Here is a 120943-nt window from a genome sequence, read left to right as displayed (position 1 = left end):
GCAGCAACCGGAGTGGAAACATTTAATGACCCGTCATATGCTCAAAGTTGTGTTCGCCACTTTTACAACCACCAGCGACGTCTGAAGGTGAACTTGAGCGTGCCTCCGTTTGGTTTCTCAGCTCCACCTGCCACTGCAGACCACGTGTTCCCTCCTTATCCCGAAATTAGCCTTGGGAAAATGTTGAATTGCATCTGATTGATTGCGAAAGACTATTAAGTAGGTTTTACCTACCTGTGATTAGTGGGATCAGAATGCTTTGTTAGGCTTATAAAATGTGACCTTTTTTAAAGAAAGCACTGCCAAACAGAGATGGGCAGTAACGCGTTACTTGTAACGCGTTACTGTAATCTGATTACTTTTTTCAAGTAACGAGTAAAGTAAGGGATTACTATTGCAAAATCGGTAATTAGATTACCGTTACTTTCCCGTAGGAACGCTGCGTTACTGCGTTACTAAAACCGTGATTTTTTTTGCGAGAATGTCTCATGACAGTGACGTAAGCAAGTGCGACGTTGGTGACAGCAGCTGTGTGCAGATCAACAATGGATAATATATCGAGTGCGGGAGAGAGTATGAGCATGCAGCGTTTAAAGCGTGGAAGTACTGACCTTACTTTGAGTTTGATTCCATAAAAAGTGACAAAAACATTAGCGTCCATCGTGCGTGGGAAGAAAACTTCTTTTTACAGCGAAAAAAACCCCTAAACTTCCAACAAGCACCGAGTAGCTACGACGTGATGGGAAACTCACAGAGACACTCGCGCGGATTCTTCAACTGACCGCAGCACACCTACACCAGGGTAACCCTCCGCCTACCCTGCTCCTGCTTTACAGGTGAAAATAGAGCAAAAGGACCGCTGAGTCTTTGACTTTATTTATTTTCTGCTGTGTTTTACTTGCATCTGTTTGAAAGAGTGAGTGAAAACACAAAAAATATTTTATTTTATGTGCTGGAATGTGTAGAAAATAGGTTTAAATGTTAAACTAATTTATTCAAGTCAGAGAATGTTGCATATAATTAAATTTTTTGCTTGATGCATAAAGTTAAAAGATTAAAACTGATAAAACAAGTTAAAAAAAAAGAGACTTTTCCATTTGATTACATTTTGTATGATGGATTATGTAGAAAAAGTAGAATTGGGCTGAAAGATCTATCACTTTATCACCTCTTCAGGTTGTAAATCGTGTTTTTAAAAAGTAACTAAGTAACTAAGTAACTAAGTAATTAATTACTTTTGAAAATAAGTAATCAGTAAAGTAACAGGATTACTTTTTGGGGGGAGTAATCAGTAATTAATTACTGATTACTTTTTTCAAGTAACTTGACCAACACTGCTGCCAAATAAAGCCATCAGGTGTGTCTTCAAATAAAACTCGGTCTGATGTAGATTCTGGTAGTCTTGGGTGTGTTCTCCCACCACGTTCGCAGTGAATACATGTTTAACATATTGTTAAAAGTATTCACTCATCTGCCTTAAGGCAGGGTTTAATATGACATCGGCCCACCTTTTCCAGCTATAACAGCTTCTGTTCTGGGAAGATTTTCCACAGGTTTTAGGAGTGTGTTAATGGGAATGTTGACCTTCTTCTGGATGTGTATTTGTGAGGTCAGACACTGATGTTGGACGAGAAGGCCTGGCTCATAGACTCCGCTCTAATTGGCGTTTTATCAGGTTGAGGTGAGGACTCGGTGCAGGCCAGTCAAGTCTTTCAGAATCAGAATCAGAATCAGAATGGGTTTATTGCCAGATGTTGAGGTTTACAACATTAGGAAATTGCTGCGGTGCTTCAGTGCAGACAATAAGAATTAAAGTGCTATGTAGAAAGAAAGATATGTGCATGAGATATACATGAGATATATACATGAGAATAAGAATTATGAGTGCTACGTAGAAAGATATATACATGAGTGCAGGTGGTGATCAGTGCCAAACATATATACATGAGAATAAGAATTATGAGTGCTACGTAGAAAGATATATACATGAGTGCAGGTGGTGATCAGTGCCAGACATGAAATGATGCAGTGACACAGCGTAGGGTCATGTGTTAGTGGCGGGGACAGTCATGTGGTTATTGTTCATGTGTCCAACAGCAGAGGGGAAGAAACTGTTCTTGTGGCGAGAGGTTCTGGTGCGAATGGACCGGAGCCTCCTGCCTGAGGGGAGCAGGTCAAACAGACTGTGTCCAGGGTGAGAAGGGTCAGCTGAGATCCGGGCTGCACGCCGCAGTGTCCTGGAGGTGTACAGGTCCTGCAGAGATGGGAGTGTGCAGCCAATCACCTTCTCAGCAGAGCGCACAACACGCTGCAGTCTCTGTTTGTCCCTGATAGTGGCTCCAGCGTACCACACGGTGATGGAGGAGGTGAGGATGGACTCGATGATTGCAGTGTAGAACTGCATCATCGTCCGTGTTGGCAGGTTGAATTTCTTCAGCTGCCTCAGGAAGTACATCCTCTGCTGGGCTTTCTTGATGACGGAGGTGATGGTGGGCTCCCACTTCAGGTCCTGGGTGATGGTGGTACCCAGGAAGCGTGCTAAACGTGCTTATTCATGTCTTTATGGTCCTTGCTTTGTGCACCGGTCATGTTGGAACAGGAAGGGGCCATGCCCAAACTGTTCCTACAAAGTTGGGACAATTAAATATCTTGGTATACTGAAGCATTAAGAGTTCCTTTCACTGGAACTAAGGGGCCAAGCCCAACTCCTGAAAAACAACCCTACACCTAGAAACTTTACACTTGGCAACCGCCAAACCCTGATTCATCCGTCAGATTGCGAGACGGAGAAGGGTGACTCAGAGAATACATCTCCACTCCTCTACAGTCCAGTCGTGGCGTGCTTTACACCACTGTAATATTGTGCTTAGTGATGTAGCCGCTCAATCATGGAAACCTATTCTGTGAAGCTCCCCAAGCACCGTTTGGAGCTCCTAAGAGCGACCCATTCTTTCACAAATGTTTATAGAGGCAGTCTTCATGCCCAGGTGCTTGATTTTATACACCTGAATCCTACGATTTGAATGGGTGACTGAATACTCTTGACAATATATTGCAGTCTGTTTGAATGACAGCACTGGAGGACTACAAGATGGATGTGTTCTGACTGAGGCCTGTTCAACACTGCAATGCAGGCTGATTATCAGTAAATTAGGACTTCTTCTCCACTGACCGTAGGAGGGTTTTCACTCATGCTCTTCCTATTGCGATCACATAATGAGCATAAACAGAGCAGGGAGTCAAAAATAATAGAGGCGGTTTTTGGTACACATTACTTAAATTGTTCCCGACTTCTTCCATTCAGCACTGCTGGTTTGTCAGTCCTTGCGATGCCCCATTAAGGTGCCAGCCTCATTAATCAGCCACATCTATGGGAGAAAGTGGAGCATCAGGACCAAACGCCCTGCTCCCCTCTCTTGACTCTTGCTGTGTAATTGCAGCCGTATCCATTCGGTAGACATCGAACACACGCTACGGCACAGAGGATCCTGTTTCTCGATTCAACATAACGAGAGTACCAGACACACAATGAAGCACAGCGGAGGCGGGTAAATTTTCAAAGTTTTTTTTTTTTTGTTCAGTTTGGTTTCAAAATAAAGATCACACAATTGTTTAGAGACAATCTACAACAGGAGTTACAAAAAATAGTTGCCCAGGCAATAAGCATACACAGGTTCTGTTAACTATACACATATGGTTACAGGTGTGCTCGTAGTAAATATACACAAGGCTGCTCCAAATGTACACCGCGCTGTGGCGGGCGGCCTCTCTCTCACCCAAAAGGACATGGACAGTATGATACAGCACTTACAGCACTAGAGAAAATGCCAAAAAACACAAGAGTCTCCTCTGTACAATCCACGCGTTTACCCCTGAAAACAGTCATGGGTAACTGAGGAGTTTGGGGGGAGAAGGGGAAGGGGGGTTTAAATGAGTAAAAGTTATTTCTCCCACCCAGCCAGCGTACTCAAAACACATGACACATTTCATGGGGTAAAGCATTCCTATAAAAAGATCTTAAAAAAGGTCAAAAAGTCCCCCCCCCTCCCCACCAAAACAACAAACAAACAAAAAACAAACCAGAAGACACCACTAATCTATCCGAACGTGTCCAATTGGGAGTCGGCGGGAGATCGACGTCTTTAAGTTAAGCAGTGACGAGATAAAGATAAAACCAAGCGTGGCGAATCTTTGTACAAGTACAACGCTGTATAGAAAGGGCTTTTCAAAACAAAATTTGATATTACAATTTACAATATACAACAACTCATATGTCACAACCAAGGAGGTGAGAATATACACTGAAATGCACAGTTTTTTTTTTTCCTTTTTTTTGTCCCCCAGAGTGAGATTTTTTTTCTTTTTTTTTTTCTTCTTCTCATACCAAAAAAGGGTGGTAAAGCACTTTTACATTACAAGGGTTTACAAATGTACAATTATACAGTCAGAAGTATGTGGTCACTACTAGGATACATTATAGATACAGATTCAACATCAAAAACCAGAAAAACTACAAAGTTTTATATATATATTTATATATATATATGCAAAGGTCTACACCAAGTATACACGTTATATTTATAGAAGCAAGACCAGAAAACGAATCTCCCATGCTAAATGATCTGTCTGCTGGTTAGCTGATGGTGGCGCGCGCACATGTGTGTGTCTGTGTGTGTGTGTCTGTCTATGATTCGGGGACGTCAGACAAATTAAATACTCGTTCCATCTCATAGTGGTAAATAGCTAGAATGAGAGGAGGAGGAGGAGGAGGGGGCTCTAGGATTGTGTATGCAGCAGTAGCAAAAAGTGAAAGATTTATCTTTTGAGTTTATCAGAAGCAAAAAAGGAAAAAAAGAAAAAAAAAAAGAGTTGTCATGGAAACAGTGGTGGGAGGGGTACACGATGTCCTCTATGAGGATTTGGTGGGGTGAAGTGGGCATGATGCTTTCTGAAGGGTCAGACGAGGGGGTGGGTGGGGTAGACATGAAGGCATGAGGAAGGCGAGCTGAAGGGTGGGGAGGTGGTAGACATGATTTTGGGGTGGGGGAGGAGGAGGGGGTTCAGTTTACATGATGCCATTAGGAGGGCCGCAGAGAGGACCCAGGTCGACGCCGTTCTTCATGTAGTACTTCTCGAGCTTGGCGAGGATGTGTTTTCCATACGTGTACTTCCTCAGCGTGGAAATGTGAGGCCGGATCTGTACACACACACACGCACACACGCACACGTTAGTCAAAAATTGATACAAATTTGCTCCTTTTCGAGTCCCCTTACATGCATGCAGACCTCACATCAGTGACGAGGCTGACATTAACTGAGGTTGATAGATGCCAGTCTATAAACCGACTGAGCAAACATTACTAGAAGAGTTAATAAATAAAGGAATAAATAAAACCCAGCTCTCTAATTTCACCCTCTGATTTGCACTCACTCGACACTTTGTTAGACACATCTGTTCAAGTGCCAATCACAAGGCTGAATAGATTTAGGCACGTAGACACAGCCAAGGCGAGCTGCTAAAGTTCAAAGTGAGCATCTGAATGGGATTTTCCTGCACAGCCATCTCTAAAGTTTACAGAGAAAATATCCAGTGAGCAGCAGCTCTCTGCTGAAAGTGCCTTGTCGATGGTAGAGGTCAGAGGAGAATGGCCAGGCTGCTTTAAGCTGATAGGAAGGCAACAGTAACTCAAATAACCTCTTGTTAGAACCAGGTATGCAGTAGAGCGCACTGTGTCAGTCCTGTCAAGTAAGAACAGGAAACTGAGGCTAGAGTTCGTACAAGCACATCAAAACTGGACAACAGAAGACTGGAAAAATGCCACCTGGTCTGATGAGTCTTGATTTCATTCGGATGGATGGGTCAGAATCCGGTGTAAACAACATGAAAGCACCAGCACTTGTTTATTCTACGCCACGAAGAATGAATGCAGCCCTGAAGGAGAAAGGGGGCCTAATCTGGCACTCGCGAGATGTACCTAATGAAGTGTCCGGTGAGTGTACGCATTAATGCAAACTTCACTGAAATGTTCTTTCCCATTATGGATGGAGGTCAAGCTAGCAGACATATTTGTACCTTAATAGCTTTAGAGGTAGTTGCTACTTGGACACAACAACAGAGTGCATTAGCTGGATGAGCTCTCGTCAATCCAACCCACCTGCACAGTTTTGCATTAGTGACGGTTGGTTTCATTATAGTTTTGTTCGCGTTAGCGATCTAATTTGCTTAAAAAAAAAAACAAACAAAAAAAACAATTCACACTGCTGAATTTAAGACTGCTGAATTTAACCCTGGGGAAGCTGAAAAGCTTCCCTAGGGTTTGACATCTAGAGCTGAAACAAATAGTCTCGGGTTTATAGGTTTTATAGCCGAGAACAGCTTCAATTTATTCACCTCTTATTCCTGTTCATGAGCTGAATTAAACCATCTTAAATCACTTTGAGCTTCGGGCTGTTTGGGGAATAAATGAATGTGCTGAACTTTACACCATCACCATAATAAAAATGACTATTTCCAACCTTTAAATCACAGATACTGCATTTGATTGCTCTAAAAAGGGTGAAATGTTCAATGATTATCCTTCAATTGTAACACAGAGCAGCGCTCTAAACGCCAGAAAACACCTCCTCATCCAGAAAATGTCAAAGCTATACAACAACGACTTCCCCATAAGTGACTGCAGTAAACACTGAACAAAAGAGGATTACAATCACATCTTTTATCCCAACATTTAGACGGGACGCACGATGACCCCTCTGGCCCCTTTACCAACCTTATGCATTACGATTTTGCGCTGCGTTGGCTCGGCCACATCGATCATCTTCTGCACCACATAGTTGGCGTACTGGTCCTTCATCATGGTGTATAAGGCACTGTGGGGGCCCTCAGTCAGGCTGCACACTTCATCTATCAGTACGGCCCGTTCTGCCCGTGACGCATGGGTAACACACTTCTCAACCACATTGCTGGAGAAAGGAGGAGGAGGAAGGGGGGACAGTGTTAATAAAAGCCACAAGAATAGAGGAGTGAGAACACAAGCAAATGTTTTCCCACACCAACAAGCCTGTCTCTGCATATGAAGTACCTGTAACCCAATTTGATCATTTCTGGCCTGAATTTTAAACAACAGCAGGTGACTTAAAGCTTAAAGAAGCTCCAAAATCACATTAGATCATCTACTCTGTAACGTGTGCCTATGGTGTAAATATAAAGGCTGTACCATGTTTGGTTCATGATCAAAGTGTCTGAGTAACAGATGTTATCATAAATATCGTAACGTCCCCCAGGTACAGAAAAAGTTCCTTATCTGATTGCAGGTGTGAAGAAACCAAAGGAAAACCTCTCAAACAAAGATGGAGCTGACAACGTGCGCACGTGTGTGTGTGTGTGCGCGCGCGCGCGTTGGTGTTTACCTGGCAAACTTGTGCTGGCTGAGTCCCAGTACATTGCCTCTGATCTCAGCCACAATTTTACTCTTATCCTCGGCTCTGCCATGCTCCAAAACGTGCTGGATCACGTAGTTGCCATATTGGTCCTAAATAAAACAAACCGCAGACACATTAACTAAAAACGTGAGAAGGACAGCTGGTGGCTCTGACGTCACATCAAACACAGCCAACTTCAGAAATCTGGAGGCTCCGAGAGGAGCTTTTTTCCCCTCTTTGAGCTAACTTGAAATGTCGTTATCCTGAAAAATATAAAGCTGCAGTCAAAGACTGACAGCGCTGAGTGCCTCACCTGCACTAGCTGCTCTGTGTGCTGATGGAGCTCCTCCAATATGGGCAGCGTCTGCTCGGGGAGGCAGTGTTCGAGAATGCGCTGGATCACTCGGCAGCCGTAAGGGTGAGTGGAGAGGGCGAAGACCTGAGAGACGCGTGTAGTTGCACATTTTTAGTCATTCCGCTCACAATCACATATCAACTCAAGCTCAGTGAGGTGAGATGAACTCAAACTGTTTTCACTTATGGTGTACAAAGCGCCTCGAATTATCAGAGGTAGAGCTGGGCGATATGAGATTTTTTCATATCACGATATGTTTTTTTCATTTCAGGCGATAACGATATCTATCACGATATAAGCCAAATAACTATATTTGTAAGATTTAAATGTGCCGTTGCTCACAAGTAAAATGTGAAATAATCAGCAGCTTGTTTTTATTTAAATATTTATTTCCCATAATAAGTTCAACAGGGTAGATGTACTTATGGAACATGAGACTTTTTCAGATAAATAAAGGCAAATATTGCAAACTACACAAAAGGCAGCCGCTAAAGCGTTTAAGTTTCAAAATAGAACAAATGAAACAGACTAAATTGTCAATTCCACTTAGAAACAAAATATTAATTCTAAAAATAAATCTTAGTTTGTGTTACAGAAGAACAGACAAAACTGACTAACTTTTGTCAATATCAAATAAACTGAGAACTAAAAGGAAATTCTCAATCTCTCCTTGTTGTATAGCTGAGCTTTTCTAACAGTTTTAACAGTTACTTTAGTCTGACAAAAGCCGAATGACGAATTAGCGCTTCCAGTCAGAGACTGAGGCTACGTCCACACGTACACGGGTATTTTTGAAAACTGAGATTTTCCGTTTTCGTTTTAAAAAATAATCCCGTCCACACATAAAGGGGGAAATGAAGGAAAACGCTGCTATGAACATGCCAAAGCAGCAGGTGGCGCTAGATTCCTAACCGTGCCGAAATGTTGGCCAATCAGAAGTCTAGAAGCCTCGGTGGGAAAAAGTAAACAAAGCTGGGGCATAGAAGCAGAACCGAGTCGTATGTGTGGAGGGACAGTAACTGTGTGTATATGTAAGCATTTAAACACTGCAGAGAGTAGAATTAACAGTAACAGTATTGTAGAAATTCATTTCACCGAAACAATAACGTGGCGCACAGTGTGACGCATGCACCAGTTTATTGTATTTCCAGACTTGCTTTCGGCACAATTTACAGTGAACGCTACTCTATTTTTTGTCAGACTTGAAATAGCCGAAATACCTTCACACTACGGAACTTCTATGGCTCTTCCGTTTGACAATCTCTCCGGCATTGGAACCATCATCTTTTTTCTCTTCGGTCACGCTCGGTTGATTTTTCTAGTCGGCACACTCATTTCCTCCATTACCCGCTGGCTACTTCCCAAACAAACACACGTGCGGCTTGGCACTTGTGCTGTACGTAACAAGCCACGCGACGTGACGCTGCGGCTGTGATTGGTTCAGCTCTGCGCTACTTAATTTGGATTGGCTGACCTTTTTTTTTTTTTTTCTTTGAGGACAAGAGCGGCGAGGTCTATCGCGATAGCTTAATTTCTCTATCGAGTAAAAGTTATATCGCGATACATATCGTTATCGGTCTATCGCCCAGCTCTAATCAGAGGCATACTTTTGCATACCCGGCCCACCCCTGCAGGGAAGGTGAAACACAGATTCCTGACATGCTTTCAGCTACACAAACAAATCTGAGCCACCGGGTACGAGACGTGCCGTTACACAACATGCAAATGCTCGAGAAGCAAAACACTCACACGGTGGTAACATTTACTGTCAGAGCGCCGAGTCGAGAAACCGAGACCTTTCATGTGTAGACAACAAAAGGATGATGCACGAACACACAATCTTTATTTTAACACTTTATGCTAATGTAACATTTAGCTTGTAGGTAGGTAGAAGATGGCTGTCGCCACTGGGCTGAGGTTTCTGTTGCCAAGGCAACATACCCTGTCCCTGAGAAGAAAAAAAAAAAAAGAAAAAAAAAAGGCCTGAGCATGTGTGTCTATGTGCTTTGGCGGTGACAATATGCTCGCTGCCTTCAGGCAGCAGCAGCGAGTGTGTGTGGATGTCAGCCATGCGCTGGCGTGCTACAGTGACTGAATGTGGAAATATTTTTTTGTGCAGACCGACCTGTCCCTTAAAGGCTTCGATGATGAAGTGCAGCGCGTGAGGCTGGACACATTCGATACACTTCTGCACCACATGGTTACCGTTCTGGTCCTTTACGCACTTCAGCACGTGGCCGTCCAGCTCCCGCACCATCTCGCTCTGCAGAGACGAAGAAGAAGAAGAGAGGGACAGAGGGGAGGCGGAGTGAGGAGAGGGACAGTAATTGTTTGTGAGAAATCAAATATTGCCTGATGGCATTTTTCAGCCTCTCCTTCATTTTTCATTGCAGCTCACAGCCAGACAAATAACACTGGGCTTTTAACAGATGCCCTGCAGGAATCTATTGGGGTCTATTAAGCAAAGATGGATAACTTACTTCCTCACATACACACACAGAGAGACCCTATCCTAAAACACTGACTTCAAACTAAATTATTTCCTGTTGATATTCCTCTAGCTTTATCTGAATAGCACCAGTTTACATTTGCATATAAACTGTGGCGTCTTTAGCTTCATTCAACGCTGATGATAGAGTGCATACAAGGAGCCTGCTGTTTCACAAGGGAGCGCCAACATAAAAGCTCAGCGTACCTCTTCATCGATGCTGCATTCTGCTGTATAAATAGAAATGTGTTATCTATGAGCAATGTGCTCTCACTCACAGCTGAATTATCAGCACGTGGATAATAGATGTGCTAACAAATTGGGACACTAGGATATTTCCCCCTTTTCCCCCCCGCCTTCAACAGAAATCCAAGCGCAGCAGAGTTGTGACAGGATAGATTTATTTAGGGTCATGTTTACACGCTCACAAGTGTACTTACAATAACCTGCTGATCCGAGGGGATGAACTCCAGAGCTTTCTGAATGACCCTGCAGCCGTACATCTGCAGGGCCAGAGACAGCACGTGACCTCGGATTCTCTCAGCGAGAGCCAGCTTCTGGTCCAGGCTGCCAAACTGAAACGCACAAACAAAATGAGCCTCTAATCCTTTTGACAATATGCAACACCACACATGTAAGCAAAATCAGGCAGGCTACAGAAGCTATTAAAGCTAGGCGTGGTTCTGAAGAATAATCGACTGAGACTTTCCCATAAATTTAACGTTGGTGTTTCAAAGGCACACGCAGCACAGCATCAACTGCACACACACCTCAAAGAACTTCTGGATGACGTAATTCCCAAAAACATCCACCATGAGCTGGTAGGCCGCCTGCAGGATCTCGCTGAAGACGAGCTGGCGCTCTGCTGAACTGGCTCGCTCCAATTTCAACTGGATAAACCTTTAAAAGAGAACGAGGATGAATAAAAGTATATCTTTTAAATTAAGTTCAACAAACATCTTTTGTTCTGTTTTTCCCCCCTTCTTCTTTTTCCTGTCTGCAATGTATACAAGCCTCATGAGAAAATACACAGACTCTTCTCATAAAATCAACCAAGTGCATAAAGGGGATTTACAAAGTTTAGATGAAACTGGAGATGAAGACAAACACGTCAGAGCAATAAAGCGAGACAGATGTCCTGAGACAGAACTGAGAGAGAAGTGCTCCAGTTTCTTTAACCTGAGGGACAGTCGGAGTGGAGACGGTCCAAAGAGGGAGCTGAAGGAAGTGAGCAGCCTGTGAGGTGAAGAGATGGATGCCCGGCGAGGAGAGAGATAAAACAGACTGAGATGGTGGAAAGAAATTGTCTGGGACGTGCAGATCGGGCATGTTGATATGTTCACAGATGACTTCAGCAGAAAAGTCTGCACATGTCTGGACTGCGTCACAGTGTCGGGCAGTGATGGTTCAGTGACAACACTTTTCTGTCAGTATCAATGTTTAATATAGAGGTTACTTCATGAAATTAAAGAGCTTAATCGCCAATTTTGTCTTCCTTACACTGGCTCCTCATAAAGTTTAGGGTTCAATTTAAAAATCTGGTGATCACTTCATAGCACAACACGTTCAAATGTCTCCATACATCAGTGAACCACTACAATCATGTTGGCTGTACATAGATCCAGTGACCTAAGATCTGTTGACACTGTTAATACCTTTACTTTAACAGAAGCTTAGGATGCACCGTTTCAGACGTGGCTTTATTTATTTTAATCGATTTATACCATTTTAATTCTAATTACTCTGTATTGAAAAGCACTTTGTAAATTTTGCTCTTGAAAAGGACTCTTCAGTCACACACCAACTGTCAGAGATCAATATGTGATAAATAAACCTGCCATGCAAGTACATTATCGATGGGCACTGCTACAGCTCACCTGGCTGAGAAGGTGACCTCCCCCTGTGCTAAACCCACGACCTCGTCCCACTTCTCTCTCCAGTCTTCATTGTCCTGTCTACTAAAAATTCTCTGTATAAGTTAATGTGTCTAAAGACAAATAGACTCAATGGCCTGATAAATTTGCAAGTTATTACTTGAAATTCAAGCACAAGCGATGATTTGGTGTGTTTAAACTGCTGGTAATACAAAATGAACAGTCTGGAGGCTTCAGAGTCTACAAACACCCACCGCGAACGATTAATTGCTAAAGCGGCTGGTATATTAATCGTGCAGCACATCATTAGTCGCAGCCACAGACAGCCTTTACTTTTTGTGTCTACTTTTTCATTACAACTTAACTGGCACTAGTGGTACGCCTAAAAGTTGACGTTTCACAGTAACACATCCTGTCACATACTTGTTGTGTGGTATCCTATTAACCTGCAGTTATTGGGGCCTCCAACTGACTGCCATTACTCATGGGACAGACTTTCGGGGGAATTCAAAGGTGTTATTTTATACTGGAGGTAACTGCCCACACGTACCTGCTGCCGTGCTGATCCTGGCTGAACTCCATGATGTGGCCGGCGATGTCTCGGAGCTGCAGGTTGGGATAGCGGTTGTTCCTGAAGTCCTCGAGCAGGCGGCTCCGGCCTGATGGCATCACGTCCGACATGCCGTAACGTAGCCGTGATGATGGGAAGAGCTGGCTGCTGGGGGAAAAGAGGGAGGAGCCCGAGCTGGCGGCGTTGCGGTACTTGGCCTCGGCTCCTGGAGCTGCGGAGATGAAACGCCCACTGCCATTGGTCAGGCCTCCTGAGGCGTCAGAGAGAAAGGGGACTGTCACAAAGTCAAATGAAGAGAATATGAACCTAAAAATACATCACACACAAATAAGTACCAATAGGTACTACAACAGTAAACGCAAGTTATACAATGAACATCATTCAGCCTGTCTGACACAGAATTAGCTGAAAATATATGGAATTAATCCTTGAAGTTGAGCAGTAGATATTACTACTCAAAAACCTGTGTTCTTAGATAAACTTGGTGTCTAGCTGAGCATGTCAGTGCACGCTTGTTTCCTTCCTTTGAAAAAAAACAAAAACAAAAACAAAGAAGTTCTTTCTGATTGGTTGAATCTGTACAGAATGACAAATCTGATGCATGTGAATGAATATGCCACAGCTAGGTAATCCATCCGAGTCATAATGAAGCCTCGCCCTGACTGTCAGTTTGTTTAATTATCATTCCATCAACACTGATTTGCATTAAAATTCACTCTGCCGACTGTCAATCACGCAAAACAAAACACTGCGACACAATTTATAATTAGTCCCTCAAAACATGCTGCCGTACAAATCTTCAGCTCCATTTGTTAGTTTGGAAAACTGAACAACGGCCGCTTCTCAATTAAGCCAGACACATCTTTTACTAGAATAAACTCTAAATGATGCATATTTGTTTACATTATTGTAAAGCTTTAAAAAAAGTTCTGGTAAGTTAAGTAAAGAAACCATCAACTGATAAAACATCATTATAAACCAGCAGCACTCCTAATTAACACAACATCCAGAGAAAAGATGCTTACCAAGATTGAGGTTGGATGAGGAGCTGTGATTGGACAGGGAGGGTGGAGGTGTGAGGGAATGGGAAGGCCCCTGGTTGGGTAAAGGCATGCCCACAGGGCCAGGGGATGGACTGAAGCCCAGGGTGCCGTTGTAAAATCCTCCATGACCAATCGGGGTGAGGCTGGAAGGTGTGCGTTTATACAAATCGCTGTTGCCTGTCAATGAGTCCCGTCTTGAGCCACTGCCACCACTCGAGTTGGCCACTAGAGGGAGACAAAGATATGAATTCAATCAGGTTATCTGTTTGTATTTATCAGTAACTGTTATTCAGTTTAACTACTCACAGCTACATTATACATTGGCAACAATGTTCCCTCTAATTTTTCATGTGTCTGAGCGAACACACAAACTCCCTGAGCGGTCCCTTGGACCACTGTGAGCAACAGCAGACGTGTGCACTGTGGTCACGCCAGCATCGAATCCATCCAAAGTTACATGGTTTATTAAAATAATCAAATTACAGCATTTACATTTATGTTAGACTACTTTTAATTAACTGCTTTAGCCCACTTACAATGAAAATGTAAACAAATCTTGTTCATGACCTGTGTAGCATGTTAACACTATTGGGAGTAAAAATAACTTGAACTCCAATTTTGAAAACAAAACTTTCTCTCTCTCTCTCTCTTTTATAAAGCTCTGACTTGTATTATGAGTCTGTGGTCTGGGAGAGAGTCCTGTAACTCTCTGTCTGCAAAATACAGTATATAATGATACAATGCTGGGCAATTAATCATATAGTTACTTCTTTAAAAAAGTAACTGAGTTACGCAAACAACAACGTTTTTTGTAGCCGTTTACCTAAAACTGTAGCCAAGGCGTTTTTTTAAATAAACATTTCAAACTATTTACAGAACAATCAGCTGTTCTGCATCAAATTTGATGCCACACAAATTATTTGTGCCACTCCAAAAAATAATTTCTTTCCACTATAAAGGAGAACAACAGTCTGATACCTGCAGGCCTGACAACAGCAGATGTATCACTCCTGTAACACCTGTAACATTCAGCAGTCGCCTCATTGTTCTGACACACACAACAAAACTATTGACTACACTACACACTAACTACACAAGACAACACACTAACTTTAGACTCCAAACACGCTAAACTTTGCAAATCTCTCACATCTCAGAACACCGCTGTCACTCCTAAAACTTCCCCCCTTTCTAAACAACTAGATGCCACGTTACCATATCATTTTTTGATTGATCGACATGCTACATTTTTCCACCAATAGGAAAGGGTGGGGTATTTTGGTTTTGCTCACAGGCGGAGAGTGCTTTCGAACATTTTCCTTATAAAACGCAGTTTTTACCGTTTCTTCCCGCAGTAAATATAAACAACGATAGTATTCAGGGAAAAAAAAAAACACTGCAGAAATTTTTATCATAACTCTGGTTTTACGCGGCCTATCAACATAATTTAAAAACTGGTATAAAGTTCACACTTTTTCCATCAATTGTTCGTCTGTCCTGCTCACATCTCCAATGGTTGTACACGTTGTTATTAACGTGGCTTCACTCCACATCAGCCAAGCCGCTTTGCTAGCTAAAACACCGGTGTCGGCACATAAGGACGCTGTCATAGCCTGTCGACGACGCTGATTAGCTGTGTATATACGAATGTGAATCGCATCATTGGCTGGACTATGGGATAAGGTGGCATCGTTCTAATCCCATACGGGAGCAGCCAGTCACTTACTGACTAACACTGCAAAACAGAATTGTTAAAGTATTCATTTTAATTTCAATTCAGGTTAGATTTTGTTTCTATGCGCAACGCAGATTTTCTGTGCAATTGCGCACGCGCGCAGCTTAGAGGGAACATTGATTGGCAAGTCACTTAGATTTATTTTAAAAGACCCCAAAAGAACCAAAGATATCATGTGGAAAGAGTGCATTCCCACCTGCAGTGCCAAACCCTCCCAGCGTGGCCCCCAGAGTGGCACCGAGAGAGGATGAGGCTTGCTGGCTGAAGCCCAAGGAGGCAGACCCTGGTCCAGGCTGGGCAGAGCCTTGTGAGAACAGAGAGGAGCTCTGGGAAGAGGAGCTAAGGGACGAGGATCCGTAGAAGGAACTTCCTCCCAGAGCGCCACCGGGGCCACCCTGCTGCTGAGGCTGCTGGGATGTCATGGCACGGAAAGGACCGTTAGCCCCGCCACCAAGACCGCCGTTGGCACCACCAGCAGAGGCTGCTGCAGCAGCAACTGGAGACGGGAAACAATCCAAGTCAATCATCTCATAAAGCAACAAAAAATTTATATTGTGTTAAGTAAACGCGTCGTTGAAGATAATCGTAAGATTGATTTCTTTTACTTCCCTAACAATGCTTTCAATCACCTCCATCAGTGACGTAAACCTTGCTTTTTAAAACTCAGTAACACTCCCTCATGGGAACTCCTTGTGCAAATCTAAGTCCAGACTTGAAAGTACATAGTCACAATCCCATAATTGCGTGCTCTGGTTAGATGGGACATTTAGAACATGTTGTTAAAGGCCACAATATGTAATCTGCTGTTTTGTGTGCATGACAGTCTCGTTTATTGCAACAGAGGCAGGCTGGGCTTCTGACCACACGCTCCAAGTGAGCTGCTAGTTTACCTGCTTGTGCTGCAGAAGGCGATATGATGACGGAGGCGGGGGCCATGAGGCGGACGGGGCCACTCCTGGCTCCCGTGTTGACCACCAGGGCCCCTGTCTGATCATAGTAGGCTGCGGGCGCCAATACTGGATACCCTGAGAAAGAAGATTTTGACATGTTTCTTTCATATAGATGACGGGCGGCAGTAACGCATAACTGAGCTGTTTATAGTTTTGCACTCACCGGGTACTCCTGCTGCTAACCCCTGCCCAAAGGCGAGGGCTGAGTTGACTGCTGCTGCTGCCACCAGCTGGTCATTTTGCTGACCCTGTTGCCCTTGGCTAGGGGTCAAAGGTCGCTGATTTCCTCCAGCACGCATCACCTTTAGAAAGTAAGAAAAGCAAAATTCTGAATTTGTTCCGTGTAGAATAAGAAACAAAGCTCAACCGCACAAATGGGAGAAGAACAAGTAGCAGTTCCCTGATTTGCTTATAATCATTTAATAATCAATGAAAAGGTCTTTGTCTAAATGCACTTTTTAAACTGGCATGAGAGACGAGCGCTCACAGAAATATTTTGAGCCGGTGGGAGCCCGTGTGTCAGTTTTCTGTCGGACAGTCAACTGACCTGCTGTTGGTTCTGCTGGCCCTGGCCTGCTGCCTGCTGATTGGCTGAACTGTTGGCTGCAGCAGCCTGCTGCTGGAAAAGGTTGGCTGGATAGACACCCCAGGGGGTCACACCGTAGTACTGGGGGGGCATCACTGCTGGACCTAGACACAAAGAGATACACAAAGTAGCTTTGAGATATGGCAACAGTGTCCATATTTATGGATCAACATATGAAAATTACATTTTTGTTTTGCATTTAACAGAAATCTAAACGGAGGTGACAGCGCGTCTAAAAAGAAGAACGTCTCACCGAGTGTAGCTGCTGCTGCTAGGCCCGCTGCGTATGGGTCTGTCCCTGGCGGCGCAGCACTGATGATGTAAGGATTGGGCACAAATGCTGGAGCCAGACCTGGAAAACACAAGGAGGGTAAAGGTGGACCAGGGCAAAAGGGCTTTACATAATACATGAAGGAAAATCACAGGACTTGTTGTGAAGCTATGGCATAACTACTTAAGAGACTCGCAACGATGTCATATTTACTAATCAAATCTCAATCTTTAAGGCATTATTTTATTTTAAACTGAAAGACAAACAATAAAAACAGCCAGTCTATACACCGAGCCGGGGGGTCAAGCTTTGCAAACATTAGTGGAAACCCTGTGCTACGAATACAAATATACCAGAAGAAGAAGCTGGCCAATCATCATGAAATGCATGTGACTGTTTGTTTTTGGGTAGTTCAAAGATAATGCGTGCGTGAAGCCATACAACCATCTGACATGCAGTTTAGACAGACACACTTACCAATGTGAGGCTGCTGTGCGGCTGCCAGTGCGTACTGCTGTTGCTGGGCTGCTGTTAACTGCTGCACTGCTAGGGCATTGTTTCTCTGAAACAGCTGCAAACAGCATGAAGAAAGGTGAACCATAGGTGAGCTGAGTGCTGTTAACACACGCTAAATAACTCCTCTGTCTGGTGATCTTACCTGCTGCTGGTTAGTGTAATCAAATAGGCCCACAGTGGGTGCAGAGTCCATGGGCATCTGAGAATTGTAGTCAAACTGAAGCGGCTCCATCACAGACTCCATGGGGTCCATGGTAACACCACCTTGTTCCACGCCAGAAAAGTCATCAGGAGGTTTGGGAACTCCGCCACCTCCCAGGGGTGTCAAACCCTCAGGCCCTACGCCCCCGGGACCACCCAGCAGATCACCCTCTGGGCCGGGAGCCGGCATGCTGCCCGGGGGGCGACTGCATGGAGCAGAGGTTCGGTTAATATCTAAAGGGTACCAATCATTTCTCTAAGGTGTGGGTGTGTGTCCTCTTGTGTCACGCAGATTTTTACCCAAACTCTTTGACGTCCACGTCGAGGCCGTTCTGTACAGGCAGCCCATTCGGGTTGATGACATCGCTGATCACATCAGATTCACCTTCCGTTAACTCTTTTAGTTTCTCTCCCTCAAACGTCGTCTTTGGCTTCTCCCTCTTTTCCTCCTCCACCTCTCCATCCCTCTGACCCTGTGTGACGGAGAGAAAATGATACAATGAGACCAGATGCACAGTGTTGCTCCTCTGCTGTACACACAGAGGAAGGCGCAGGAAGGACAAAGTGACACTGACAAAAACTACACGTTGTCAGTGGGAGAAAATGACACAATGGGCGTGTGTGGCAGTTACAGTTAGCATGATCAGGGAAACAGAAGTGTTTGAGTAATGACACTTACATAGGGTCCTTTTCGAAGACAGGAATCCAGTTTGTCAGCCGGTGAGGAGGACAGAACGTACTCTACCATGCTAACCCCGAGCCCTCCGCTCTCAGACCGTGGAGACATCACAGAGCCCACCCCGACTTCACCACCGCCATGGAAACCTTGCCCTGGCCGACGGGACACCATGATTGGCTGAGACACCGAGTGATCTGCCGTGAGAGGAACAGAGAACGACACATTTACTCAGCAAACTGTGCAAGCAAAAAGTAGCAGTTTTCAAAACAGATGGCTTGAAGATTTTTCAATAGAAATGATCATCCGGAGCAGTAACAACATGTTCAGCTGTTACAGATGTGCTGGGCGAAATAACAAAGCTCCTGATGTATTTGATAGATTCATAAGAAATTAGGATATCAGCAATATCAAATAATCTTAATCCACTTACACACAGTGCACAAAATCTGAGTAACTTAAACTCAACGTTGGGCCTGTGTAGGCACTAGGGTTGCCAACCGTCCCTTAAAAAACGGAATCGTCCCGTATTTAGAAACAAAAGTACACGTCCCGTATTGAGCTAATAAGGGACGCACTTTGTCCCGTAATACAGTGAGAATCAAAAGTAGTCTATAACTTTTAATGGAATTAACGCTTTGTTTGAAAACATAATTCCCAGCCCCTCTCCTGCTTTGTGACCAATGAGCTGACAGCACACTTATGACAATTCGAGTATGACAATTCAGATTACCGCTCATCTCATTGGTCGAGGAAAGGTCGCTTGCGGAGAAAATACCGGAAGACAACAGATGACCACAACAAGAAGCATGGCCAACAGGGAAACAAACGCCGACACTGCGGTGCACGTCTCGGATGACAGTACACCTAAAGCTGGGCAGACACTGCGATTTTTTTCAGTCACGTTATTCAGCTCTTGCTCAAACTGCACGATTGACTCGCAGGGATTAGAAGTTTGCAGGTCACGATGCAGGTCTCACACTATACGGCTCGATGCTCTGATGCGACCTGAGTGCTCACACTGTGCCAACATAACATGAAGGTTATAACAGAAAATCTGTCGCTCGCTCTCTCTGTCTTTCACTCACACAGACACACCACCATCAACTTTGCTAAATTGCTAATGAAAAACATGATCAGGCAGCTGTGATTGAGCAGCAGTGTAAATCCAACTATTTTCAGGTTGTTGTGGTCGTGATAATTTTGTGATGCCACATCGAAAAGGCTCGGATGAGCTTTCCAAAGTTCTACAAGTGCCTCCATCACTTGTGTCCAGATCACACGCTGCACAGCCGTGCTGCGCCGTCTTTTTCACCGATGTTTACGTTTGCGCATGAGCAGTGTGAGCGGCTGTGGTGACACCCTCACGAGCGATTGATGATCGGGAGCTGGTCGTGAGGTGTTAATCGCTTCTCGTTACCCCACGTATACTACACGACGCACGATGAAGGCCAAAATCGGGCCGATCACCAAATCGGTCGCACGACTCAAAAATCGGCTCAAAATGGGCCAAAAATCGCACAGTGTGAGCCCAGCGTTAGAGCAGCAATGTTTGTTCCCCTCAGAGAAAGAAAAGAAAAAAGGCTGCAAAAGTACAGGGAGGACTGGGAAAAGGGAAACACCTGGCTGGGAAAGTGCACGATAACACCTATAAAGCGCACTGCACTGTGTGCCGGCGCACTTTTTCCATAGGCATGCTTCTAGTGGTGGGCACAAGAAGAACATGAGGGGCGTGAAAGCTCGGGGAACCCTTAACCAATTTTTTGTCCACCAGGCCACGGCAGAAGCAGATATGGTATGTAAACACTGGTTTGTTGTTTAAACCCTCTGGTTAAGGTTAATATGAGCATGTGCGGTGAATATCAGCGCTATGTGGCCAGAAGTGTGATAATATCATTTATTTTGTGTAATAAACAACTGCAAGGATGGATGATTACAACAAATAGATGAATAATACATAAAAGTAATACATAGATGAATAATGATGATGAGTTAAGATGCGTAATCATGGGAACAAGTGGGTTTACAAACAGGAGCAGCTGATTAGCATTAGAAAAGCTGAAATAATACCTCAACTGAAGCCAATTGTACTAAATGCACTATATGTGCACTGTTACAAGAATATTTTTCGTTCTATTGCTTTCTATTAATTTATATAATTTTAAGTTAAGCAGGACAGAGTTCTTTTAAAGAAAGATTTACTTATATTCTCAAAAGTTAAGCATGACAGGCTTCTGTTTAAGAAAGAGACCTGTTTTACTGTGTTAATGTTGTCATTTTGAGCTAAAAATAAATGGCTAAATGATCATTTGTTTCCCATATGGTCATATCACAAAGAATATGCATCTGCTTAAATCAAATTCAAGTCAAATGGTTAAAAAATAATTTCACACACACAAAAAAAGAGCTACCACACTGGGAAGGGTGAAGACAACTGGGTTGCCCGGCCCTGGCCACGAGGTGTCCCTTATTTATTTTTCAGGGAGTTGGCAACCCTAGTAGGCACTATGGCTGATTTCAGTAACTTAATCAGTGCTGTTGGCAGCTTCTCACACACATACAGCAGAGCGCATGTAACCACATGCTGAAACAAGCACTGGCAAAGGGGAAGGTTCCAGTTTCATTACATACTGCACATCACTTTTATTTACCGTATTTTTCATTTTATTTATGTACTGAGGAAGTTTTGGTGTTGCTAATAAATCTGATACAGCCATTCCCACACGTGCACCAGAACTTTCCAAGACCTCTCTTAACAGAAATGTACGGGGAAAATGTTCTGATGCTGTCACATCAGACATTAGCCGGCTCATCCAACAGCTACTAGCTCCCTAAAACAAAACCTGCATGAAATCCATGCTGGATTGAGTAGATGTGTGAATAGCATGGCTAATAGTGAAGTACATTCACTGGTATAGCGTGCATAAATTCTGCCATGTGACATGTGAGAAAAATATCTGTAGAAATATTCCTGAGCTGATTCTACAGAAACTGAAGTGCATATGTGGAAACGGCTCAAAGTTTTAACTAATTTATCTCATTTCATTTACTCATCAGCTTTACCAAAAACATCAAATCAATGTGTTACAACTCAATTATTCATTGGATATTGTCTGAAAGCGTTTTCAGTTTTCACAGGACTCTACGCAGCCCTGTAAAAAGCTAAGCACACTATGATTAACAAGGTTGTAGCAGAAATAGCCCGAAGTCTCTCACACCGTTGTGGGAGGGGGGGTTTCACCCACACTTCAGTTCATTGAGGTTTGTGGGCATTTGTTTGTGACGCTCTCCTGAGGTCCTGTCACAGCATTTCAATCAGGCTGAGGTCTGAACTTTGGGCCATTGCAACGCCTTCATTCCTTTCCCCCACCTCACTCATTCTGTTGTAGAGTTACCTTTGTGGTTGGGATTACTGTCCTGTTGTTGCATTTTGTTTTTGCTGAACAGGCACTGTGCATTACAGCCAAACATCTACACTTTGATCCAGAAGTCTTGTGGTTTGTTCAGATGCAAATTTGCAAAGCTTTAGAGAGAGACTTTCTCCTGGCAGCCCTTCCAAATCATGCCAAACTTGTTCAGTCTTTTTCTGCTAACGTGACATACTAACTGAGGCCTGCAAACCAAAATGTAGCGCTTGTTTGGGTTTTGCTTACTTTCTTTGAGCATTGTTGTGGTGGTGGTAGGTGGGGGTGGGGAATTTGCTAGGATTGTGCAAACACACACCTGAATCCTCCAGACAAGCAAACTGACAAAACTTGTTACTGATCTGTTAAGTGCATTTGAATAGCAGCACCCAGCTGTTCCTGACCCACTTAATTCTTATGGAAGGTGTGTTTAGTTGTTTTTTTTTTTCTTCACAAGACTGCAAAGAGTAATGTGAAAAGCATTTTTACATGACTGTAATTCATAAAAAAATTAGAATACTAAATGATTTTTTTCCCTTTTTTTCATGAACCAGTGAGTATTTGACACTCTAGAAATGAGCTAACACGCGTCAGCATTTTTTCCCGGTGCAGACATGATGTACGAGGTGCGCCAGATGACTTGTAAAAAGCCGGGATATTTCTTTTGTCATCCCGTCTACAGAAATAACCACACTGTGTTAATTTGATACAACAGGAATCTCAGATCTCGACATGATCTGGGAGAACACAAGAGATCTCACTCTGACATCAGCCTTTGAGTCTGGCAGGAAACTAAATATATATTTTCCAAACACCTGACAGTGATTGTTTTGGTCGTTTTTGTGCTTAAGTGGGGGGAAAAAATGCATTCACTCCAACCTTCTCCCTACAGCCATGGCACAAACAGATCCCAGGACGGCAAATACCTGAAGCCCCCCATGCACTGTCCCTCCACTGGTCCAGGAAGATCCCCTTTGGTCCATCCTTCCCAGAGTCATCTGTTTCCCAGAACTTCTTACCAGTTAGCAGCTGCTGCAGAGACACAAGACAATGAAGAAATGAAACAGGTGGCAAAAGAAATGATGAGGTTACACAGATATTGCTGGCAGATGGGAGAACAGGCAAACTAAAAATCAATCCATACAGAACAGGAAGTTTGTACAAGCAGAGCTCTGAGTAGATGGCAAAGACTACAAATGGGCAAACTTCTTTTTTTGTTGCTGCAAATAGTCCGTTCTTGTGTTTCCAGCAACATCTGTACTTCGACCCTTGACTGAACCCCCCCCGAAAAAACAAACAAGAACAGGTCATTCTAACTGGATGAGTCAATCAAAAACATAAACTGCTTCTGCAGCAACAAAAACTAGCGTAGAGGAACAAACAGGAGCTCGATGTTCCTGCTGGGAACAGCTTCATGCTTGGATTCAAAAGAAATTCTTGCACCTTATCAGCAGTTCAGTTGTTTATCTTCATCTCTCCTCGGTTTTTATTACACCCAGTGATAGTTTTCTTTTTTTCACAGTAAAAAAAAAACAACTTTTGAAACTAATCTGATGTGCATCTTCTGGCTAGAGGGGGCAAAAAAATCCATTTATAGTTAAAAAACAAAGATTACAGAGTCATTTTTGTAAGCTTTTAATAGTCACTCTCACTACTGATATATTACAGTGTATAGCAGCAAAACAGTAATCAAGCAAGCCAAAACTAACTGCAGGCACTGGCCCAACATTAACAGACTTACTGAGTGCAAAATACAAAACAAATAACAGCCGGTCCAACGAGCTCGAATTAATAAGCATCTCTGCTCAACCTCTTCTCGGCTTTCAGAGCTTTTCAGTCTCAAAAAATACAACCCAACACCGCTTTTAGCTCATAAGCAACTGATCCATTTCTATTTTTTTTTCCTCTTGGATTTCCTGCTATTCAAGTTTGACTCACTCCCGGTAATCCATCATGTTTCTATTCAGCCAAATGCCCAAGCTACAAAATACAGGGCAGGCGGTTTAATGTCGCAGTGTTGATCCACGGCGTCTGCCCTCGTCAGAAGCACTCATTTCAACCTAAATTTAGAAGTGCAAACATGAGCAACCAGCCTCAATGCTTCATTATTGGCTGAGGTCACCATCTTCTTCACAATAAGTGACCCTGATTCATCAACTCTTGTCTCACCTCTCCCATAGCGCGTCCCTCAAGAGCGAGAGCCTGGAAGTCATGGTTCAGCTCGTCCATGGAGCGCACCTGCAAACAGAAAGCAAATGAGACTGTCCATTCAGCTAACACTTATCAAGGACTATCAGGACCATGTTAAGAAAATAGATATATATTAGTGATCATTTTGAGAAAGCTGTGGAGATTAAATCTGTCATTTCAACTCAAAGAACTGCCACGGCTGCTAAACCCTCAACAAAAGCCCCTTGTGCAGATGAGTTAGTTACTTTAGAGTTTTAGTTACAAGGAAATTATTTCCCTTTTAGCACATATACTTATCACCACACTGTGTTTAAGGACGCTGAAAAAGATGGTGCAGAGAGATGCATCGGGTGAAATGAAAAAACCGCCCCGAAACTTTCACAAACGTGGAAGAGTTGGAGGGATTTGTGAAAAAAAAGAAATAGCTGGCAATGGACAGATGCAAGGATACCGATGGTTACACCGCCGTGTAATAAAGATGATGTATGTTGCATCACAAGACAACATGACAGCTGATCAGGTTGTGTCACTAACTCATCTACACAAAGGCATTTTGTAGAGGTTATAACAGCCGTGGCAGCTCTTTAACTTTGGCAGTGTTACCAGGTCACTAACAAAAAATTTGATTCCTTTAATGTCTCTGCTGTATGTTGCCACTTGTGCAACATTAACACACACACACACACACACACACACACACACACACACACACACCTGGCTGTCATGGATGTTGTCTCCAGTGGGCCAGCGATGTTTGCCGGGCTGTTCGCCATGCTGCCGCTGGAAGAAGTAGTCTACCATGGCATCGTCCTGGGAACGTCCAGCGCCCGCCACACCCTGAGAGACACAAGTACACACATGCACATTACCCTGGAATTACTGGTAACAGCAACCAGAACACAGTGCCTGAGAAAGACTGCAAACGTTATTCACCAGAGCTGAACATGCTGAAAATATACACAGAAACCAGAGTTCTTATTGTTTTGGGGGGGGTTTTCCTAATTAGTTATTTTATGTTTTATTTTGACTTTTTGTTTTTAATATAGTTCAGTTTCACTTTTCAGAGTGAATTTCCTTCTTTCAGTTTAGTTTTTATTGTTTAAGTTTTGGTTTTAGTCTTTTTAATTATTACTGCATGGAGGGCATGTTTCAGAGGTAAAAAGAAAATCAGTATTACAATATAAACACAGCTTTAAAAGCTGAAGTTTTCCCCAGTTAAATATCATCTCTCAGGATGTGTCATTTGGATTTTTTCAGAAATCAGCAGCATCACTCAAACACGACAACAGGCTGAAGTATGTAAGGCCACATCCTCTCAGGTCCAAGTAAGAGGCAATACTTCTGTTTAACAGAAAAGCCTCCAGTCACTTCCTCCCTCCCTCACTTTGAGGGAAAACTCAAAATTCCCCCACAAGACACCACCATCAAAGAATCCACGGTTACCATGTACTGGAAACAGCTGGGCTTACTGTTTGCTGTACACGCAAAGCACAAGACAGCCAGTCAGACCAAATTGTTGCTTATCAGAAAACATTCTTCTCCCCCAAGGATTACTCATGAAAACACCAACCTTGTTATCATGAACTAACATTTTCTACCCTTCAGACTACCATGGGGCCTTAAAATGTTTCTTTTGCTGTGGAACAAATACAATTTACACAGTGCTGAAGACAGTATATCGTTCAGACCTGTCACAGCAGCATCACAGTATTAACAGATTTGGGGGCCACATTTCAGACTACCAAACAACATTTCAGTTAAGCAGCAGAGGACACTACAGATGAGCTTCAGGAACATTTTTGGCTGTAAAACGAGTACAGCAGGAAATCCAGCAGCGAGGAGGACATAAGGATAGACGGTGTGTCCAAACCAAAGACATGTGACACTTACTGGTTTTTGATCATTGTCTAGCTTCAACATCAGAAGTGACCTTATATGGATAAGAGGCTAGAGTGCTAAGGGCCAAGTTAACAGCTAATGCAATAGGTCTAGGCTGATAGGGGCTTCCCATGATGCACTGAGGGTTTCATCTTCACTCATCTCTTTCTGGTATGTGTTTATCCAACCTTTTGCATTTAATCATCACCATCATTATCATCACCAGAACTTCACTCACCAAAACTGAAGTCCAAACATCTTGGATGGTCTGTACTACACAAAAAAAAATCTAAATATTTGTCACATAACCCATAAAAAATGCTCAAAAAGGCTATAACAACACATACAATGTGAAGTCGCTCAGTCACTGGCTCAAAGTGGTGAATGATGTATAGGAGACTAAACTGAAAAGTTTCAGGAGGAGTTGATTGCCACTATAGAAGCGTAGTATAACATCATGCATTGCACCGAAAGAAAAGGTAGTAGCGCATCACTTAAAACTCCCACAAGATGAAGCTACTTTCTGCTCCTTCTTTACTCACAGATCACCACAGTGAGTAGCTCCAGGTTTGATTTGGCAGATTTTTAAGCTGGACCTTCCTGACACAAACCAAAGAGATTTGGGATCATTTGCTACAAACTGCCGCAAAGTATATATATTCCTTAATTCAGGAATATATGTTTGGTTTATTATGTATTCATCACAGTAATTCAGCCCATGTTGGTTTGTTACATTTTACCTTTGTTAATCTGCAAAATCCTCACATCCAAAAAGGTGACAAAAACTTCAGTAATTTTTCTATATAAATACCTACAAAGAATCAATTATCACAGCAGCCACGAGTTTGTTTGTTTTTTACAAAAATGAGCTGACAACAATGAATTGAATCTTTATGATATAAAACTGACTCTCTAGAAAGCCCGAACATGTGAATTGTATGTGTAACACAAAAAAACCAAAACAATAACCCATTAGAGGCAGCGCTCTAATGATTGTAGCCACCTTCATGCTACAACATGTCAGCTTCATTTCCAGAAAATAGCTGTGTTCATGGACACTAGGGCTGAACGATTATGGAAAATAATCTAATTGCGATTTTTTGCCCCAATATTGCGATTGCGATGCGATATGCGATTATTTTTTAAGGTCTTTGTCTTCTGTATTATTAAACAAAGACAAGCAATACATCATATAGTATGGCCAATACTATATTACATTAATTTTAAACTGTTCTTTCCTGGAAGACAGACCTCTGTTATGATGACATGAGGTGATGCATGAATTGATGACTGACATTTTTATTTAACTTCTTCAATCACAACAGTATATTTGAACATACACAATAGTTTATTTTTAGCTTACAAACATCTGAGCATAAAGTGCTGACAAGGAACCCTGGTGTAAACATTAAAATGAAAGTCAGTACAATGTGCAGATTGCAGAAATATACATAAAAAAAAAAATCAGTGGCTTTACCACACTCAGTTTTTCGACATCTGTGAACTACTAGACAGTCATTCAATTAAAAAATAATATTAAATAAATAAAACTAATAAATAAAAAATACACACATCTTACTGATCTCTGCAGTCAGTAACATTACACATAAAGTGCAAACATAATAGCAATTGTATAAACACACACACAAACACGCCTTTAAAGTTTAAAGGCGTGAAATTGGACGGTCTAGCCTTCTGATTAGCTAATCAGAAGGCTAGTTCTGATTAGCGTCACCGCTGTCTCGGTGGAGTTTAATAAACTCGGCCGTCTGCTTCTTGCTATCTAAAATATAACCAGACACTGGTGTAAATTCTCGACTGTCTCATACTTCTGTTTAATAAGTTTTCTGTTTGACGTTTAGTCAGCTGTGTGAAAACCAAGGAGGAACCCACCCGGGGGATTAATAAAGTTTTATTTTATCTAATCTAATAACTTTAATCTCAGCCAAACCGATTTACTCACGAACAAACAAGACACTGAAAAAAGCCCAACAATAACATTTTTAGGTTGTCTAAGTGACTTATATATTACGTTTAACCCGAGCAGCGAAACTCCGCGGTGATCTGAAAATGATGTGCCGGGAGTTGTGCCGTTCTCGGCCGCATCAGTAACCCTCGAGCTCCCGGCTAGCTGTCGAGCTGGTGGGTAGCAGACGCCTCTGAAAACGTCGAAGCACTTTTGCAAATATGGGATATCTTGATAAACCGAGCAGATATTTGATGTTTACACAACTACTTTCTCGCCTGAAAATATGTTAAAAGTTTATTTTGTGACCCAGAAAGATTAGTATGAGTAATTTTAAAACTTAGTAGCGGCCGCCATTGCTGGAAACTGGAGTTTGGCTGGGCCGCGCTATGAATTCTGGGATATGGTAGTAATTTGGACAGCCTTCGGCGCGTCGCTGTGACGTAATCGGTCTACAAATGCGGCCTCAGGAGGATGCAGCCCATGAATTTGGACATGTCCAGAGTATAATCGCAGCCTTTGCGGTTAGAAAATTGCACTTGATCATGTCGCGATATTATCGCAAATGCGATATATCGTTCAGCCCTAATGGACACCTGATGTAGCAGAAATAACAACAATAATAACTTTTACGCAGTGGTTTAAAACAAACAACTGAGTCAGATGAAGATCAAGTTTATGCGCTTCAACCTCATAAGCGTGGTCACCTGTGGACTTAAAATAAGAGCGTGGAACAGTTAAAAGACCCTGATCAGATGGTCAGAGGCTAACTCCTAAAATAAGGTTTTCACAACATCTGAGCTTCAGAAGCCAGTGAAGGGTGTTACCGCTTCACTTGAAAACCATAATCCTTCCAAACTAGTGATCTAACAATGAGGAAGGTCCCCTTTGCTGTGGCTGATGCCCTGCATTTATCAAGCGTGATGCTAGCCGTTTAAGCAGAGCTCCTTTAACAACCATTGTTTATTCAGCTAATAACAGCCGAGGCAATACAAAAGCCTTAAAGCTAGTAAGATAAGACTGCAATTATTTGGTTCATTAGCTCTCGAGTCAAATGCACATGTTCCAGAAAGCTTGAGATGAGTGTCATCAAGCTTTAATGGCTGTGTTGCAATGTCTCATTTTCTGGTGCTCTAATCAGGGTTTGTAACAAAGTACTGGAGATTACAGTCATATGGGTATTTTTATGATATTGCTTAAAGTAAAACCGTAGGTGTAAGATCAGTGACCTTTACCCTCATTTGCCTAGATGCACCCAGATATGACCAGTTAAAATTGCCTAACAGAGTTAGCTAGCTAGCCAAGCACCAACCAGAATACATCATTTGAGAAATTCAGTGATAATGTCAAAGAGAAAAGGTGAAAAACCCCAAAAACGTAGACAATTCCTGGCTACATCTGACAGCTACACCTGCTAACACCTATTAATAAGTAACACTGAAGCTGCATCCCCACTTTTAATGATGCATAGCGACATGGCAACAAGAAACTGTTATGGAGGGCTGCAAAAATGTGCGATAGAAGCTCATTGGTGCGGTCCTCCACAACAATCCCAGTTTCTCAACTGGCCACTTGGGAAAATTAATTGCCCATTCCCTGCTTTAGAGGGTTACCTAGACAACCAGAGCTTGGAATGCTGCAAACAACAAGCCATCACTGCAAAGTGCAATGAGTGAATGGTTTCCAGTGTAAATAAATAGGAACTGAAAGATTACAAAACTGTGACAAACTAATCATTGGTTGTTTATGTGTTAGTTAGGCAGGAGCACCTTCTATTGGTAGATTATGAGGACAAGAACCTTCAAAACAAGGCAGACATGCTCAGATTAAGGTAGGTTGGTGTGGTCTGCCAATTTGCGGTAAAATATTGCATGATGAATACTGATAAGGGAAGGAAAATATGACTTGCACCATTGTGAACAACACTATAATAGCTGTAGTATTAAAACAACAACAGGTACTACATTGTTAAGAGTGAGAAGTCTATTAGTTCTTGTTGGTGCCACCCCACCAAATTACAACAAACTGTGACACCAGATAAGCTGTTGACCAGTTGACCAGCTTTCAGTACTTTTGTAGTTTATACCCAAATATCTGCTGTTTACAGTTCAGTTTCCTGTCTTACACATGAGCCTCGTCTTACTGGACTGACTAGTTTTTGGTTGTTTTTGTTAAGTTAGTGCTGGGGTAATCTAAACAACTAAACATTTCCTGCTGTTAACAGCATCACACTTCAAAAGTTTCATTATTAAACCAGCAGGACATTTTTATTGTCTGCATGTCAGAGGAATTACAATGTGTTTATCACAGAGAGAGGCGAGCTATAATAGCCATCCAGGTAGACTGCTTTACCTTTTGTATGCGCTGTAGTAGAAAGTCATCACGCCAGTTTAATTCAATGGAAAAAGACATGAATGAATGAAAATAGCAAATGTATCAGAGAGGCGGTTTTTACCTGCTGGCTGGGGGGTGTGGCCTGAGGGGTCTGCCCAGTTGGAGGGGCATGTCCTCCGCTGCTCAGCACCACGGGCATGCTGGGAGAAGTACTTCTATGGTGGGGGCTGAATGAATCCTGCCAGAGCACTGCTTTCCTCTTCAACACACACACACTGCTCATTCCACCACAGCCTGTCCAGAGTGAGTGAAATGCATCAGTCACAGAAAACATAACAGTTCAACATAGTAAAAGTTTGGAGCACTCTGACCAATTTAACACCGAATCTTATGATGAACGGTGAAGATCCAACAGCCGCGAAGCACAAGTGTCAAATTATGAATAAAAACGCTGCAGTCCAATAACCAACTTCGCTGCAATAAAATAATTATTGAGATTTGATGTTTATTCATTTGTGGGCTGTAAATTAAAAGCTCATCTGCTCCTAAATGAGAAGAAAGGGAAAAAACACACTGCAACACAATGCAGCATAATTAATCAGCACAACAATCTAAAGCATGAATCCATGCATCTCTACAAAAACAACAACAACAAAGCTGACTTTTGCCAGGGTGGATGTACTGCAGGGTTGTATAATACATGCTCCTCTAAAAACAACTCAGAATAATAAAGCTGATATCCCACTATATTATCTTCATACCTAACATTTTCCCATGTCATCATGCCAGCTTGATGCCAAATTAGTTCACAGCAATTAAACTGCTGTGAACAATGACCCCTAACTCAGAAACGAGGTGGCTGGAAGCATATGAAGCAAAATGAACCAAATCATTTGTCTGTAATATTACGGTTCCCCCAGAGTTGTGGTCAAAGGTCAGGCTCAGTGCCACTATCCTGTAAACCAATTAATATAGATACCAAACTGCACTTTATATTCTGACTACACTCCAGTGTACTGTAGTACTTGCTTTATGTTATTTATTTTCTGTGCTTATTATTTTGTATTTTAATTTTGTTTTTACTTGTGTGAAGGGAACCTGCAAAGTCAGAATTTCATTGTTCAGTGTAACCACTTTGTTTTGCAGTATTAATGACATAAACGTCTTGATTAAGGCACAAATGAGAAAACAAAGGAAATTGAGCCAAAATTCATTCATTTTCCAGTAGGGCAGCCCTCACACGTTTGACAACAAACCAGAGATGCAAAAATATTTAAACAAATATTGTTTACTTTCTGCACCAGGTGACAGTTAACGCTGTTTTATGCAACTGCAATACAATAACAAAAACTAGCTTCACGCGAGCTAAAAGCAAACTTTAAATCTATCAGTGTGCACAGGTTATATATTAGAATCACAATTCAAAAGCACTACAATGTACCTAAAAAATAAAATTTTAACCTAACTAAAACAGTCAAACCTTCAAACCATCTTTGGACTTTATTCTTTGTGAAGAAAGGTCAAAGAATATCACACACAATGCTGCAATACTGCTTACCAGACTGTTGGTATAACACTCTTACGACAAAATGGTGAACTGTTATTAAAGCTGCCTAACTGCTGAGGATCAGCACAAGAGCACTGGGATCAACAGATACAGAAGTAAACCAGAGAACATTTTACAAGCCAGCCCAGGGCAGCAGCTGATTTAACTGCCAACCTGCCTATCGGCAGCAGAATGTAAACTTTACTGCACCCTCTGTATCTGGCTGATGCAAACACGCTGCTATGAACTCCAGTGACAAAGGTTCACTTGGCAGGAATGTTGTGAAACTTCTACAAATTACTCACCCCTAAAAAGGTATTTAGACACACACACAGAGTGGCCTGCATATTCTGCAGAGTCACTGATGAGTTACTTCCTGACCAGTTCAAGGTGTTTCACAGCAGTGTGGCTTCCAAGGAGCCACACTGTCTTAAAGTTGTTTTTAACTGGTCTTTATCAAAGTTCTGCAGGTTGTCTTGAGTTTTTCACTCATTTTCTGTCCTTGCACCTGGCCATTTTCAGAGGAACACTTTTTTTCTTTGTTCATTAAGCCCCTTAGCACTGACCTATGAATCATTCAAGCAGAAAAAAAATACCTAACTCAAGGGATGAACCAGTGTTGTGTTTATGCATAACAGACAACTTATCAAAGAACCAACTTTAAATGCAACATTAGGCACTGTTACTAGCAGCCTGTCGCAAAACACATCTTTTGTTCACATTACTTGAATCTGTATGAAGGAGGAAGCATTCCTGAAAACTATGGCATAGATTTCTCATTTTCCTAGTTAAGCATAAAGAAATAAGGAGGGGCTTAAAACTTTTGCACAGTACTGCACAGTACTGCACGTGCAGAACTGTTTGTTTACAGGCATGGCTTTCAGGGGGTAAATCAGTCCTGCAATACATCCCCCATTTATGAATATCATAATGTTTAGTTTTTTGATGAAAATGTTAGCTGGTATCTAATCATTCAACAGTTTCCATGACAGTATAGATCAGATGTATTATAAACTACAGAATTAATGGCCATAAACTTTGATCCGAGGCTCTCTGTAACAATATCCCTGTTATTGTATTGGAATGCACAAGTCTTTGCTAGATTTACCTCTCAAACCTGCAGTGCATTTAGTGCATTGTGTAAAAGGAACAATTTAAAATAGTAACTATGCACATTGGTGTGAGAATTAGAGGATTTATTTAGCCATGTAACAGAGACAAAGATGTGGTGCTTATTTTTTAAGAAGTTGTTTTGTTAACCCAGGTAAAGAGTGAAGGACAGATTATCTTTAAAATGTGCGGTGTGGACCTAAAGGCCAAGCATTTGGTGGTCAACAATTTTACACAACAGCCCCTGATCTCCAGCAATGAGAGAAGGGTGTAATTTGTATTTGACTCTTACCTCTAATCTCTGTTAAAATGAGCAGCTTCCCATTAATGTCCCCACAGGCTAGAAAGAAATTACAAGCACTTCTTTTTGCACTGAGCCATATACGGTAATTACCTTTGCAAGAGACTGGCAGACACTATGAATCAAACACATGCAAGCTACCAACGTCTGCTGTAACCACTGTGCAACACACCCCCTCTACAAAGACAAAACCACAAGCTGACCGGATGAAGACCCCCCTCCCATAATAAGATAAAAACAAATCGACCGACTGATCATCCCTCCTCCACTCTTGGACAGGCCACAAGGAAATGTTAGCTCTTTATCCCTCTGCTACTGCTCCGAAATCAGCCAGAGAAACACCCGGAAATCCAGCACAGTGCGGCCATTCCCCGCCGAGAAGCGCACACGGCTCGGTCTGCCACAAGTTTGATGCGAGGACCCGGAAACAGGCGGCGGTGTTCACGGTCTAACTGGGTTAATCATTCAATACCGGGGGATCAATCCACCGCATACCGGGCACAGACAGGGGTGTGACAATACGAGAGGGGCAGCATGCAAGCTAGCAAGGGGGGATAACGCTGGAGCAACATTTCTCTCCCGGCAGACATGACACATCAAAACGAAACCGAGTATGGGGATGCTTCGTGAAATAATTCACGGCAGCTACCTTTATGCATCCGCGTCCCGTCACGCCAGCCCCGGAGCTGCCGTGGGGGGGGTTCACTATGTGTCTACCAACAATAACACGGCCTCCCGACACAAGCTCAGCCCGGGCGAACCGGTGGACAAACGCGCAGTGTTTTTAACCGCTCCCCACCACCGTAGTGTGGTTATTAATAAATAACCAGAGGACTACACCTGTCCGCCGAGCCTGCAGCCCCACGGGTCCCGGTGACGCGGATGCTAACAAAGGCCCGAGAGCTGTCTGGAGCGGAAGACCGACACAACGGGAGGAAGGAGGCAGGCAGCAGAAAGGGAGGCAGCCGCTTCAGCCTCGCAAAATATTCTCGTTTAGCGCCCTTTCAGAGCCGCAGTAACGACAATACCCGCACCGAAGCGTGCATAAACACCCCCCTGAGCAACCGCGACCGCTAACGACTCGATACTCACCGGCGGAGAGGGTGGATGGTCGCGGATTTCAGCCCCAGTTTCTCTCTAACACCCCAGGCTTTCACTCCGACAACATGGCGGCTCGACGGAGGAGCAGGCAAGAGCGCTGCATGACGGGAAGGGATGAGAGAGAGCGTACGGTTCACTGCGCCAACCGGGAGGGGAGGGAAGGAGGGTCACACCGGACCGGTCCCTTTGTTATGCATGTTTGTAGTCTGCTTGCACTGCGGGGCGTGTTTATTATTGTTTTACCTGCACCTCATTCACCTGTCTGTTAGCTAAAGGCGAAAAAAGTAAATGCTTTAACAGACGGCAGCTTCTCTGTTCATCTTGTATCTCAAATAGAATACGTCACTAATTAAATTAAATTATATTGCAATGTTACAATAAAAACTTTATATGTGTGTTTAAATTTAAAAAAGATGTAAACATTTTTCAATATATATTTATGGTGCTATCTTCCGCTGCTACAGCCTTCCTTTACTGTGGGCTATACAATGCGCCGGGGTCTCCACGGTAACGGGGTGCGCCACAAGGCCAGCCAGTGCGTGGCTCCCGGACGCTCCGTTACACCTCCGGAATGTGGGCAGACGGCGTGAAAAGGGGGCAGTGAGCGGCCCACATTACAAAAATAACCCAGTGGTCCTTTGGAAATGTGCCAGTGGCGACACCGTGACTGCAGACCGGAGAGAACGCCGTCCGCACGCACCCGCGCGCGGATGACGTCATGGGTACAGTAGATAATGGCTACCCTTATAGAAAATGTATTGGGGATCATATGGGGCATTTGTAGGACTCCTCCGGCCCAGTAATCCCGGATTAAATAGCCATAAGTATATAATTAGCGCCACTTGTTATTTTTAGACGCACAAAGTTAAAATAAGATTACCCCCCTCTTTGTCATTTACAATGTTTGAAATTATACCTCTAAGTCTCTATCATATGAGTTCCACTCAGGAACATGGTCAAGTTGTTCTGTATTGTCTTCTTTTTTAATATACTAAAAGTAATCATGATACTTAAATCACAATATAGTAATACACACTTTCAGACACAGCTGCTAATCTTTCTATGAAATTGCTGTTATTTTATTTTGAAATTCAACTTAATTACTTGAAATACACTAAACAGCCATTTTATTAGATACACTTAGCCACCACAAGGTTGAACCCCCTTTATGCCTACAGAGTTTTCTAAATTTTTCTTGGTATACATTCAACCAGCTGCTGGAAACGTTCCTCAGAAATTTTGCTCCATATTGACGTGACAGCATTGTGTACTGGGAACCTCCTGTTCTACCACATCCCAAAGGTTCTCTTTTGGATTGAGATCTGGTGACACTGGAGGTCATTTGAGTACAATTAACTTATTGTCTTGATCAAAAAATGTTTGAAATGATTTGAGTTTTGGACATGCCATCAGAAGATGGATACACTGTTATTATAAAGATCAGCAATAATACTCAGATAGGCTCTGGCATTTGAACAAAGTCGGTATTATGGGGCTCAAAGTGTGCCAAAAAATCTTCCTGAACCGTCAACGCACGGATGGGTCCATGCTTTCATGTTGCTTACACCAAATCCTACCCCTACCATTCTAATGCTGCAGCAGAAATGGAGTCATCAGACCAGACCATATTTTTCTAGTCTTCTATTGTCCAGTTCTGGTGAACTCATGCAAATTGTACACTCAGTTTCCTGTTCTTAGCTGACAGGACCTGGTGTGGTCTTCTGCTTCTGCAGCCCATCTGCTTCAGAGATGCTCTTCTGCATACCTGTTGTAACGACTATTTATTTGAGTTTCTGTAGCACTCTGGCCATTCTCCTCTGACAGTTGACATCAACAGGGCATTTTCACCCAGAGAACTGCGGCTCACTGTGGATTTACTCTTTTCCAGACCATTCTCTCTAAACCGTGGAGGTGGTGGTGGAGTGGATCAACAGTTTCTGAAATACTTCAACAACCATACCTCGTTCAAAGTCACTAAAGTTATCTTTCTTCCCCATTCGTTTAAATATCACCACTTAATCTTTACTCTATCTACATGCTTAAATTCACTGGGTTGCTGCCATGTGATTGGGTGACTAGATAACCATATTTTTCCAGTCTTCTGTTGTCCAGACATGTGACTAGATAACAAACTTTTGAACATGTGTACCTAATAAAGTATGAAGTAAAAAAATTCTAATACATTAAAGGTGAGTAATACACATTTTTAGAGGTTTAAAAAGTATATAAGTAATGAAAATTTACGGTGACTGTATTTTCAAATTTAACTGTCTGTTTAGAGTTCATGTTTTAAAAAAATGAAATTAAAGTGATTTTATTTTGAAATTCACACATCAGCTTCATTAATGGATCCCAGTTCAGCAGCGGAGGCATAAAATAAGTCAACTCACATGTACCGTTACTATTATAATGTCACTTTGAGACAATGTTTTGACAGTCAAATCCTCGCTGCAGAACATCAGCCCAGCTGGGTGCATCATTTGGATAACGCTCCTGACTAATCCTCCAAACAATTCAGTGCCTTATAATCCCAATATTATTACAATGTAATCAAAGGATGGAAAGCACTCAATTTATTAAACCCTCCTGGGTGAGACAAATGAGTCTGCACACACACACACAAGCACACACGCAGAGACAACAAGAGCCACATTTCATGTAGAAAGTGTAGTTTTATTATTTCAAACTTCTCCTTAACACCCGAGAAGGTTTTCACCTCATACCTGTCTCCCTCCTTCCCTTTTCCTTTCTCCAGTTACATCTACAAAAACTACTCATTACTGTGTATGGTACATTTTCCTCCTCAGTCGCCATGCTCTGGAAATCAGCGAATGAGCTGCAGGAGTGGACGTAGCTCGTGAGATGACGATGGTGGGGAATATTAGCTGCAGATGGGCTTAAAAGAAGGCAGCGTGAGGATGTAAGCAAAACGAGAGGACGAGGGAAACGGGTACTAAGAAAACAAGTCTGGACGTGTAACCCTCTCCTCCCACCGAGTCCCACCCACCTGCCCCCACCCCTTTTTGTTTGTTTTTTCTTTCCCTAAATGGAACCAACAATAACAATCATTGGCTGGTTATTTACATGCACAGTGTCCCCCCCCGTTACCACCCCATAGACACACTAATGCCTGATCCCAAAGCCATCTGCTGATCAACAGTGTTACATGTTACAATATGTTGAATAGATTTTCCTGACAATCACTTTTACTTGATTTCAGAAGCAAGCCAAACCTATAATTTAAAAAAGACAAGGCTGGTGATATTCCATGGTAAAACAAAAACAGCAACGAAATCAGCCTTTTGATAAATATTTTCCATGTTGTGAAAGCCCTCTTGTACAAAACTATTGAAAACCCCATCAGTCAGCCACGCCGTTGCACCAAATTGCACCCCTTTGTCACAACAAAGCTGGGCACTGTAGTTTATTTTAAACACGCACCTCTCCCTCACTGTAAATACTACCTGGACATAAAAATAGTTTCCACAAACGTGCTCTTTATTGCTAAAGAAACTACAGCGTGCAGCTGTTGTAGGAAAGTACAGTAAAACAAATCAGTGCTGGGCGCTACAGGGAAGCTACTGAAAGATGGATGTTTTTTGGTCTTTTCATGTTTTGCCTTGTATTTACCGTAATAATAAACAAGTGAAATATCACCTGCCTTATCTTTTAAGGAATTCACGCCTTTCTATGCGTCCTGGGACCTCAGCAGTGGCTTCGGCTGGAAGGTGAAAGCAGGGAAGGAGGAAGGGGGAGATGGCTTTGGGAGCGGGAATCGTAATCGACTGCTCTACACATCACCACGTTCTAAAAACAACAACAGGTACGAGCCGTGCCTCTTTTTTTATTAGGTGACCCCCCCCCCAACCCACCCACCCACATCGACGAGCCCAACCCCACCCACCCCCCAAACAAAACAAAACAAAACAAAACAAAACAAAGCAAGAACAAAAACAAAAAGAAATCACAGGGGCACCAAGTGGTAAGAGTCCAGGGTGCAACTGCAAAGCACCAGCTAGTCCTGTGGAATTACACAATCACACACACACACACACACACAGCAGTGGGAGTGTTGAGAGCTGGCAGTTTAGTGAACTGTCCCCTCGGTGAGGCCAGCTCTTGTTCTATGAATCTCTTCTCCCCTCGCCTTCCTCCCGCGTCGCCTTCCTCTCGTCACGCCGCCCGGCATGCTGGTTCTTCCCTGAGCTCTGTACATTCTTTTCAGGGCCATATTTCACTTTCTCAGACACACACACACACAGTCACACACACTCACACGCCTCTCCGTCTGGGTGGGGTTAAGTCCATTTCTCAGGTAAACTGTGACAGAGTGAGTCCATCCACAGTGACACCATCAGGGTTTGGCCTGAAGGGGGTGCTACCAACAGTTAACCAGCCCTGCAGGGGTGCAGAGAGGATGACATAAGTTAAAATTACAATATGCTGCACTTTGACATAACTGCATGAAAAAAGGCACTTCACTGATTTTACTCATGAAGTTGAATTTCGTGGCATTAAACTGCTCTGCCAAAAAACCAGTCCTGTAATTTTCAAAGGCAGGTTTTCATGCTTTAACGCAAAAACTGTTATGGTTATGAAATGTCTAACATTTTTTGAGATTGATACAAATGTATGGAGTTAAATTAGCCTCAAAAGGATTACAAACTAATACTTACAAGGATAAAAAAAATACTGATCATTCCTGCACAAATGTTTACGTTCAAGGACACAAATCTGATCATTTTTACTTTCAAAAAGCTGCTACTTTCAGCTGCTCCCTTATTCACAAGGGGTCGCCACAGTGAGCCGCTCTGCATGTTTGATTTGGCAGATTTTTTATTTTTTTTTGCACCAGATTAACACATTCACTTGGCAAGCGAAAGGCCACTGGTTCGATTCCAGGTGGAGACACAAATCCCCTTTGGGTTTGTACCAGGAAGGTAATCCGGTGTAAAACTCTACCAGCCTAGGCGAGTAGCCCAAAGAAGCCCTTCTTGACACAACCCCAAAGGAACAGTATCCTCCCGGATCAAACCGGGGATCTTTCCCTCATTAGGCGACAATGAAAACCTTCTTTTAGCTCACTTAAGAGCTTTGCCTGATACGGAGAGATCTCGTGATGTGTGCACTTGTTTATTTGGAGCATTTTTCACATTTGCAGCTTTGAACGGTTTCTCAAGCTGCGTTCAAGTGCTAGTGAAAAATTGGACACTGGAGGCCTGTAACTGAAGAAGGATTTTGTCTCATCCAGGTAGCTTGAGGGTTAAACCTGGGTTTTCAGTACCATGAAGATGTGTCTCTTTTTAGCGGCGCTCCAGAGCAGGTTAAGTTCTAGATTAGAGATCAGAGGGTATGAAATCACCACCTACTGACCAATCAGTTCTCCAGCAAATTATATCATCATTCCCAGAAGGTCCCATGGACCTCTGTGCGTGGACGGCATGAGGATCGAAAGTTTTTTTAATAGTGTCTAAAGTCTTTGCATTTCCCTGATAATTAGCAATAAATATAGATTCTTATATTATATTTTAAATATAGATTTTAATCACCATTTAATATCTCTGGAGTAGGTGACACTCGCAGGGATCATTTTCTGTGAAAGAAAACTCATATGATCCCATATGATTGCAGAGAGATACCCTGGGTATACTGAACTTGCTTCATAGTCCAGGGCCCTGGCCTTCCCTTGGATTCTAAGAAAAACTAAAAAAGTTTTTAAAGCTACAGGTCTGGATATATATGCATTTGTAAAGGAGTTTTATATTTGTTCAAATTGCTTTGTATTTGTGTGTGGATTGGAGCATGCATTTTGTGAGTACCCAAAAGTACTCACAAAAACGTTGTACACATTTTCATCATCCCTTTGAGACTAACTTAACTCCATACAAATTAAGGACTAAAAACAGATCCTCACTCAGCTTGACTGCACTACATTTATCCAACACCATTACACAATAGCAGTGCTACAATGCTGGAATAGCGCTTGAAAGATTAACAAAGAAAGCAACAAAAACAAAGATATTAAAATAGGAGACATTTGGAGAAGATGGCTGTAACTCACGTGTAAAGAGGCTGCAGCTGCAGATGAGAGGACTTCTGAGGAGGCTGGTAGCCATAAGAATCGAACCCACCAATGAAATCAACTTCATGAGGGGAGAAAGAACAAGAATGACATCATTCCACTTTCCCTTAAACTGTGTGTGTGTGTGTGTGTGTGTGGGGAGGGTTATATACCAGGTGTTGTATTTCAAGATAACTCTCTCACAGCATCAGATTGTATCATCTTATGCGTTTGGCATGCTTTTATAGACTGCAAACTGTGACATCAGAATGAGCAGAGATACAATACCAATACATCAACCTCCCTACTGCCTTTGTGTCACTGATACATAGTTCTACTCTTTCTCAGTTGATTAAAGGAACAGAGTCATGTGGTGTCGAGTGAAGTAGGATTGATTAGCTGCATCAGTGGGGCTATAAAAAAAAACAAACAAACATCAAGTTCTGGATCTGTTTTCTCTACAGCTAGAACTGAACAGCTCCATCATTTTAAAGTAAGAATGTTGTAATGCTTTCTTTTTACAATGAAGCACAAACGTGGTTTAAAAAAAGGCATTTAGTTATTTATTGATGTGTACACACTTATAGAGCTTTCAATAACATGAAGTGTAAGACAGATTAATTACCTGCCACATGCTAGGGAAAACGTGTATTCCCAGACTGGTTGCCGACTGATTACTGGAGGTTGCTGGCTGTCATTAAGTAAAAAAACCTTGTGGTTGCTTTGGTCACTAGCAGATTGCAGCAGTTTCCTGTAATTTGCCTGGAAGATGCCTACTTTTCAGTTTGCGTAATGCTTTATTCAACTTTAACTACACTCGAAGAGTAAATGGCGAGTATTTGCAGGCAAATTGCTTCAGCTAACTCTAGCAACCAACCAGTGACAGAATGCACACTTTTACATGTTTTCCCCACGTGACTGGTAGTTTCTAGATGAATTGTGTGACATTAGTGTATAACAGATATATTAACTCATTCACTGCCAGCCATTGGCAGTGAATGAGTTAAACCCATTGACTCATTCACTGCAATTGACGGCTATAGACGTCAATGGCAGTGAATGAGTTAATATGTGGTGAGTATATCAGCTGATTTAAAACAAGCAATGTGTCACCATTATATTAGGTAAAGAAACACATTTGTCTTGAATATATCACTCGAATCTTTTTTTCAAAAGGCAAAAACAAACAAAAAACAATAAAAATGCACGACACTGCAGTTCCTTGAGTGGCCACTTGAGGCTCACTTCAAAAGTCAGTGTGTCCCCACAGACTCCACAGATTGAAAACGTGACGTCATTCCGGGGTAAAACCGCAAAGGATTCTGGGAACGCGTGGCAAGCGGTACTAGCGCACGCAGGCTTTCACATGAAAACAGTCACACAGCGATAAAAAGAAACACAAAAAATGGCAAGAAGCTGTTGTATTATTAACTGCAATAGCCGGTCGCATGACAGCCACTGGAAGCCGACGGGTAAAGAGATTGTTTTTTTATCGGATTACGTCGTGGAAGAGAAATTGTTCACGCCGTGTTTCCGATGAAACAGCTGATGGATGGCCTGGATTGCAGCCATTCGAAGACCAAATATAAAGTATAAATCTTATATTGATTTGAATTGAATTCATTGCGCTATGCTGCTTTGTTCACTGTGGCTTTGCGGGCTAATGTTTGTTGTGTTTTGTAGGAAAACCAGCCTACAAAATGCTGGAATGCGATCCAGACTGTGCACCCTCTTATCAGCCTGGGTCATACCGAGTTTAAAGCTGCTACCACAGCGAGATTTGATCGGTTAAGAGAGAGAGAGTGATATCAAAACAGCCACGCAACGTCCTGCATATATGTGCCCAAGTGTTGTATTGAAGCAATCAAGTGATGAATAACTGTTTTCCGGTATGTTGTTTTGCAATGGGTTTTTTTTGCATTGTTGATTTGTTTTTTAACGACGCAGCTAATAAAGCATAATGGGAAACAATTATGCCTCTTTCTTGTAAAATTCTATAATAGAATGAAACAATAATGCCAGTTATAAATAAAGACAATAAATTGAATGAATTACGAAACACTCATTTTTTGTCTATTAGATCTGAAAATGTTGTGTAACACTACAACCTGAAACGACAAATAGATTGCGTTTGCCTGTAAAGGAGATAAAGGAAAAGAATTTAACAACAGCTGTGAAATGGAATAGTCCAAATCACCAAAGTAAACTGGACCTGGGCTTGTTGCAGGGATCTGAAGTTAATAAACATCTTGTGAGTGTATGCACTCACACTTAGGACCATATAATAATAAATATGTCCGTGATGAAAGTTGGGCAGCACGCTAACGTCCTTACTCCACTCTGTATGCTCGTAGGGGTCTGACACTTTCACTCCTTTGATTTTCTCCTCGTCCTTTTTTTTTTGCCTTTTTGTCATGTCTGTCTTTGTACGGACGTTTTATACATAACTGTTTTTGGGGCAAATAAAATGCAAGTAGGGATTAAAACCGCAGAATTAATGATTACCGGTGCTGGAAATACTAGCGCTTGATGCAGTGTTTTGATTTTGTTGCCACAGGTACCCACAAAGCAATGCGCGAAAGTCACGTGGTCTGTCAATCTCTATATTAAAAAGCCGAATTTTTGCAGAAAAAAAACCAAATCTATTACAAAATCTGATTTAGTCTCTATATTATAAAAACAAAAAAACAACATGGCGATGGATCTAAAGCTAAAATTTAGACCGGCTGATGTCAAACACTCGCTATATCCATCTTTTATATACAGTCTATAGTCCATCTATTTTATGAGTGTGAGTGGTGCCTTGTTTTAAAATAATACATAGCTGAGAAACTTGATTTTGGTTTTATGGATTTTAAACAAATCGTGTAGATGTTGCGTGTTACTGTTAGAACATCACTGACACTATGCTATGACAGGCATATAATTGCAATACAGCATGCTATTAAGACGTTAGAGACACAGCACTCGCCCACTTCCTCTTACAGGAAATCAAACTTATAACATTGATATGGGACTTCATTTCTTCCACTGAGTGAGCGTAAAACACTCACAAGAGGCACATCACGGGAACAATCAGTCAGACACGCAGATGGCACACTCACGCCGACAGACAAGCACTAGCCAGCTGACAGACGGACACTCTCATGGTGGGAATGCATCCTAATACTCCCCACAGATGGAGGGCTCAGATCACCCAGAGGGAATCCTCTGCAGTGATATCGCTAAGCATGACTCACACAGGAGAAACCAATGAGACGACAGCACTCGCACTCAGAGTCATGGATCTCTCACATAAGAGCCCTCGAAAATAGTACGACAAGCACACCTAATCAACTGAACAAGGTGCTGGAAGAGCTTTTAGTGAGAAGAGAAAGATACTCACAGCTGTCCTCGTCATCCTGGAAGACTTTGCTTACGTAGCAGGCGTAAACAAAGCCAAAGAGCTGTTGGAGAGGAGATGATCAGAAATAAATACAAGGGTTGTTCTGTTAGCTGAGTCACTGCTGACTTGTCCAATATTTCTCGGAAAATGTTTTAGCATGATATTGAGGGTCAGCAAAGTGATACAAAACCAAAAAATGAATGTACAAGAACGTGTGTGTGTGTAAGTGTGAGTGTGTGTTTGATACGTACAGCCAAGAGGATCTGAATGGCTGAGCTCAACACCTCGATGTACTGGTAGTCGAGCAGACACCCGGACACAGTGATGACATGGTGGTCATCGGGGGCCATGCGGGAGTCTAATACTGGTGTTACCAGGCAACCAGGACCGTGCTCCATCCACCACGAACGATGGAGGGATGTGTTGAACGTCATGAGAAAGTCTCTATCCTAAACACACACGCATACAGTAGACACAGAGCTAATTGTCATTCTCTTACTGTATCTTAAAGCTTCTTTTAATTGTTATTAATACAGTGATGCTTTTCTTCTGTCTTCTGCCATGTCTACACTGTTATGTTAAACATAACCAGTTATTAATGAGGTCAGTCTACGTAGAAGTAATACAGATCAAACTTGAGATTCTTTGCTTGGTTTTGCAAAAAGGGAAGACAATCAGAAAAAAAGTTGTCTTAAAAGTAGAGGAGCAAGTGAATGAACACAGTGGCTGAACTGAGATGAATACGGATTATTTTAAACTTTAAATCACTCAAGGCTAATTTACTAGGATCGAAAAAGAAAAATACGGATGTAAAAAGACCTGCCTTAATCGTTAAGTCTAAAAAATACTTCTGAAAAAAGCGACATAGAGCCAGAGAACTGCTAATATTTGGTAGCTGATGCAAAGTAAAATGATCTATAAAAATGTACTTAAATATAACAACAAAACCATACAAGTCAGAACAGGGGTCGCACACAAAACACAACTTACCTGAGAGAGGTTTCCAACCTCCAGGTAGAAACAAATAATGAAGGAGTTCCATCCCACCCAGACGACCAGCCATACTGCATACTGCCAAACAGAGACACAGGGATCGGTGTTTGGGGACCGTAAGTTACACACACAGTTAGTGCAGGAACTGGGACTCCGGTGCAAGATGATGGATATACACTACTCACAAAGATGAGGTATCTGAAGCGAAACTGCACAGTGCCAAACATGCCCAGGATGACGGCCATAATGTGCAGGAAGTTGGCCAGAATGGGAGCCCACTGGTAGCCCAGGAAATCAAACACCTGCCTCTGAAGGGCTGCCACCTGGGAAGGGGTGGGTCACACACACAGACACACACACGTATATATGCATATTAGGAAAGAAACAAGCACACATGCAAATATAAAGGACAGAAAAACACAACACACACACACAAGTAGTGAAGGCTACACACACACATACAGTGACAGGGAGACACATACACAGGCCTGCCGCAGTTGTTTCCATGGTAACTGCCTGGAGCACCAGCCAGTCCAGTGACTGTAAAAAATAAAAAATAAAAAAAAGAGGAGCACCCCCAAAAAGCTCCACCAAACTAATGAGAATCTATGGGCCAAAACCCTGTGCCGCACAACAACTCATCAGCCGGGCAAACAATAGCCTCAATAACTGCTCCTCACACTGCTGCTGTCCACGCCTGCATCACACTCACTGCGGGGAGATGTTACAGTCACTCTTATAACACAGTCATCACCCTTGAGAGTGTCAGTCCTGAGCTATTTCAGAGGAAAACAAACATCCAACTTTCACTCTACAGTAGAGACCAGGTGGTGAGAAGAGCATTTTTGTTCTTTACATTCAGATGATTTTTTTTTCTATATGGAGCTATCAAGCCTCTCTTTATAAACATAGACGACCCTGACACTAAAGACCCCCCTACCCTGTACCCTTCTGCTTTATACACACACCCTAGCCTGTAATGTGGCATGGCACCCCAGCAGCTGCAGCTCAAAGCTTTTTCCTTGTGTGACTGCATGAAGAGGCCAGACAAACATGTCTGATTACAATGTGTGGGTCTGTAGCACGCTCCTCTAATTATATCTTCATGGTGAGTGAGTAGAAACACACACACACACACACACTTACCAGCTGCAGTGAACATATCACCAGCAGCGTGCATCTCCCGTCGCACTTCCCCATTTTGGAGGGCTCAGGACGCGGCTTGGAGCCGCGGAGGCTCCGGGGAAAAGATGGGTCCCCGGTCAGATCCAGACTGCCTGGTCGCCTCAGCTCACAACATTCCCGGCTGAATAGACGTGCCCAAGGCCGCCGCCTCCTCCAGCAGCGCTGGTCCGGCTCTTCCACTCACAGTGGATGACCCATCTTGGCCTCTGCTTTTTTTGTTTTTTGTAAATAACAGTCGCGGGAGGGTTTCAGGAAGGAGAGAGGTGAGGAGGAGGTGAAGAGGGTCCAGTTCACGCCTGCTGCGGTCTGACCACCACAGAATCACCTCGGCCACACCTTCCGAAGAGGGGCTACACAAAGACACAAAGAGAGACGGAAAGCTGTCATAATCCGCTCCGGGCTACAGACAGAAATGAGCATCATATGATACCGGATCACACGGGGGTGGTGGCGGTGAGGAGGAGGAGACCGACCCCGCAGTGGTGGTACTACAGCTAACGTTTGGCTACATACACTACGGACACAAAGCAGCCCGTTGTGACTCACGGTTTTCTAGGAGCGGAAGAGTATCGCCCCCCTCCCCACCTCCTCCTCTCCCAACCTCCGTCGTCTGGATCGTCTTCTCCTCGAGCTGCTCGCGGGGGAAGAAGTCAAGTTAGCGGGCGGTTTTTCTTACCGATACCGGGCTCCTTTGCTCCGTCTCGCAGCGCCTTTTGTCAACAATCGGTGCCGGGGCAGGAGCAGCCGGGGGAGAATGAGAGAGAGAGAGAGAGAGAAAGAGAGAGAGAGAGAGGGGGTGGAGGCTCTCAGTCACCGCGACCCCTCGAGGAGGAGCTGCATGGATTCTGCGGATCCGCGTGCGCGAGGGAGTCAGCGAGTGAGCGCGAGCGAGCAGCCCCGCGAGGCTTTTGAAAGGATCACAAAAGAAATGGGGGCCCGCGGTGGGTGAGGGGGTTCAGACTTGTGGAGGAGGAGGAATAAAATCGCCTCCTCCCTCCAGCACCACCATCCAGACCGAGGAGAGGGAGAGAGGGGAGGCTGGCCCCCGGAGGTGCTGCCCTTTTCCTCAGCTTGTGGTTATTCGGAGCGGAAATAAACACAATTAACAGCCTTGTTTAATCTCAGCTACTTACCACGAGCAGCGCGACAGCACAATACAGTGAGCTGCACACAAGCTATATCAGAGAAGGAGGCAGATGATGAGGCGGCTATTGCAAAGGGCCACGCAGGAATCAATGAGCAAGACAAATGTTTTATTTGGACTTGTAATTCACTATGCTTTTGTGTCAAATCTGTACAAATAAAGAATTCTGAGTTGTCCTGTTTTGATAAATTAAAGCACAGACTCCTTTGGGCTCTACTGAAGTAGATATGCAGTCAAATATAATTCTAAGTGCGGTACAAAAGTATTTGCCCCCCAGTCGTAACCACTTTTTAAGTGGTTCAGTTCAGTTCCACTAACCACACCCAGAGCTGATTACTGCCAGACCTGATGAATCAGGAACTCACTTAAACAGAACCTGTCGGACAAAGTGAAGTAGACTAAAAGATCTAAAAATAAAAAACCAAACAAAACAACAACAACAACAACAACACAACATGCCATAATCTAAAGGAACTCAAGAACAGCTGAGAAACAAACTGACATCTATCAGTCCTGAAAGGGTTATAAAGCCGTTTCTGAGACTTTCGGACTTCAGTGAACCACAGTAAGAGCCGTTATCCACAAATGGAGAGAACCTGGAACATTGCAGAATCTTCCCAGGAGTGGTCCACCTGCCAAAGTTACTCCAAGAGCGCATCAACGACTCATCCAGGAGGTTACAAAAGAACCCAGAATAAAATCTGAACTGCAGGCTTTTCATGTTCAAAAATCCTCCAGTGTGACTGAATTAAAGCAAATCTGCAAAGAAGAGTGGGCCAAAATTCCTCCACAGCAATGTGACAGACTCATTGCTAGTTATCACACACGGTAGATTGCAGTTCTTACTGCCAAGGGTGGCACAACCAGTTATTAGGTTTAGGGAGCAATTAGTTTTTCACATAGAGCCTGGTAGATCTGGATAATTCTTTTTTCCATTAATAAATTAAATCATTTTTTTAAAACTGCATTTTTTTATTCAGTCAGGTTATGTTTGTCAAATGTTAAATTGGCTTGATGATCTAAAACACGTAAGCTAAAACCTAAGAAATCAGGAACGAAGCACATACTTCTGTTGGGCCTTAGGGCAGCCCCTCACTTCATCCGCTCTGTGAAATAAGCTTTTCAAGCCAATCTCTCTCTTTGAGACAACTTTCTTCTGATTGGCTGCCTCCTTCAAGCAGAAGGTTTTAGCAGCAGTTGGGTGGGGTTGCTGTGTCTGTGATGACCATATAAGGGTGTCATCTTTCATTGATGTCATAGAGATCCAAGATTAGAAAAAAGTGCCTGACACAGAGTGTTTAGAGCAGCCTGAAGTTTGAGTTTTGCGTCACAGAGATTTTTTTCTTTTTATTTATTTTTTATTTTATTTTTTTTACATAAGATGACATCACTATTTCAAAGTTTGGGCATGTTTAACTCACCCTTGTTACCAGAACCAGCTCTGGGCATAAGCTGGCAGAGCAGCTGCTCTGAGCCCCCCCCCACACACACACACACACACACACCAACAGGGGGTCCCCCAAGAGAACACGAAATGTAACAGTGTTAATTACATAAAACATAAATGAAACATTCATGCACACTGTAACCATTTGAAACCAATCATTTCAGAAACATCGGGAAGACTGAAGTTCATCGCAGGGATCAAGCAGGACTCATGATCTTCACCAACAGCTCCTCGGAGGGAAATCGTCTTCTCCGCCATAGGGCCGTCCCAGAAGATGAACAGAGGTCTAAAGGTCATGTGCTTTAGAAATAGGAAACAAAATCCAGCAAGGACCTGAGAGATGTATTTGGTCATTCAGCTCCACTGTTCACAAAAGCCTCAACAGAAATGGTATCAGTGGATGGGTGGCTGTCAAGAGGCCATCATGAAATACCATCTGGAAAGAGTCACACAGTGGGACACTATCAGTCATGGACTGGTCTCCCCAGAGCCCAGATCCTAACATCATTGAAGCAGTGTGGGATCTTCTTCACAGAGAACAGAACAAAAAGCAGCCAACATCCAAAGAAGGGCCTTGAATGTTCATCAAGCCCAGAGAACTATTCTTAAAGACTACTTAAAGAAAGAAAGCTGCCTATGAGAGTTCAGGCTGTGCTGAAGAATAAAGGTGGTCATGCTAAATATTGAGCACTCTATTTAGATTCTTTGGAGTACCCCGAGTGAGACCGAATTGAAGTCATGCACTACAGACAGTTAGAAAATTAAATTCTTTTAAATGAATTATGCTGAGGTATTAATAGCTAAAAATGCACTGTCTACAAGTAGTACTGGTCTTACTCGTCTGTGAAATAATGAGTTCATTTCAGGTCTTTGAAAAAACACACACACACAAATGCACACGCAGTTACACAATAGGGCTTTATAAAATATGTAAAGCACACTTTCTCTTAAGAATGGTAAAACCTTTATTAGGAAAACTGCAGCCAATAAGAAAATGCACAGGATAACATAAAAAACAAAGCTGTGTGGGGAGCTAGCAGCCAGTTTATGGTGTTTTCGAACTGCACGCATAATGAATCCCAAACAACTTGGAGTGGATTGTAAAACTGCACCATAAACCTCCAAACCACACATTTAACTTGTACCATTGTACCACTGCATAAGTGATTTGTGAACCCTTTACTGAGATTTCTGCTCTGACGTCTTGTAAAATTATAGACAGTCACAACGGGACCAAACTAATAGCACATTTTTCATGTCTTTATGAAGCCCTGAGATAGACTGGCAACCTGAATACGCTGTTAAGAAAATGGATGGATGTCTTTAAACACATTAAGTTACAAGCTGTAAGTCCAAGCTGGAAAGAGTAAGTCAGCATCTATACCTCAGTAATGATTTCTCCAAAAGATACTCCGAACAAGACAAGTTAACAAGATAGGATAACAGATATTAATCCCTTTAAATCCTTGTAAGATAAATGCATGCAAAGTCACAAAGTTAAATCGCAAGTTCCCTAAAAAACATTACAGAGACGAACAAAGCTGGAGACTACAAAACCAACATCCAAAGATGTTTCTGTTCATCAGTCCACAGTAAGAAAACTCTCTACAAACAGCTGAAATTCAGACCTGTTTCTATGCTAAAAGTGCAATCTTCACGTTTAGTTTGGGGTTAGTTTTAGTCTTGTTTTCATTACAATAATAGGCATGATATTTGTCAGGGGAATATTTATTTAAGAAGTTCAGAATTGATATTAAAATATGAAACAGAACACTCTGTAAAGACAGCGGAGTCAGATTGATGTAAACATGGTAAGTGCCAATAAACACATCCACAAAATCCTCTTCAGAGAGATCCTTTTGGTATCCATCAATAGGCTTTGTGCATAATTCTGGTTGGATATTTGACCAAATTTTTAGCAGAATTGGCAAAGTTCATTTAGTTGGTTGGTTTCATGGATTGGACCCAACTTTTAAGATTAATTCACAAATTTTCATGGATTAGTTTATGCATCCGAAAACCAGTTTTGATGTATTTGGGATCATTTTCCTGTTGGTACTTCCAAGTGTAAACTGTCTCCCTGTTGATTTGCGGTGAAGTTGAAGAATTTGCTGGGAGTCCTGTCACTGTGTCCAAAAAAGCTTAATTTTTGTCTCATATGACCCATCAACCTTGTCTCCAGATGGCATTTGGTTTGTCCGCTTTTTTCTTTGTAAGCATGTTATTAGTCCATGTGATGGCAGTTTCCAGTTCTTTGCAGGCTCGAGTTTTTGTGGTTCCTGGGTTATTCCTGAACATCATAACCAACTTCCTGTCACTGAGGGTGACAGTTTGGGTCTTGTCCAGACCTTCACAAAGTGGTAACACATCAGAATTACTTGTACTCACCGATTAACTTGGAACCTGCAGTTGTTTAGAAATGGCTCCAAGAGACCATTCCAACCTGTGTAACTCGACAATTCTCTTTCCTACATCTTCACTGACTTCCTTGGACTTTTCCGTTGTTCTGAATATTAGTCAGTCCAATGAGTGATGTCACACAAATCCTTTTTATAATGGCAAATAGAAACTACCAGTTGTAGTCAAGCACGATCACTAACAAGTTGATAGAATTTGGCCTTTCCACATTAAAAGACATTGCGTAACCTTTAGCAGAGCTTATTAGATTTGGGTGAGTATGTGTGGAGGAGTATGCATACTTTTGGCTCTGTGTGGATTAAAGAAAATAGTAATGCTGTACTATTATTTCACCCTGGAAAAAAGAACAGTTTAAAATCCCAGAATTACCATATCATTTGTGCCCATGATGAGTGAATGTGAACTTCAGATCTGAACCTGAACGGCCCTCACTGAGAGCTGTGGCATGATTAGCAGAGGGTTGCTCAGTGCTAATAATAGAAATCTCCAGGAATTGCAACAGTTTTGTTAGAGGAATGTCAACATGTTCCCAGGTTACATAAGTTAAATAAGAAGGCATCTGATCAAGCTTACTGCTACTAAAGAAAGTTTTCCCAAGAGACGTTATTCACTAACTTTTCTAGATCCCGATTGCTCACTCCCTGTTTATTGTATAAGTTTAACCTGATTGTGTTTATAGTGGTAATTAAATGAAGATTCGATAATTTTTCTGGTTAATCAGTTTAGAAATACTTGTAAAGGCTCCACAAACACAACAAAGCATTTCAGTCAGAAAATAATTTGACAGCTTTTTTTTTTCTTTTTTCAGAATATTGAAGTTTATTATAAAGCAGTACATCAGAATAAAAAAAGAAGTCGCTGTGGAGGTTCTTGTGCCTGAGCCTAATAATCTTCAAACGCATCCTGAGGTTCTTTTGAAACAGGCTGAAATTACAGAGAGTCCTAGACCACTGTCGAACACCACCCATCCACGTCCAAGGCAGAACGCACACACACACACACACACACACACACACACACACACACACACACACACACACACACACACACACACACACAGAGCCCCTACTGAATTTCTCCCATGTACAGACGTTTATCACTGGCACCAGACAGCACTGTGTAGAGAGACAAAAAAAAAAGGATTCGACTTTGATTTTTGTTTAATGTTTCATAAGGAAGCTTAAAGCGACCTAAGCGCCTAACTTAACATAATTCTGGCATACTGACATCCACCTATCCCAATGTGCCTTCAAGTTATCTTAATTAATTCTTGTGTTAATTAAAAAAGTGTATTTTAGGCCTGAAACACACCTTAACCGATGAAGTTAGTTCACTCACCTATAGGCTCCTCTGGGTGGAAGACCACTTCGTTGACCGAGCCTGCGTGGCCCGGCAGTTTGTACAGGATCCTGCGTGATGTGGTGTCCCAAATATACACAAACCTGTAAAACATGATGCAGAAAAAAAAAAAGGTGTTTACATTTGAAATCGCCATATGTTAAAAACTATATATGTCATACAGTCACTCACCACTTCATTAGGTAAACCTGGTCATCTGCTCGTCAATATAAACATCTAATCTAATCTTATTTTTACTGGTAACAAATCACATTTTCGTCACTGCATTTTTCTTAATTATGTCCTTTGCGGGATGTTTGCTTTCAGAAATACAGATTCGATGGTGCACTCAGAGTACAGCAGCTAACCTGAAGGTGACTTGAGCCCTTTGTGTTTGTGTGCGAGCTCATATTCATGTACAGTATGAGTCGGTGTGTTTGCTTCTCACCTGTCGGCCGAGCCTGCAGCTATCTTACTGCCATCAGTAGACCAGGAGCACCTCAGCAGGTTCTGAATGACAGGAAAAGATGAATTAGAAACAAAGCATTACATGTGTGAGCTGCTGAGGTGAAAGACAAAAACGTTTGCAGGACTCCAGCTGTTTGTCACTTCAATGAAGAGGGATATAACTTACCTTTTCAAAGTTGTGAACATTGCCCTGGAAAATCTTCACACATCTTTCCTTGGGAGCAAATGGTCGAACATCCCAAATACGGACTGCACAGAGACACAGGGAGACTTCAAGAACAGGATTCACCCATACAGCCAACCACGTTTATGAGCCAAACATGTCTGATAGTACCTGTGTTATCCATGGAGTTTGAGAGAAGGTATGACCCCTCGGAGCTCAGGCTGAGCCCAGTCACTGAGTCACCGTGTCCGTGCATGTTGTAGATCAGCTTATTCTGCCTCAGATCCCACACCTGCAACAACACAATCAATAACTTTGGGTAGGGTTCCTGCAGAAAAGCCATGCAAAGTCATTCTTGAACATTTTATAAGAGGTGCAAAAGTAAAAAATGATTCACTGCTTTATGGTCTTTGCAGTACCTCAGGGAAACAGCGTCCCAACAGTGGCTAAATACAGAGTAGAAACAACTTTTTCACTTGTATTTAAATGAAAAAAAACCAGCGCTGAGCTACACGTTAGCATCAAACCGCTCCAAACTAAGATAAAACCAAAAGTATTTACGCAATCTTTTGTTCATGTTGCTCCAGAATTTAAGAGCCACAACCACTGGGAAATTATTTTTTAAAAAACTAATTATAGTAATTTGTCCTGGATACATTCTAAACTGTGCATGAACTACATGTAAAACCTTAGTTTCACTTTTCAGCCTTGTGTTCTTGAACATGACTAGAGGCTCCCTTTCTTCTAATTGAAAATAGTTATGTATGAAAACCCATTTATATGCCTGTCAAGCATGTAACACTTTGATAGGTGGCAAGGATAAACAGCCCACTCTGGCAAGCTGTGCTGAGTCCATAGGTCCTGCTCGCTTCTGCTAATCAAATTCCATCTTTTTGCCTTCTTTGGCCACAGGCGTCCAAGATAATTATTTGAAATTAAAGCGGCGCCATGAAGTGAAAAATTGGCCCAGCCGAGATTTAATTTCACTAATACACTATGTGTGCTGTGATAATAAAATCCACAGCATAAACAATCTCGTTTTTCAGGATACCCTCGAAAGAACATGGACAAGAAGTTCCATCAGCAGTAACGTGTTTCCAGTGTCATTCTACCTTGATGTCATTGTCGATGCCTCCTGACAGGATCTGATCGCTGGTGTCGTTGAAAGTCACAGCCAGCACCTGGTAGGTGTTCTGGAAAGTGTGGATGGCTCCTTTTTTACGGATGTCCCAGAGCTACAGAGCAGACAGTGACATCAAACAGAAAGCACAATCAGACCTTCATGTTTAATTTTGTGGGACAAAAATGTGGCATCCAGACCTAAAGATGTGGATAAAAATAAAGCTGGAAAACTCACCTTCACTGTCCCGTCGTCACTGCCGGTGCAGATGAGTTGGGGTCCACGGCGAGCTGGGTAGCATGTATTAACGAAGGAAGTGTGGCCCTTCAAGCGCTTGATCCTCTCGCCCGTTTCACTGTCCCAAACACCTACAGTTTTGTCTGTGCTGGCTGAGAACAGCATGCTGAAATGACATAGCAGGAAATAACAGTTAGTTAACCCTTTATAAAGAGCACAGGGTTATTAAGCCCTTAATAGGAAGTGCTGATTGCATGTGTCCTTTGCTAAAGATCTCCACCTACTTACCTGCCATCTGTGTTGTAGTGCAGCTCCATCACTGCTCCACTGTGTCCCTTCAGTGTGGCGTAATTTTCGCAATCTCCATACACGTTCCAGAGCACTGCAGCAAAAAAAACACAAAACACCGGTACACACCAAGTTATTCACAGTGAAGAAGTCGTTGCCTCACTGCAGAGATTTACTGGGAGTTTAACTAACTTACATATGAGTCTGTCAAATCCTGAAGAGGCAAGGGTGGCTCCATTGGGGTGAAACTTGCAGCAGTACACCTCACCCTCGTGGCCAGACATTAGCATGATGGGAGCCTGGAGGCTGGAGGTCCGTGGGGGGCCCTATGGGAGACATATACGTGGTTAATACAGAGGTTGAGGTTAAAGAGGGAATTTCAGAAAAAATGTACTGATGTGAGGCTATGACAAGAGGACCTTGCAGTACAGTCAGTGGCATGGGTTTTGATTTATATGGTAACACTTTAAACAATAACTAATACAATGTTTCCCCATTATCAGTTCTTTCTTGATTCCTGATCAGTTTTCTTTGTGGGAACAAAAGCCGGGATCAAAGGCAGCTGTTGGTATAGAAACGTGTCCTGCCAGGTGACCTGGGAGGGTAGATACATCTGGAGGCAGATGATTAAAGGTTTGAGTATCTTGTTTCTAAATATTCAGGTAACTTATCCAGTTTAATCATACTGGATATTTTTAGCTTGTATTTATAATTTATTATAAAATCAGATATGGACTGTGAACGTGGGTCAAAGTGTTGTTGTTGTTTCTTTTATATAATAGTCTCAAAAACAAATGTCAAGGTCATATTTAATGAAATGCTGGTGTTTTAATGCGAATAAAGATGATCTGCAAGGATCATCTACCTCCATCTCAAGCATCCTCCTCTCTCACACCAACCCTCTGCATGACATCCTTCACTACATCAAAGGATCTTCTGTGAGGTCTTCCTCATTTCCTCCATCTTCAACATCCCATCCACTATCCCTCCTCTCCACATGTCCAAACCATCTCAGCCCTCTCTAACTGCTCAATCTGCAATGTCCCTCTGATGAAACTTTGCATGCATCTTTAGTATTGTCCATTCGGGTCCTTCCCAATGTAAATCTGAACGTTTTCAATTTGTCAGAGCCATGATACACCATCCAAACCATACATACAGCAGGTCTCATTACCACCTTCCCTTTCACTCCTGTAGCTGCTCTTCCACAACCCATGGACTGCATCCTGGCTGCACTCTCTTCTTCCCTTATCTAATGCCCCGTCCGTTGCTTTGGATGTTTGAACCCATTTATGTAAACTCATATACCCTCACTGTTACACCTCCCATCAGACTGGAATTTGATGCGTCTCCCTCTCATTCACACACAAGTTCTCTTTTGTGTCTTCTGACTTTCATTCCTCTTCTCTCCACCACATACCTCCACCTCACCAAGCTCTCTTCCCCCTGCTCCCTCCTCTCACTACAGATCGGCTGCAGACATCATAGTCTACCGGCACTCTTGCCTGGCCTCATCTTTCAGCCTCTCCATCAAGACTGCAAACAAGAAAGGGGCACAGAGCCAAACCCTGACATAATCCTACCCCCACCTTGAATAGTCGAAATGTCAGAGTTAACAGCCAAAGGAATAGAAGTATCTATTTGTTCTACACTGAGATACAAAGTAGGGGTTACCTGGGAGTAACTTCCTGAATTCAGAATAGAAATGGTGGTCAAGATAGTTGATAATGTCTTTTACTTTCTTTATCACCCGTGTTTCTCAGTGTAAACACAAATCTCTTTGCGCGACCCCCGTTATTTTGGAGCTGGTATTATCAATGTTGCTGAGAGTTTCTATCCTTAAAAGATAAAACATTAAACCAGAACACAAAAGAACATTTTCTGTGATCGCTTTAAAAACTCTTTTTAAACAATCGTTTACCCAAATCTAGATGGAGACATTGTAAAAAGCATCAAAGTGAGAGCTAATGCTGTGCTAATTTTATTTGCATGTTTATAGGTCTCGCTGGCAGCCCAGATAATGAACCTAAAATCACCACAAAGGGAAAATGTGACTTTTTTCCAGGCGGCTTTATATATAATTAATCACAAAGCGTACACAGTATAGTGTGGTTACTTGTTCTAAGTGTTTGAGTCTACTTCAGTAGCCACCCCTCCCGGTTGTAGTAACAGCTACCCTCCGTACCGTGGCCACGAGTTGCTGAGACTGCGCCGCCGCTATCAGCTCCGTCCGGGGCCGCTTCACGGCGGAAGGAACCACCGCCATGTCTGCCGCTCTTTTCATAGGCTCAATCATCTTTACAGGACAAAAATCCGCAAAAATTTAAAGCTTTAACGCTACAATTTACAAAAAATGAATAGACGTCTTTCATACGAGACGTCGGAGGAAGTAGCACCAACGTATCAACACAGAAGAAGTACTTCCTGTGAGCGCGAGGAATACTATTGGTCGAGATTTGCAACGGCTAAGATGATTGGTAGATTAGCCGCTCCGCTTGTTGTTGAAACGTTTTGAACCGGATGTAAAATAACCATCGTATCAATCCGAAAGGTAACGCTGATATCATTTTAAAATTATTTTCTCTGAAATTATTGCTGCATGAGGTTATGTTTATTGTTTATTATAAACTAGAACGTTAAGCAGGCGCGGGCCCATTTTCTTGTTCATATTTTATTTATTCAATATCTGTTTATTCATTTATTATAGCTCTTTAGTGTGGCTAACATTAGCCGAGGAGCTGCTGTTCCATTCAGCTTTTGTGTTTGAGATAAAAAGTGAGTCTAATAGGTTTTTATTGCTATCCAAGAGATCCAACACATAGCTGTGAAGCTCATAAAAATCACTTTCGGGTACAAAATATGACACGGCTGAATAGCAAGTCAGCATGCGAGTGGGGGTAAAATAATCAGTGAACATAATAAATTAAATCAATCTCTTTTTAGATTTAGCTTTTGTATACTGTTAGGATCAAATGAACTGTGTTGACATTTGACTTCAGTAAAAAAATATGTCTTTGTTTTAGCATGAAATTCCATGACTTTTCCTAAAGTGACCCAAAATACACGAAAATTAAAATGTTTAAAAATTCATAGTGTTTGTACAATGAGGCTGTTCTAGGTCGTATCTATTCAGATGGATTTTAGATCCACCGGTGTGGTTCAAATAACAGAAAATTTTGGTTTTAGGGATTTTTAAAATGGTACATTCCATGGATGGAATAATAAATTGGCATAGAAGTATTTATATATTGAGGTCAAACAGAGGTCAGAGGGTGCCTTGGCACAGACACAAGATCTGAAATAGGATGCCATGATCATGGGGTAGTTAGAACCGTTGCCATACACCAGGAAAGTTCCTGTTTCAGAACCTGTCAGTGGCCTTTTGGTGTGAAGTTTCCTCTAGGTACTTGGGCTTCTGGCCACACTCCAAAGACATACATGATTCTAAATTGGCTGTGGATGTGAGGTGAATAAAGTGCTTAAAAGTGCTGCATGAATGTATAGTTAAAATGTGCTTGTAGTCTAAAGTGGTCATAAAGACTAGAAAACTGATGTATAAATTCAAAAACAATGCAAAAATACCTGCCATGTAAGAATGTGACCTACAAATAAACAAATTAGAATTAGTTTATTCTGAGCTAACAGAGTTTAAACTCACTAAGATTAAAACAGAGAGCATAAATGCACCTGATCTGCCATTTCAGGGATTGTGGGAATCCAAGCGCAAGATTCAGTTATTGGTAACCGTGGCTGTTTTGAGACGATGTCCGACCGTGACCGCCGACCATCAGAGCCGGCTGGGCTGGATGGTTTGCCACCACTGTACAGCATTGCCAAAGGAGAGGTGGTTTCAGTGCAAACTTATGGAGCATTTGTTCGACTGCCGGGATACAGGAAGGAAGGTCAGTGAAAAGATTTGATTATTCAGATGAAAAATAAAAGAAAAATAGGTTGAAGAAGAAAAAAAACAAAGTGTTGTTTTGTCTGGAGATCTCTTCCTGTTAAAAGGGAGTTCTTCCTTCCTACTGTCACCATGTGCTTGCTCATAGGGGGCAGTAATATTATTGGAGTTTTTCCTTTAAAATTGCAGGTACAGGTACCTTACAGTACAAAGTGTCTTGAGTCAAACAAAACACTTTATACTGTTATACTTGTTGTTGTGAATTGGTACTATGTAAATAAACCTGAAAACAACAAAACCCTTAAAAAAGGACATACATGTAAGTATAGTAGGTAAGCCTGCCCTAATTATTGTAGCGTCTTTACTTTACAATGGGTGGCTGTAGCTCACAGGTCATCTACTGATCGGAAGGTTGGTGGTTCGATCCCTGGCTCCTCCAGTCTGCATGCCAAGTATCCTTGGGCAAGATACTAACCCCAAGCTGCTCTCCGATGCATCCATCGGCGTGTGAATGTTGTTCACACGCCGTCTAAACTGTAGACTCAGTTTAGAGTCAGTGCTTGGGAGAATGGGTGTGATTGGGTGAATGTGGCATGTTGTATACAGCACTTTGAGGACTCCTGGAGAGTAGAAAAGCTATATAAGAATCAGTCCATTTACCATTTACAATACAAAGTACCTTGAGGTGACTGCTGGTATGATTTGGTGCTATATAAAATTGAATTGAATTAGTGTACTGTCTCACTGTGTGTAAGAAGACAAGGCTGAAAGACTTCAAAGACACAGGTCAAAGTAAGATATTTCACATTCTTGTTATGTTTAAAAAAAATTGTTCTTTTTGGCTTATTAGCACAATCATAGTTTCTTCTATTATAATTCATTTGTGTTATCTTCATAGCAACAGAAATTGAAGATGTGTGTGTACAGACAGGAGGTGTGGGAGGATGGTTGGGCGGGGTTGATAAGAAGTGGGACACGTTGATGAAGTGGGATGACTCGTATCTATATTTACACTTGGGTTACCTCTTTGATAATGAAGTATGATTTATTGTGGCTTGGCCTTGACCTACATGTCCAGTTAAACAGCAGCTTTTCATTTTCACCACCGGAGGGCGAACCGAACAACTTGTGCTCACACATTCATAACCTGTAGCCTAAAAAATGATTTGGAGAGAACTTGTATGCTTTATTTAAATTACAGTCCCTTTGAAGTGAGAGTCAGTTAAAGTGGTTTGAAGTAGATGTAATGATTAAGCACAGTTATATGATTTAGTTGGTCAAATGTTATTGAAGCTTGATAACAGCTGGAAATAAGTTTGATTCTTAATTTAGTATTTGGGTTTTCATTTGTCATCCAACACGTATTCATGTGTCAACCTTTTCTGTAGGTCATGAATGCTCACCATGAAGTGCTGTACAAAAGTCTTGAGCCACTCCTTATTTCTTTATGTTTTGCTGAAAATGGGTGCAGTGATTTATTCAAACCTGTGCAAACATGAATGGAAATACAGAGTTTGTACAATTCTAATGAGCTCAAAAGTTAATATTTGTTATAACCACATTTATATTTCACAACATAGTCTTAACTCTGTTACCTAACTTTCTTTAGGTAGTCTTCAGGAATAGTTCTCCAGGCTTTTTGAAGGACATTCAAAGCTCCTCTTTGGATGTTGGCTGCTGTTTGTTCCATTCTCCCACACTGTTTCAATAATGCTGAAATCTGAGCTCATGGGAGGCTAATCCATGACTGGTATAATGGTTATGCATTATAAGTTTTTCTATCTGGGTATGCTTTTGCTGCATTGGTATCATGTTTTACAGATGGTTGTAGACACTCTTGTATTTTCTCATGACCTTCTCTGTACATATTGACAACGATATGAACAAAAAAAAAAAAAAATTTTGGATTCATAACTTAATAAGACCTGTTGCAACTGATTTTCAATCCACTTCTTGTGTAATGTGGCATTTGGCCTTCAGAAAAGGCTGAAGAACTGTTGTTCAAGACCGTTTTATAAATTACGAAAGAAAGTCTGGTTCCAAATATAAAGACATGAGGGTTTGCTTAAGACTTTTGAAAGTATTAATGTATTTTAGGTGATATCTAAGTAAATGAGATTTGTCCTTTGCTTTTACAGGTCTGGTACATGTGAGTGAGATGTCAGCTTCCCGGGTGGAGAACGCTTCAGAAATTGTGGATGTGGGAGAACATGTGTGGATTAAAGTCATAGGGAGAGAGGTAACAATATCACACGTGTTTTGGACAACATTTGTTAAATGAAGGTATTCTTCAACTCCAAACCCCAGAAAGGCTGCATTAAAAGCCCTCCTTTACCCTTAAACCTGAAAAGGTGTCAGAAACTGCCACTCCAGTGGGCTCAAACTCAACCTGGTTCTCATAAAGATAGTCACAGAAGTGCACACACAGAGCAGAAAGTTTACAGCTTCTTCCTCTGCTCATCAGGTTCAGGGTGACAAGGTGAAGCTGTCTTTCTCCATGAAAGCTGTCAATCAGGGAACAGGGCGGGACTTGGACCCCAACAATGTTATGGCAGAGTAAGTGCTTACGGATTCATTGTGTGTGTTTTCATGTGTCTGAACAGGTGTGTGTGTGTTGTTAACATCTGTGTGTGTGTGTTTATAGGCAGGATTCAAGGCGGCGTAAGCAGTTTAGAGACCAAACCAGCAACAGGATCACGCTGGAGGCTGTGCTCAACACAACGTGTTCAAAGTGCGGCTGCAAGGGTGAGGTGACATCATGAGTCATGTAATGTGTCAAAGAGACTGTGCTTGTTTCACACAGATGGCAGATTTGTTTGAATTCACACTGCAGTTGTTAAATAAATTGTTACTCTCTTCAGGTCACTTTACAAAGGACTGTTTCTCTGCTCCTGGCCTGCAGTACGCTCTCTTGCCTGAAGAGGACGATGAAGAGCCACAGCAGCAACCATCTACAGCCGCACAACATCAAGATTCAGACAAAAAGAAGAAAAAGAAGGTGACAATGTGACCTTTAAAGCCCTGCGCAGCTCTCGCTTCCTTTTCCGCTCTACCTTTCCTTTGCTGATTCTTTCTTTCTCTCTTTCATCTGATGCAACAACCCCCACATGTCTCTCTGCATGACATGCGGTTGTGACCACATTGGGAGTCTGTTGCCTGGAAAAATGATTTTTGTGCTGATTTAAGAGGAACATACTTCAGTGTTTGGGTTTTGAGGTATTGAAACTGCTTTTTTGTGCAACTTCTTTGTTTTTAATGCCTATTCTCCAGGAAAAGAAAGCAAAGAAGAAGAGTAAGAAAAGGGAGAGGAAGGAGTCTGAGAGCGACAGCAGCAGCAGCAGCAGCAGTGAATGTAAATCCAAGAGGAGGCGGCAAGAACACGAGCGTGACAGAGATGACAAGAAGAAGAAGAAACACAAAAAGCACAAATCGCACAAACACAGCTGAGACAAACACAGGGTGAACGTGGTTGGCAGCAGACTGAGAGAAAGACTTCCAGCTTTAATATCTAAACCTTCATTCACTGTCTGTCAAGTTCAAAACTTGAAGGGAAGCGCTGTAAATACAAACATGTGATAATCTCCACTTGTCCTGAAGTTACCCCTCCATAAAGGGAGGAGTCTGCCACACTGTGTAATCAGATAGGTGCAATCGATATGGCGGCAAGTGGCTATCCCTTTCCAAAACCCCGATATTGTTTACAGCTGTTTAGGATCTGGGAAATCCATTATACACAAGCGAGAGGGTAAAAAAGGAGAAGGGAGACACGCACGCACATACACAAGAAATAGTTAAGACATAAACAGGAAGTGTAAGGCACCACAAATGAGCTTTAGAGTAGTGTAATAACACGATAGCCTGAGGTTGTCTGCTGGTTTTGTTTTGTTTTTTTGTGCGTGTTTGCGAGTCTCACCTCGAGGAGACTCTTTAAAGTACACCCAGCCGTCTTCCTGCATGTCCATTGTTTGCTCCATTAAAACTATTTTTATCTGTAAAGGTAACAAAATGTCTCATGATCTCTTTGTTCAAGGACCTTGAACTCCTAATGTTGCCGTCCTTGGAGGACCAAAACACATGTACACGCACACGCAGTGGAATTTTTCAAGCTCTGGTCCACCCATAACCAGTTAATGTTTTAAAGCCTGGACAGGCGCCCCTACACAGCATAGAGCCCAGGTTATGTCACGCAAGTTTTTGTTTTTTATCAGGGTTAGAGGCCCAACATCTTGTTTCTTCTTCTCTGCTGCTTTGACCCAATTTCAAGCTTCTGCTTGTGAGGCTGCTGAGTGAGATCGCTTCCAGCTGCGGCGGTTTGAAACGGCTCCAGTGCGATCCACCGTCAGCGGGTTTAGTTTACCGCTTAATCTCAAAAATGTTCTCTATTTCTTTTCCTTTCTCTGCTCTGACAGTCGTATGAGACACTCGGCATGACTGCACACCCAGACGTGTTGCATTAATACACATACCTGGATTACAACTGCAGTAAACTGTGGATTCTGCATTCATTTACAATGAACTGCAGGCTTTAATTTTAACCTTGGGTTGATCTTATGTTGTTTTTTTTCTGTGCAGAGTGTACCTGGAATAGGTGACACATTATGTTTTAAGATGTTAAATGATTTGGAAAAAGATTGTTTAAAGGCAGCTAGAGGAAACTTTTTTTTTAAATAAAAACCTTGTGTTTTAGAGTTATTATCGCATTTTTATTAGTTCTTATTCTTGATTTTCAATCCAGTGTAGTTCTGAAGTAATTAGCAGACACTTTGATGTCTGATCCTGATTGCACAGTGTATCTGTCGACGGCTGTTCCTCTTGACTGTTCCCTCCCTGTTTTACAGCACGGAGTTGTTATCTGTAAATTTGTCTGAGAACACATTTGAGCTCCAGATGTCAGTTTTCAAACTAGCCGTGAAAAGATTTTCAAGCACGAGCCGAATGATTGTGACACATTGGTCGTTATCGTTTGCTCAAATTGGAATTACTAGTATGATCCAGGTACTGTATCAGCCTTGTGATGTTTCAAATCCACAAAGCACTGAGCACTATGACTGTATAGTTTATACAGTGTGCTACGCTGCACATGCACTGTACATACCTATATATGATATATGTGTTTGGGTTAGTATCATAAAATGAAAAACAGCCCTGTGAGTGAGCATAGTAAAAAAGCTGTTCTGCAGAAATGTAGTAAAAATCCAAAGTTTGAAAATATAAATGTATAGTTATTTATTTAAGGGCTCCAGCGTGATTAGTTTTGCATGAGCTTTGCATAAAATCAACTGTGCTCTGTTCAGGAGCTGTGAAGCCACATCAACATGGTGTCATGGCGACGTGAAGAAAATTCAGACCAGGTTTACCCTGCAAGAGGACCTCTCACACCTGTATGTTAGTGGCTCAAACTGTGTCACTTAGTGCTCAGAGCTGCCTTAATTCTTCTTGGCAGAGATTCAACAAGGTCCTGGAAACAGCTTTTCTGCTCATTTGCTTTGTTTGTGTTTACTCTGCAAAATTTTCAACACACTGCAGGTACAGTGCGCAAAAACAGCCGCATCCATAATCTCTACCCTTACTCCATCCATTCGTTCCTCAACCATTTCAGCTCCGGGTAACTTTAGGAGGCAGTCGCAGCAGGAGGTGGCCTGGGCTCCTCCTCCGCCCTTTCACCCCTTTACCCTGCATTTAGTTGGCAGTGCGTCACTAGCACATGACACCAGTGTACCCCGGGAAGGAATGATATGAATTTAGACAGCACATGCACAGGCCTAATTCAAGTACAGGACATAACATTATCCACACAAGTACAAGCTTTACCTCAACTTTCCTTTAACCTCACCAGGGCAAAGGCAAGATCCACACTCATCTGTGCACACACACAGGAGCTGCTAAGAGGCTATAATTAACCTCCATGTGAGTCCCTCTAAAGCCCACTGTGATGGAAAATGTGGTCACACATCTCGAGTCTATAGTTGTGTTGGACTACTGAACTCTTCAACGCTCCTGTTTAAAAGTACAGCTCAGATTGGAACAATTTCACGCTCAATCCGCCTCGAATACAGCCCTGAATGCACGAGATCAACCTCGCAATCAGCCTCCCCGAATAAAGCTTTAAATTGATCATTTAGATCCCAGATCAGTTTTTCCTGAGCAACGTTTCTTGTACCTCTGGGCTACGGACCGTCATTAAAACAAAGAAAAACACATCCAGGGAGCATTTTTTTTCCTTCAGTCTGTCCATCAGTGTAGACACTTTTATTTGAAACGTATCAGAACTCCACAGGAAAACTTTTCAAACACTTTTCCAGGCAACATGTTCTTCCAGGCCACATTCTTAAAAAAGAGAAGAAATGCAGACCTGGAGTCTTACAGAGAAACAAACATCAAAAAAATTGATGGAATTTATTCATTGTTTCTTACAGTAGAATGAACAACGTATAAAGGAGGTGGGGAGGAAGAAAAGGAGTCGGAGGTCACAGTCAATACTAAATTAATACTAAAAGGGACAATGACGGGGGTCGATAGCAGCCATATGAGGAGGTGGGGTTGTTTTTCTTTTTGGCCTGTTTTGAAGAAGTGTTAAGGAGTCTGGGATGCGGGATTTTAGTTGATGCAGGTAGCTGCTGAAATGTTGTGGGATTTCTTTTTCTTTACTCTGCCTTCTCGTAGCGACGCGTGCAAACAACCTCTCCGAGTTTGAGTGTCTGTTTGAAGAGAGAAGAGAAGTTACATACACATACATACAGAAGTTACATTTGAATTATTCTTTTTTTGGGGGGGTGGGTTACTGACCAGCAAGAGAACGTTGCCGTTGACTTCCCTGACCAGGCTGGTCTCCTTTTCGTCCCACCGCTGAATGTGCACCAGCTTCCCGTCCTCTATCTTGACAATAGACTGGCGGGGAGCAGAAACGAGAGTCAGACACACATCCAGCGAGCGAGTGAGGATCATTTAAATCAGTGGTTCGGCTTTCTGTTATTTCATTGTGCGCTTCACCATTGCGCAGACATCTTTATAGGCAGCTACCGCACTTTTCCCATCTCATGGCAAGCTTGTAAAAAAATACCTAAAGTTACATATTAAAGAATGCAACGCAAAGGAACTGTGCAATCAGAGAGGACGACAACGACTTGTTGGGTAATTCATGTGCTCGTGCAACAGCCCACAGAGACATCAGTCTGAATGTGAGCTCGCAATAGCCACAGCTTCTTGCCATCAGCAAACACTCTGCAGTATACATTTAGTTAAAGTGTATGCTCCTTGCTCCTTTCCCCCGTAACGTTCCCTTTAAACGCTACCGCGCACTCAACTTTATCTCTTTCCCAAAGCTTTATGTCATCCCATCACAACTGTTTCCACGGCGATCCATCAGCCTGTGCACTTTAATTATCACACCATATTTCTGTATGGTTACTTCTCCAGTGTGCAGGGAGGTTCCAGCAGACTTCTCCTTACCTCATACGAAGCCTGCTTAAAACCTCTTTCATAAAAGGCTAAATGCAAGGTTTTGCATTGTTCAAATTGGACCTTTGACCTCTCACCTTGACCTTCCTGTCGTCGGCGGTTGTCTCGTCGAACTCCTTTCCCAGCGTGAAGCTGAGCTCTGTGTTTTTCATGGTACTCTGAGTCTTCAGCGTCACCGTGTCGCCGTCCACTGAGATGATGGTGGTGGGCTTGGTGAGGTTGGCCACTTTCCGTGTAGCGAAGCCCACGCCTGTGTAACAACACAAATTTAAAACAACCAGGTAAGTCAGGTGAGGTGTGCTGAGGGTGGATTATCCCCGTGGGAAATAAACAAGTCTAAAGGTGAGGCAGAGACTCAACCTGTTTCTCTGCCGCTGGCACTGATCCTCTCACATAGGGGCAAAGGTTGTACCAGTGTATCAAGCAGATGTTGAGATATTCTAACCCGACTTAAAGGAAACGTCCTGGGAGTGTTTACAGATACCGAAAGGAATATGTTGTTGCACATCCAGAGCAAAAGCCGTTGGTTTGCCCCCGGGCTGCCCTTCATCTGACATGCCCTCTAATCTCTCCTTTATCAGCCACTTAAGCGTGCTGCACGTTCTTCAAACACTGCAGAGTCCCTCTGACCTGGGAGAGTGCCTGTTTGAGCATGTGTGTGTGTGCAAATTATTACCTGCTTTCCTGGTGTGCGTTTGTGTGTGTATGAGGGATTGAGTGAATTTGTTTCTCTGGGTAAACGTGATTCGCACCATTTCTTTTACTGAAGGGAAAAAAATCTGTTTCTGTTTGAAGTTAACAACCCAATTCATTTACAGCAGCGACATTCCCATAGCACATGTGTGTGTAGATGCCTCATCGATTAAAAGGACTGGGGTTAGAGGTTAAAGGGCGTCTGCTTGTTACCGTGATCAGAGGAAATACGTCGATGGTGATGTGGCTCTACACAGCTGTAAAACAAACTCCATCCACCTGCCTCCATTCCACGCTCCACAGCCATGTGTGTGCCAGGAGCCAAACTATATCTCCATGTTCCCGTCCCACCAGCTCCTCCTTCCAGCTTGATATTCGGCTCCTCCCATGACCTCACACAATGAACAGCTTTCAGCGAAGGTCACCCACATTATACTACACTGTGTGTGTCTGTGTGTATGAATGCCATTCAGTGATTCCCACAGTGGGGCTGATTTTTTTTTTCTTCACTCAAAAAAGAAAAGGGGGGGGGGGGGGGGGGTCCTCCCTCCTTTCCAGCACTTGGCCCATGTGGTCAGCCATGATTCCTCTTTTTCCTCCCTCCCTCTGGTGCCCATCTTCTCCTGCTGTATTTCTGTTCCCAACCTACGCTTCGCTCCACCCTTTACTCTACAGCCTACCCCTTTATTTCTCCATTTGAAGCCTCCCTTATTTGCTCCCATGATTGATCATTTTTTCCCACACCCTGTATCAACAAGCTACTTAAAACAGTTTACATATGAAACACACCTTATACCATTCAGCTCGCCTCAAACCCGTCTCAACATGCGCTCGCTTGCAGCACTGGCACTACTGCTGCATCCTCTGTTTCACACGCATGCGCGCACACTCCCCTGCGCAATGTGCATGCATTAAAAAAAAAACAGAAGAAGAAAGAAATAGAAATACAACGGAACACTTACCCAGCTCTTTCATGTAATCATCAAATTTATCGCTCTCCTTGAGGAGCCATGTGCCAACGAAAGCATCGACCATGTCTGCAGCGGTGCCCTCCGCGAGAGAGAAAGACGGTGTGTGTGAGTGAGTGTGTGTGTGAGGGAGAGAGAGAGGCGGCAAAGCAGGAGAGCGTCAGAATGAGAGACGAGAGAAAGAGACAGGGGGAGTAATGTAAAGCACCACCAGCTTTGCTGTGATCTTACTGGCTGAATGTACCGGCTGTTCGTGATGTCATCAGTCTGTGTCACCCACAGACTGCCGGGCGGGGGATGGGGAGGAGAGGGGGGAGCAAAAAGAGAACACGTGATAGCCTTGGTTTTGTCAAAGTGATCGCCATGCAAATAAATTGTGTTTGAATTGCTTGAAAGGTTTGTTTGCATCTGCTTTCTGTTCGTATTATCAGCCATAATAAAGAGGATCAGAGAGGGCTTTAGTAGAGAAATCAAAGAAGAGGGAGAAAGGGCAGAGTGGAGAAGTCAATGGGGAGGAGGTGGAGGAGTACGAGGAGGTGAGCCTGAGGGAAAAGAGGCCCACCATTGAGTCTTTTTTTTTTTTTTTTTTTTTTGCAGCTGTTGGTTGTAAATGTCGTATTTTCTCTGCCCTACTTTTACTCCCTAGTTGTTCTCCTCATCTCTGGTCTCTCCACCTGGGGGGTTTCCATCCACCTGCACTGTGTGGTTTGCCGGTTATTTTGATGACCTAAACGTGGCTCACCAAAGTGTGAAAAGTGTAACCAAATGTGTATGTGTGTTTGTGAGAGTGCTTGTAAACACAGATACAGGTCCGAGTATGCTGGCAGACGTGTGTTGCAGTTATGACTGTGAAGATAAGAGTGCTGGTGTGTTACTATAGTGCTTGTTTTCTAGACACAAATACAAAACTTGTTCATCTCCAACCGGTTAGAGATTGCTGCCCCTTCCTTGTTCTGCCAGAGGTTTCTTCCTGTTAAAAGGTAGTTTTTCCCTGTTGACAAATTGCTTGTTCATAGGGTTGTTTGATTACAGTTTCAAACGACTTGCAATACAAAGCGCCTTCAGGTGATTGTTGCTGTGATTTGTTACTATTGAATTGATCTGTATTAACCCCAGAACACTATCGCTGGGTGATTTTCACCCGAGCAAATACATTTACATGATTTCTCTTTCCTGCAGCTGTTAGCGTGTCGAGCAGACTGTGCCTTCACCAGGGAAGTCTCAAATGTACCAGGAATAGGTGGATCAAAGACCAGCCTTCCAGTGTCATTATTTATTTATTTATTTTTAGGAATTTTCCTTTTGTTAAATTCCAGATTTTTCTGTAATTGGCAGCATTATCTTAGGGTCCCCCCATGACACTTTTTTCATTTTGTTAGACGTGACACAGGGGAAAGTAAAAGCAGACCACTCTGATTCAGATCCCTATCAGATCCCTGCTACAAAGTCCACGTAATATCTCGGTAGACCTCTTGGAGGACAGAGCAGGTCCTTGTCTGCAGACTTCACAGCAAGTTAGTGGATGTCATGAGTCATTTCTCTTTCAGCTCTACCAAGCTAAATGAGAATTTCTGGCTTTTGCAACAACACATCTGACAAAGTGGATTGCCTTAGTTTGCTGCATGTGCGAAAGGGAAACTTTGCAGAGTCCGGAGAATCAGATCCAGATGTTATAGCATAATAACTGCATTGTAAGACTCAATAAATACACCTTGTTGTTATGTTTGGAGTCAGACATCTTCCTGGTGCAGAAAATGCAAATACTCCACCAAATGTGGAGTTTCCTGACAGAAAAGGTACCATCCATCCATCCATTTCTGAAACACTTTTGGGGAACACATTTGGGAGATTAAAAACAGGAACACAGAGGGCAAGACTTCACTGATGGAAGCACATTGTTCTTCGGTCTTTTCATTGCTCTCGTAGTTCCTGATCATACAGCAGAAACAAGCTAAATAGGAATAGAGCAGCATTTTAGGAAAAATGCGGAGAGATCCAGGCAATAAAATATTAGCTTAGCACAGAACCTAGAGTAACTATTTAGACAAGGCATCTGTCCAAAGATAAGTTCAGACAGCTGCAGATGCCAAGCACAAGCAGTCATTCTAGTTATACTTTTATAAGTCCACTGGAGTCTGCTTGATGGACACACATGCATAGTTGGAGCATTTATGCTGTAGTCACAATAAAACTGGAGATAATGGAGTTAAAAAAGTACACCAGGGAGCACATATAAACCTCTCTAGTTAACATAGTTAAATTTTTTTTCTTTTTCCAGAAAAGAAAAAAGCTTAAATGAAAAACCTTTAGCTGTAGCTTGTGCTGGACTAGGTTGAATGGAATATTTCCCAAGGTTTCCCATTACAGCTGTGTTTTTTCTCCTCCTTTTTAAAAATAGTACTCATGTGTTTTTTATAGTACTCAGGTCTGTATTATTAAGCTTTTGAGTTACAGATGGTTGATGTTTCAGTTTTACTCAAAGAACGCAGTTTTTGGTAGATTAGTCTCATTTAATACCACTGTGTAGTATCTAGGCTAACCAAGCTAGCTAACTAGTGTTAGGCTGTGTCCCCACAGAAAGCAGGAAGAAGCACATTGCTTTGAAGCTGACAGTTGGTCCCTAGTGGATGTTCTAGGCCCCAATTGCTGGCAACTCTCCTGGTGTTGTCCAAATATTGTCACAAAACACAAACCATACATCAAATAATTCCTTCAAAGCTAATTCTTTAGCGTTCTGTGGTCTACATGGATGCAAGCAGAGCCCCTGAGTAAGTCAGAGTCCTGTTAGCGGGCGTTCAGAAATCAAAGTCGTCATGTGGTTCATGTAGCTTTCAAATAGTTCCTGCAAAGGCTTAGCAGGCAGTTGAAATGTGTGGTAATAACATACAGACTTGTTTGTTTGTTTTTTTTAACTTCCCACCTTTCAAAAATGTATCTCACACTTCTGTGCTGCTATATATGTCACCATATATTGGAAACCTTCAGAAATATTGCGAGGCTTGTGATGAGCCACCATTGCTTTAACTGAAAATGGTCCATTGGAGAGATTGAAGACGGTGCAGCTCTTATCAATACCATCCTTCCAATGGCTCTGGATGCTAGCTGCTTCCTGTGTGGATTCAGCTGTAGTCTTAGCTGACAACGCTCCTGGTATTGTCCAAGTACGCTCCTAAAATAAGGCCCTACTTAGAGAGACTACTTTGAATGAGAGTGTTATAATTTTCTAATTCAACTCTTAGCATGAAAGCATTTCTCACCATGTCAAAAATCATTTCAAACTAATTCTAACTTTAACACTAACATCCAGTCCTGAAAACGTCACTCTGAGATGTGTATACAGGTCAAGTGTAATTTCCTGCCTAAAACTTAAAAAAACCAAAAATTCAAATCACTCCTCACAAGTACAGATGTAAAGACCTGTTTTCGTCCTCACTGTGATATAAGTCCCTATGGGTTGGTGTGCAGTCAGGTTCAAGTCCCCAAAGGGCATCATAAACTAGCCTCCGTGCAGAAGCACAAGTGTCCACTTATTATCTATCTGTCTCTCTCAATGTGACGAAATTCTCCCCTATCTGCTAATGCATGGTCAGATCTGTGGACGTTGTGTAATAGCAAACATGCATTAAAACTACCACACTGTCAAACCACACACACACGGGCAGACAGAGTGGGCAACAAAAGTCAATAGTGAATACTTATCGAACCATGTTACACACTCTGTCCTACTGCCCTTGTCCTCCACCGGCCTCCCTTTGCTGGTGTCAAGTAGTGTGTCTAAACTGGCACATGTGTGCGCGCTGGAACGAATCAGTGGTGCGCACGGGTCTGACACTTGACATGAACAGGTGTGAGAGGGACACATGGAAAAAAGAGAGGAGAGGACAGAGAGAGAGGAGGTGAAAGGTTAAAATCGTTTAGTTCCAGCTTTTCCTCTTACCCTCATTTGCCTACATTGGATTTTATTATTTAAACAGTTACATAGGTGGTAACATGTCACTCAAATATATGTATATATGTATGGATATATGGTTAAAAATTGAAAGATTATTTTATTTGTTGGGGGGGGGGGGGGGGGGGGGGTGTTCTTCTGCCTATAAAGGCTAGAATCTAAAATTAAAAAAGAACACGTCAGTCCTGTCAGTGTCTGTGGAAATATCTTTCCAAATGTGTGTGGGTGTGTGTTTGATCTTATGCAATCCTGTGATATAGTGCTCTGGGATGCCACTATGGTTATAACTCACATAGAGTTTTTTCTGGGAGTCTGAGGCGTAAAATCCCCTCTTCATAAAGACTTACATATGTGTGCTGGAAACTTTAGCCGTGCTGGGTAAAACCATAAGTTCAAGTGCAGTATAAACACTTTTAAGCGTAAGTAAACAGAAATAGCATACCAACATTTGCACTAGCAGGTACATGAGCCGTGTCTTTATTTTAATCTTGGTTAATATAATTATCACCTCTAAGCTTCTTTTGGGCTCAGCCTGTTCAATCTGAATACAGAACAAAATCAGTTAAACTGCTGTTTGCATTGTCAACTGCAGATAAAGCCCCTATAGCTATCTAGGAGAAGCCTGCACAGAGTGTTTGTCCTCAAAACACAGCACAAGCAGGGATGTGTGCTGGAGTGCATGTGTGAACATACATGTACGCTGACCTCACATACAGTTGTGGTCAAAAGTTTACATACACTTGTAAAGAATATAATATAATGGCTCTACCGAGTGTCCCGTTATTTCTAAAACTCTGATTTTTCTCTGATAGAGTGATTGGAACAGATACTTCTTTGTCACAAAAAACATTCATGAAGTTTGGTTCTTTTATGACTTTATTATGGGTTAACAGAAAAAAGTGATCACATCTGCTGGGTCAAAAATATACATACAGCAGTGCTAATATTTGGTTACATGTCCCTTAGCCATTTTCACTTCAATTAGGCGCTTTTGGTAGCCATCCACAAGCTTCTGGTTGAATCTTTGACCACTCCTCTTCACAGAATTGGTGCAGTTCAGTTAAATTTGATAGCTTTCTGACATGGACTTGAAAACATGTGGACAATGCTGAAGAACAGCATTGTCCACATGTTTTCAATGGGGTTTAAGTCAGGACTTTGGGAAGGCCATTCTAAAACCCTTATTCTAGCCTGACTTAGCCATTCCTTTACCACTTTTGATGTGTGTTTGGGATCATTGTCCTGTTGGAACACCCAACTGCGCCCAAGACCCAACCTTCGTGCTGATGATTTTAGGTTATGTTGAAGAATGTGAAGGTAATCCTCCTTCTTCATTATCCCATTTACTCTCTGTAAATCACCAGTTCCATTGGCAGCAAAACAGCCCCACAGCATAATACTCCCACCACCATGCTTGGCTGTAGGCATGGTGTTCTTGGGGTCAAAGGCCTCACCTTTTCTCCTCCAAACATATCGCTGGGCATTGTGGCCAAAAAGCTCAATTTTTGTTTTGTCTGACCACAGAACTTTCCACCAGAAGGTCTTATCTTTGTCCATGTGATCAGCAGCAAACTTCAGTCGAACCTTAAGGTGCTGCTTTTGGAGCTAGGGCTTCCTTCTTGCACGGCAGCCTCTCAGTCCATGGAGATGCAAAACACGTATGACTGTGGACAATAACACCTGTGTTCCAGCAGCTTCTAATTCTTGGCAGATCTGCTTTTTGGTGATTCTTGGTTGACTCGTCACCCTCCTGACCAATTTTCTCTCAGCAGCAGGTGATAGCTTGCGTTTTCTTCCTGATCTTGGCAGTGACGAAACAGTGCCATGCACTTTATACTTACAAACAATTGTTTGCACTGTTGCTCTTGGGACATGCAGCTGCTTTGAAATGGCCCCAAGTGACTTTCCTGACTTGTTCAAGTTAATAATTTGCTTTTTCAGATCCATGCTGAGCTCCTTTGACTTTCCCATTGTAGCGTTTGTGGGCATTTGTATCCAATGAGCCCTATTTAACTGGCCTAAGAGAAGTCAGCAGCTGTAGTCACTCATAATCACTCACAAGTTAAGAGGCCATGCTATGAAGCTCAGTTCACTGACAACTTTGTAAGTCACCAAAATTGCTAATTCATGTTGCTGTATGTATATTTTTGACCCAGTAAATGTGATCACTTTTTTCTGTTAACCCATAATAAAGTCATAAAAGAACCAAACTTCATGAATGTTTTTTGTGACAAAGAAGTATCTGTTCCAATCACTCTATCAGAGAAAAATCTGAGTTTTAGAAATAACAGGACACTCGGTAGAGCCATTATATTATATTCTTTACAAGTGTATGTAAACTTTTGACCACAACTGTAACTACAAGGCTAAAACCAATTTCACAAGCATAGAAGGGTGTTTTGGGGTTTTTCTATAGAACTTTATGTGAGTGTGGGAATAATACAACTAAATAAACATCTGGAAATTGCCACTCCCTTCTGTAGTGTGTTCATATGTCGGCTTCTCTCTCGGCAATGCTTATATAATTTTATTCACACTGATTTGTCTATGCGGTGCTCAGGATAGAAAATTACAGGGTGATTATGAACATCATAAATCAGCATGACTCAGATTGCAGAATGAGCGACAGACTTTTAAACGTGTTATTTATTGTGCACCCACCTTTCAGCATGGCATGTTTTATGAGATTCAAGATTCAAGAAGTTTGTCATTGTTCAATTGTTTCAACCAAGGTATGCAGAACATGCAAAACCTTTAAGCAGATGGACAGCAGCAGAAGACGGCACTGGGTATCACTCCAGTGAGCTAAGAACAGGAAACTGAGGCTGCAATTTATATGGGCTCACCAAAAGTAGACAGCAGAAGATTGGAAAGACATTTCCTAGTGTGATGAGTCTTGATTTCTGCTGCAACAACAACATGAAAGCATGGATCCATCCTGTCTTGAATCAATGGTTCAGGCTGCTGATGGGGATATGATGGTGTGGGGGATAATTTTGGGAACACTTTGGGCCACAGGGTACCTGATTATTGTTGCTCACCATCCCATCCCTTTATGATCACACTGTACCTTTTAAAGTTTGATTGCAGGAGGATAACACACAATATAACAAATCTCAAATCGTCTCAAAATGGTTTGCTGAAAACGACAAGTTCTATATACTCAAATGAGCTCCACATTGACCAGATCTCAATCCAATAGAGCACCTTTGGGATGAGGCGGAACGGGAAATTCCATCTCGGATGTGCAGCCGACAAATCTGCAGCAGCTGTATGATGCTATCGTGTAAAAATGGACCAAAATCTCGGAGGATTTTCCAGCATCTGGTTGAATCTACCATGAATGAAGGCAGTTCTGAAGGGAAAAGGGGTCCAACGCAGTGGTACGAAAGGGTACCTAATAAAGTGTCGATAGAAAGGGAGAGAGACAGACTGTAATGACCCGACTGTCACTTGTGGTTTGTGTCTAAGTTTGAGGCATGTGTGGCATCACATGACTAGTCAGCCACGGACATGTGGCTCATGTGACCAGTCTGTGATCATTTCCAGTCTTTGGCAAAAACCAGATGAATATGAACGTGGTAATGATGATTTTTTTCTTTCGTTTTTGCACAGGACTTATTCTCCAGCTTTCAACTGGTAAATAGAATTTTGTGGGTCACCCCATACACTTATGACCTGGTGCCTGACTTTTGTAGTTTTGAGGAACTTTAGTAGCGGTGGTTAACATGGATGCGTGTATACAAATGGCTCATCTGGAGTCCTGCTGTGGATGTCGCTGTAGAAAATAAAGAATTTAACAGTATGTTGCTTCCTCCACCAACACTATTGACTCAGTGCTCTTCCTGATTAGCTGAAGGCTGTTTTTAAATGTTTCTATTTTCAAAGCTTTTATATTTTTTTTATTTGTGAACACAGTGGAGTACTTTTACTCTGATTCATCTGCACAAACACTGGTAGGGTTCAAAGTGGCCTGCGTGGCTTTATAGCTACTCCATTTTCAAAATAGGCCTAAACATGCTAATGGGTTGTTTTTCCTCCACTTCATAATTGTTCTGTTATGTTGATAATAAAAAAAAATAATGGAAAAACAACTGTTGTTGATTTGGTTCTATAATTTAATAATCGGCACAAAACATGTTGTTTCTGTAATGCAACTTTGCAGCTGCAGAGTTCACACATGGCAAAAAGGTAATAGTAAGAAAATATTTACACATATAATACGGATAAGTTAGTATATACTTAACCTAAATATGATTATGGGGTTCATACAGATGAAAAATGGCTCCTTTGACAGTAACGTTTGCATATGCCTGGGTTAGTCAAAAGATGCCTGACTTTGACTGTGTCAGAGCTTTTAAATGTCATGGATGTTTGGATGAGTGGAGCCCAAACAGATGGCATCCAGGGTGTGTGGTGCCTGTTATGACATGCGCAACAGCAGCTTCTCGTTAATGGTTACTAACCAGTAACACTAATAAAGTGCAACTCTTTTAGCCACTGGGTTCAGAGAGTCCATGCAGAGAAGCATCCTGGCTAATTTAAAAGTAAGTTAAAAAGATAGAGAAAGCATAATTAAAATAAGATTTCTTAAAGCGTGCCAACCCAAAAGTTCGTCTCTGAAAGGCTTTTAGCTTATTAGAAAGCACCAGCACTGACTTGATTTGTTTACTGCATCTGATACGCCTAAGCTCAAAATCCTAGATTTACTCTGCATATCCTCCAGTACCTATCGACAAGCTTTAAAGAGGAAAAACAGACTGAGTCACTCAAGGACGGAGTGCTGAGTCAACCTGTCGTCTTCTTTGGAATTTGTATGTTTTGCAAAAAGCAGTCAGAGAGAAACACAGCACCGCACCGCAGCATCTTACAGCTGATTCAGGTTTCTGTAGCTGGATGGCTCTTCCAAGGAATCGCTTAGCCCTTTTCAAGAAAACCACATGGAACCAAGTCCTCTCTGCAGGCAGGAAGATATAGTGAGTACAGGAGCCACATCTGCTGGTCAGAAACATGAAGTGCAATTATGTGAACACGTAAATCAAAAATTACCACCTCTGAGATATTTACCCTGATTTAAACTTGTTAATATTATCTGGCCAAGGATTCGATCCAAAAGACTGAATCAATGTGAATGTGATTGCATCAGTGGAAGTGTCGTGCTGCAAAACCTCATGAAGAAAGTGAAGCACTGGATATTATTTTGCCTGTGACCCACATTTCTAACAAAGTTTCACAAAAATTAGCAACAAATGGCAGAGAAATTATCCACATTAACCCTCCAGGGTCTCCACTTCTTTCTCCCTTAATAGAAAAAATTGGTTCAGCTCCAGGTACGGCTCTTCTGAGCTCCCTGCTGAAGTACTCTGAAGTTAAAGTGTATAAAATAACAATAAATATTAAAAAAGCTGGTATTCCTCCTGATATAAAGGCAAAATAAATAATAAATATAGTCCTAGCAGTCATCTGAGCTTTTGTCCTCTCTTTGAGAAAACACACGCACTGTTACGTTTCAGTGGTGCGTCCAGGATCAGGAGCCGGAACAGAAGTTGATGCTTCCTGATCCAATATCAACGGTATCCTGGGAGACAGAGTTGTGTGTGGGGGGTGGGGGCGGGGGCAGCGTATCTAAAGATCAACTACAAACTGTGTGTTTCATTGTGTATGTGTGTTAAATTCCATCTGTGAAACTCTGGTAACCCCCTTGAGACTGGCAGCTCCTCTCCCCCTCCGTCACTGTGAATTGTCACCATATCTCCAGTCTTTGTGATATAAAAGGCTTTGTTTGGGGATTCATTTTTCTCCCTCATTCTGTGGTTGAAACATAAAGTGATTTCACAAGGACAGTAGCTGGCTTTAAGCACAGACGAGTCAGTTCATGTTCTCTCTTTTCTGAGAATTTTGAAGATGAATGGAGGACGAAACTGGCAAAGACATTCAAGCATAGCTCCTCGATATTAAAAAAAACTTGGCTCTTCTCTTACATGTTCACTGTTTTAAACCTCTAAGCCATGAAGTCATCATCTTCTAGGACTGTCAATCCAAATATACAAAGAGTAAAGTAAGAAAACAAGGGCAAAAGAGAGCGCAATGGCACACAGTGAATGCCGCTGATGTGGATTTAAACCAGCAATAAGGCCCATGCTGTGTTTTTAACCACTAGATCAACCAAATCCTATCTATCCATCCATTTTCTTCCACTTATCCAGTTCAAGGTCATGGCTGAAGCTGGAGCCTATCCCAGCTGTCATAGGGCAAGAGGCGGTACATTCTGCACAGGTTGCCAATCTATCACAGGGTTAACGCAGAGATTCACACTCTGGCCAATTTAGAATCACCATTTAACCTTAATCAAATTAAACATGAAAGTCTCTGGACTGTGGGAAATATTGCGAAATAAATAAAATAGCGACAATCACTTACAGGTAGACTTTTTATGAGAAAATATAGACCTGAATCTAAGGTTAAGATATGAATCTGAAAAAGATTAACTATTTTGTTGGCCTGTCAGAAATGTGTCTGGGTTTTAACCCTTAATGATCCCAAACTCACCCCTGAGGTTAGGTGCAAGTTGCTAAGGCGCGCGCGCGCGCACACACACACACACACACACACACACACACACACACACACACACACACACACACACACACACACACAACCCAACCCACAAATACATGTGGAGGTTTCAAGCAACTTAAAGAAGTCCAGACGCTTTTCTTTGAAAGCTCCTTTGACTACGATGACCTGGATGACTGAGAACCTTCACAGACATGTGGAGGTTTATGTATATATTTGAGCCTGTGTGGATTAGAGCAGCGGTCCCCAACCCCCAGGCCTCGGACCGGTACCGGTCCGTGAGTCGTTTGGTACCGGGCCGCGAGAGTTGAGGCTCAGGTGTGAAATGTATAGTTTTCAGAGTTTTCATCGGTTTTCAGCGTTATTTTGTTATCGTTTTTATCGTTTACTCGGTTTTCCTGGGTCTTTTCATGTGTGTTATGAATAAATTTTCTTTTTTTCGCTACTTTTATTTTGTTGTATTTATCCGCGACACCTTAAAGGCCAGTCCATGAAAATATTGTCGGGTATAAACCGGTCCGTGGCGCAAAAAAGGTTGGGAACCGCTGGATTAGAGAAATTCCAAAATAAATGCAAACCTGTGAACCCAATTCTTGCTTTTCAAAGTCATCAAAGATGTATGCTGTAGAATCAGTCCACTCTGTTCAAAGAAATCAATAATACTCGGTGTCAAGTCTTGAAGACAAAACTGAATACTTCCGGTAAAAATGCTCAAAATAAAGCCACGCGCCCGCTACAATCGTTAGCCATCTCGAGCTATTAGTTTGTTTAATATGTCAGTAGAGTAATTAATTGCCGTGATAAATATGTGTGGATTTTTTTAAAAGTATCAAGTTCGGGAGACACACACATCTAGATGCAACACAATGCTCACTGATTCAAAGTATTTTATTTTGACGTCAAACTCGCTGAGCTTCCGGTGTTTTCCCCTCTCCATCCGTTCAACTTGACCTGTATCCATAGCAACCACAGTAGCTACAGGGCCCTCTCTCAGAGCATCCCGTTACTTTACGTGAAAGCTAAGAGGCGGTATGACAGCAGTAGCTCATGGAGGAATAAAGCCGAGCAGGAAATAAGAGTCGCTGGTTTTTGAATATATTTTTTATCATTTGTGTTTTAATTTAATTCGCTGTATTTTTTGTTTTGTTTTTTGTTAAATGTTATTGTTTCGAAAGACATGACTCCCTCACAGAAAGCACGGTATGGATGCGAAGGGGGGCGTAACGCTAAATTAAGATTGTCAGGTGAGTCTTTGGTCGGGCTGAATCGAGTTTACGTGCAGCTAAAATAATTTAAAACTGAGTGTCTCAGCCAAAACTTTGAACTACAAAAGTAGGTGGGAAACATTCGCTTTTAGCTACTAAAAAAATACAAATATTATTTAACTAAAATCTTAAAGACCCTTTTTTTCATAGAAACCATTCTGAAACGAGGTAAGCTTTAGAAAACGTTTTTATGTTAATTGATATTAATGGTCTCTGATATTCATATCCTCATATATTTGGGGCTTAATTAATGAGATTAGTAACACCTGTGTTATAACGTCATGCTAAAATGGCTCTTTTGAAAAAGGCTAGCCCGCAAAGGGCATGAAAAATAGTTAACCTCACAATATATATGGCCTAAGCTCAAAACACACACACACACACACACACACACACACACACACACACACACACACACACACACACACACACACACACACACACACACACACACACACACACAGAAAAAAGGCTGATTCAGTCTTCTTTGACTGGTCACAGCTGGCTCTTTATGGGACATGAGTGTTTTTCTGTGTCCACTCTGAAAAGCTTTTTGAGTGTGTGTGTGTTTGCTCACATTTGGGGGAGGGGGGGGGGGGGGGGGGGGGCTGCTCATGTTGAAGGTAAAGTCTTGTGTCTTTGTCCGTTGTTCTTTGTGTGGAAACAAAACATAAAACCCACAGCTCTGCTGACTGAATGGATAACATCTCTCTGTCTCACCGCATTGCCAGAAAGTGAAATGGCAAAGATGCTGTGTGGGTCTCTAATGATTCATTAATCATGCAGATTTTGCTGAGCCCTAAATAGGTCACACAAGCTTTTGTTGGTGTGGGCGTGTGTATATCTGTAACGGCTTTTCATGACTTAAGGAAGCCTAAATAATTCAGCCGACGGGGCAAGGTGCTTGAGGAATCTCAAATGGCCTTTGGACTCTGTAGGATGGAAAACACTCAAATCTGATCAGCCGGATTTGCTTTCACACTCACACAGGATGAGGAGCGGGTGTTGTGTTACTTATGAGTTTCTATTGTATACAAGTCTACAAGAGATCTACCAGCCATGTCAACTTCAGTCAGTGTTATAGCACACATTCATAAATCCAACTTGGTTTCCGTGTTTGTTCCTCTACCCCTCCCTTTGCTTCAGGTCCTTCTGTACCCATGTCGAAACGTCCAGTTGGGGTCCCCCAGCCCTGGCCCATTCACCCTCATCCTGCAGAACATGCTCGCAGGTCCCACTTTCTTCCTCCACCTCCTCCTCTCCTCCCCCTATTCCACACCCGGCATGCAGAGGAGAGCGCTGAGCGGCCTCATCTGGTCACCATTGTCCGCCCATGTAGCCAAAGCACACTACGGAAGGTGAGCTAAATGTTGACTGTTTTTGGTAGCTCTTTAAAATAAGGCACAATCTTACTAGTGCCTCACAGACTATTTATGAGACATGTTATTACAACCATTTTTGGATTAAAACGATATCAAAAAATCCCCTGTGGTGACTTTAATGCTTTCTATTTGATAATAATGCAACACAATGATGGCTTGATTCATGGCAACTCTTCATCAGAAGTGCTCATACAGTCCACTGGAGATGTTTATCTAATGAAGAGAAGACCCAATAAGATAAAGGAAGTGTTAGTAGAAGAAAAGAAGGGACACTCTAAAAGTGATTCTTATTAATAGCTTAGAATCAACCTGATTTATTAACCACTTTAAAGACAATATTGATGATTTATAAATCCCTTCTAAAAGTGATGATTTGATGTTTTCAATTTCTAAGAATATAATTTAGATGGGATGAATTTCCTAACCTAACAGTGATTTTTGTCTCTGGGCTTGCAAGGTAACAGTATTGTTGAACCGCAGGGGTGTGGTGTCCTTTGAGCAACTGCTGTTGGATATCTCAGAGGCACTGGGATTTCCTCGCTGGCACAGAGCTAGAGTCACACGTCTTTACACAACTCATGCACGAGAGGTGAGGCCCAACCATGACCAGATTATCTTGAAAAAGGAGCAGGCAAAAATGTGCAGAAGGCGCCCCTATTAACCTCCTGCACCCCACACATTCAGTATACAGTTCAATGTAGAGATTTGTGGTCATTTACTCCAACCTCAATTCTGAAAAAGCTGGGAAACTGTGTAAAATTTAAATAAAAACAGAATGGAACGACTTGCATATTTTATAAACTGAACATTTATTTACAGTAGAGCATTGAAAATATATAAAATGTTTTAACTCAGAAAATGTACCATTTTTTAAGATCAAAGACATCCAACACAGATTTTTTTTTGCCCTGCCTCTTGCACACAGAGATTTTTCCAGAATTTCTCTCTGAATTTTTTGACGATGTTATGCACTGTAGATGTTTGGATATTCAAAGTTTTTATATTTTTAGGTTAATTTTTACTATTTGATAATGATGTGTTTTTACATTGTTCTGAAATTCTTCTGTAATTTGTTAATATTTTTTGTTATAGATGGTTGAGCCATGTTACTGACCTGATCACAATTAACCTAAAGTTCTAAATTATTCCTCTGGCTGTTTCTTTTTAGTACCACTTAGTTTTCCAACTTTTGAGATGTGTTGCTGCTATCAAATTAAAAAAAGATCTGTTAATAAAATACTGTATAAGGCTCTGAGATTTGCAAATCATCTCATATGAATATTATTTATATTTGGCACATATTTCAGACTTTCAGACTGAGGGGGAAAATGTGCAACTATAAAACCCCATTTGTGCAAGGTGCACAGTTGTTGTTTTTTTCTTTTGTGTTCAAAAATGTTTTGAATGGTCTGATTTGGACACAGAGAAAACATATTTGGACATAAAGCAGTATGGTGTGTATGTAAAAGTGACAAAGACTGGGACTAGGGGTTCCAGGTCTTCAAGACCGTGTTAGGCTTTGCTGTACTCCACAACTGACTGACAAATGAACCAATATAAACTTAGCTAAGAATAAAAGATATTCAATGTTTTCTTTTCACAATAAGTTGCACATTTTTCACAGGTTTAATCTGAGAAGCATCCCTCACAGTTTGCTCTGTACAATGTTGAGCAAAATAATGCACATTGATAGTATATTTCTCAGACAAATAAATCATTGCACAAAATCTATTAACTTTGCTTTTATAATTAGCCAGAGCATTTTAATATAGGTTGCTACAGCCACATAATCACAGTACATGAAATTAAAAGAGGTGGAAAAGATCAAAAAGAAAAACATGATTTTATATTAAATATAAATATTTTAGCAGCCTTATGAAATTGATAGAATTTTTGCTGCAGATCTGATGTCTGTGAGTGTGTTTTTTTCACCACTGTCTCTGTCTATCACAGGTTAAGGGTGTGTGTGATTTTTTCCGAGGGGAGGTCGCCTTCCTGGCTCTTGGTAAGGCTCGTCCTGAGTTGAGCAGTGTGCAGGAAGCTTTGGAGGAATTATTTCCAGAACATTCACATTACCGATCAAGTGCGCAGCGGGCCTGGGAGAAGAGACTAAGGCCACCGCCAGATAAAGCAGCCAAGGCTGACAGTGGGTACAGCGAAGGGACCGACAGCAGTGGGACTAACCAAGAGACATGCCAAGACACAAATACACATGCCAAGCCTTATACTAATACTCACACATCTCAACATACAGACACACATGAGGCAGACAAATATAATTCTGACACACAGAAGTTTCATAAAAAGAATTCATGCAGAAAATCTGTTCACCTTCCCAACCACCTGCAGAGGCTAAATGTGAGGGGAGGAGTCAGAGTGCATCAGCCTTCTCTGATTGATCCTTTTAAACATGAAGAGGTTCCAAGAAATGCAGACATACCATCTCCTGCACTTTGTGAAAACTGCTTAGTGAGAAAACTTAAACATCAGAGTCCACAACCGATCAGTGTGCTATCAGCGAGGGTCCCACTTCCTCCTGTGTCAAAGAGGCAAAAAGAGCAGGAGGCAATAAAGCCGGATATCTATAACAACCCATCATCTCCTCGACCAATCAGCAGAGATGAGGAGAAGAGCCATATTCAAAGTGCAGCTCCAGACATTGGTGAAGCTCTTAAAGAATCACAGAATAAAGAAACCTCTGACCCCCCCACCGATGGCAGAGACGTCACCCTGACAGACATTGAGCAATGCTACGAATTTGGACGTGTGGTTGGAGACGGGAACTTTGCGGTGGTGCGAGAGTGCCGCCGTCGTGACAATGGTCAAACCCTCGCCATCAAAATAGTAGAGCGGACCAAACTGATTGGTCGAGAGCACATGATGCAGAATGAGCTGAGTCTCCTGGGGAGTCTGCGTCACCCTCGCATAGTGCGGCTGTTCGCTCACCACCACACAAACACTCACTCCTATCTGGTGATGGAGCTGGTGAGTGGAGGGGATCTGTTTGAGGCCATCAGTGACCGGGGAAAGTTTTCAGAGGCAGAGGCAGGACTGATGGTGTCAGATGTGAGTGAAGCTCTGAATTATATCCACTGCAAGAGCATCGTCCACAGAGACCTCAAGCCAGAGAACCTCCTGGTGGGTTTCAGGGTAGTGAGAATGATTGTTGGGTTCTCAAGGTCTTGTGTGTAAAAAATGGTAATCAAGCTTCTTTTTTTCATTTTAACATAATACTATTCAGGGTTTTCCCTGGCTTAAAAGGGGTCCTTAAGGAGGGTGACAACAAACATTAACACAATTGGGCCCCTGGCAAAAACACTTTGTTAACTTAGTTAGCAGAAGTCTGCCTTCTCATGTTATTTATGTTTCACAACATACATATTGTGTAACATCAATAATTACACCAATGAGACACCCACACCATAAAACCTAACATAAGTCAATATTAGTGGTTTAAAGCAGTGCATAGATGAGTTGGCAAGTGTGTGACACAATACATGCGTGCTAAAACAAAATGAAAATAACTCAAATGAAAGGATACTTCTGCAACAAAACACATGCATGCACACAGCAAAACATAACATCAAATAAAAGTACAAAGTATATTTTTTATGAAATCAAAACAGGTCGGTCATAGTTTTGTCGCATGCCCATCATGTTAAGTAACATTTGTTAAACTAATACCTTTCCAGATTTGTGGTTAGAATACAAAAATTAAAAAAACAAAACCCCAAAGCAAATAGATACAGTTTAATAATAATGAATAAACAGAGATAAATATAGATTTAAAAAAAAAAAAAACACTGCTAAAAGCAGATGGTAGTTGAGATCCTTTATGTGTCTAGTAATCTTAAGTCTAGCAGATAAGACTGAGCCTAGAACTGAACTTTGTAGTACGCTACACAAACTGAGGTTAGAAGGAGAACCGCCACAAAATGACTTTAGATTATAGCAGCTATTCTTCAAATTTTTCTCCCACCAACACTCGAGTTTGACACACTCTCTGACTTCATAAACCAAAACAGCCACATCAACACAAGTGTGCTGTCAGATCATCATACAAGTATTATATATAATGTCTGTAGAGTAAGAAAGTGCAATTATTTTTTAAACTCCAAGATGCACAAAAATGTCAACGGGATAAATATTTTGATGACCTCAAAGACTCAAAAAATTCAAACCCAACTTTGCCTCCATGGCTCACTCCGTCTGTGTTTTATTTCACCTACTCCCTTTCTCAGATAGAGCAAGTCGCTGCTGGCATCTGCAGGCTGAAGCTGGGAGACTTTGGTCTTGCCATGGTTGTAACTGAGCCAGTCTTCACCATATGTGGCACACCCACATATGTAGCCCCAGAGATCCTCTGTGAGACAGGTGAGGACTTTATGTGACTCCTCTGCCTGAATTTGGGTTGCGTTTTGTTATTCTGAAAAGTTGTACTTGTTTTTTGACTGTCAGGTTATGGTGTAGCAGTGGATGTTTGGGCTCTGGGTGTGATTCTCTATATCCTGGTGTGTGGCTTCCCCCCATTTCGCAGTCGTAATCGTGACCAGGTAGAGCTGTTCCAGCTAATAAAGCAGGCACAGCTTAATTTTCCATCCCCCTACTGGGACCCCATATCAGAGGGTGAGTTAAGTATAAGTGTACAAGTAAAAGTAAAAGTACTCGTGTAAAAGTGTAAAAGCAAATATGTGTATACACACATATTTACAGCGTGTTTTTTCTCTGTGTGCACTCGTGTGCAGAAGCGAGAGGCCTCATCCGAGCTCTCCTTCAGCCGGACCCCACCGTGAGGCTGACAGCAGAGCAGACCCTCCTGCATCCCTGGGTGAAAGCAATGGCTTCAACTTGCAAGCAGAGGGCGCTCACAGACAAAACTCCGAGAGACACAGAAGCCACTGAAGGAAAACCAGAAACAGTCCAGAAACCACCTAAAACAAACACAACAGAATCACTGACAGACAAAACAAGAAAACGCGCCATCAATGAGGAGAACGCACTGAAGGAGCTCGGCAGACAAGATGAGAGACAAACAGCAATGAGCAGTGGAAGAGGACAGGATAAGAACAAACCAGCAGAGCAACATCTAGTGGAGGCAAGCCACTTATCCCCACAGGACGGAGAGCACACACCCTCAGAGGCTTCGACTGGTCAACATAAACCAGAGGCTGCCTCTACAGATAGACGAGAAACACAGTGTCCAAGTCCAAAGCTGCTGAACTCTAAATTCAATCACCTTGATTCCCCCACAGCAGCTGAAACTGAACTTCTACCACAGATTAAGACACAAGCAAAACAGACCAGAATGCAGACACCTACAGGTTCTACACCTCCAACCAACCCATCCTCCACCCCTGCTTCCTCTCTGCATCAACAGAACTTAACTTCTGCACCGCAAAACCATAACAAACCAGACGCACATGCCACCACCATCGCCCACCCTCCAACTCTGTCCTGATGTTACTGTCAATCTCCCATTTGTGTGATGAGATCAGGGTCATTAATTTCATTGTTCCGGACAATACTGTTGATTTCTTGGCAGCTGAATCCTTCAATGGCCTGCAGATGAAGCGATTTTTACTCTCCTGGGGATGAATATGGTCGGATTAATGAGGCTGGATACATCTCATAAATGTATGTAATCCATTTATCCTGCAATCAGAAACTAATCACCGTGTTGTGTAATGACCAAGTAATGACCAAAGCACTGTCTGTGCAATACTGTGAGAGAAGGATGGAAAGGAAAATAGTGAAGCGCAGTTTCTGATTTTTTTACATGCTGGTGCATTAAAAATGCATTTTTTAGTCAATTTTTGGTATTTTTTCTTTTTCTTCTGCAAATTATGGTTAACTTTGAGAGTAAAAGGTCATGTATGCCACTGGTTTTAGTAGTTATTTTTAGCTGTAAGCTGAAGCTGATCCAGCTTCCTTTTATACTTGATATACTTTTATACTAGATGTTCTTTCCTAGAAATCTGTCTTATTTATCATGCAACATTAGTTTGTTATCTGCTCATGAAATAAAAATATACATACATTTGTATATTATTTGTCCAAATAAATTCTGTTGGCAATACAGTGTGTTGGGTGTAACCAGCTTCTGTAAATTTGAGTTTATGTTACTGATCCTGTGTGATGACAGACAGCCATCTGTGGCAAATGGGTATGTGGTAAGCTCAAGTAAGTAATGAAGATTGCCCAACACCGCTAACAGGGTGAGCACATAGGGCTACTGGGTAAAGTGTGTGTACATAGCTGAGTGGGGCTGCAGGCCATTCCACACAGACCAAATAAGGCAGATCTGTGTGTCCAGTGGGAGTGGTTAGATCTGTCCCTCCTGACTGCAAACAGCTGACCTTCTGACATCCTGCCCACCCCACCCAAAGCAGCCAAAGCACAGGCATAACACCCCCATCCTTTACATATGAAACCCTCCCAGCCCTCGGTGCTCCTCAAACAAATATCTAGGACATGCAAACGCTTATAAATGCTTATGGCTTCGTAGTGGTAGTTATTCGAGCACTACATGTTTAGGGCTGAATAATTTATGTATCCTTAATAAGCAACATCAGATGAACCCGGTTTGATAGATTGCAGCAGGGATATAAACATCGAGTCGGCGTACCAGAGTACCGGAAACGAGGTTATTTTAGTCAAAAGGTTTTGATAAAAGTTATATTTATTTGTTTGTTACACAGCAGTCTTATTAGTAAATATGTTATCACGGTGTTATAATATATACAGTTTAAATTATATAGAGCATGTGTGCTTTGGTGTAGTACCCTAATTTCGTCGCATATCAGGTTTTAGTCACCTTTCAAGCCCTGCCATACGCTGACCCACAGGTGCACACTACGCATGCGCCTTTAAAAACTCTTTAAATACCCCAAGTCATCTGCCACAACAAAACATTCCGCTGTCAGCCCATTCACGGCTGTGCTATAGTAGTTACTGGCGCATAAGAGGCCCTGGCAGAGACAGACAAATATTTACTTTCATATCTGCGTCTCTGCTAGTAATCTAAATCGAGAACCTGTCTGAGTATTAACGAAATTGACCTGGAGTCGTAAAAGGCTGTGTGGGGTGAAGTCGGGGGGAGACGGACAGGAGAAAAAACCCCCCCAAAAAAACAAAGATGGCTGTGTAGCTAGAGAGACAAGTCCCAACGGAACTGTCTCCAGCAGCAGCTTTAATCACCGACACGTCCCGCGAGTCCCGCGGACAGTCAGCCGGTACCGGAGCAGGGACGCAGGGAGCAGCCGAGCCGGGCCCGCTGGTGTTGTAAGCCGCTGTCATTGCGAGTAACGGCGTCGAGAGAGGGCACCAACAGCTGAGAGAGCCCGGGTTGTTTTTGTTCTGCCTGGGCAGAGGGAGAGGACTGCTGTGTTTTTGTCAACGTAGCTAGCCGCATAGTCTGCTAGCCTAACTGTAAGTCACCCCCCTCCCCCAAAAAAGTCGACATTTAATTTATCAGATAGTCGTGATTACATTGTGCACATGCTGTCGTTATTATTCATTAATTGGCGTGTTAAGATACAAGTTTGTGAATGTAGGGTCGCGTTAACAATACGTTGGCCTGCATTCCTTCCTGACTGCCGAAGCGCTAGCATAGCTCACGTTAGCTTGCTGTCAGCTGACCGTTAGCTTGACAGGTGGTAAGCTAACCCCGAGCTAACCTGCAGGTATTTCGGGCTCAGCCTGGTCGCGGCAGGTACATAACAGGCTTTTCAAGAAAGCCACCGTCATGTCTTCACTGGAAGAGCGAGACGTAGGCGTTGCGGCCGCCCCTGGCTCCTCCTCGGCCGGCCTAGGGGTCGGGGCCGTGGGGGTAGCTGTGGAGGCTGTCGCTGGGGTCGCAGCCATGCAAGAGGAGGTCGCGATACGTCGAGAAGGGCCCGAGCCAAACCCAGACGAGCCACCCAAGAAGAGGGTGAAATTACCCGAGGGAGAGGCAGGGAAGCTGGAGGAGAGACTGTACTCAGTGCTGTGCTGCACCGTGTGCCTAGACTTGCCCAAGGCGTCTGTATACCAGGTAAACATGTTGTCAATCACAAATCTGGCCCCCTCCACCCACCCCACAACCCCAAACAAACATCAGCACACCAGCTCAACCTCATAATAGAAGTTGCCCATGTGTCCCCAGCCCTCAATCCCCACTGTCAACCTGTTGAATGTGTTGGCCAGCTCCATTTATTTTTAGTGATACTGATACTGGATCCGACAAAGGCCCCAAGTGTCAACAGCAGATTGAGCCATGAGGCCAAGAGACCAGACACAACCAGGCCAGGTGGTCAGCTGTACTGGCTCAAGTTTATAACATAATACTGTGAATTATCCTCAGAGAGAGAAAGAGAGAAACAGAAAAACTACATCCCCAACCCCTCATAAGACTCCCAAAACCTAAATCGGAATAATCTTTTGTCCTTTCCTTGATCTTTACCCCAGCTTTCTACATAATAACCCCAAACTTCTCTTGTCAATGTCAAAGGAGCACATTTGCTAAGTCAATCATTGTCCAGGTAGTCATCTGCATTTACATGCCTGACTACACAGTGTTAATCTTTAACATTTATCGGTAATATAAACACAACGCTATGTTCTTTCAATACATAATATTCTGCACATGCATCCAGATATATTGTGCTAGGTTTGTTAAGCCCAGTTTCACACAGAAAATGACATCATTTATGTAAAAAGAAGTATAGTTTCTTCTTTGAGTTATAATCTGTCAGATATTTCACAGAAAGAGGCAGACAGCCTGTTCAGCAGATATAGCCAATTCAGTATTACAACTTAACCAAAATTATAAATAACCAAACATTTAAGCAAACGTGTTGAATGGTTTTACACTAAATTATTTGTTGTAATATGAATATAAATTAAACTGACCACTCTTTCATATTTATAAGTTGTTCCAGTTTATTATTTAAATAAACCCATGTAACATATGATCTGTTATTTCATTAATATTTGACACATTTAAGTCAATATTTATTCTCTAGGTTTCTTCCTGTTTAACAACATCACAAGATAATTTATCACTTTCCTCAGACCTTCTGATTGACCCGTCAGCATCTTGTTTTTGTCCTACTAGTGTACCAATGGACACCTGATGTGCGCTGGCTGTTTTATCCACCTTCTGGCTGATTCCCGTCTGAAGGAGGAACAGGCCACATGTCCCAACTGCAGGTAAACCAGCAAATAAAATGCCAGTGTGGATCCCGATTTTGGGGACCAGTAAGTTAAGCTTAAGGGTGACATAAATTAAACGTGACTCGTGAAAGAAACGCAAAGGGGTATGTAACGTCGCATTCGCAGGGAGATGATCAAACAAACATATAATATATATGAGGATCAAAAGAATTTGGATTTATAATATTTAAAAAAAGAAAACATATAGATGTTAATAATCGCTGTATGTGTGACAATGTTCATACAAAGTTTAGTGCCACCTGTGTACCCAGCTATTATGGATCTACAGTCATTATAGTGAGAAGAAGCTGCTGGAGTAGATCCAAATGTTTAGAAAGCATGCTAAACAAAACTATAACCAGCGACATTTGCTGCTTAATATTTTATATTTCATCTTTTGCTTGTTAGCACTGGGCCTCTTATAAGAGAAACATTCTCACGGTTGAATTTTTAATTAGGTTTATTGAAGCATGTTTGTCTGACATCTGAATTTTTGCACAAACACAAAAACACCTTAATTAGTTTTACTCAGCCTTATAGTACGCTTGGCAACAAAAGACATAGTACTCAGTGGCTCTTGGCTTTACTTTGCGTCAGTATATTCTACATACCTCAAATCTTAAATATACCCCTGCCCTGAGGTGTGATTTATGCTTTTTCTCCCTGTTTGTGTAGGTGTGAGATCAGCAAGAACCTGTGCTGCAGGAACCTCGCGGTGGAGAAGGCTGTCAGTGAGCTGCCGACAGACTGTACCTTCTGCCTAAAACAGTTCCCCCGCTCCAGCTTAGAGAGACACCAGAAAGAGGAGTGCCAAGACAGGTACACACACACACACACACACACACACACACACACACACACACACACACACACACACACACACAGAATGACAGTTTATCCAAGTTTTGCAGCACTTGTAGCCAGAGAAAGTGAGAAATGAGTTCCAGCCACTTTTCTTACAAAAGGCCCCGAAAGCATCAAATGAAGTGGGCTCAGGAGAGTAAACATACGGACATGTGACAGTAGCATGATAGTGTGTGTGTGTGTGTGTGTGTGTGTGTGTTGACGCGCTGCAGGATCACACGGGGTTAATGTGGTGAAGCAGCTACTCCAGAGGAGAAAAACCACTAACATGATTACAGACTGCACATTATCTTGTATGTGATACTCATGGCTCCTTATGAAGTCCTATGGGGTTGTTGCTATAGCGATAGGTGACCCTGCTTAGAATACTGGTATCTGTGCGAGTGTTGCTATGACGACTGCCGTTTCGCCAGGTGTTATTTTTTTTTTGTTTTTTTTTCTTTCCCCTGGTCGGGTCACACAGAAAATGACGGCGGTCTCCCGCGAGGAGGCGCTGACGTTGGCTCGTACCCTCGGGGCCGTTTGCTCATTAAGATATGAAGTTTAATACGGCATAATTACAGTGCATGATTACAGGTGTTTTTGTTGGGAATCCTTTTTAAATGTCCGCGTAGGCCAAAACTTTCCAGTCAGAAGGTTGACTTATGTAAGCATGGCTTCAATTAGGCGTGCCTCGTTGCAGAGACTAACTAGTACCTTTCACATTACTAATAGCGCGCGTCAACATGTTCTCGCTGAAAAGCACCGCTATAAAGGATGTAGCTAATATGAATACATGCATTTATTCCTTGTGGTTGGGTCTCATCTTTAGTGCAGCATTAATTTTCTTTAGTTCCCAGCGCACATTAATTAATACCTTTGGTGACTGTAACGTCCAATCACTACACGTGTCACGCATTTATCACAAAGGACCTGTGGAAAGGATGTCGTTTATGTACACCCACGCCTTTGCTTCCTTTGCGCTCAGCTGTTTCCCCACCATTATCTTGCCAGGGTGACACAGTGTAAGTACAAGAGGATCGGCTGCCCGTGGCAGGGTCCTTTTCATGAGCTACCAGCACACGAGAGTGAGTGCTCACACCCCACGAAGACTGGAACAGAACTCATGGGAATACTGGGAGAGATGGACCAGAGCCACCGCAGAGACATGCAGCTGTACAACAGCATCTTCAGCCTGCTGTGTTACGAGAAGATTGGGTTTACAGGTAACCCCCCCCCCCCCCAAATAAATAAATAAATAAAAATAAAAAAGAGGATAAAATTGTTTGGTGATATCTGTGCCTGTAATTCAGTTTTTGTCCTCATCACAGCCTTTCTCCTCCTTTCTAATTCATGCTGCATTTGTGTATCCACCCAGAGGTGCAGTTCAGGCCGTACCGCACTGATGACTTCATCACTCGTCTGTACTATGAAACGCCGCGCTTCACTGTCCTCAACCAGACGTGGGTGCTGAAGGCCCGCGTGAACGACTCCGAGCGCAACCCCAACCTCTCCTGCAAGCGCACCCTCTCCTTCCAGCTCATCCTCAAGAGCAAGGTACACTCGCTACCCACTTACTTTATTTTTAGGTTTCTTCACGCTTGCTGGATTTCACTCTTCGCCTGATGTGGTTTGAATGGAGAGGTTTGGAGACACTTAAGGTCCTGGAACTGACTTTACAGACAGATAATCAACTCTGTTACCATGACTCTAACGTGACTCTTGTACCATTTGTGCAAGAGACAAATTTCAAACAGTTTTGGAAAGAAGAGAAGAAGAGGCTAAGGGGATATTTGGTTTATCATGGTAGATTAGAGTATTCTCAAGGTACTTCTGTTTGAACACAGACGTTACCATGTGCGCTTCACATTACTGAAACTCGTCAACCATTTTGGGCTGCATAGAAAATTCAAATGGTTTCTGAAAGATGAGAGCCAAGAAAAGAGCGTTACGGGTTTAGGCAGATTGGTTGTACACACAATGATTGTTATTTAAAACTTCAAGGGAAGTCTACATTTATTTAGTTTTAAAAGACTTTTGGTTAGAAGAGACTAACCAAAAGGTTAGAAATAAGGCAGGTTAACAACCCCAAGACCCCTGTCTAAATGCACAGAGAAGCTGCGGTAACTTCAGTGTCAGTGGTCACTGGGATTGCATGCATACAGTCTCATAAAATAAGGCTTAAAAAATGGCTTCTCCCCACACATGTGCACATTTTCACAGCATTATGGCTGCCTTTACAGTTACAGTGAGACATGCCTGAACAGACCAAGAGTGTTTTTATGTGTCATTTTTTTACATTTTCTCTTTTTTGTGAAAAAAGCAGCAATATCTAAAATTACCACCAGTTATTGCATTATGAGGGCGAGGAATTCAGTTATGGAGAAGAAAATTTGAGGTAATAGAAGAGCCCATGGGCATTTCCGATGATAAATGTGTATGTCAGCGATACTTTGAAGTTGCTTATTCTCGCCAACCGACTGATCAAAGTTCAGAGATTTTCAGATGAGTTTTCACTGTAAAATTTGAGCTCACGAGCTGGAGCCGGCCCCCTGCTCTAACCTGGATGTGTCTCCACAGGTAAACTCGGTCCTGGAGTGCTCCTTCCTGCTATTGAAGGGCCCCTACGACGATGTGTGGATCAAGCCGGTTATCCACCACCACTCCTTCAGCAACGACACCAACGAGACCGACTACGTCCCGCTGCCCATCTCCGACTCGGTGGAGTGCAACAAACTGCTGGCTGCCAAAAACATCAACCTGCGCCTGTTCATCTTCCAAGTCCAAAAATAAAGAGGAGCGAGAGAAGGAGGAGGAAGATGGAGCAGGGGTGGGGTGGGGGTGAGGGGTCAGAGAGAGGATGTGATGATTAAAGAGAGACACCGCAGAACCATTGATACCTCTTAACACAAAAACAAATACATGAACACACACCTTCACACAGGGTACACGCTTCTACACACACACACACACACACACACACACACACCACTAATTACACATACCTCCTTTTGCTTTTAAAAGATAGTGAGACCCCTTGCCCGAGAAAGCTGTGAGTTGCTATAGAGATGGGTGGGCATTGATATGAGATTGTGATGGCGGGGGTGGAGCCTGCGAAGGCACGGGTGGGAATGTCGGCAGCAGTGGAGGAGCGGGAGGGGGCGGGGGGAAGTTCCCAAATGTTGGTGTGTACCTGTGGTTCGTGAATGACCTTTCAGTTCCTGACACCCACAGCCAAAGGTAGCACACACACCAACCGAAACAGGTGTGGCTGTTGTGTGCGCATGTGTGTGTGCATGGGTGAGAGGGAAACAGAGTTGTGTGGCAGGGACCCCGGAGCACAGCCGCAACTCTGCTCACCTGTTCAGGTGTCCCAAAGACGCGTGATAATGTGAAAACAGAGCGACCGACTCTGCTGAGCTGGAGCACGTGAAGGAGTGTGTGTGTGTTAGTCTGTGTTGTCTTTTCTCCTCCCTCTACACACTGTACGCCTGAGTTTCCCCGCGAAGCTCATCATCCCACCTCCACCACCCCCCCGGTCTGCATTTCATCAAGAGGAGAGACGGCCTGGCTGCGTGCATGTGTTTTAGTTCTTCGACTTATTCCTGCAGCTGGGGGTTATATTTAACCTTCAACACTAATACCATTTTAATTTTCTCTTAACCCCGAGTATTTAAGTACCCCTGAACTTTTTCTTTCTTTAGTTGGGTTTTAGCGTGTGAACGGCCACCTGTGTAGTGCATACATGAGTGAGTGAGTGTAGACAGATCCAAACTGTGAGATTATTTGCAAACGTGTCTCCAGGTGAGCAGTATAAGCTTAGAGGACATTACTAGCAAGGCAGGACCACCACAAGACCTTCAAAGCCCCCCCCCAAAAAGAAAGTCCCCTAGGGGTTCACAGTGTGTCAGTTAATTTTTGGTCAATTATCGTCTTTATTTGTTATTTGCATCTCTAAAAGGAAATGTCTTCTAGTAGATGGATTATCACAGGATCAGTGTAGTTCTCATTGTGCATTTCTGGAGGTTTTTTTTGTGTTAACTTGTTGTTTTTGTTATTTTTGTGTGTTTGTGTTATAAATCAGGTGAACCTTTGCTTTTTAACTAGATCACACTGGGTTTAAATAAATTACCACAAACTGACTGACACATAGGAACTTCTAGGAACAGTGTATAAGTGTGTGCTGGGATTCAGCAGGAGCATGAGTGAGTTCCTGTTGTCGCTACACCCGATCCCCCCCCTCGCACCCCAAATCTGTGCAGCAGGGTTAGCCTCAGAGAGTCTCAGGGCGATCAGGACTTCTTCATTCATCTGCTCAGAGATCAGCAGCCGTCTCAAGAGGCTTTTTCTGAAGGTCAGACTTCAGGTGGTGATGGATGGTGTGCGTGTGTGTGCGTGTTTGTGTGTGTGTGTGTGTGTAGAGAGGTGGTGTTTTACCTAACAAGGGTGACATATTAGTGTTAGACTTACTTGAAGGAAAGCGAAGCAACGTTACTTAAGTAGATTCTACTGTAAAGCAGATAGATCTCTCTCCTCCTGACCTCTACTTCCTGTATTTCTGTGTTTTAATGCTTTGTCTCTATGCCAGTGGACTCACTCATCTCACTATGGCTGTACATGTGCCTTTTATTAAAGATCATGGAACCTGCTTCTGCGTGTCTGAATGTTGGGGGCAAAAAAATAGGCCCGGCGAAGGCGAAGGCGTCAGCCCGTATAAATTATGCATTCAGCACCGCAGAGATGAAAGCTAAATTTAATTTTAAGGCCCGGTGTGGATGATGGATATGTTTCATTGAATTTGAAAGGGGGGGGGGAGATATGAATAACTTTGAGTACAAAATGGCTTGTTCAGCTCCTGAACAATAACACATTGGCAGTTATTGCCTGCATGCAAGTGGCTACATCACAGCGAGATGTTAGCTGTCTGAAGACTTAAAAAGAGAGGAGTGCTGTGTGTCTGTGAAAACTAGTTTGATTTCTGGGCTGTAATTAGTTGGGTTCTGATTTGTTTATTTGACTTGATGCTGCAGGAAAAGCACGGGTGTAAAAATAATAAACGACAGCTGAATCCCATTTAGCTGCTTCACATTCAGGGCACTGCTGCTGTGCCACTGATTTACTGGGACACTTGAATAGAGTGGAGGGGCTCTTGCTGCGATTATTTACAAAGCTGAAATAAGTAGTTGTCCGTTTTATTACTTAATTAACAATCTGTATTTGTTTTTGATAATTTTGCTGTTTTCCCACATTCTGAAATGATAACATTTGTCTTCTGTGATTAAGGTAAAAACGAACACTATTCTCTTTTTTTTATTGCACAGGTTTCTAAGAGTAAGTCAGCTGTTGTAAGGCCTGAATAGACAGAATTTACTGTTGAAGATGTGTAATGAGGGTATTTAAACAGGAGGGGGCGCCTAAGTCTTACATTGGGGATCCTTCATTTGCTTAATAGTGTGAAAAATGGTATAATTTGTGCATTGTAAGCTGCTCTTCTTTTACTGCATGATCATTTTAGTCTCCTAGTAACACCAATGCCCTTTTGATCTAAAAGCCAATATCCTGATTGATCATACCAATCAATATGCTTTATGTAAATCCTTTACTTGCTTGCCATCAGTCTCTTATTTCTAAACTCTGGACTTTTCCACAGTGCACTGATCAAGACTGTTTATGTCTGGGTGTGTGGTACGTTTGGCTGTCCTCCTACGCTGAGCTTTATTTCCTGGTGTCTTGTCTCATCTCAGCTCCATCTAATGCCATTAGCATGATCATCATCATGACCATCATCATCATCATCATCGAGTTCAGAGGAAACAGAGTCAGGATGATATAGAAATGTGACCTCATCAGTCCAGCCACAGCACTTTATTCTCTTCACACAGTGCATTTGCTTAAAACACAATATATATAATTTAATATCAATATAAAACTCCATTTGTGTATATAAATTATGCATTCAATACAGCAGCTCTTATATATACTTTTAAGCTTTGGTACAGTGGAATATTTATCTCTGTGAGTGCATGTGTGCATACAGCATATCCAGGGGGCATTAGCAGGAAAGGGGGGCAGGAGGTTGTGTGAAAAAAGATCTTTATGTGTTAACCATGTGTGCGTGCGAGCGAGTTCACGCATTGACTAATGTATCAGTGCTCGATCAGTACTGTGCACTCCAGGCAGGCGTGCTGAGGTTAGCGCAGGTAGAAGGTTGGCAGCCGCTGAGGTGGGAGGGCTGGGGCACCACGCAGCAGTAACCAGTCTCCCCACCTACCCCGGTCACAGCTTTACTTTGGGGAAACGACACCGGAACGCCTCCCTGCAGAGAGACAGGGAGAGAAAGAAGCAAAGTTGGTGCTGGGAACAGCTACAAGAAGCATTTAGTGAGAGGGTTTCTTCTCTGGGCTCAAGCAGCTTCAGACTGATGCCCAATGAGACCTTTCTGGTGTTTACCTGAACCATGCTACACTGATGGGAGGCAACCGGTGAGTAGGCGCCCAGAACAGCCTGGGGCTGGGTGTGGGAAGACTGCTGCACCCTCACAGCAGGGGCATAACCTCCTAGAGACACACACACATATATAAAAAAGAACATTATTAATTATATGATACTGGGATTAATGAAAGAAATTAACCATATAAGACCATTATAAATATTTAAGAACACGTCAGAGGAGATGCAAGATCTGGTTTGAGGCTTCAATACTGCTTTAAGAAACCATAAAAATACACATAGAACATAATTAGTCTTGAATGTGTAGATCAGTGGTTCTCAGAATGTGGTCATTATAAAGAAATTAAGCTGATTGAATATGACTTTCATGGAAAACAAGAGTTTTATTATAGTGAGTGGAGCTATATCCTCTATTTGACACTCATTCATTATTTTGTTTTCTCTTTTTGAGAAGAGCAAATTAAAAATAATATCTAATTTGTTCCTCAGTTTTATCTGTGGTAAATTTGGTGGGATGCAGGTTATTTCACTTGGTGCTGCTTGGGAAATTACACTTGCATGTTCTCCATCCTTCACTCAGTCTGGCTGATGGAGTCATTTAAATTTCCTGCCAACTTTATACAATAATTTATTTCGTAAATTGCCGCAGATGACGGGACTGAATTGTGTCTTCTCGCTCTTTGTCACTGTGATGAATAGAAGCAGCAGGAAAAGAGACCGGTTCACTGTGAGACCCTCAGACTACATCTCTGACAGTGTAACGGCCCCCTCCTCTACTGCCACAGCTTGTTTTCTCTCTCTCTCTCACTCACACGCACACAGGAAGAATGTACCTGTTGGCTGAACAGCTTGGCTGTGGACTTGCTGAGTGGGTGAGGCAGGCCTGCATCCATGCTGAGCTGAGGTAGGGTAATAATACACAGGCACCTATAGGACATTTATAAGAGTAGCTTTATTCAGTGTATGATTGTCTGCAATTATTCCTTTAAAATGTCCGTATTTAACTAAGAAGAGACCTGAGATATAAAGCGCTGGTGTATCCTTACCTGAGGTGAGGGCTGGCAGTAGTTGGCAGGGTTGGGAGGAGGGGGAGGAGGATGAAGGGGAGGTGCTGCATAGATGTAACCCTGACTGGAAGGGTAGAGGGGTGGGGCTTCACCCACTGACTGACAGCTCACATGAGCAAACTGTGAGGAGAGCTCTTCAATCTGTAGGTCAAAAGAAAGGAGGTCAATGCGCACAATACTTCAAACGCACAGCAGTGGAGGTGCCGCGCTGCGATACATACTGTAGAGTATGGCTGTGGGGGGGTGACAGGTAACATCTGCGGAGCTGTGTAAGAGACAGAGTACTGAAGCACCTGAGAGAGACACACATATGGAGACAGAGATAAAGGCACAAACAGTGGCATGTGCTTGAGTGTCAGCTAGACCGTATCTTGCATGTAAAGCACATCTTGCTGTGCGTGTGTGCATGTTTGTGTGTGTATGTGTGATACCTGCTGCTGCGGCTGCTGAGGGGGGGAGCCCTGCAGCTGAGTTTGGCTCCTGATTGGCTGTTGATTCTCTGGAGGGTTGTACACAACCGGGGTTCCATCAGGGTTGAGGAAAGGCTGCCCTGAGAGGTCAAAGGTTGGGTATGAAAATGTGCTTGTCTTCTTTAAAATAATATCTGTGTGTGTGTGTGTGTGTGTGTGTGTGTGTGTGAGCCTCCGTTCGTGTCAATTACCAGTATGTGGGTTCACTAAAATGCTTCCCGGCGGGATCCCATTCTCAATAATGTAGCTGGGTGCCTGCTCCTCCATGATGGGAGGAGACGAGTGAGGACAAGTGGATGGCAGTCTGTACAGAGAGATGGAGCCTGGGAGCGTTCGAAAGAAGAGAGGAGGGAGTTTTATTATAACACCACTTAACAGATACCACATTTCCACACCCCACCTGTCTGTGCTACAGACATAGCGCGCGGCCCCTCGGCGCAGTCTCAGTGACGTTTTGTTCTTCCTGAAGATGTGAAGAAGGCTGGAGGTGTTGTGTGAAAATTTACAGCTATGGTGTGCGAGCGCTCATGGAGTTAAAAATGTTCACACCACAACTTCCACCGCTTTTCGCTAATTAGATGCAACCACTAATTTATAAACAGTGATTTTTCCCAAGTGCGGCAATGGCGCCGATGGCGCCGATGTCTGCGCATGCAAACGCGAGCGCTCAGGTGCGGATGAACCGACACGTCTCACCCTTTGATGAGTGAATTTACACCTTGAACGTGTGACACAGGAAATGTCACAAAGTCATTAAATGTTACGCTGAGACGAAGTACAAAAAAAAAAAAAAAAAAGACGCACCTGCACCTCGTGCGTCCCAGACGTTGTTAGCAGGTTGGCGGGTCTTCTGGGCGGCACTTGTCCATTGGTAGGAGGAATCTGACTCTGTGCTGCTCCAAGGTCGGGGGTCGTTGCTATAGCGACAGTCAGTCTCTGTGCTGCTCTGCCTGCTGCTGCCTGTCCAGCTGGAGCCTGAGCTGTCACGGCTCCCCCTGTGAGGCACATCCAGAATTATCCTACCGTCTTATTACCCCATGAGAGGTGCACCATTAAAAAGCCACTGAAATGATCTCTAAAACCTTTCGTTTGTGCCAAGATTCCTAAACCCTGATTCCCACAAACTCATGAAAATAAAATCTGGGTCTTATTCCTGTTTCTGCTGAAAAGCTGTGTGCCAGCCAGGCTGACCAAATTAAGATGATAAATGACTGTGCATCTGTGCCGACGAAGCTCTACCTGAAGAGTTTCCTCCGGGCCTCAGCATCTGGATAGTACTCGTCCACATGCCTGCACACACACACACACACACACATACACACAGACATATATAAATGTTCTCATCTAAATATAAAAGCTGAAAGGCTGAAATGGAAAAATTGCACTGCAGGCAAGGTTACCTGGTTTCTGCATGGGCGCTCTCTGGGGTGCAGAACGGCTGTAAAAGTATGGCAGAGAAATTAGTGAAAATCCTTTCTGTGCCCGTGCCGCTGTGTCGGTTTTGTCCTCCTTGCTCTCTTTCTCTCACCTCTTTGTTGAAAATGCGCTCCCGTGCTCTTTGGTACTCCTCCTCTCTCTCCTCCACCGACTTGCTTTGCCTCTCTTGGAAAGGGTGGAGACGTCTCTGCTGTGAGGAAGCAAAGAGAGGCCAGGTGAAATCATCAATGGGATCAAAGTCACTTAGGATGGAAATTTCCCAAATGAGCTGCAATATAGGAGGTCAGACAGACCTGGTCATCTGAGCTGTTGTCTCTCTTTAGGATTATTTTCCACTGCTGGATCTCCTCTGTCTTGTCCTTATGCACCTTGTCCACAAAACGCTCCTCGGGTCTTTGACAAAAGAAGTTAGGACTGCTGTTAAGTTTGCACTGAAAAGTAGCGCACTACGGGAGAAATGCACATTGTACTTGCTTACATGCGTGTGCTGCTGGTCCGGTTGATGATGACAGATTTGCCTGTCTGGTCTACATTGTGCTCCATGCCAAAGTAGGCCGCCACCCGATGGACCAGCATGCGGTGGTAGGATGACATGTGAGGGAATTTTTTAAAGGGACTGAGAGAGGGGAAAAACAAAAGGAGAGATACGGGAATAACAGAGGAAGAGGGAAAGCGAGTGGGAAGGTGAAAGTGAAAGAGAAAAGAATAGACTTTAACACTCCAGCGCTATCATAACATATTCACCTAATCTTTAAAACGTGAGTTGTTTTTTTTAAAAGCTCAGTGAAGGTGTCCTTTCACAGACACACACACACCTATTGCTGGTGATGAAGTCAATCATGTCCTGCTCCAGTTTAAGCAGCATCATGCGGTCCCTGGGGTTGCTGTTGAGGGTGTCGACGATAAACTGGTGCAGGTCTATGCCGGTGGAGTCGGTGTACTCCACACTGGACTCTGAGAGCGACACGGGCACAGGCAGGATGTGTTATAAGACAACAAACACAATCCGAAATTACACCGCAATATTAAACACCCCAGGAGAGCCACATGTAAATAGCGGCACAGAGTCCAATTTTATTACATTTTATTTGCTTCCTTCTTTTCTTTCTTTTATGAGATATTTCAGAAAACACACACATACCTTTGGACAGTGAAGGTTTCTTTGGATCTGTGCTGCTCTTCTCCTGCTCTTCCTCTTTACAGGAAGTTCTCCTGTTGTCATGGCAGCTCGATGAGATGTTTGCGTCTGGAGGTGCCTGAAAAAGAAAGAAAGAATAAGTTGAGTGTGGTGGTGATGGTGATGAGGAGAAGGTGGATGATTATGTGTGTACGTGTGTTACCTCGGTTTCTTCAAATGGTGGGCAGTCCTCACAGACAGCTTCAGCACGCACTAACTTTGGTCTAGCCTGAAACACACACAGACACACACACACAAGCAATATTATGAATTCATAGAGTCCAATGCAATCAATATTTTAGAAAGAATGAATAATGTGAGGCAGAATTATTTTAGCTTACCTTGACTTTTTTCTTTGGTTGAACCTGGCTGCACTGTTTCTGCAAGTAAGGATACAATTTATTATAACAGCGTGAACGGGCATCGGTGGAGGGAACGCATAATTTTCAGTGGATCCACGCTTAGTGTTGCTTACCTGCTGCTCGAGCTTCTTAAAGTCACTCTGACACTCCACGCCCTCCTTCTGATTGCACGGGGGCAAGCATGACGTAGGGGAGGGGCAGCTGACGACGTCACATGACGTGACAACGGAGGGCTTTAGGAGGACATCTGTACTTGCTACAACTGCTTCAGTCATCCTTCTAAAACAGAAAAAAAAACAACTTCCACTCTGAGCCTGTTTACCAAGTGGGTGTCTGCATTTGTATATTTTACTGCTATTTAAAGATATTTTGCCTGCATTTGCATGAGTCTCTGTTTGTGTGTCTGTGTGTGTGGGGGCACATTTTTTCTACCTATGTGGAGTTGTTTACTGTTGAGCCTCACAGGTGAATGATGAGGTCATATATCCCATGTTCCCACAGGGCAGCCAGAAACACAATTATCGTCTCCGCCTCTGCTCGCCTCCTCTACTGTTCTTCTCTCTCTCTGCCGGCACTTTACTGGAGAGGGGGAAATAGCCTGAAGAGTTCAAATAACACAGGAGGGGAGGAGAAAAAAACTGTTAGTGGTCATTTAACAGCAGAAACTGCACTACACATTTGACGAACACACTCGGAGCATAAAGCTGCTGGAAATGACATCAAGACGATCAAGTAGCTGAGCTTGTGTGTCTCTGCTTCCAAAATGTTCTCCTGGCGTCACAGTTAATCACTGCCTAACACCAGCGAGCGTTTTACAGTAAACACGCTCGTGTATCGGTGACGGTAACGCGCAGCCCAGTGCTCGGATGCTGCATTTGCTGTGTGTATTTACGTGTGTGCGCGTGTCTGCGTTCGAGCATGTCTGCGAGCTTTTCTTAGAAGCAGCAGCTGTGGAGAGTATCACCCGATCCGGCCCGCTCTGATATTCCTAGAATACCAAGCTGAGTCTCTGATCCCAGTGGTGAGAACATAGCTGAGACCAAAGAGATAGACAGACGGGCACGAGGCAGTGGCATTCCTCCATCATTTCCCAACAGGGCCGAATTCTGCTGTAAGACACAGCTCAAGGGGACACTTACTCCTGTAACACCCGGGACAGAATAACGAGCTCAGAGGATGCAGAGTCCCACAGCATGCTTATTTAACACCCGACTGGAGATGATGGCAGCCTTTTTTGTTCAAAAAAAAAAAAAAAGAAGAGAAGAGAAAAATCATCTGTCAGTCCATGTGCAACCAAAGTGGTGTTTATGCTCCAGTGAAATGAAACACTGTACATGACAGCAAAAGAAAGGGAATTATTCTCAGTATGGCACACAGGAGACTAAACGTGTGTGTTGGTCTAACATTTTACGTACTACTTAAAGAAGGTGAATCATAATGTACTGATGTGTAGTATTGATTATAGTTCCAAACATACTGATATGACCATCTGCTGATATTAGTTTTGATGTCTTAACACAAAGCTGGAAAAAAGCCGCTTCTCTGTCTTGGCGTTGTGATCCTAAGAAAGAAGAAGCACTTCAGAGACACACACACACTCTCAAACGGACATCATTTCAGAGACTCCCCAGCGTGATGTTGGCCAGTTGCTGCTGAACTGTCCTTCAACCAAAACAGACCAGTTTCATGAGCGCTGCCTGAGGCCGACCCTGACCTTGCACCTCGGAGAGGGGAGGGGCGGCGAGCAGTAAACGACATACAATCAAAGACAAACTGAGTATTAAATGAGAGGGAGCAAGCTGCTGTTGAGCTGCGTTATACCTCAACCGTTGAGAGGAGAAATGGAAAGACGGAGCGGGACTGGGGAAGGATATGCACAAGGAAAACAAGACGAATGGAAGGTGCGGGAAGCAGGGGATGAAGAGAGATGAGGAAGCAGTCTGTGGAGACTTTAAAGGTGAAGAGGGGTGACGGGAGGCGATGGAGAGAGAGCGAGAAGAGTGAAGAATTAACGAGGGAGAGGCTCGCCGTGCAGTCTGTCTCCGGGCTTTTCAGCCGACGGCCGTGAAGAGAGGATTTGAGTGGAGCTACCAGTTTTTTTGCGCTGAGCACTGCAGAAAGTGGCCGGCCGCCCGGGGAGAAGGTGTGACACGATCATTAGCGTGTGACGGATGGCAGCGGGAGGCAGGGAGCGCCAGTACCCGCTACATCATCATCCATCTGCTGCTCTCCCCGAAGCCTCCAACCTCGGAGCCACTTGCTCACCAGGACACCTTTCTTCTCCAGCCAAAAGCTGCCTGGCTTATACACACTGAGACACAGGCGGACCAGGGGGAAAATGTCCAGAAACTACTTTAGATGGCCACTGTCAGCTAAAGCGGGTTATATTAAGTCCTCAAGCCTGCCGCAGCCATGTTTGTAATTAAGGCCAATGAAGAGAAAGAGAGAAAAGAAATCTGCCTTTGAATAGCAGGGCTATAATTACCATGCATCGTTTAACACAGAGATCCACATCATTGCTTGTGTGCTCTTTACACTTGTAGACATTTATCTTTACATTTTACCACCTCCGAGGAATTCATTCGCATCTCTCCATCTCAAGAAAACCTACAAAAAATAAAATAAAAAATAAAAATCCTCGCTGCCTCTGGCCACAGGAGCTGCTGCTGCTGCTTGTGTTTTGTCTCTAAAGGCTGCAGCTGAATCTAAAACAAGATTTCATATGTTTTCTCCCTCAGCCCGGGAGCTCATTAGGAAATGGCTCAGTGACAGACTGAAAATGAGAGAGCAAGTCTCTCTGGTGTTAAAACAATAACTGAGAAATTTCGAGGCAAACTCGCCGCTTTGTTCATCCATAATGTGTACAGCCTCTGCCCCCACAAGCTCCTAATTGGGCTGTTTTTGTTCCCCCTCTTGCATAATATAAAGGTGCCTCTTTTTTTTTTGTTTAGACATACAGTATATATTCATTCCAGCTTGCTTGCAGGTTTTTACTTCATCTCCTTGCTGCTGCACCCTCCACTTTAAGACAGTGAGAGATGCATAGGAAACTAGGCTACACATGTGAGATTTAGGTTACAGCACCTGGGCGGCCACAGCAGTCTTATCACTTAAGTATCTTGCGGGTACGACAGCTGCACTGGTCTGCAGCTGAAGTCGAAGGAAAGGCGAGGAAAACACCTACTGTGCATACATGCAGATACAAACACACATACATGCAGCTCATCAGGGAGGAAAGGGCTGGCGATAGAGGGTTAAAACAAACACACACACACATTAAAAAAAAAGTAGGCTGCAAGAAACAGGTGGCATCTTCATGCACAACTTCGAAGCATCCTGTTGACCCATATAGCGGGACGGGCCGGTGTTTGATAGGGCATGTGCGGTCTACTTTCGGGTTGCGGCTCGCTCTCTCTCTCTCTCGGTCCTGGAAGCTAGAAAGCCGGTGGGAGCGTGTGTCGCATTAAGCTGACACACCGGGGCTATTTTTACACCAGGGGCAGGGAGTGGACCTCCTGCTCCGGGACTTCACCGTGCTGTCAGCGTGAATCGGAAGGATGGCGGATGTAAAGCAGGAGGAATAATGTGGATGTTATAGAGGAGGGGCAACTTAAACTAACATTTGTACACTTAAAAACACACACGAGGAAATAAGAAATATTAATAAAGTGGCGGATATTCCTTTGTTAGAGCATAACGGACCTCTTTACTAAAGTAATAATACGCATATTGAGTTGACAATAAGAGGCTTTTATCGGCGGTTATCAATCCGCGGTGTCGCTAACATTTCCCCCTGTCGCTACAGGGGGAAATGCGGCTGATAGGTGCGCCCCGGGGCGCAGTTAGCTTGTCAGATTACCGGTGTTAGCCGCTGTCAAAAAGGAGAGCCAAATTACAAAACAATGTTCAACCCAAGTAGATGAGTCGGTGTGATTTTTTTTTTTTTAAGTAAGTGATACAAAGAGGAAACGGAGGTGACATAACAGCATCAAAAGAGAGAGGGGAGCGTCACTGTCTGCCGGCGGAGTGACCGTTAATCGAGCTAACCGCGGAGAAGTACAATTGTTGCCGCGGTGACGGCGTCAGTTAGCTTACCGTGAGCAGGCTGATGTCTTCACTCCCTCCGCGGTGCTTCTGCCGGAGCAGCTTACAAACCGACGGTCCGCCGTACACCCTGCCTCTGCTGATTGTGAGCTCCGTTGCTCCTCCTCCGCCTTTTGCCTATCTCTGTCGGAGCAGAGGAGCAGGGAGGGATGAAGGGAGGGAGAGAGAGAGAGAGAGAGGAGGGCCGACAGCTCTGAACCCTGAGCCACGCGCCCACACACACGCGCAAGGAATGCACGAGAGCCGGCCCTCCAGCAGCCCACTCATCTCCATCTCGGTCCCTGCGTCTCCCTCGCTGCAGGAGCGGCTGTTTCTCTTTTCAACTCGGCTCAGCCTCCTTTACAACTACCGCAATAATCACTAACTACACTTGAATTCTCTTCTATCGGAGCTAAAAATATGCCTCATGTACCCTGTTACCTCATGTACCCTGTTACCTCATGTAGCCTACTTTGGTTGAGTATTAGCCAGCGTTTTGGGCCAAGCTGCTCCATCACAGCAAGGAAAAAAAGAGATTGTGCTTTTCATATAATTTATTTATAGTTAAGATAACTTACTTCCATTAAAGCTCGTGTAGTCTTAATAATATTATGCTAATAGTACATTTCCAAATAATAGCCATTACTGTGCAAAACTTTTGAGACACTCCTCATTTCTTTTTATTTTGCCAGGGAAATTGGAAACAGGTGCAGGAACTTACTGAAATATGCAAATATACATGTAAATACATTATATAAACCAAACAGAGTTTGTACAGTTCTAACAAGCTTGAAATGCAATATTTGGTGTGACCATCTTTCCTTTTCAACACACGCTAAACTCACTTAAGCAGCTTTCTTGTAATTTCTTTAAGTAGTCATCAGAAATAGTTCTCCAGGCTTCTTAAAGGACATTCAAAGATCTTCTTTGGATGTTTGCTGCCTTTTGTTCTGTTCTCTATCAAGATGATCCCACACTGCAGGCACAGTCCAGTCCAATCCAGTCCAGGCACTGGATTTGATTTGTGATTTGTGACATAGTGCCTAAAGATTTGATTTTAAGGTTGGTCTTTGCTAAGCTTTCTGTCATGTGTAAACACAACACGGCTTCTGATTCATGGTTCAGCATTAGGTAGCTTAATAAACAAGGAAAAAAATGTTTGAAAATGGTCAGGTAGAAGCCCTGGACTCAGTTTGCGTAAAAAATCAGCAAATGTCCAATGAAAAACTCTGGGAGACCTTAAGAAATCCTGCAGAACTATTTCTCAAGACCAGTTTAAAAAAATACAAGAAAGTCTGGCTTTTTGAAACCAAAATATAAAGAACATACAGTGCTGTAATTAAAATAAAGCAATTGCACTCTGCACGCTGTTACAGTTATGGGTGCTCGTATTAAACATCTATGTACATACACAACAACTCTAAAAACTCAATTTTAGGCAGTTTTTTTCTGCTCTTGAATCTGTAGGGGAAAGTATTTTTTAAAGAAAGAGGAAATTCATAGATGATCATTTAGACCTTCTGTTTGCAACTGACAGCCAATTGGAAGAAAGTTGGCCTGGGCGAACAGAAAATAGAGGTAAAACATCTTGGTTCATACAGAGGATTAACTGAGGCCCAGTATAAGATGAATAAGGACTACTATGAATAATGCAAAGCTACCATACTGGGGTCTACTGATACAAATGTGGGGCTGGAAATGAGCATAATGGGTCCAGTTTAAGAGAACATTTTAACTGCAGACTCTAAATACGTACTGGATATGCACTGAAAGGAAGTTCACACTGGCAAATGATTTCTTAATAAATGACCCAACATCTCCAAGCATGAGTACAGAACAGATTTGCATAGCAGATCTGGTAGCGTCTCATCTGTCACTTGGAGACTGGCGTTAAGGTGAGGAATGGGGGGGATCTGTTTTTAAATTTGAACTGTGTTACTTGTGCTCTTTATTAAGAAGAAAGTATGAATGTCACTTTCACTTCAGCTTCCAATCTGTTTAGATTTTTTTTAGCAGTTACATTTAAATATAATTTCATTAATTACAAGCATTAAAACAATTGTGGTATATTATTCAGACTGTATGTTTTAGCTCCTGCAATAACGAGCGTTTACAGTATGTAGGGCAATTTAAATATTCTACACGTACGGTATATGGCCTATGAATTGTGCAGTTAATTAAAAATCTGCCACGGTACAATGTTAGACCATTCAAAACAGCATTTAATTACAGAGACAAGAGCTGCGTGTGCACGGCCTATTGTGTGAGAATAATTAGACAGCCTGTTATATCACACGTTGGTTAGTTTACCTTGATGAATAGCAAATAAATCGCTGCCTCCTTTTTGTTTTCTGTTCAGGAGCCAAAGACTGGAGTATCCTTTACCCAACCATGTCCGTTGGGACTAACCATTAGTGCTACTCATGGCATTTACTCAAGTAAAAATGTCAAAAAGTGGGTTGTTACGAGAAAAAAAAGTGAATTCAGACTGATACTTGAATTATTATCAAGAGCATGTACTTTAATCAAAAGTGAGTGTCCGTACTTGGATGATTCAGTCAGATGTTTGAATTCGTTCAAATGGTTTATTCATGAACTATTGATAGTTTTAACCTTTTAACATGATAGCCAGCTGGATGAATTCATATGTTTCCATTCATACAAAATCTTCATTTCATAAAACTAATGGTGTATTTAAAAAAATGGTTATTACTTGAGTTTTACAGAGGACAGCTACACTAACTAGCCACTTAATTAGCTAAACCTGTTAGACTGTTTGTTAACACAAAAAACTAATCAGCAACTCACATCATAGAAACTCATAGTTTCGAACTGGTCATCTACTGGGATTTTCTCACACAACCATCTCTACAATGGTCTGAAAAAGGGAAAATATCCAGTTCTCAGGGTGAACATGCCTTGTTGATATCAGAGGTCAGAGCTGCTTCAAGCTGATAGGAAGGCAACAAGAAGTCAAAATAACCCAAGTAACCACTTGGTACAACCGAGGTATCCATCTGCAACATTAAGATGGGAGGGTCAGAATTGGCAGTAAGCACCATGAAAGCATTGATCCATCCATTTCCATCAATAGTTCAAGCTGCTGGCGGTGGTACAATTGTGTGGAGGATATTTTCTTGGCACACCCTGGACCCCTTGTGCCAACTGAGTGTAATTTAAATGCCACAGCCTACCTGAGTATTGTTGCAGACTTTGTCCATCCCTTTATGACCGCAGTGTACCCGTCGTCTGTTGGCCGCTTGCAGCAGGTTAACAAACCATGTCACAAAGCTCAGATCATCTCAAACTGATTTTTTGAACCAGTGAGTTCATTGTACTCAAATGGCCTCCAGAGTCACCAGATCTCAATCTAATAGAGATTCTGCAGACACGTGACATTAACTTGTCTGACTGTTGCACTTTTAGACGTATAACAATCCTGACATGTCAAGTGAGTGAAAAACCTAATAAACATGATGTAGATGAGATAAACTATGGCAACTACAAGTAAAGAAACATTTCACATTATTATTTATGCATTTAAAAGTTCACCTGTGTTTAGTGTAAGTGTTTTAAAACCACCTTTGCACTTTTCCCCAGGTATGTCTGTTTTGTCAACTGCAAATTACAATAAATATGAATATAACATGTCCAAATGAGCTGAACCTGCCGCTGAAAACCAACCCCTAGTTATATTTGTGTATTTATAATGAAATGGTTTGGCCATCACAGCAGATATGACCTTAGAGGCCTTAGCTGCAGGAGGCTTGTATACTTTATCAACATGTCAGTGTGCGCTAACCACAGAGGACCTTTCAGGCTGACTCATCTCCTTCTAAGGTTTCACCACAAGATACGCAAGTTAAAAGGTATCTTTTTACGTGGATGACATCTAGCTTTATATCACGCCCAGGTCTGTTTTAGTGATACTGAGGTCATCTTTGCAAACATAATGAACTGGGGGAATGACCCCGCCTGCTAGTTTCCCAGGACAAAAAAAGAGTCCCTGAGTTCCCCTGTCAAACACCCTGTATTTTTCGTGCTGCGTGAACCGATTGATAATTTGTAGAGCTCATGAATGAAAATTCATTAGGAAATTACAATCTGTAAACTCACAAAGGACTGAAATGAAAAGCTCTTCAAATTAGACTGAGGAGTTTTGGTCTTAAAGGTATTTTCCCACCTTATAAGGTTGAAAATAACTACAGTACACCCCGTGATTCAGCATATTTAATCACCTTTAGCAGCGACAACTTGAAGTAATCATTTTCTGCATGGCTTGATGCATGCTCAATCATCCAGGAAAGGTTGATTCTGTTCATCTGTTCAGTGCGAGAAACGTTTCGTCACGTTTCGTCACTCACCCAAGTCACTCACTTCTTCAGTCTTAGCTGACTGCAGGTTTCCCCAACCTTTAAACCAGTACATTGCACAATGACTGAAACTAGCGCCACTGAATGAACAATGGGCTGTAAAGTCAGTTCCTTGATCATTAATATGCAAATTCTCATGACCATTGATAAACAACTACTGATCAAAGCCCATGTTATCAGTAGCTTCAGTTCATTGAGGTCTGTGTGCATTGATTTATCCACAGCTATCTTAAAATCCCGCCACATCATTTTATTTGAGCCACTGCAACCTCTTGATTCTTACCTTTTTCTGTCATTCTGTTGCAGACGAGTAGCCGTGCAGCTTGTGTGCAAAGATCATTGTTCTGTTGCGTTACTCACTTGGGGTCAAGCGTCAGCTGTCAAACAGATGGCCTCACGTTTGACTCTATAACACTTTTATACAGAGTTCATGGTGATTCAAGCTGCCCAAGTGCAGTGGCTGCAAATCAAGCCCAAACCATCACCCCTCCACCACCGTGCTAGCCTTAGACATGAAGTGTTTCTCCATTATGGCCAGACTTCTCCACTTCTCCATCTTCTCCATTCAAACGACATTGTTCCAGAGGTCTTGCGGTTTTTTCAGATGCAACTTTGCAAACCTAAGCTGTGCTACTACTTTCTTTTTAGAGAGAAAATCATTTCTCCTGGCAACTCTCCAAGCCATACTGTACTGGCATGACCTTTAACATTTAACATGCTAACTGAGGCCTGTAGAGCACGAGATGTAGCTCTTGGGACTTTTTTGAGACTGAGCTTGGGGGAATTTACGGGGATGCCCACTCCTGGGAAGAGTGTGGCATTGTGGTAACACACACCTGAATGCTCCAGACCAGCAAACTGCCACAACATGAGCTTTTATAGAGGTGCTCACACTCTCTGATGATCACTTAATCAAGTGGATTTAATTAGCAGCACCTGGCTGATAGTTCCCCTGCCTTCTTACAGAAGTATTTAATGTCTCACCGCAAAAAATCCTTCAAAATCTTTCTTTTAACATGAGTGTAGATGTGTTTTTGTTTGGGACTAGACTCAATAAGATAACCATCTGCACTAACACCCTGTTATAATGTGGTTGACCACCTCTTCTTGCTACTATAAATGTTTTGACCCTTGTGGTCTTGCTGATGCATTCTAGATTCTTGATGCATTCCTCATCATTAGCAATTATTCTGTGGTAATGGTGTTAACATACACAGCTCTACACTTCTCTATGATCTCCCAGCAGTGAATATGAACTGAACTGGTGCATATGGTCGATATCACTTATGAACTTTTTTTTCCTCCTTTGCCCTGCTGGAAGAGAAATGTGGACTTCCTGCACACTGGAATAACATGTTCATCTTCCTGCAGATGCAGATCTATGTGCACATCCATGCAGCTAATTTTAGAAAGAGATTCATCTTTCGGGGTTTTTTGTTGTTGTTGTTGTTGTTGTTGTTTTTTATGCATCTTATCTCACAGGTCCTGTTGAAAAAGCAATCAGGACCAAATGGAAGAATCAACTGAAAACACAGATCCGTGCGAAGATGGGATTATGGAGTCCTGAGTCTGCTCGTTCGCTTTCCATTAATTCTAGTCTCTTTCAGTTCAAAGTCATTCACAGACTCCATTATTCAAAGAGAAAATTACACAAGTAGATCCCTCGGTCCGATATGTGATAAATGTAGCTCGGAGGATAAAAAAAAAATACTTCACAGCTTTGTCCTGAAATAGAAAATTACTGGTCTGAACTTTTTAAACGCATTATCTGAAGCCATCGCTGCTGAGCCGATCTCTATGTTATTATTTGGGAGAGTCTCTGAGCTGAATTAAACAGCAAGTTCCCTCTTAACACATAATCACAGGTAAGGAGAGTATTCAGAACACAGAGGAGGTTCCCACAAATGATGGCGCTGTTAATCAATAAGAATTAACTTTGATACTATTAATCCATCACTGGTGGGAAGAGAATTTAAGTGGAATTTTTATTCTTTTGATTTTTATTAATAATCTGAATAATGTGCCACTTCAAAAATATATATAACCATGCCCACGTCTAATTAACAAAAAGTAGTGTATTTACTTTGTTTGATATCTAGATTCAGTATGGCCTCTGTGATGTTTTGCTTACAGTACAGATGATAGACTACACTTACTGAAGAACTGTGGGGGCAAAAGAGAAGTTTAGACTCACAGTTACAACCACAAGCTACAGAAATGACTGTGCAAGAGCCTCAGGATGTGCGTCATATGAAAGCTAGCAGGCATTCAAACACTCTTACACATCTATACAGGTCTGTCATATTTGCATGTCACTTTGATGACACAGAGAGGATGACTTTACATTAGAATTTAAGGTCAGTTTTTTTGTCCACTTCAAGATTTCATCCACAGACAGCTGGTGTGTGTATCATCTAAAATTTGCTTTGTAAACGAGCCTGGCAGGCACGCGCACACACACACATATAGAGCCACACACCTGCTGCTTACTGCTATGTCTGGCAGTGTGGCTGGCATGTGCGCACACAGGACAGAGACTGAGCGGCGCTCGTTTCCCGTCGTGCACGCATGGAAATACCTCAGTTGTGTTTTGTTATATAAACTCATTAGAAAATGCACAGCTGACTGTGCGTGTCAGGCAGTGAGATCAGTTCCTGTGTTTTCACTAAGGTGAAGAAGTGTCATTAGGGCCTTACTGGAAACGGGTAAGAGTGTGGGTGGCCCTGACCAGAGGGAGGGCGTGGAAGGACACGTGAAGTAAGTTACTCATAATAACAATTCATCATATATATATATATATATATATATAAAATTAGATTAAAAAAACATGCACCTTTACAGTGTGTCTTGTAAATTAACAGTGATTCCATAATTAAAGAGAAAATACCCGCAAAAATTAAGTTTACTTGAATACTTTGGTGTAAGTTGCCCAGATAGAAGATAAAGAGATGTCTCTTAACATAATGGAAACACACATCACTTGCCTTTACTCAAAGACATCTTTGAAGAGAGACACTGCTGTGGTTACTCAAAATAAAGCACAAAGAAAGTGTGCTGCGTGCAGTTTAATGTAGAAAACGATTTTCTTTCTGCTGAACTACAGCTGCCAGCCAAGGAAGCGTGCAGCTAACTAACATTAGAGCTCAGCCGAGCAGGACGCCATTAATGTGTACACCCTGATATGCTGTCACAAGCATGAGTCTCTCTAAGACGCTTTCATCTGCAGAGTGACACGGTTGGATGATGTTAGTCAGCCAGCAGATGTACCGCAATGACTGGAAATAAACAGAAGAAATTAGCTAGATTGTTTCAGTAGTCACATGCAGTGCATGCAGGCCCCTTAAAATCTGCTAAGTAACAAATTACATATTACACAAAGTCTTTTTATTTCATGGACCACATAAACCCCTAGTTTGATCTGAAGTGGGCTGGATGAGTAAAAGTATTACCTCATACCCCACAAAACCATATGCAAATTTGGCTTTCTTTTAGCGTAGAGGAGTTTAAATCCACTTTTTCTTCTTCTTTTCTTAATTTTTAGCTTTTATTGTAACAGGACAGTGAAGAAAAGACAGAAAACCTGGGAGAAAGAGCAGGTGGAAGGCACCGTAAATGGCCTTTGCACAAGCCCTACGGTGTATGGGTCCCCTTCTCAACCCAGAGAGTCAAACTGGAGCCCAGCTACACATTTAATAAATGTCTATTTATAAAACTGATGACAAGTCTCAGTTGGTCCAGTTGATAAAGAAACACTCATGCAGTACATCAAAGAAATCCATCAACACAACTCGTTGGGCTTACGCGTCAGGAAACAAGTAAATAAAATTACAGAAAAGGTGCTGACAGATCATTTTCCGAACTTCTAGTCATTAAAAAACGGTACATTCCTGTTAATTCACTAAAAGTGTCCAATTTTTTTGTTTTTTACTCAGTACACGCCGTGAAAACAGATAATTATTTTGTGAATACAGCAAAAACAGGAAATGTTTTGCCTTTTGGAGGCAGATTTATTCAGATTCAGATAACTTTCATTGATGCACTGCGAACTGGGTTTTGGCATAAAAAAGATACAAAGAGCGCACAGTGACAAGACTACATGTAAGAAGTTGGAGTTCCCTTCTCCAGCAGCAAACTATAGGGAGGAGAATATTTAAATCAAACGCGCACACCAATTAACAAATATTTGTGACACGCAACTTACTGCTAACTGCAGGTAAAGGTATGCCTTATTTTTTGAGCTTGCTATTGAAATGAACCGACAGCACCCGTTTTTAGAAAACAGCGCAATCATCATCAAGGAAAGGTTGTGAGCACAACAACCAGTTTTTTAAAAAAGTCGTATTTTCTGTGACTGAATGGTTTGTATTACACTTTGGTGTTTGATGTTGGTTTTTATGATTCTTTTGTCAGCATGATGATTGTAAAACAATTAAAGCTCTGACATCTTTTGCTCTCCTTTCAAATTTTCATATTTTCCAAAGCCTTCTATGTGCTGTAAGGGACCAGATTTAAATCTTTGGCGGGCCAGCTCTGGTCCCCAGTCCATATGTTTGCCAGCCCTGCCACAGAACAGAAACTACATATATAAATAGAAAACCATCCTACATGTTGCAGGGTTGGTGTTTGAACTTTTCTTCCTAAATCTCAGCTTTTTGCCTATTGCACAATATACGTGTTAAGCAGTGAATTGTTGCTTTTACACTTCTGTTTTCGTACTGATTTCATGATTAATTTAAACAGTGTTAATTAGTGATTCTCAGAAGTGCTGCTAGGTAGATATCTGCAGGTTCAGACACAGCCGGTTTCCCATCTTAAAGCCTCACTGAGCTCTAACTTTATAAGAGTTCACATTTATTGCCCAGAAAGTCGAGCTCTTCTTGTTACCTAGTAAGCAGAGTTTTATAAAGCTTTGGCTACTATAAATAGGAGGCCATGGCTTCTTCTTTTTTCTTTTTTTTAACCATTGCGTCACATGATAAGAGCAACCAGTGCTTATGAATGTACCCATGTAGATAAAGTCATATCCTTTGATTGTCAGTGTGCGTAAATGTCTGTGTGTGCATGTGTGTACAAGAGATCGAGTGACACCTCAACAAGTGAAGCTCATAAATATTAATAGGGGCCTCATGAATATTCAGCTGGCAGCCTATGAATATTTAAACTATGATGGAGCATGTGGCCGTGCGACTAGACATCCACAGACAAGAAACAGAAAAATAGACCTCCTCTCCTTTTGCTTCCCAACCTCAGTGGGATGCGGCTTTTCTTTAAGGGCTCATTCATTCTAATCAAGACAACATAATTTTCATGATTTCGTTTTCATGTGAACTATGGCTCAGGGTAAGAGTAATGATCATCAGGATGCTTTGCAGCACACCACCAGCTCCTGTTTCCAAATGAGGCAAACCTGCTGAGTGGAGGCTTACCGATTCAAACCCTGCAAACTGTCCACATTATAAAGATGAGATAAAAATAAAGATACATTCTGCAGATGAATAATGATAGTATGCATTACAGCAAAATAAACTATATTTACTACATTTAGATTGAATAAATGTCTTCTTACCATGTACATATACTATGCTTTCTGTTTTTGCAGTATTTGAATAATCAGCACAATAATTGCAGTAAAAGTATTTTCCATGTTTGCGGAAAATTCAATCATGTTTTTGTAGCGTTTACACATGGAATAAAACACATAGACTGTATGCAAAGGATGGACATAGCCACCATGATGTCACGCATTAGTTTAGAAAGTCCCTCAGTCCTGCCATCACACTGGTGGATCCGGCTGAGAAACAATGCATACTTATAAAGTGTTTGCTGAGCGCAGGAGTCAAGAGGGTAATTTGACCATAGTCTTTAACACAAACAGATCTCTTTGAAAGCAGAGAGCTTGTCCCTTGCTGGTCATGAGAATGAATGCAGTTCTGCACAGACTTCGCTTTTCATTCGTACACTCTGTGAGCGATCACAAAGGTGTGGTTTTTGCAAAGACGACAGCTATCTGCTTGTTAAGTCTGACATTAGCGTTTCTAATGCTAATCGTTCCTTCACTTCTCAAAAGTAACAAAAACTGAGGCAATGCTGAAAGTTAAAAATGGTCCACATTCTTTAAACTTCGGTAAAATGATCAGTCTGGCTATTTTAAAAAGGTTTAAACATCCAGGCATCTGTGAAAATGAGCATTTACAAGGTTTAGCTGAGTTCGATGTTAGCAGGAAGTTAGCTAGCTAGTTTCCATCTAAAGATGATAAACCATGTGCTGATTGCAGTATGTTTAAAAAACTAAAACGGACAGCTCTGCTGTAACTTTGGATGTAAACAACTAAACAGTAGTGATGTGTGGAGGGTTAGTTGACCTATAAAGATCTGCTAACTGCTGGCTAGCTACAGAGCTATTGTTAAGCTAATGTAAACGCCTTAGAAAGGAAAAATGTTGGACAAGGTTTAAATTGTTCAAGTACAAGTTTCTCTTCTGACGTGTCCAAATATTTTGTGTCTGGGACACTGCGAGCCCCGGGGCTCTACTTATACCGTAAAAAAACATACAAAAAAACTTTGCATAAAGACGTGCTGCACATAAACAGCGCTAATAGAGAAGACGGAGAGGCCGAGAATGGCCACTGATGCTCTTTGAGGTGTTGAGGTCAACACAGTAGACGCCTGGAAACAGGGATCCTATGTTATCACTTAATAAGCAGATAAGGACTCTCAGAATGTGTGTGCGATGTTGGAGAATAGGCAGAGTGTGGGAAGCAGCTTTCCTGAGAGCAGCAGTGAGTAATAGAAGACATTTGTCACAAGAAAATCAATTCAAGGTTCAGATCATCAGGCTGAGAATCTAAGACTTTTTTAAACACTTAATTGAAGGTTGGATTTAGAGTTAAACTTAAATATGGGTTCAGTTTGTGGTTCTGAGGGTTTGAGATGTTATCTTGGTGGTTAAACCTTTTGATTAAGAGGTTTGTTAGGAGGTTTAAGAGAACGTCAACACATAACAAGCCTCAGTGTATGAGGTCTGTGTCAGAAAACTGTGTCAGAAAACAACCTCAGGCCAAAAAAAATCTGAGGCCTGCTCATCCAAACCAACTCAAACTTCGGCAGTGTACTCACTCAGGTACCCGGTAACACACCTGTCAAGTCTAAAGTGGACGGGATGGATGGCTGCTGAGATGGACAGACAGATCTCTTAAATTATGGATAAGACATCACATGAAACCTGGAAGTTTTTGTGTTGCAGAGAAAGTGACCCAACATAGCTGTGCATATGTAAACATTCTAACTATAACAACCAATGCATGCCTACATAGATCATTTTCTCATCTCAAATGGTAAAAAGTGACAAGAGGTCCTCTGAAAAGGTTGCATTTTTTTAAATAGCAAGACTCACTATTTTGCATCACAACAGGGTTCACATTAGTAACACAGATATGACTATTCTCATTGGTAGGACGCCTGACGTGCATCATAAGCGGAGACTGCAAATATATCCGAGCATATGGATTACAGGTTTGGAGGTTTCAGGGGTGCGATTCGCCGATTTCACAATGATCGAGTATTCTAATTAGAGATATCACATGCTGCTTTTTATCGCCCACACACAACAGAGAAGAAGAACATTAACCTTATTTAAAGGGGGCTCCTGTGTTCTCTCTGTTATGTAATATCCTCTGATCTAAACTGTACCTATTTCTGAGGGTATTTGAGGTAAAAAAAAAAACAAAAAAACTAAAAAAAAACACTAAAAAGTGCTGAAATCAATGCTGTAACACCTTTGGGTAAGTGGGTGATGAATTTAGATGCGGTGCGTCAGCAGTCAGAATTATAAAACTGTGAGCACGGCGAGGAACAATGAGGGTTCAAACGTGGGTTGGGCAGAGAGGGAGAGGAGAAGGAGCTCGGGAGAAGAATCCACCCGGCTGTTTTTTTTAATTATTATTTTCTGATCAATGAGCGTGACTCACTGTGGATCACCGCTTACACAGAAATCATCCAGGATGGGCTGAGCTCAGTGAACGAAGCTCAAACTTGCGTAAATGTGGCCACCTACACACGCACACCTTTACACACACACACGGACGCAAATACGTATATATTGTATCATAAGATGATGTGTGAGGGTGAAGAAGGTGCACCTGTTAAGTGATAGACCTCAGCAGCACAATGGCTGTGTGGGTTTGCGGTCTGTAACGGATGTTTGACAGGCTGATGGGCTATGGCACTCACACACACTCACACACACTCACACTGCTGCTTCCTCCACACATTCACCCCCCTCCCCTCCTCTTCTGCCTGTCTTCTCATCTCTTCAGGCGGTGGGCGTAAACTCCCTCCTTTTTTCTTCCTAAATGCCGTCTTTCCATCGCTACTCTCGTTCCCTCCTCTGCTCCTCCGGTCCTTCCATACGCGTTGTTGTGTTTTCTTCTTCTTTCTTTCTTTTTCCTTCTTCTTCCGCCGAGTGCGAGTTTGACAGGCCTTCAGAGAGAGAAACACAGAGGGGAGAGGAATCAAACAATCCCCTCAATTAGACGGCCCACACAAACGTGCGTCTGAACTCTGTACCATCTTCATCAGCTGTCGCAGTTTTCATCTTTCAGTCGCAGACACCTTTGTTCCCGAGTTGAAAACACACTGTTCACAACAAAAGGCAGAGGAAAAACCATTTAGCTTTGAAGAACAGGAAGCCGCGACGAGCTTTTAAGGTTTATTTGCATCTTAGAGGAGGGAGTCTCTTTCTCTCTCTCTCTCTGCTTCTCCTGCCTTAATTGACCCATCAGTTTGCTTGAAATTTGCTAAATTTACTCAAGCGGTGCGATGGCATTCACCATGCAGATGGATCTCTGCTGATTTTTGCCGCAAGATTTAATATAATCTGGCACATTTTGAAAAGGTTTGAAAGCAATTAAGCATGAGACGGCAGATATGTGGAGGGCGTGGGGTGGGGTGGGATGCACTTACAGTGCAATAATTATGATTACAAACAAGGAGGGGGGGACACAGTTGGATATCTGATGTGAACGAATAATAAGCGGGTGGATTTTACACAGGTCAGGGACGCAGAGGAACCACATTGGTCTCATGCCACTAAGCAGACTTTCAGCTGCTAACTGAGGCTTGATGACAAAACACAATGGATATGCACTTAAATCACACACACACATACATGCTGTCTGCACGCATGCATGCAGACAGCATGAGACCGCAGGCTGCAAAAGAAGCGAAAGAGAAAGTAAAACACAGGAAGTGAGAAGCATGAAGTCCACGCAGAGAATCTCCGGACGTTCAGGGATGAGTCAATACTGTAGTAACACTGCGGCGCACTGCAGCATACCTGGAGGGGCTCAGACCTGTTGATGCAATCTGTGCTAGGACGTCTCCACTTTTCACTTTGCTGCCATCAGTCTCCTCGACTCTCGGCTGTCAACCTCTCTCCCACTCCCAACTTTTCCTCCCACGACTCCCACCTCCTCCCCTCCTCCATCGCTCATGTGTTGCTGAGAAGAGAAGAAGAAAAAAAGTCTCTCACACCGTCTCATTATGCTATTTTAGTCACGCTTTCTTTTGCACTTTGTATCTGGATTGTCTTGTACTTTTATTTAAATCCAAAGTTCAGTGGATGTGAATGCAGATTTTACTTATTTGGCTTTTTTTAAAAAGCTTCCTGAGGATAGAAACAAGCAAACAGGTTGACCTTTGGGAGATTTTCCTCAGATGCTACTGACAAACTTGCTTTCTGTCTCCATTTTTTTACGCATCTGTCTTCTTCCCTTCCACCTCCTCCTCCTCCCTTTCTTTGCCTCCCACCATGAGGCACCCAATCTATTCTCTCCCCTTTATGAACCATCTTCCTTCCTTCTAATTCTCTGAATTACTCCCTTTATCCATCTCTCTGTCTTCCACTTAACTCTCCAGCCTGCATTGCTGACCCGGGAGCCTCAGAGCCTGTTCTTTCAACCGTGGCCATCATGACCATAAGCTGAGTCGCAAGGCTATTTATATTTGTTCCTAATGAGGTGAGATTTCTCTCCGCCATAGCAACGGTCTCTATGGATACCCTGCACTTGGATACCAGATCCCATCCTGTTTTAAATGTCTTATTATGGGCTGCACCCCCACCCCCACCCCCCCCCCCCTTCCTCTTGTGTGTCATAGCCTAATTAATTCTGAATTATTCGCCTTCGTGTCAACGCTGCAGAAAAATCGGCTCAAATTTGCCACCGAGCTGACAGCATCAGCACGAGTTTACATCAGTTCAGCCGGTCAGTTCAGTGCAATGGATCAGCACAAAAGCACAACCTGATGCACAGCTCACTTCTTCCAAATCATCAACTTCTGCAGAGGAGAGACCTCTACAGGTGCTCTCATTATTTGAAACGCGCACACACATATTTTTCAGGAGTACCTGTCTGATGTGTGCACGATTGTGAGACGCTGATGGGTGCGCCACTGATCAGGTCTGAGCCCGTGAGCCGGTGAGGAAGCGGTTGCAGTGCAAGACCCAGGCAGCTGAGCTCAGATCATTAGAGGAG

General features: G+C 42.6%; 8 protein-coding genes across 14 annotated transcripts; 3 read left to right on the top strand and 5 right to left on the bottom strand.

The window, feature by feature from the left end:
* Nucleotides 1–3581: 3581 nt before the first annotated feature.
* pum1 (pumilio RNA-binding family member 1) lies at nucleotides 3582–34592 on the bottom strand. Of its 4 annotated transcripts, none has more exons than XM_085345869.1 (23): nucleotides 34510–34592; nucleotides 30582–30754; nucleotides 24997–25119; nucleotides 24262–24330; nucleotides 23019–23124; nucleotides 18692–18885; nucleotides 18313–18485; nucleotides 17954–18218; nucleotides 17773–17866; nucleotides 17278–17376; nucleotides 16986–17128; nucleotides 16602–16740; nucleotides 16379–16513; nucleotides 15685–15984; nucleotides 13736–13978; nucleotides 12690–12984; nucleotides 11036–11165; nucleotides 10706–10840; nucleotides 9903–10040; nucleotides 7736–7861; nucleotides 7411–7532; nucleotides 6771–6963; nucleotides 3582–5197 (listed from the first exon to the last, which is right to left on the bottom strand). In XM_085345869.1, the coding sequence occupies exons 2-23, from the start codon at nucleotides 30741–30743 to the stop codon at nucleotides 5066–5068; spliced, it is 3516 nt and encodes a 1171-aa protein (XP_085201995.1). In that variant the 5' UTR covers nucleotides 30744–30754; nucleotides 34510–34592; the 3' UTR covers nucleotides 3582–5065. The 4 variants fall into 4 exon arrangements, with proteins under 4 accessions (XP_085201995.1, XP_085201997.1, XP_085201996.1 ...); XM_085345871.1 differs by having other exon boundaries at nucleotides 12690–12960; XM_085345870.1 differs by having other exon boundaries at nucleotides 23019–23121.
* Nucleotides 34593–38627: 4035 nt separating this feature from the next.
* Nucleotides 38628–46332, bottom strand: nkain1 (sodium/potassium transporting ATPase interacting 1). Its single transcript, XM_085346028.1, has 7 exons — nucleotides 46104–46332; nucleotides 45143–45280; nucleotides 44955–45035; nucleotides 44216–44413; nucleotides 43965–44025; nucleotides 40580–40661; nucleotides 38628–38916 (listed from the first exon to the last, which is right to left on the bottom strand). Exons 1-7 carry the CDS (start codon nucleotides 46155–46157, stop codon nucleotides 38907–38909), a joined length of 624 nt encoding a protein of 207 aa, XP_085202154.1. The 5' UTR covers nucleotides 46158–46332; the 3' UTR covers nucleotides 38628–38906.
* A 5794-nt stretch (nucleotides 46333–52126) lies between these two features.
* snrnp40 (small nuclear ribonucleoprotein 40 (U5)) lies at nucleotides 52127–57149 on the bottom strand. The gene is made up of 10 exons (XM_085346323.1): nucleotides 56951–57149; nucleotides 54962–55091; nucleotides 54766–54859; nucleotides 54478–54643; nucleotides 54233–54355; nucleotides 53292–53412; nucleotides 53124–53206; nucleotides 52938–52999; nucleotides 52490–52593; nucleotides 52127–52266 (listed from the first exon to the last, which is right to left on the bottom strand). Exons 1-10 carry the CDS (start codon nucleotides 57059–57061, stop codon nucleotides 52217–52219), a joined length of 1044 nt encoding a protein of 347 aa, XP_085202449.1. The 5' UTR covers nucleotides 57062–57149; the 3' UTR covers nucleotides 52127–52216.
* A 155-nt stretch (nucleotides 57150–57304) lies between these two features.
* Nucleotides 57305–62113, top strand: zcchc17 (zinc finger, CCHC domain containing 17). The gene is made up of 7 exons (XM_085346470.1): nucleotides 57305–57316; nucleotides 58470–58667; nucleotides 60805–60905; nucleotides 61131–61222; nucleotides 61311–61411; nucleotides 61528–61664; nucleotides 61937–62113. Exons 2-7 carry the CDS (start codon nucleotides 58529–58531, stop codon nucleotides 62111–62113), a joined length of 747 nt encoding a protein of 248 aa, XP_085202596.1. The 5' UTR covers nucleotides 57305–57316; nucleotides 58470–58528.
* Nucleotides 62114–64887: 2774 nt separating this feature from the next.
* Nucleotides 64888–67972, bottom strand: fabp3 (fatty acid binding protein 3, muscle and heart). The gene is made up of 4 exons (XM_085347041.1): nucleotides 67780–67972; nucleotides 66202–66374; nucleotides 65453–65554; nucleotides 64888–65364 (listed from the first exon to the last, which is right to left on the bottom strand). Exons 1-4 carry the CDS (start codon nucleotides 67850–67852, stop codon nucleotides 65311–65313), a joined length of 402 nt encoding a protein of 133 aa, XP_085203167.1. The 5' UTR covers nucleotides 67853–67972; the 3' UTR covers nucleotides 64888–65310.
* Nucleotides 67973–79487: 11515 nt separating this feature from the next.
* On the top strand, nucleotides 79488–86415 carry dclk3 (doublecortin-like kinase 3). Its single transcript, XM_085346850.1, has 7 exons — nucleotides 79488–79554; nucleotides 80722–80933; nucleotides 81415–81546; nucleotides 82911–84095; nucleotides 85199–85331; nucleotides 85416–85583; nucleotides 85703–86415. Exons 1-7 carry the CDS (start codon nucleotides 79488–79490, stop codon nucleotides 86413–86415), a joined length of 2610 nt encoding a protein of 869 aa, XP_085202976.1.
* Nucleotides 86416–87876: 1461 nt separating this feature from the next.
* Nucleotides 87877–96598, top strand: zftraf1 (zinc finger TRAF-type and ring finger containing 1). Its single transcript, XM_085346674.1, has 7 exons — nucleotides 87877–88385; nucleotides 88640–88989; nucleotides 90052–90146; nucleotides 90825–90968; nucleotides 92007–92218; nucleotides 92371–92549; nucleotides 93573–96598. The coding sequence occupies exons 2-7, from the start codon at nucleotides 88702–88704 to the stop codon at nucleotides 93783–93785; spliced, it is 1131 nt and encodes a 376-aa protein (XP_085202800.1). The 5' UTR covers nucleotides 87877–88385; nucleotides 88640–88701; the 3' UTR covers nucleotides 93786–96598.
* A 329-nt stretch (nucleotides 96599–96927) lies between these two features.
* arpp21 (cAMP-regulated phosphoprotein, 21) lies at nucleotides 96928–106186 on the bottom strand. 4 transcript variants are annotated; one of them, XM_085345954.1, is made up of 20 exons: nucleotides 106051–106186; nucleotides 102388–102553; nucleotides 102069–102234; nucleotides 101935–101973; nucleotides 101757–101822; nucleotides 101558–101672; nucleotides 101232–101370; nucleotides 100895–101032; nucleotides 100710–100809; nucleotides 100508–100606; nucleotides 100380–100417; nucleotides 100219–100269; nucleotides 99784–99974; nucleotides 99171–99302; nucleotides 98941–99059; nucleotides 98731–98802; nucleotides 98489–98650; nucleotides 98276–98369; nucleotides 97443–97549; nucleotides 96928–97308 (listed from the first exon to the last, which is right to left on the bottom strand). In XM_085345954.1, the coding sequence occupies exons 3-20, from the start codon at nucleotides 102228–102230 to the stop codon at nucleotides 97150–97152; spliced, it is 1983 nt and encodes a 660-aa protein (XP_085202080.1). In that variant the 5' UTR covers nucleotides 102231–102234; nucleotides 102388–102553; nucleotides 106051–106186; the 3' UTR covers nucleotides 96928–97149. The 4 variants fall into 4 exon arrangements, with proteins under 4 accessions (XP_085202080.1, XP_085202081.1, XP_085202078.1 ...); XM_085345955.1 differs by having other exon boundaries at nucleotides 100508–100603; XM_085345952.1 differs by having other exon boundaries at nucleotides 100380–100603.
* Between the last annotated feature and the right edge of the window lie 14757 nt (nucleotides 106187–120943).

The sequence above is a fragment of the Diplotaxodon limnothrissa genome, linkage group LG22 (assembly GCF_057381915.1).
Source record: "Diplotaxodon limnothrissa isolate DT_005_m linkage group LG22, D_limnothrissa_male_GT1.1, whole genome shotgun sequence".
NCBI classification, from domain to species: domain Eukaryota; kingdom Metazoa; phylum Chordata; class Actinopteri; order Cichliformes; family Cichlidae; genus Diplotaxodon; species Diplotaxodon limnothrissa.
Note: the sequence above shows the minus strand (reverse complement) of the source record. Positions and strands in the feature narration are given on the sequence as shown.

Coding starts and splice junctions, on each gene's coding strand:
- zcchc17 (XM_085346470.1), top strand. CDS start 58,529: ATGTCCGACCGTGACCGCCGACCATCAGAGCCGGCTGGGCTGGATGGT. Junction 61,412..61,527: donor TTCAAAGTGCGGCTGCAAGG/GTGAGGTGACAT, acceptor TACTCTCTTCAG/GTCACTTTACAAAGGACTGT. Junction 61,665..61,936: donor ACAAAAAGAAGAAAAAGAAG/GTGACAATGTGA, acceptor CCTATTCTCCAG/GAAAAGAAAGCAAAGAAGAA.
- zftraf1 (XM_085346674.1), top strand. CDS start 88,702: ATGTCTTCACTGGAAGAGCGAGACGTAGGCGTTGCGGCCGCCCCTGGC. Junction 88,990..90,051: donor CCAAGGCGTCTGTATACCAG/GTAAACATGTTG, acceptor TTGTCCTACTAG/TGTACCAATGGACACCTGAT. Junction 90,147..90,824: donor GCCACATGTCCCAACTGCAG/GTAAACCAGCAA, acceptor CTGTTTGTGTAG/GTGTGAGATCAGCAAGAACC.
- snrnp40 (XM_085346323.1), bottom strand. CDS start 57,061: ATGATTGAGCCTATGAAAAGAGCGGCAGACATGGCGGTGGTTCCTTCC. Junction 54,356..54,477: donor GTGACGACGGGACAGTGAAG/GTGAGTTTTCCA, acceptor TCTGCTCTGTAG/CTCTGGGACATCCGTAAAAA. Junction 52,267..52,489: donor CCACCCAGAGGAGCCTATAG/GTGAGTGAACTA, acceptor CTCTCTACACAG/TGCTGTCTGGTGCCAGTGAT.
- dclk3 (XM_085346850.1), top strand. CDS start 79,488: ATGACTCCCTCACAGAAAGCACGGTATGGATGCGAAGGGGGGCGTAAC. Junction 84,096..85,198: donor TCAAGCCAGAGAACCTCCTG/GTGGGTTTCAGG, acceptor TCCCTTTCTCAG/ATAGAGCAAGTCGCTGCTGG. Junction 85,332..85,415: donor AGAGATCCTCTGTGAGACAG/GTGAGGACTTTA, acceptor TTTGACTGTCAG/GTTATGGTGTAGCAGTGGAT.
- fabp3 (XM_085347041.1), bottom strand. CDS start 67,852: ATGGTCGATGCTTTCGTTGGCACATGGCTCCTCAAGGAGAGCGATAAA. Junction 65,555..66,201: donor CCGACGACAGGAAGGTCAAG/GTGAGAGGTCAA, acceptor GCTCCCCGCCAG/TCTATTGTCAAGATAGAGGA. Junction 65,365..65,452: donor ACGGCAACGTTCTCTTGCTG/GTCAGTAACCCA, acceptor CTCTTCAAACAG/ACACTCAAACTCGGAGAGGT.
- pum1 (XM_085345869.1), bottom strand. CDS start 30,743: ATGAGCAGTGTGTGTGTGTTGAAGAGGAAAGCAGTGCTCTGGCAGGAT. Junction 10,841..11,035: donor TCATCCAGAAGTTCTTTGAG/GTGTGTGTGCAG, acceptor TGTGCGTTTCAG/TTTGGCAGCCTGGACCAGAA. Junction 5,198..6,770: donor GCAAAATCGTAATGCATAAG/GTTGGTAAAGGG, acceptor GTGTGTGTACAG/ATCCGGCCTCACATTTCCAC.
- nkain1 (XM_085346028.1), bottom strand. CDS start 46,157: ATGGGGAAGTGCGACGGGAGATGCACGCTGCTGGTGATATGTTCACTG. Junction 45,281..46,103: donor TGATATGTTCACTGCAGCTG/GTAAGTGTGTGT, acceptor ACCCCTTCCCAG/GTGGCAGCCCTTCAGAGGCA. Junction 44,414..44,954: donor AGGTTGGAAACCTCTCTCAG/GTAAGTTGTGTT, acceptor GTGTGTGTTTAG/GATAGAGACTTTCTCATGAC.
- arpp21 (XM_085345952.1), bottom strand. CDS start 102,230: ATGACTGAAGCAGTTGTAGCAAGTACAGATGTCCTCCTAAAGCCCTCC. Junction 100,270..100,379: donor AGCGCCCATGCAGAAACCAG/GTAACCTTGCCT, acceptor GTGTGTGTGCAG/GCATGTGGACGAGTACTATC. Junction 99,975..100,218: donor GCCCGGAGGAAACTCTTCAG/GTAGAGCTTCGT, acceptor TGTGCCTCACAG/GGGGAGCCGTGACAGCTCAG.